Source organism: Alligator mississippiensis, chromosome 11 (genome assembly GCF_030867095.1).
Source record: "Alligator mississippiensis isolate rAllMis1 chromosome 11, rAllMis1, whole genome shotgun sequence".
NCBI classification, from domain to species: Eukaryota; Metazoa; Chordata; order Crocodylia; family Alligatoridae; genus Alligator; species Alligator mississippiensis.
In genome coordinates this window covers 70,558,638-70,702,816 of record NC_081834.1, presented here as the reverse complement: position 1 = coordinate 70,702,816, position 144,179 = coordinate 70,558,638, and the positions used below count along the sequence as shown (strand labels likewise).

At 46.8% G+C, this 144,179-nt stretch overlaps 1 long non-coding RNA gene across 3 annotated transcripts; it reads left to right on the top strand.

Annotated features, from left to right (window-relative positions):
• The first annotated feature begins 68,826 nt into the window (after positions 1-68,826).
• Positions 68,827-143,396, top strand: LOC132244228 (uncharacterized). Of its 3 annotated transcripts, none has more exons than XR_009455807.1 (6): positions 68,827-68,899; positions 74,018-74,116; positions 80,862-81,005; positions 132,708-132,834; positions 138,535-138,623; positions 140,763-143,396. It is a non-coding gene; the product is annotated as an uncharacterized LOC132244228 (long non-coding RNA). The 3 variants fall into 3 exon arrangements; XR_009455808.1 differs by lacking the exon at positions 68,827-68,899 and adding an exon at positions 68,920-69,328; XR_009455809.1 differs by lacking the exon at positions 138,535-138,623.
• Positions 143,397-144,179: the final 783 nt, after the last annotated feature.

The window sequence follows — 144,179 nt, the reverse complement described above, 5'->3', positions numbered from 1 at the left end:
TCAGCGCTGTTGTCATTTATCTCCATGCAATGCTGGAATGCGAGATGCCATCTCCGTAAACTTGCCTGGCATCTGGGATAAATACCATGCCGTGATCTCTAAACAGGCTGTCTGCAGGGAATCCATTGTGTGGAAAGACCAACAAATCAGGATGCGCCCATCCTGCACGATGCAGCATCAGGTAAGAGATGCCCACAGTAGCTTTAAAGGATTGAGAGATAAAGAAGTCGAATCAGAGTACCCCACCAATGCCTCTAGACCACTCCCATTGCCCCGGCTCACTTGGGTAAGTCCACTCCTGCAGCGCAGACATACGTGTACCTAGTGGGTGCATCTACACGAGGTCCATTCCTCCATGGGAGGCCAATTTACCACATGGTAAAGGGTTGCTCTGTAACTGCGTGCAGCAGGGACTGCACTGTAAAACAGGCTAACGTATGCTTTCCTACTACCTGTAAATGTAGGTAGCAGAGTGACTGCATGGTAGGTAATGCACAGTGGGCATGTCTGCACATGTCTTTACTCTGGCCCTGAGTTACGCTTGTGTAAGCCAAGCCGGAGTAAGGGTTTCCAGCCAGGTATTGACACATGCAAGGAGCAGGGAGCAGACTTGCACCCAGGTACCTGCAGCCCAGAAATGGGCCCCTGAAGACACCAGGGCCATCTTCAGACTATCCCAGGGAGGCTGGCAGGCGAGCACTGAGACGCTTGTCTGGGGGGGGCTGCCGTCCCCTCTCCCTGGCAGCGGGGAGCTCCTGCCCTGGCTCCCTGAGCATGGGAACAGGGCATGGAAAGAGCTGCAGGGGAGGGGCAGGGCCCAGCTCCTTGCCCTGATGACCTGTGGGGCAGCTAGCTGGCTGCCCTGCCAGCAGATCAGGGTAGGGGGCTGGGACTGACACCCCGCTGCAGCTCTTTCCATGCCCCATGCCTCCGTCACCCAATTGAGGCAGGAGACTGGGACCTGCCTCTGACCGGGACAGCTCCCCACCACCCTGGGGCATGCACAGGGAAGTCTGCACATACTGTGCTGAGCTGGCAGGAGATGGCCTGAAACCAGATTGTCCCCAGCCACCTCCAGTCTGCTCATGCTCCCCTGTGTGGCCCAGGGCTGGCTGCAAGCTGTCCCGGTCATGGGCAGGTCCCCCGGTTTTCAGTCCCAGGTGGTTCCTGGAAAAATTGAGGCTCCTCACTGAGCTTCTGCTGTCTGAAGGCATGCATGAGCCATGTGCGGGGCAGGCCAGCAAGGAGAGCATGCCCCGGCTGTGGAAGCCTCAACCACGGGCCCTTCATGTAAAAGACAAAGCCATGTGGCATGTCGCTGTCAATGAGAGGCACCAACAGGAGGATCGCCTGCTGGTGGCTGGGCCCAGGGACAGCCTAGCAGCTTCGCATTTCTCTGGCATTGGGAGTGCTTGTCCCTGTGCACTGCTGCAGCTTAGGGGCCTGATGTTTGTGGCCCAGCATGCTGCCTGCCCATGGGCGCATTAGTGCCAGGGTGCTGAGCAAGCGGCCTGGTATCTTTGTGCAGGTCGATGCTTCCAGAGGCAGGAGCTTGTTCCTTTTTGCCGAGCGAAATCATCCGCAGGGCCACCTGCCCGGTCGGGTCTCCTTGGTGGCCTCCCATTTCATCTTCCAAGCGCTTGGTGCCCCCACCATTTGCAGGGCAGTTGGTTCCGCTGCCTCCTTTTCTGCCCCTGGCTAGCACAAGGTAGGAGGGCAAAGCCAAGGCCTGTCTGCCTGGGCCCGGCTGCCTTTCCTTTGAGAGCCAGAGCGGAGGGTGTGCTTTCAGAGCTTGTCCATCCCCACAGCCGTTCTTGACCCCTGCTGCTGGGCAAGGGGCCTCTACCTTAGGAAACCTCAAGAAGGGGCAAAACCGAGGAGGAACAAACTGGAAGAGACAGACGTCAACTGGCACGCTAGGACTGGTGCCCTGGTGGCACGTATACCAAGCTTGTGGCTTTAGGTCTGTGCCCAGTCCTGAAAGGGTCTCGTTGAGCGCAGCCCACGGGGGCCCCTTGGGCAAAGGGGGCCCGAGAACGAGGGAGCTCTGCATCTCACTGATGTTGGGAATGGTCTCCGAGGCTTCCCTGTACGAGCCATACCCTGAGGAGGGTTCCCCCAAAATCCAAGCACATTCTCAATATTCCACATGACTACCCACACCTGAGAAATCATCGCTGTAAGAAAAAAAAAAGAGTTGGAAAGTTTTTTTTGCACACCCCATGAATGCCATCCCAGGCTCCAGGCTCTCGCCTACCCTCATGACAATGAGCAGCGTATGCTGAACGTTGCAGTGTTTTCCCAACCGAATGACTTGTGAATGTCACGTGCCCCTGGGTATTCCCCGTGGAAAGCGATACATTGGGACTCTTCCCTGGTGCCCGAGTCTCCACAGCTAGTCTCCATTGGTGCCAATCAGTGCACGGCATTCCCTGCCATTGCCTACCGTAGGGTCCCGGGATGAGGCCCGGGGCTTTGTTTTGGCTGTCACACAAGTGTATGTATCCGGTAGGAGAAAAGCCCTTTCTATATTCTAGGAGCAGAGCAAGCGTGCAAATTCTTTCTCTTGTCGAAAGTTTAGAGTGAGCCCTTTCTTGCACGAGTTAATAGGCAGACTGGCTCCAGCAGGATCCAAATGACTAACACTGATGTCAGTTATCGCAGGTCCTTGCCTGTTAAGGAAAGCGGTGGTCTTCCTGTCGGGCATCTCAAACATAATACTGGAAACCCAGCCCATAGACACAATACCCCCAATGTGATGCCATCGAGTAAGAAATGTATGAAAATGCAGCAGTGGCCACCTCTTCAGAGCCCGCTTTCCCACGCACGTGAGTTTTCTTCCCAGGCACGAGACCCCTGCGGAGCAAGATGAACCGATTGCAGTGTCAATACTGACATAGTGAGGAACGGCGCTGTCTGAGTCAAGTGCCACACTGGCAAGTGGATGAGCCAGCCGTCACGGTCCAGAGGTCACCTCTGCCTTTCTTTCCCAGGCAGTGCAAGTATGGTCTCTGCTCTTCTTCAGGTGCCTGCATTCACGTTACATAGACTGCAGTCTACTGAGCTCCCTGGGTTGGATTTCCAAGACGCAAGTAGGTGTCCGGGTCAAAAAAATGCGTGTGCCTTATTCTTCATCCCAGAAAATGTGGCAGAGACCAAAATGGGGAGGGTAACAGGCCTTCTGGATGACCGCTGAGCCTCTCGGAGAAGGGGGGGCCATAATCACCCGAGCCGTGGAAGCTCGGTGGCGGTGGGTGCTCCCGACCTAGCCCCCTGAAGTACTTACTGATACCAGGGACTTCTGACATTTCCTACAGGTCACCCCTCCCAATCACCGGAGTGGAAAGAATTGGGACCCAAAACATCGGAGAGACCAACACAGACATCAACAGATTCATGCATGTGATTTCTGGTTCTTCCTTACCTGTCCGTGGTGACTGCCTCCCGCCGAGCCTTCCTGCTGTTGCCTGTGAATTTAGAGAGGCATGCGTCAGATAGCACCCTGTCTCATTTAGAAAACCCTACCTCTCTGACACCCAAAAGAAAATGCGGTGGTTCCCATGACGGCTGACTGCTCCCTTTCATTTATGCCTCAGTCATTGGAAACAAGTCTCCAGAGAGAGCAATTCTCCTGTCGTTCAGCCAATGAACACCATCTAATGCTCACATATGAAAAAGGCACCCGTGACGAGTCGCCAAAGGTCCAAGCCTGGGGTCACTCCAAAGTCACCTTTGCTGCATGCGCGTGTGCAAGAGACGGGTCCCATTCCCACTGTCTAGAGAAAAGGGTGTGGCCAGGTCCACAGTCATGAAAGGGCACGCTGAGATCACGAGCGTGGCAGCTCCCGGCAGACACGGTGCACACGGCACGGTTTTCACCTTAGCCATATGATACATTTGAATCAGCTGTGCACAGGCCATGTAGCGTGCGAGGAAAGCGCGAGCCCACCACCAAGGCGCCACTCACTTTATGTGGAAAGTTTTGGTAGCTGGTCAGTTGACACTGTCACGCAAACGGGAGGTACATGTGAACACATAACCAAACAGAGGGGAAGGATGTCCCCTTTGAGAATTTTTCCAGTTGCCCTGTGTGAAGTGCTGGCCCACCACCCAACCAAGAGGGCTGCTGGGGCAGCTCTCACAAAGGGCTGGGTGACTGTGGAGTCGAGGCTCGGGGCCCAGGTTCCCAAGCGTGGCCAGCCGGGGAGCCCAGGAATCGAGAAAGGCTCCCGGATGACAGGCTCTCTTCTCACCTGATGGATAAAGGGCATGCCAGGCACCCCCACCCCCGGGACGCTGGTCCCCAGTCCTGGGCATCCCACAGACCATGATGTTTTAAAGATGCCCCACGAAAACGTTCTCCAATGGCAGGTTCCCCAGGCGCTAGCCTGTGCATCATGGGATCGGAGGGCTACTGGCAGTAGCCACGTCCATCTACGGACAGCTGCAGGCCTGATGAAATCTGGGAAGTTTTTTGCCAAACCGTGCTTCGGACCGAGATGCTGGTCTGGTCCCCTTGTCAACAAGGACTGTACCACAGCCAGACTAATGCACATGGATGAAAATGCAGAAGGGCCCTCTTAGAGGACACCACGCCCAAAAAGAAGCCCGGTTGGGACACTGCGGGCCGAGAAGTTCTCCACGGACTGGACCATGTTACATAGGGTCTCGGGTGAGACACTGGACTCTTCTCCCCGTGCTGAGAGCAGACTTTTTAACCTCTGGGTCCCTCAACGGGTTACTGTATGGCTCTTCTGTCCCCTGCCCTGACTGCCTTTCCTGGCAGTGCCCCCTCTTTTTCCTGCCAACTCCCCCATCCTCCCCCAGTGGCTGAATTGCCGCTTTCTCTTTAGAAGCTATGCTTCACTCAGTCCCTTTGATGCATCAGAGGAATGCAAGCACAGCTCCGAGTAAGCTGCCGATGATGGAAGCTTCCTCCTCTCCGCTTTTGTCAGTGTGGCACAGGAATGGTCGTGGTCTGGACTCCCTCGCTGCGCTGTGCTTTTCCTAATGTTGAGCCTGAAATGAGCCTGACATGGTCTTCCGGGAGTTTGTGACCGTGCCTCCTGGCTTTCCCCAAGGGTGCCCTGGCATACCGGTTGTTCCCCAAGCCCCAGAGGGATGCCTCCAGCGTAGCGACCAGCTGCTACCCAGTCCCCTGTCGGCCTTCTCTATTTCAGGCCAGATAGTCCAGGCCCTTTCCTCATATGCCTTGCTGTGCGAGTCTCTGAGTGTATGGGTGGCTTTTCTCTGGCCTCTCTTGAGCATTAACACATCCCTCCTAAAGTGCAGTGCCGGAACCAGACGCTGCACTCCGGTTGTGGTCTCACCGATACTGAGCTAAGCCGGAGAGGTGCTTCTTTGTGGTGGTTTGGCTGGAGACACAGCAATTTTGACCTGCCCTGTAAAAGCTTAGGGGCGACACGTGAAACTGTTTTGACGGGATGGGATGGGACAGCTGTTTTGAAGTGAAATGCACTTTGAAATGGAATGCTGCTGCTTCGCATGGCCCTAGTGCCCGGTAGGCACTTCTAACCCCCCTACACACCTGCCACCCATCCATGTCACCGTGAGCAAAGTGACTGTCAAATCACATCTGAACAGATGTCTTTGCCCCGCGCTGAGGCGGTAGCAGTTTCTAACCACGTGCTCTTTGTTTGCGCATGGGAAGATGACCACCCACAGTGCAGGCGGCAGAGAATCCGGCCAGCGGATGCAATCGGCATGACCCGAGGTCCGGCCCAGCAAACAGAACTGCTTTGCGAGCCAAGGCCGTGAGAGAAGGCCAAGCGTAGACGGCCGCGGCCTCCGCCCAGAGCCTAAGCCATGTGCAGGCATCTACCTCAGTCCTCCTGTCAAGTATCCTTGGCATGCCACGTGGTTGTTGGTGGGACTCCTCAAGCAGGAAAGCGACGCCCTGAAAGGGAAAAGCCGCTGCTATGTGGCTGTGAGCCAGCGCTGCCTGAGAGACCGGGCTTGAAGCGGTAAGGTCGGAGCCAGAACGGCCGGCACCCAGAATGGGTCTGTGATGAGTCAATGCCGGTGAGTGCCATCTGTTCACCTCTGCCAGCCTTCTTCGTGCCCCTGAAACCCATCTCTCTCCTCCACCTAGGAAACAACACAGGACCCGTGCAGTGGGAGTGAGTGCCAGAGGAGAAAGGCACCACTGCAAATCACGGGAAGCCTGTTTTCCTTTCAGGTTTGTTGTCACAAGCTTTGGGGCTTTGGTCTTCATAGACGCACAAAGGAACTGGGCAACCAACCCCTGGAAATGCTCAGTTTCTGTCCCCAGCTGAGGATGAGCCTCACTGTGGATTGCCCTGGCCTTTTCCTTCCCATGGGCACTGTGACTTGCTGGCACAAGATCTGCATGCATCTGGTCTTCTCTGCTGTACTTTGTCCCCTCTCCACCTTTACAGTGCTGAGAGTCAGGCTTCCCGGTCTGGCTTTGCCCGAGCCCTGGCTCTCTGTGATGCTCAAAGAAGCAACTTGGTAGAAAGGCTCAGCCCCAGCCATGGCACATGCGTCACAGGGAGAAAGCATTTGGCTGCTTTTGGAGCATCCTGTGCTTGCTCGGATGAGCAGGGAGTATCTCCACGCTCGGTACCCTGGCTTCCATCTGGTGCGATGCAGGATGCCATTCTGAGGGGACACGGAATGAGAATCTGAAACCCGTATTTGGAATCCGATCGCTAAACAGTGGCAGGTTTTGGGAGGAACATGGGGTTATGTGGGTGGGAGCCTGGACAAGCAAAACTTTCCTTCTTGCACATCCCAGTGCCTCCCAAGGTATCTCCGGGGTTCAATGTACCTCTTGTGGCCCGTCAACGAGAGTGAGTGATGAGTAGGTGCTGACCACGCGAAGCCGAGAATTTTCTGCCTCTCAGGCCAGCCCCCCGTGCTGTTGGTCTCGATAGACGGTGAAGAGCAGCAGAAAGCGAGGGACGTGCACTTCCGAGGAGAACCCAGTGGCCGTTTCTGTGTGTATCGTGACGGGGCCGAGGGGGTCCGCTCCATCAAGTGGGATCCAATTGGGGCATGGCAAGGTGAAGTGCTGTCCTCAAGGCCGTATGGCGGTTGGCAGGAGCAGTGGGACAAGATGGCCCATTACCCGGGGTCAAAGCCATGGCCCTTTCCAGTGGAACGTTTGGCTCCCTCAATGACTGGCACGAGGTCATGACTGAAGGTTTCCCTCCTGTCAGGGGCCGAGGGCAGAGCTCAGATTTGGGCACCCAGGACTGAGGATTCAGACTCTGACCCGGCTTGGCCTTAAAAAGAATGGTGCAACACAAAACGAGCCAGGCTCCTTATGAGCCCCAAGATGGTTATGTATCAATGTAGCTGTGTGTGCATGGACCAGGTACAGGGTACACACCACGTGGCCTGGAAAGGTCTCGATGCCACAGCCTTCCCTGATGAACGCCATAGATGGGTGCTTTGCCTCACGATCCTGATGAGGAGCGACCAGCTGTGAACCACTCGTTGTGTTTGGGGACCTCCAGAGTAAGAAAAGGTGGCCTAAGGCCTCTGTCACTATCTGGGGATGCCTTAGGGGTGGTGGCCCAAAGTGGGACATTTGGAAGAAAGCGTAGCATCTACTCTCGTCCATTTGGGTGAAGCCGACGAAAGGCGTCCCATTATTCTGAGAGGTGATGGAGGCATTTGCAAAGGGTTTGGGCACAGGTGTGTGGAGCCGGGAGGGCAGCTGTGCCCAATGCCTTGTTTGCAACAACCTTGCACTCTTGCGACGGAAACAGGGCAGACGAACAGCTTGCCAGGCAGTTTGGGGCACTACCCACCCTGGGCAGAGGCACGGACAGTACAGCCAGGGGCCCTGTCTGGCCCCAAGCCTGCCCCATTGAGTGAGCGTATGGGCTCGAGGTGAGATGGGCAGAGATGGGTGTCCCATTGCATTCTGTGCCATACAGAAATGGAGCAACTGCCCATGGCATTTCCTCTGGAAGTGCGCGGGACTGGCCAAGGAAGGGGCGGGGGGAAGGAAGCTGCATCCTCCCAGTGTTCAAGATGGTAAGCAGAGGCGCTGAGAGAAGGCATCCCTTGCCGGGCCTCTGTGAGCCACGGGTCTATTTAGGTCTTGGCTGCTGAACAGAGAATCAGTTGCGGTGTATCGAGTGCCGGGTCTGGATCTTGTGTGTCTCAGCCCTGTCCTTTCCCTATGAGGGCTGCCTTCCTCTGAGATGGCCTTCTTCCTCATCTCTGTTTTGAGGCCCTCTGTCCACGTGAAAGCTTTTTAATCACGTGTCCACCTTCCCCCACCACCATGCTCACCATTTCCTTCCCCCGCGTGGCCCTGTTGGCGCTGCCTCGGGCCCGTCTCATGGTGCCTTCTGTTCTCATCCACCTGACCATCCTCTGACTGCGGAAAGCTTGTGAAGGTGCTGGGGGGTGGCTAGCAGGCTGACGGCAAGCCCATTGCTCAATTCAGAGTGAAGCGCTCGATGAGGTTATCAGAGTCAGGAATAATGGCGTGCTAGAAATGCTCATTTGCTCTGCGACCAAGATGGCCGCCATCGATGGTAGCTGGGTAGTTGGGTAGCTGTCACCTGAGTCATGACAAACAGGCCCCTGGTCCCCCATGTGCCACTGGACTGAGGGACTTTCATTCAGGTCATGGGGAAGTGGAGTGACGCAGCCCGTCCACGTGAGGAGTCTGTCTGCTCGACACCCCCCGGAAACGGAGCTCCCGAGGCGCGTCCTGCCCGCCCTCTTCCTTCTTGCACGGGCTGAACCTGGAAGCTCCCCCTGGAGGGATGCCCCCAGTAGCCTCTTTCCAGAATGGCAGACACAAAGGCCTTCAGAACAACTACAGAGAGACTCTAAAGCAAAGTGGTTATGCGTTGGGGGTGCACGTGCATCCCCTGAGTTTGGCCTGCCCCCCCCCCGAATGAACTTGGCTGCTGCTGCTGGTAGTGCCTGTGGGCAGTTGCCGTTGGCAGCAGCCCCTGCCCGCTGCCTATGCTGCCAGTGGTGTCTGCGGGCAGCTGGCGCTCGCCATCCCTCTGTGTCCCCCACAGCTAACACCGCAAAGGCTGCACAGTCAAGGTGCACGGTTGTTGCGGGGGACCCAAACTGCCCCGATGCCTGCTTGGATGCGCTGTTGGCCAAACCTGACCCTTCACATGGGGCCGTTGCCTAATGCAGAAGGTCTATGGCAACTCTGGGGGCAATGCCTCCCTCAGCTTGCTATTGGGAAGAGCAGCTTTGCGGTTGCCTTTTGGATAGTGACCGTCCTTCCCTCAAATTTGCTGGATGGCACTGGGTGGGAAAGACAACTGATAGGGGAGAAGCGCTCAACTCGAGAAAGGCTCATTCGAGGGGGCTCAGAAGCTGCAGGAGAGAGGTGCGTTGGTGAGATGGGAGTCCGGGAAGGGTTGGTTGGTCCCAAAGGAAGTGATCCTTTGGGCTCCGAGGGAGACGATTCCATGCTGGGGGGGAAAGGGGCCCCAAAACATCCTTGGCTGAGCAGAGACATCCCGGGTCCCAAAAAGAGGCATCCAGGTGGTGGCGGCAGGGGGAAGCTACTGAGGAGATGTCCTCCTGGGCCTGCATGTTTAGGGAGGCGGCCAGACAGGCCGCGGCAAATGCACAGTGGCGGCTAGCAATCGAAAGCAAAGGTGGCAACGAGTCTTGTTGTAGATCAGGAGGGAGTCCAAGGAAGGCACAGGGCAGCAGAGGACCCCTCCTCAAGCAGTGGGAGCCATTAGTGATGGGGGAGGGGGCAGGCTGAGTGCTCCCACGACCGTTTTGCCACTGTGTTCCTGAAACAGCATGCAGGCAAGTCTCCTAACGGGCCCTTAGCTGGGCGCCATGGGAATGCCGGCTTGCTGGCTCTTGACGCTGAGTCACTCGAATGGACCAGGTGCATTTTAGTTGGCGGGCCCAGAGGAGCTGCTTGTGAAGGGACCGAAGAAATCGGCAGGCGTCACGGCAGTGCCACTGGCAGGGCTGTCTGTGTGCTTGCAGTGTTCAGCTCTGGTCCCGGGCGGCCGGATAAGGACCGGTGTGGTCCCTATTGTCGAGGAGGGCAGCAAAGAGGATCGGAGTCCTCATGGGCCAGTCTGTGTCACCTCCCTCCTCGGACAATTCTGACAGATCGTAGGCATGGGAGTCTGGCAGGATTTTCATAGGTTTTATAGATATTAGGGCTGGAAGGGACCTTGGAAGATCATCGAGTCCAGCCCTGAGCCCAAAGGGCAGGAAGTCAGCTGGGGTCATAGGATCCCAGCAAGATACACAGCCAATTATCTCTTGAAGGCATTCAATGTAGGTGCTTGAACCAACTTTGATGGCAGGCTATTCCAGACCTCGGGGGCTCGGACAGTAAACAAATTCTTCCTTATGTCCAGCCTGAAATGGTCTTGCTGTAGTTTATAACTGGTTAACCTCGTCATCCCTTGGGGCGCTCTGGTGAACAAACGTTCCCCCAGATACTGGTGGTCACCCTGATAAACTTATAGGTGGCCACCAGATCACCCCTGAGCCTGCACTTTTCCAGGCTGAAGAGTGCCATAGCTCTCAGCCTGTCTTCATAAGGTCTGTTTTCCTGCCCTCTGATCATGCACATGGCTCGCCTCTGCACTGTCTCAAGTTTCTCCACATCCTTCTTGAATTGTGGAACCCAAAACTGGACGCAGTACTCCAGCTGTGGCCTCACCAATGCCGAGCACGAGGGGAGAACAATGTCCTGGGATTTGCTTGAGAAGCATCTATGGATGCAAGCCAACATTTTGCTTGCTTTACTAGCCACAGCATTGCACTGAAGGCTCACATTCATCTTGTGGTCAATCCTGACCCCCAAGTCCGTCTCGTTTGTAATGCTAGTCATTGTAGCACTACCAAGCCTATAGGGATCCTGCAGGTTTTTCCTCCCAAGGAGGAGAACCTTGCATTTTTTGGTTTTAAACACTATCAGTTGTCATCTTCCATTTGCTGAGCCTGTCCAGGTCAGCCTGGATTGCCCCCCTGTCATCAGGTGTGGGTGCTCTGCTCCAAAGTTTGGTGTCATTGGCAAACATGGCCAGTCCACTGGTTACTCCAATGGCCACATAATTAATGAAGTTGTTGATCAATATGGGTCCAAGGACAGAGCCTTGGGGGACCCCACTGGACACAGGGCACCACGACTATTGACTTCTGTCAACCACAACCCTCTGGGACTGACCACGGAGCCAATTTCCCAGCCAGCGGATTGTGGTGGACCCGAGGCCACAAATGGACAGTTTCACCAAGAGGTGATCATGGAATACTTTATCAAAGGCTTTTTTGAAGTCAAGATATACGACATCCATCTCCCCTCCCTTGTCCAGGTGCTAGGTCACCTGGTCATAGAAGAAAATGAGATTGGGCAAGCAAGACCTACTCGCAACAAATCCATGTTGGCTATCCCTCAGGATGTTGGTGTTGGCCAGTCCATTAAGGATGGCCTCTTTAATAATGTTTTCTAAGACCTTCCCTGGGATAGAGATCAGGCTGATGGGCCTATAGTTTCCCGGATCCACTTTCCTCCCATTCGTGAAGATAGCCACCACGTTGGCCTTCTTCCTGTCTTTGGGCACTTCACCAGGACTTCTCGAAGATCCGTGCCAGAGGCTGGGCTAAGGTGCTCACCAGCTCCTTGAGTACCCTGGTGTGCAGATTATCAGGGCCAGCTGACTTGAAGGTGTCCAGCCTCTCAAGGTGTGCTTTCATGAGGTCAGTATTGATGGAGGGCAGGGGATCTCCCTCACTCAGATCTCCCTGTCCCGTAGCAGGCATGGGTGTCCCATGGGACTGATGCAAGACCGACACAATGTACCTATTTAATAGGTTGGCTTTTTCCTGGGCATCAGTTGTCCCATCTGGTTTAGCTTGGGTCCAGTGTTGCCCTTCCTTTTCCTCTGGCTCCCCACATATCTGAAAAATGACTTTTTATTGTCCTTGATTCTTGAAGCTAGTTGGAGTTCAGTTGGAGGACTGCACCAGTGCAGAATAGTCCTCCTTGGAGGTGAATCCCATCCTCCATCCTTTGTAGGCCTTTCGTTTTAGCCTCAGGAGGTCTGCTAGATCTCTGGAGAGCCAGTGGGGCTTCTCTGCCCTCTTGTTGCCTTTCCTCTGAGATGGAATAGAATTAGCTTGTGCATTGAGGATCGCTCCCTTGAGGAGCTACCACTGTTCCTGAACTTCCCTCCTTCTGGACTTGTGGTCCCTTAGGGCCTCACCGACAAGCCTCCTGAGCTTGGCAAAGTTGGTGTTTATGAAGTCAAGGACTTCAGTGTTGCTGACTGACTTGCCAGCTTTATGGAGGATGGTGAAGGCGATCAGGTCATGGTCGCTGTCACCCAGCTTCCCATGAATCACTAGGTCACCGATTAGGTCATCCCCAGTAGTCAATACCAGGTCAAGCAGCGCTTTACCTCTCATTGGCCCATAGACTTCTTGAGTCCAGTAGAGGTCATCCACACATGATAGGAAGCTTTGCAACCACTCAGATTTTGCTGAGTGGTCTTCCCATGAGATGTCTGGGTAATTTAAGTCACCCATGATAACTATGGTCCTGGAGCATGGGGCCTCAGCCAGTTCCCGGGCGAACTCCTGGTCAAGCTCTTGACTTTGGGTGGGAGGTCTGTAGTAGACTCCCACCGTTGTGTCCCCTGTGCCATGTTCTCCAAGGATTTTAACCCGGAAGGTCTCTAATAGTCCACCCTGGTCACCAACATCAGCTTGCAGGGCTGCGTAGCTTTCCTCAACAGAGGGAGCTACATCCCTGCCCCCTTTATCTACTCTATCCCTCATTGACTGATTTTAAGGACATCTGAGCAGATGGTAAATGTTCTTATTTAATCATTTGTTAACATTAGATTGGCCCTTTCTTAAACTCCAAAACAGGAAATAGAGGAAAGAGTCATTAAAAGAAAGACAAAAATAAATTGGAAATACTACCATGATGGGTGCAATATAACATCCTAGGCCTGCTCACCAGAATATGGGAGGATCATGAAAAACACTATTTTGTTCTGAATATCGCAAGAGAGTAGGATTGTGCAAAATTTTGGCAGCTGTTTCTCTTTGGAAGCCTTTCAGCCCATTTTGATGCCCAAAACACCAAATCCGAAATGAAACAGAAGTCTCCAAAACATCTCTGAAACCAAACCAAACCATCCAAAACATTTTGGATGTTTTGGAGCTGGGCTCATAGGGAAACAGAAACTAAGAAGAGGGAGGGGGGAGAGGCAGAAGGAGGGCTCTGATATTGGCATCTGTAGCTGACCAGTGTCTGTGATCTGTCCCTGAGGTCCCTTCCCATCCCAGTGCTCTTGGGGAGGGACAGCAGCCTACTGTCATGCCACGTGCAGATCTGGGGGCCTGCATCCCCCTGGAGGAGTCTGGCATAGCTCTGCAGCCCTCCTGGAGGTGCAGGCCCCTGGATCTGCATGAGAGCATGCTGCCGGCTGTGGCCACACCAGCACCGAGTGTGATCGGTGCAATCTGCACCAAGCACAGTCAGAGGAGCCACAGGAGAAGCCCCCATGGCTTCCCTGCCTGGCCCCAGCATCCCAGCACTTATATATAAAAGCCCTGCACTCACTGGATGTAGCAGTGGCAATCAGGACCTCTGGACACTGGTGGAAGCATGGGTCATTGGGGGGGCAGTGGGGATCATCCCCCCCCCCCCACTTGGCACCCTCACAGCAGCTGTCACATTGTGCGGGTGCAGTGCAGCTCAGCAGTGTTCTGCATGCTGTCTGGGAGCTGGGGCAGCTCCATCTGTCAGCCGGAGCCTGGCATCACTCAGCCTCAGCAGCCTCAGCTTCCGGACAGCATGCAGCACCCTGACGAGCCGCACTGCACCTGCGCAGTTGGTTGCTTCCATGCAGGTGCCAGGTGGGGAGGGGTGATCCCTGCTGCCCCCAACTGCCCCATGCTGTATGAGGGGGCTCTGCCATGAGCCTCCAAGTGTCCCAATCACTGCTGCTGGAGCTGGTGAGTGAGGGGATATATACCTATATATATATATATATATATATATATATATATTTTTTTTTTTTTAAGTGTCAGGAGGCTGGGGCCGGGCAGGACAGCCATGGAGGATTCTCTCATGGCTCCCCCCACCCGGGGGAAGGCAGGCACAGCTGGAGGAGCTGCGGGAGAAACTGCAGCTACCCAGCTGTGCCTGCCTCTCCCCAGATGATCCAAATCTCCAAAACAGCATCAAAACTCTGAAGCTGAGTTGGTCGACTTGAAACGTAATGGTGTGTTACATCTCAGCTATGTGTTCTTGAGCAACCCTGGCACAGGATGCAGTCTGTCTGACTCACCCCTCTCCCTCCCCTCCTCTACATAAACGAAACTGATTAAGATGCAGTGAGAGACACACCTAAGATACTCCAGATAAGGGTGACAAGAGTGAAACAACTGCCCTAGGTCTCATTTGCATCCCAGATGGAACCAGATGACCATTCATTTACATGAGAGATGGAGAACAGAAAGCCTGAAGCAGAGACTGCAGTGAATTCTGGGACCAGAGAAGCAGGGGAGCACTGCATGATGGGGAATCTGTGCTCCAAATGCTAATCAACCCATGTTCACACACACCCAGCTCAGCATTTATCAGACCAGTTCTAATCTGGATTTACTAAGGACTTCCCCCACCCCCAGACACACACACACACACACACCTCTAAGTTTAATAGGCATCTCAGGCCTTACATTCCCCGGTCACACTATGGGAGGCCTATTTAAACTTGGTTGACTAAAAACTTGGTTGCCAGGTTACGGAATGCTGAGGCAAGAGACCGAGTCAGAGGGGGTACAGGCAACATTTGAACAATGGTTAAGGGTTCATCACAGCATCCAGCCCATTGGATCCCTAAATCACAGGTGTTGTCATACTTTTCCTGAGATGACTGGTGGGAGTCCTCTCCACAAAAGGTTATGAGCACCCCAATAATTGTCTGAAGTCTGTTAAAAGACTATAGTAAGATCTGGAAAAGCCATGCTAAGCTGAGGCTTGTGCACAACAAGTAAAAATCCCAAATCCTGATGCTGCAAGCTACCTATTGTTTCTGAAGAAACCATGAGATATCCCATCAGTATATCTGCCATCCATAGGAATTTCAAGCTGTCTCCCAAGTATTTGGTTACTCCCTAATCTTAAGTGTTTCCTGATTATCAATCAGTTTCTTGAGATGTTCCAAACCAGATAACCCCTTGTCAATAGAAAAGACAATGATTACACAATTAAGGATGCTTCAAAGTTGCTGAACTGAGGGTATAAAATTCTGTAAAAAGTGTGTGTGTTTCAAGAAGAAGAAGAGAGAGGTGCTTCAGAAAGAGAGAAAGAAAGAAGAAAAAAACCCTGTGTTAACACCATCCCCTGTTGTTCTTGGGACGCTGGAAAAACAGATCATCTCCCTTCAAGGACTGTGCCTGTCAGCTTTGCAGCCCAAGTACCTTGGACTGGTGCGATCCCAGCACTCTCTCTTTTCACTCTAGGCATACATTTCTGAACCTGAACTGTATTAGTTAAGCTTGAGCTAAGTTTCCCCAAATACTTAGTAAAACCAGGGTAGCACTGTAATTGTTTGTGTGTGTTTGTTTGTTTTTTTTTTGTTGTTTTTTTTTTTTGCATATCTATTACTACTAGTACCTTATATATTTCATATGCTTAGCAATAAATAACTTTTATAGTCAAACTGGTAGTAACTGGGTATATTTTTCCTTCTCTTCTTCTCTTTCCTCCCGTGCTCTGCAGCAATGCTTCTTTTACCAAAGCTAAGGATCCCTGTGAAGCCCAAAAATATTGTGGGGTCTGTTCATCAGGAGGCCAAAGATTGGGACGTGCTGAGTTTGAAACACATAAGGGGATCAGCTTATACAGGCTGATTGACCCAGTTTGACTCAGACGTGTCCTTATGAACTGAATGCAGGCCCATCAGGGTGTCAGCTGGACACCCAGCTGGATGCAGAGGTAGTCTGCTTACCTGTGTGCTTGTGTCTGACTGCAGTTTAGTGTTGCTCTGATGATCTGATTCTTCCTGAACAATCCGCCCAGGTCAGGCGTGTCACGTTAATTTGTGTGTATTTGTGTGTATGACTGATTTGGTGACTGGAGGCACCCAGCCCCACTGAGATAGAGTCCTCCAAGATAGCTCCATTGGGGGTGAGGGCTTGCAGAAGGGAGAGATACAGCTCCGTATAGTAACACAAGTAGCACATTGACAGAATTACCAAGACCCTAGAAACTATCCCTTATAAATGAGCACACCCCAAAGTAATGGGCAAATCTGGTAACAGGTGATCCAAAAAACAGGAATGAATCCCTGTCCCTCCGAAATGGCCTAATCCAAAACTGAATCAAAACGGTCATTTTGCACAGCTCTTCAAGAGGGTTTGGCTGCGTGCTTTTGGGCACAGACAAAAGAGCAACTTCCCACTGTAACTCATCATACTTTGCAGGAGGTGTTCTGAGTTGCATCAATCCCTCAGACTGATCAGAAGTTAATTGTTGGGTCCAGGGAGGAGGGAGAGTTTGGGAAATCCAGCTGTTGACTGCCAGCCTGCAGCTGGTTTCCCTTAGCAATGGCCCCTCCTCTCCCACAGCCCAGGCACTGTTTTCAGAGTGGTAGGTGGGGCAGGGAGCAGAGGGAGCTCACTCTTGGGGTTCCCCAGCCAGTACTGGAGGGTGGGGTAGGTGGATTGGAGCCCCTACCCCCACCTTAGGATGGCTCCCATTCACCTGCCCCTCTTCCAGTGGAGCCTGAAAAAACCCCAGACCAAACTCCCTCTGCTCCCTTCCCCCCTCCCATTCTAAAAACAGCTGGGAGGCTGGGAGGCAGAGCAGACACAAGTTACTGAAAATACTGTTTTGAAACGTCTTCCTCTGAACCCTCATGCAATGGGGGTTCAGATTTGTGCAGGATTGGGCCCCTTTAAAGTATTTCCACCCGTACACTTCTGTTTGGTCATGGCCGCAGAGTGCTTTCAGGAGCCAGATGGGGCAAAAATTGGCATTTCTGTCTATGCACTTTACCGCTATACTTTCCCCCTACTCCTTGTATGCCTTTTCTGCTTGTGTACCGTGCTCAAACAAGCAATATTTGGCTTGGTCACTAGGTACTTTCATGGGTTAGAAAGAAAGCCTTAACCTGACAGTAGAAGCTCTGAGCTCAAAAAATAGAGCACGGGCTTGATATACTCATGGAGGAAATCAATTGTCACACTGGAGGTGTGTGTGTGCATGTGCAAGAGAGAGAGAGCTAGAGATTCCTATTCAATGAATTTAGCCTAAAGGAAGTTTAGTCTGGGTACAATGTATATCCTTAGCATATATTGGGCTCAGCAGACTCTGCTCTTTGTTCTGTAGAGGAAGCACAGTGAGAGTCGTTCAGAAGTACCTTCTCTTCGTCCTTTTAACTCATGCTCTGCTCCCTGCATTGTCGGTTCTTGGTGTTGTCCACATAAGAGAGCAATTTGCACCATAGAGCAGCAGTCTCTGTTCTGATTAAGAACAACGCATACCTCCTTCATTCTGTTTGCATGAATATTTAACTTAATTAAGCCCAGCAAAGGCCTTATTTCACCCTAATGACTTATAATTGTGACTTCTTATGTCTCTGAAACTGCGTGAAAGGCAACAGGCACGGCTTTTTTAATACATCTAATTACTCAAATGCCATATATGGATAGATATGGGAATGGCTTTTCAACTTGAGAATACTTCACTTTTCTGAGCGGCTGTTGGATTGTTTTGAACTTTAAAATGGGTGTGTGTGCATGTGTGCGCACATGCATTTTGCCTGCTTCAGTATTAGATGTATTGTATAAGGCTGTACTTTGATGTGAAGAGCTTTGCTTTCACAGGGAGTACCCTTTAATCAAACAATGCATGTTGTGGCTAAGAATATGTGACCAACCTTATGGGAAGTTTGTTACGGTAATCCTGAGACTGGCCGAAGTAACAAAGCCCTTTTGCTTCTATATGTTCTTAAACCTTAAGTAGCAGTTAATGGCGCGTCTGCTCGTGTGCGCGCTTTAGACGTCACAGATAAGGCAAACGGAAAAGATCGGAGATGCCCCCAGGTGTTCATGTTCCCATATTTCTGTGGTTCATAAACAGTGGGAGGAAAAATCCCATGCTTTTGCCATTTATTGGGACAGCTATACCTAGTGGAATAAACTGCCCCAAAACAGAATAATTTTATTCACTGTGTGCTAAGTAGGCCCTAATTCAGGAAAGCACTGAAGGACATGGCTGGATCCCACCGATTCCAAGTCTTGTCTGCGTTACGGTGTGTGTATGTAAAATGCTGGATTTGCATCCACAAATGTTCGGTTAAAGATCCAGACCAAGATGATTACAACTGACTTGCAATCTAAGGTGTCTGAATTTGGGCGCCCAATTTGAGCCACGTGGGGGAGATACTCTAGAAATCAATCTTGTTCAGGTGCTGGAAATCAGACACCCTAAAATGAACGCATCTCTTGAAAATCTCTGCACTGGTATCTGATGTTTATTGAAGTCCTTGGATATAGACACAAAAAAATAGTCAGACATGACATTAGAGGATGGGCAGGTGAGCTGGATTGTTCTGTACTAAATTCGTGAGTGGTCTCAGGTTGTAATAACATGTGATCTTTCCATTCCTGCAAAGCATGTGGCGGGGGGAGAAGATGCAATCCTTTCTTGAGCCTGTCTGTCTTGACGCAAGTGAAATCCACCTAAGAGTGCTAACTTGATGTGTAAGTAGGTGAGTCAAGTGCTAACAATCTCTCTCAGAGCAAGCTGTAGCTGTGCTGTGCTTCTAATTGATTTCTTCATGACTCTGGTAGTGGAATAAAATGTACACGAGGGATACAAATAAGTAGATTGGTAGCAAGGAAGCAATGGGATATAGGTTTAACTGAAGCTTGTGCCCCTAGAGAGGAGTGACATTTGAAACCGGGAAAGCCTATTAGAAGGATATTCACACCCGACAGAAGATGGTCTCCTGGGAAAAGTCCAGAGGGGCATTGGGAAAGTAGTCACGCCTGACATCAGATCTGGATTCTTGTCTCATGTTTCCACCTATTTTGTTGCATGACTGTCGATGAGTTACCTGGTCCCTCATTTTGTCCATCTGTAAACACCACTATCACCCATTCTGAACGTGTTGTCCTCCTGCTGGCAATGGCGTCGATCCTTCTTCAAATACTAGCAGAACTGTGGGGCCTTACACTTCAGCTTTGCAATGGAGAAGGAAATCATAGACCTGTTGGTTTGGAAAGGACCTCAAGGGTAGCAGTGATGCAGCCTAACTCATATTTTTTTCTTTACACACCAGCCCTGAAACAGAGGAGGTCACAAATGGCACCTGGGCAGGGTTTGCACACCAGTTTCTGGTTCCTAGTAACTGCCTATCAATATGTTACAAAGCCGAAAGTCAACTCTGTGTCATCTGCCGCAGCGCCTCTCTCAAAGGATCTCTGCATAGCAATAGTTTTTCAATGCCATCTGATATTTCTTGAACATCACGGTACAAAACACTAATGAGATTTCACCTCAGATGCTCTGAACAACACAGTCGCCTATGTTTAAGAGAGAAAAAATTGGAACAGGATCGGTTTCTGAAAAGAATCAAGTACCAAGCAAGTTAATAAATCCCAGGCTTGGGAACTCAGTTCAAAAATCATCTTCATCCAAACTTGCAGTCTGTTCTCTTTGGTTACCTCATTGCTAAACCGAAGGGAATAATATTATATATTGTTCAATTTTGTCAATACGCTGTCCCTTTTGAGAGTAAAACCATACTCCTACGTGAAGAAAAAAGAACTTGTGAGGCTGTTAGTAATTCCTGCCATAAGAGTATCTGAAAAAAGTCTGATGGGATTAGATCATTTAAATATTTGTAACATGCTTCAAAATCCTCAGATGGACAACTGAAGTATCATCAGAGAGTGTAGAGGGGATTCCCACAGAAATGTCTTCAGCGGAGTTTTCCCTTCCTCTTAAAAGGTGGTGGAGGGGCAGGGGGTAGATATATTTTTAACAAATATTTTGAATAAGAAAATGAGAACTTGTTGAATTTTACATACAACCTTTTTTTTTTCCCCACAACTAAAGCATGGCTTTTTTTGCCACCCCCCCTCCCTGAAATCAGGTCTCTGAAGCTCCATACCCCAAATTGCTAGTCACTTCCAAAAAATACCGGCAAAAGCTTTTTTGGAACCTTCTTTGAAAAAGGCCAGCTTTCTTTGGTTTCTATTTGAACAGCAAAAGCATGTTAAATAATGAGGTTTCACCGAAGAAGATCACAGTGGGGACAACCTTAATAGTATAGAGGGCTACACAAGAATACAGGACTGGAAGGGGCCTTTGGTAGGTTGCTGCATGGAAACAGGTTAATAAAAGCCTAAAATATAGTTCTGTATTAGCACTAAGCTACCGTATCGGGAACCCGTCTCATCCTTTCGTCTCACTGTGACTGTATGTGGTATGCAAGGACAGTGGCGATTACTAAGCTGATAATTTCAATTAAGTTATGGAAGTTGTAGCCTAAAAGTTTAATGAAAGATAAACCTTAAAAAGTCCTCTAGATTTTGTGCTTAAGTAATTATTTGTATTAGATTATGATGAAATGAATGAGTATTGTAAGAACTGTTTCCTGCATCTACTTTAAATTTATCTTACTGCCCGTGGGGAATTCCCTGTTGGGGATTTGGCGATGTTCTTTCTCCTAATAATCTTGACATATTTGTACTTGCATTTTGCAAGATGCTTTCTGTGTTGATGGGGTTGTGAAAAGGTAAGCAAATGAGATTTTAGGAAACGTGCAATGAGATTTCTGCTGCAGGGATCGTTGTGAATCGGAGCACTGCTGTTTGATTAGAAAGAAAGAATAAGAGAGATGGAATAAGCAGAAAGCAGGAAGGGAAAATGGTTTCTTTTTGGGGGCAGGATTCAACACAGCACTTCAGTGCATGATCAACTTCGAGCCTTACTCTTCGTGTCATCCTTATTCAGGCTAGAACTTTAACTATATTTACACAAATGCTTTAAGGCAATATGCAGACAAGGTTCCTCGGGTGAATTTGATATATTTTATTAGACCAACCGAAATAGTTGGAGAATAATTATTAAGCAAGCTTTCGGGTTCAAAAACCCTTCATCAGCCTAAGGAAGTTTCAGCAGTTGGTGTGTGCTCTTCCTGGATGGAATGAAAAGTAAAGAAGCCAGGGGCTGGACTGTGGAGTCAGTTGCCAGGCAGATTATAATGTGTCAAAAATACAATGTCTATGTTTAGTCCATGATCTCTGGTATCCAGGAGGTTGATGAAATGGAGCTCATAGGCTCGTCTCTGGGAAGTGTTGTGTAAATTACCCTTGAGGATCAGGACTGAGAGATTGGAGAGAGAGTGGCCCTCCTGTGAGAAATGTGCCCCCAACGGTAATTGGGTATTTCTGTCTTTAATAGATTTCCAGTGTGCGTTCATTCTGCTGTGCATTTGTTGTTTGGTCTCTCCTACATATCTTCCATCAGGGCATTTGGTACATTGGATGAGGTATATCACATTTCTGGAGGTGCAGCTGTAAGATCCAGGGATGCTGATGGCTCTGCTGTGGGGTGTAGTAATAGTGGGGGTCGTGGTGATGTGTTGGCAGGTTTTGCATTTCTTGTCCTGGCACGGTCTGGATCCTTTTGGTGTGTTCTGGGCTTGAGGAAGTTTCATAGATTTCATAGACATTAGGGCTGGAAGGGACCTCGGAAGATCATCGAGTCCAGCCACCTGCCCAAAGGGCAGGAAGTCAGCTGGGCTCATAGGATCCCAGCAAGATAAGCATCCAGTTTGCTCTTGAAGGTGTTCAATGTAGGCGCTTGAACCACCTCCGGTGGCAGGCTGTTCCAGACCTTGGGGGCTTGGACAGTAAAGGAATTCTTCCTTATGTCCAGGCTGAAACGGTCTTGTAGTAGTTTATGACCATTCGACCTAATTGTCATCCCTTGGGGCACTCTGGTGAACAAACGTTCCCCCAGATACTGGTGGTCACCCCTGATAAACTTATAGGTGGCCATCAGATCACCCCTGAGCCTGCGCTTTTCCAGGCTAAAAAGCCCCAGGGCTCTCAGCCTGTCATCGTAGGGTCTGCTTTCCTGATCTCTGATCATGTGCGTGGCTGTTCTCTGGGCTCTCTCAAGCTTCTCCACATCCTTTTTGAATTGTGGAGCCCAAAACTGGATGCAGTACTCCAGCTGCAGCCTCACTAAGGCCGAGTACAAGGGGAGAATGACGTCCCTGGATTTGCTTGAGAAGCATCTATGGATGCAAGCCAGCGTTTTGGTCGCTTTACTAGCCGCAGCATCGCATTGCAGGCTCATGTTCATCTTGTGGTCAATGATGACCCCCAAGTCTCTTTCTTGCATAGTGCTAGCCAACATTGCACTGCCGAGCCTATAAGGATGCTGTGGGTTTTTCTTCCCATGGTGGAGAACCTTGCATTTATCGGCGTTGAACACCATCAGATTCTCATCCGCCCACTTGCTGAGCCTGTCCAGGTCAGCCTGGATCATCCGCCTGTCTTCTGGTGTGGATGCTTTGCCCCAACGTTTGGTGTCATCGGTGAACTTGGCCAGTCCTCTTCTGACTCCAGTGTCCACATCATTAATGAAGATGTTGAACAGTATGGGTCCAAGGACAGAGCCTTGGGGGACCCCACTGGTCACAGGACACCATGATGAGTGACTTCCATCAATTACTACCCTCTGGGTCCGACCCCGGAGCCAATTGGATCGTGGAGGACCCAAGGTGACAATTGGCCAGTTTCTCCAAGAGGTGATCATGGGATACCAGATCGAAGGCTTTTTTGAAGTCAAGATATAAGACACCAATCTCTTCTCCCTTGTCCAGGTGATAGGTCACCTGGTCATAGAAGGAAATGAGATTGGTCAAGCAAGACCTACCCGCAACAAACCCGTGCTGGCTATTCCTTAAGATGTTGGTGTTGGCCAGTCCATTAAGGATGACCTCTTTAATAAACTTTTCCAAGATTTTCCCTGGGATAGAAGTCAGGTTAATGGGCCTATAGTTAGCCGGATCCACTTTCCTCCCTTTCTTGAAGATAGGCACCACATTGGCCTTCTTCCAGTCTTCGGGCACTACACCAGAGCTCCAAGAGTTTTCAAAGATCCGTGCTAGAGGCTGGGCTATGATGCTCGCCAGCTCCTTGAGTACCCTGGGGTGTAGATTGTCAGGGCCGGCTGACTTGAAGGTATCCAGCTTCTCAAGATGTTCCTTCATCAAGTCAACATCAATGGAGGGCAGGGGATCACCCTCATCTGGACTTCCCTGTCCCGTAGCGGGCATGGGCATCCATGGGACTGATGAAAGACCAACACAAAGTACCTATTTAATAGGTTGGCTTTTTCCTGGGCGTCAGTTGTCAGTTGCCCCATCTGTTTCAGCAGGGGTCCAATGTTGCCCCTGCTTTTCCTCCGGCTCCCCACATATCTGAAAAAGGACTTTTAATTGTCCTTGATGCTCAAAGCTAGTTGGAGTTCAGTTGCAGCCTTGGCTTTCCTGGTCTGCTCCCTACAGTACAGGACCAGTGCAGAATAATCCTCCTTGGAGGTGACTCCCATCTTCCATCCTTTGTAGGCCTCTCTTTTTAGCCTCAGGAGGTCTGCTAGGTCCCTGGAGAGCCAAGGGGGTTGCTGTGCCCTCTTGCTGCCTTTCCTCCGAGATGAAATAGACTTAGTTTGTGCTTTGAGGATCGCTTCCTTGAGGAGCAACCACTCTTCTTGACCTCCCCTGTCCCTATGGCCATGGTCCCTTAGGGCCGCACTGACAAGCCTCCTGAGCTTGTCATAGTCGGCTTTCCTGAAGTCAAGGACTTCCGTGTTGCTGACTGACTTACCAGCTTTTCAATGGATGGTGAAGGTGATCAGCTTGTGGTCGCTGTCACCCAGCTTCCCATCGATCACTAGGTCGCCGACTAGGTCATCCCCAGTAGCCAGTACCAAGCAAGTTTGCTTCTGCTGATGAGGTTGGCAAGGTTAGTGCTTGTTTGAAGGCTAGGATGGGTGGCTCTGGGAAGATCTTTTTAAGAATAGGGTCTCTGTCTAGTATGGGTTGCAATTTTTTGAGGATTTTCCATACAGGTTCAAGGGAGGGCTGATACGTCATAACCAGTGGATTTCTATCTTTTAAGTTGTTGTAGTATATGGTGATTTCCTTCCTGAGTTGGTCTCTTTTGGAGTAGAGTAGGTGAAGTGCGATTTGTTGGGGGGGGGGGGGTTCTTCTGTACTGCGGCAGTTCGTCACATTGTATCCAGGTGGCTCTTTCAAACGTGCGATCTACCTCTCTGGAGGAGTGTCCTTGTTGGGTGAAAGCCTTTTTAAGGTTGGTGAGGTGGCAATCCCGGGTGTGCTCTTCAGTACAAATGTGGTGGTAACTGAGGGTTTGGCTGTATATCACAGCTTTTTTGGTGTGTTTAGGGTGATTGCTGGTTCTGTGCAGATATGTATGTTGGTCTGTGGGTTTCTTGTATACTGTGGTCTGTCTTTTTTTTTTTTTTCCAATTCTGGATCCTGATCATTGTTTCTAAAAAGGAGATGTTGGTGCTGGAGTATTCCAAAGAAAGTCAGATAGAGGGTTGGTGATTGTTGAATTTCTGATGGAACTCAATCAGAGATTGCAGGTTTTCAGTCCAAATGATGAAGATGTCATCGATGCATCTTAAGTATGGCAAGGGTTTGACGGTGCAGTTCTTGAGGAAGTCTTCTTCCGGGTGGCTCACAAAAAGTTTGGCATACTGTGGGGCCATTTTAGTGCCCATAGCTTTTCCCTTCATCTGGAGGAAGTGTTGATTATTTAAAGTGAAAATGTTGTGTGTGAGGATGAAGTGTATAAGCCCAGTAGTATCTTTGGGTCTGTATTCTGAGTTGTAATCTTGTTCCTGTAGATATGTAAGGCAGGCTTGGATGCCATCCTGGTGTGGGATGTTGGTATTTTGGCTGGTAACATCCATTGTGGCTAGGAGTGTGTTGCTGGGAAGGTGGATTATGTTTTTAAGTTTCCGTAGAAAGTCTGTAGTGTCTTGTACAAAACTTGCTCTGTGGGGACAAGCGGTTTTAGGATTGATTCTACAAAACCTGATATTTCCTCAGTTAGGGTCCCATGGTTGGATATGATAGGTCTGCCAGGGTTCCCTTGTTTGTGGATTTTAGGGAGCATGTAAAAAGTCCCCGGGTTAGGTAGTGGGGGAATCAAGGTCTGTAGTTTTTCTTGTAGTCTTGATGGAAATGATTTGATGGTATTGTTGAGTTTTTTGGTGAAAAGGGGAATAGGATCTTCTTGTAGTTCTTTGTAGTAGGTGGTGTCAGAGAGCTGTCTCTTGGCTTCCTTTATGTAATCCTCACGGTTTAGGATGACTACGGCTCCTCCTTTATCTGCTGGTTTTATTCCTATGTTGTGGTTAGATCTTAGCGATTCTATGGCCTTTTTCTCTGGTAGAGAGAGGTTGTTGTGGTGAAGTGTGTTGTTGATTATTTCATTGTTCATTCTTTCCCTGAAGCAGTCAATGTAGCGGTCAAGGTTAGGGTTTTGTCCACTGCGAGGTGTCCAATCTGTTGTTTTTGAGTGCTTTTTGGCATTGCTTCTTTCCTGAATGTTGTCAGAGGATGAGTTGTTGTTGGGAGTGGGTTCAGTTTGGACATGGAAATAGTCTTTGAGGTGCAGGAGTTGGAAGAATTCTTCTAGTTCTCCACATTGAAGTATTTTATTAGGGTATTTTTCTGGACAGAAATTTAGGCCTTTATTAAGGACAGATTTTTCAGTTATGGTAAGCGTGTGTGTGGAGAGATTGATAATATTTGTGGGTTGGTTGCTGCTTGCAGTTTCATCGAGTCTGAGGTTGGAAGGTCGTAAGGTGTTGGTGTTGTTCCTCTGCTGGTGGTATTGTGGCTGGGGAGCTTGTTCTTGGAGTAATGTGTTCCATTTCTTCTTTTTCTGTAGGATGAATGCTGTAGAAAGTTTTTCGTAGTCTCTTTGTATCCACTGTATAATGTCAGGGAACCTGCATGGATTTCTATCTTTTAAGTTGTTGTAGTATATGGTGATTTCCTTTATGAGTTGGTATCTTTTGGAGTAGAGTAGGTAGAGTAGATGATTTCTAATTTTCTCTGAAGTTCTTCTGCATAGCTTTGAAGCATATTTGGAGTTGTGTGTAGTAGTCAGGGGATTGTAGATGTTTAGTCCTTGGGGTATGAAGTTGTGTTTCTTGCAAAGGCTTAGAAAATATATGTCGCTGTTGAGTTTGGCTTCTTTCTTTTTCACGTTGTACAATTTCCATTTCAGACGGCTGAATTCAATACCATCCATGTTGCAGGGGTTTAGGTTGTAGCTGTGTTGGTCTAAGGACATAGGCAGACAAGGTTCCTTGGGTGAATTTGATATCTTTTATTTGACCAACCCAAATAGTTGGAGAATAGTTATTAAGCAAGCTTTCGGGTTCAAAAACCCTTCGTCAGGCTAAGGAAGCTTCAGCAGTTGGTGTGTGCTCTTCCTGAATGGAATAAAAATTAAAGAAGCCAGGGGCTGGGCTGTGGAGTCAGTTGCCAGGCCGATTATAATGTATCAAAAATCCAATGTCTATGTTTAGTCCATGATCTCTAGTATCCAGGAGGTTGATGAAATGGAGCTCATAGGCTCGTCTCTGGGAAGTGTTGTGTAAGTTTCCCTTGAGGATCAGGACTGAGAGATTGGAGAGAGAGTGGCCCTCCTGTGAGAAATGTGCCCCCACCGGTAATTGGGTGTTTCTGTCTTTCATGGATTTCCGGTGTGCATTCATTCTGGTGCGCAGTTGTTGTTTGGTCTCTCCTACATATCTTCCATCAGGGCATTTGGTGCATTGGATGAGGTATATTACATTTCTGGAGGTGCAGCTGTAAGATCCAGGGATGCTGATGGCTCTGTTGTGGGATGTAGTAATTGTGGGGGTGGTGGAAATGTGTTGGCAGGTTTTGCATTTCTTGTCCTGGCACGGTCTGGATCCTTTTGGTGTGTTCTGGGCTTGAGGAAGTTTGCTTCTGGTGATGAGGTTGGCGAGGTTCGGTGCTTATTTGGGAATTAGGCACAGAGTTAACAGAGCAAAAATATGCTTTTGTTACTCTAAGGGGCCATGCTCCAGAGCTGATAAGGGAACGGGCTTTAACTTAAGAGACCTGAGCTCTGCTCCTAGTTTGACTGCAGATCACTCCCTACAGATGTTGTGGGACAAATGTCCAGTGCATCTAAGCCTTCTTCAAGTGACTGGACACGTGCAGAGTGCCGTTGACTCTAGGCAAGTGTAAAAATCTGCACAAGCATTGCCTAGGGACGTGTGCGGTTGCGATAAATGTGTACACAGGAGCTCAGTTAGACCTGTAAGCAGTCCCACCTCCGTAGGTGTGTTTCTAAAAATCATCTTTCTTCATATGCGGTTTTCAGTTTTACTGATTGACAAAGGTAGGAGTGGCAGGCTCTGGCATCATGCCTGGATCTAAGCATCGATAGATTTTGAAACGCTTCTACCTTCTCCATGACTCAGTGTGCATAGAAAAGGAGATCACATCTAGTCCAACCCCCTGCTCAAAGCAGGGCCGTCCTCAACTACATCACCCAGCCAAGGTTTTGTCTGAGAACTTTGTTCTTGATTCCCCAGGGCAAGTCCATCAAACCAACTCTTCCTCTTAGCTATTTGTATTATTGCCTCCTCATGTTAATTCTTCATAGAGAGCTAGTGCAGTACCCGTGGCTCCTAGTCTGAAAAAAGAGAGTGGGTGGGAATAATCACCGAGTGGTACTAGGCTGGTGAAGTGAGTAATGAGACGTACTGCTGGTATGGTCTTTGCTTCCCATGTAAAGATACATCAATGTGTTTGCTATGATGAGTCACAGTCAGTTTCTTTTTCCTTTTGCACCCCTGTGCTTCACTTAGCAGTTATTGGTGCTTAGATCCAGGAACGATGCCAGCTGGCATGGCTGGAGCAGACTTATCCTGAATCCTGCTCCTGACAGTGGCTACTACCATCTGTATTGGAGGGAGGACAAAAAAATTAAACACACCCTGAGAAGGCATTATGGGATAACACTCCTTGGGGCAGACTATTTCCTGACACCGATTAATTAAAGTTGGCTCTTGTCCTGAAGCCTAAGGGTTGAGTTCAGGTCTAAAAATTGTGTTGGTTTGATTTTTAATACGGAACGTTACCATCCCAGGCAGTCTCATTATCCGTACAAATACCTAATCCTTTATTGAAACCTGCAAAGCTCCGTTGATTTCCTGATGCAATGCACAGCTTCAATTAATCCACTGGAATGTCATCCAAAGGCACAGAGGGCATTATAAAATGAATCCTGTTCAACCAAGGGTCCAGGCTATTTCTGGGCCACTTCATCAAGGTGCTTAACTGCCCTGACTTGCTATTTTTGCTAGAAAGAAAGGAGTTGTAGGATAGCATCTGCTTTTAATTGTAATGACTAATTGATGCAGAATAAGCTGTCTCTTTCTACAGAGCCCTTTCATTCAGTGGATCATCTGGCATGGAAACACACTGTGAAGCCACAATATTCGTTCCGTCTCCAGTCTTTCTATCAGTACAATGAGTGGTAATTTTTTCAAGAACTGGCAAAATGGTAGTGATAAGAAGGGCAAGGTAGTGCCTAGGATGCCCAGTCATGGGGTGGCCTCTACTGTAATCCATCAACAGTTGTCTTTTTTCCAGCATTTAAAACTGTTAGCTAATCTGATATTTTACAGTATTCTCTAGGGACTTAAACCATAGCACACTTCCAAGAGATTCCCTTGGAGGATCCTCTTGGGCACACCACTTTTTAAAGGTGCAAAAGTGAAGCAAATCTGGTGCAGCTTTGACACCTGTAACACCATTACCAGGTAATAGAAATGGAGTCCTCCAGGAACCTATTTAACTGCCTCTAAGAGGTGAAATGACCAACCTTTTCCCACATGCACACAAATACTAAAAGTAATGACTTTATTAACTCATTTGTGCCTTTTAACTGATGATGTTTGGATTCAACCAGATCACATTATGTGCTGGAAAGTAAAGGCAGTTAATGCACCATAATGCTGGCAAACTTCTATTATATTTTCTCTGTGGAAAACATTTATTTTTTAATGAGACTATTCCAATTCACGTAGTAATCATTGGGATATGTTGCACTCTTGGAGCATTAAGGGCATTTGCATATGCTTTGGCCTGTAGTTAATGAGAGCTTTGCTGCTGACTTCTCTGGGAATAGGAATAACCTCTGCAGCAACAGAAGACCACCAAATCCTATCGATTACAGCAGGATTCTGCAATAAAACATAGAAATTACTCTTGAAATGTTGTATTTTATACAGCATAGCTCCTTGGTAGGAAACATAGTTCCTAGCAGAAGGATACAAGGGAAACCTGCAAGGGAAATGTTACACTGCAACATTTTTTCTCTGCTCACGGGGTTAAATGTGTTTGGTGGTAACAGCTGCATGCCCACTGCAGTCTACAGAATACTACAAATTAGCAGCAAAATGGATGAATAAAATAAAAATAATGTCAAGGCTATTGCATTATATCAAGCATGCCTGGGATATTTTGGAAAATGCAGCTTGATTTTCATCTGTGTTCATGCAATATTCTCCAGCCCTTACTCATCTGAATGTTTGCTCTTGACAGTCTTTGGTTATTTAAGGGTCTGATTGTACTCCCACTGAAGCCAGTGGGAATGGCTACTCACCATAGGCTGGATTATCTCTGAATCTCAGTTAGCAAACACTCATCTGAGTAATTCCATTGGCTTCAATGTACAGCTTCTGTAGAGTAAGGACTCCCCAGCAGTGGTGTAGATAGGGGCTTATGCTAAAGCAGTATTAAGGTTTTGACTCCCTCTAAGCAAGATCAAAATCTTACTGGACAAGGAGCTGGCAGTAGCATTGGGCATCATTCCCAAGTACTAAGATGTGCCGCAGCACCATGTCCCATTTCAGAGGACTTTCTCTACAGTAACGTGCTGCTTTGCAAATCCCAGACTTTGATCCAACATCTTGTTTAGCAATCCATTGGGGACGGTCCAGTGTGGATAACAAAGTCTCTTCCAGAGACACTTGTTAAAAGGACCATTTTCCTCATCTACTGACTCTGATCCTGGCTTGTGATCCCAGAGGCAGGGGAGGACTGCCGCATCCTTGCTGAGTGCTGTTACCTTGTTGCTAAGGGCACTAGGGTCAAACGTGGGAACAGTAGCTTCAAATTATTGCTGTCATGTCATGTCAAATCTCTGGGACTTGGTTTCCCCACCTATGCTACGGGGATGTTTATAGTTCCTTGTTTTGTGGAGTGCACTGAGATGGAAAGACAAATGTGCTGCGTGGGAGCCGAGGGCAGAAGGCTGTTCTCTTTAGTGCAACTCAACGGCAGTTTTCTAGCCACCCAAGTGGTGTTTTTGGCATGTATACCCAGGTTACATTTCTATCCCCACCAGCAATTACACAGCCCACGTGATTCGGTGATCCGTACTGTGGGACATGCCAACTGTAGTTTGTGAGTGATGTAGATTTTCTTATTCCACTGTATTTTAATGTAGAGAGATGGTGTTCATTGTCTCTGACCAGCTGTGCACTCAGAGGAACCACTGACACACTCTAGTTAAACATATATTCAATTAGACTAATGGTGTTTTAGAGCATCCTAAAACACAACACATTGCTATGACAGCTGTCCGTAGCCTTTATTTCTGCTGCACACCAAGCTGTTACACGTTTTGCTGGCTTATTCATTTGTTGTAAGTATTAGTGTCAACTGTCTTCACTTCTACACCATATCAGCAGCCCCCAGTTCATTCCTCTCTCTCTCTTTCCCCATCTCATGACTAATGATTGTAAGGAAAAGGCGTACATTGAAACACAGCTTCAAAGGGGATATAGCCAACCCCTTTTAATGCTTCTTTTATGCTGCCTAGGTGATGCAAATGAGCTTTTGAGTAAATAAGTCAGACCCAAAACTATTCTGCAGAATCAAGCCACCTGAGGGGAAGGACCTCATGGGATATCACAAAAGTGTCCTTACTGGGAGCACTGAGTAGTACATTCACAATGCCAGGTGAGTAGTCTGTGCAGGAGTCAAGTGAATCAAAAGCTTTATTACAGGTTAAGCCAAGGAGCGTGCTGAGGCATTTGCTGTAAAAGTGTTCTGGGACCTTCGTTGTGTTTCGGGTTCGGTGTCGCTGACAAACACGACAGAAAAGGTGTGGCGGCGATTTTATGCTCAAAAGTCAGTCTTGATTCATCTGCTTGATAAAAACAGAAATGATCGTAAAACAGAGTATTGTGATTGAGCATGCCAGCTCTTGTCAGGTGGAGAGAATGTAGTTATCCAAACTGGAATCTGGACCGCATACCAAGTCAAGTGTGTGGCTATTTTTCAGTGCTTGTCTTTTTACCAGTTGGTTGAGTCATCGTCTGTTAAATATCATGACACTTCTGTGTGCGTTGTCTTTGTTTACCAAGCAATATAGATGGGATTTCTCTCTTCTTTCTTTGAAGAATTCACCTAAAAGAAAAATCCAGGTTGCATACAGAACTTTTTTCCTCCTCCTCTCATCACAGGAGCTCTGAGCTTTTCAGACTTTTCCAGATGAGACATGACATACTTCTTTTATACAGCTAGACACATCCAAAAAAAAAACAAAACAAACAAAAAACAAAAACAAAAAAAGCCATTACCTTGGAGAGTCTGAATTTTGTCTTTCAATAAGCTCCCAGGTGTCAGACCTTTACTGGGTAGGCTCTGGTGGTTACAAATGGGGATGAAGGAAATGGTGAGTTTTCCACCAAGAGCACAAGCATCTCCTCCTTGTTTTGTCTGCTGCCTTTAGACAGAGGGCTCCAAGTCTAGGACCTGAATGGGCACCTTCAGCTCAGCAGCACTACATGTACTGTTCTACTTCCCTATGTGCAATTAGGGTCTCTTGTACACGTGATGATGTGATGATGGACACGTGACAAAAATGTCACTTTGTGTGACTTAATGGTGTCATGCATTTCATATAAATGAGTTTTGGGGTTTTAGATGAGTTTGCATCGTTGCAAACTAGACTACACCCTGATGTAGTTGAGTTTGCAATGATGCATTGCAGCTATTAGTCAGCTCGCTCCCCCAGCCATGGTAGAGGCAGGCAGGCTCCACCAAAAAAAAAGGATCAGGCCCCTTGCCACTTGTGCCTTCAGCAGGTGCCTGTTGGAGGCAGAAGCACTGAGGAGCCCAATCCTTTTTTTTTTTTTCTTTGGTGGAGCCTGTCCACGGCTGGGGTGAAGTTGCCAGTGGGCCAAGTGGCCCTTGTGCTGCAGGCGGACCCCAGTCCTTCTCTCCACGGCGGGAGCCCCCTCACCCCCAGGTTTGCCCAGGTGGGCTGCCAGCTCAGAGACGGCACCCAGCCTGATGCAACTCTTCCCTTGGAGGTGCCACTGCTGTGGGGGGAAAGACTGGAGCCCCCACAGCTCAGGGGTTGCTCGGCCCACTGGCAGCTTACCCACCAGCTGCAGACAGGCTACGCTGGGAAAGAATAAAAGGATCGGGCTCCTCACCGTACCATGACAGAAAAATAAAACCCCTAAATTGAAATGGTGGGTTTCAATTCAAAGCCCACCATTTCAATTTAGGGGGAACTGAAGACTAAACCCCTGTCATGTGTACAAGTGCTGTAGACGGCAGTATTCTAGCTGCGTACGTGGAGCTTTTGGAGCTGATGCAGTGGTCATGATTTAGCTTCCTTTGCACGGTGGATGCACAAGCATGCACATGTAGACAGAGCGTGCTGCATAAGTTATACAGTAGCCTATTGCCGATGTATCCGTTCTACCTGCTGGGTAGTGCTGGGCCCAGTCTAGCCTGGGGGCGATATCTGCTAGAAGATGTTCCAGAACAGGCATTAGACCCCTTAAGGAGAGCTGCTCCAGCTGTTGCAGGGCAGCAGAGGAGGTTCAGAGTGGAAGAGACAGCCTATTGCAAGGTAAAGGGGCACGATTAAGGAGGAGCCCCCTGATTCCTGGAAAGCTGTAGTCTGTGCTGAGGACCAGCTGCTCCTGAATAGGGAAGGAACGATCCACCTCCACATTCCCTTGCCAGGGACTGTTTGCCTTCAGAGCTACCCACTCTCTGCTTTCCCACAGATTTTAGAAGGAGCGTGGCCGCGGACCAAGTACAATCTGTAGGGTAGTTTCTACTGTGCATATTGATATCCACACAGCAGTTGCTGTCTCCCAAATCTCTGCTTTCCCTTCAGGGCTGGGACAGCTGCTCAGCGGCTTGGCTGTAATTAATCACAGACTGCTGGGCTGTTCTGCAAACTCACCTCCAAAAAGTTATGCTGAAAACGTTCATGTGTAAACCTTATGCAAGCAACCTGCCCAAGCGGACACGCAGCATATAGAGGCTTATACCAGCCCGGGAGATGAACTGAGCTGCCCAGCAACAGAGTCTGCCAATTTAACATTGTTTGCAGGAGGGCTGTTTGCCAGTACGGAGCAGAAGACATTGCATCTCCAGCCCTCGTTGTATCAGAGAAAGTTTCTAGTGCCCCCTTGCCTTTAGATAGCCGTCTCGGTATGTCTCCCATTCCCTGACCGTGGCAAAGCAGGGTCTGTAAAGGCCGGAGCCGTGTTATTCAGGTATCTGATGCAAAATTACACTTGGAATTCCTCAAAGGTTTTCTATAGTGGGGAGAAGCTTTTAAGCTGCTGGGATGCTGGGGGTTCTGGGGACCAGGAGCATTGATAGCAACTTTAAGTGATTGGCTTGACTACTCAATACTCATGCCATTTCTTAGCATAGAGCTGGGGCTCTTTAAGCAGACCAGCTCTACTTAAATTGTTCAAGTTGGGTACGAGTGGCCTGGCTGAATGTCAGGCCTCATTTAGGGAAGTGTCGCTGTCCCTATTTTCCAACTGGGGAGCTGAAGCGCAGAGAGATGAAGTAACTTGTGCTGCATCACAGGAAGTGATGCTAAGAGCCAGCCCTCTTCTGTCAGAGATGACATGCATAATCCTAGTATTGTCTCCTCAGTCCAGGTCTTAAAACAGAAGATCAGACTTGATCCTCCTTAGAGTGCGAGTCCTATGGACAAACGAGAGAGAGCAATTTTTTTTTTTTTTTTGCCCAGGGCCTAGCCCAGTGGTGTCCAATCCTCATCGGACTCTGTGTACAGCCACAGCTTAAATACTTCCCCCGATAATAGCAGTCAAGATCTTCAGCGTAACAGTCCTCTGTCTCACAAACAGAACGAGCTTTCCTCCTGACCAGAGAAGGAACGTGGGTGTTGAATCCACGATGAACATTTTTTGGCGCCTGGTGGCCTGGAAAAGTCATGAACCTTTAGTGGCACCTCCGGTTACTGTGGGAAGTTTTGTTCCTTTGCCTGATGCTTAATGCGAAAAACTGCATTTAAAATGTGTGCTGACAAATCCCGCCATTCCCCTGTGCAATCAAAGACGCTAATGACCGAGCCCATTCTCCAATCAAGTAGTATTTCCTGGCACTTTGTCAGGATGCAAAATGATTCTGATTTCACGCCTGTGGAGGATGCCCATGGCCAGGTGGCTTGAATATTCAGAGTAACGAGGCCCTCAAGGATGAACAGCAACCATTTTAAGTGCCCTTCTTACAAACGGGAAAATATACAGGAACCGTCTGCTCCAAGAGACCCGCTCTAGATTCTTGTGAGTGTTGCGGCTGCTTTGCTGGCATGGTATCGGCCCCGGGTAGACTGGAGTTATTGAGAGGTGGTCTGGACTGCCTGGTCCTTAGGCTCAGCAGGCTCCTGATGCGTTTAAACTGTTGTTTTGATCTGCCGTCCATCAGAGTGCTTACGTGTTATCATACCTAGTATTTCTGTGGAGCCCTCCTTGTCCTGAGTGGAGTGTATGAAATGGCTGGATCTGTGGGGAACCATCTTGTAGCGTTTTCCTTGGTTCTTACTGTTAAAACAGTAATGGCATCCCCAAAGCATTTACAGTAGCTGCAATGGCATTCCCTATACTTGACACGAAGGTTGCTATGAATATTGCAGATGCACTGTCGTTTTGGCTAAGTATGTCTTTGTATAATGGGAGCACCTTGCTTTAGAAGGCAGGGCAGCATGAGAGGCAAGTCCATTTAAAAAACTTGGCAGAACCACCAGGGTCAGTTGGGAAGACAAGTCTTTTGTAACTCGATGGTACACGAGATGCATTTACTGGCCTAAACGGGGTTCAATCAGAATTGACCGTTTAACACCCAGACTGCAACGCTTCAGTCCCAATACCGTTTTCATGCTGATGTACGGCCATGAGAGGTGGGGATCTGCCCATGATCTAGACATCTAGATGCTCTCAAAAGCAAAGAAAAATACCACCAAATAAACAGAATGGATTTTCTATCGCAAGCCCAGCTTTATCAGGGAGTACAACAAGCTTTTATCACTGAAGTCATCTGGAAGGAAAGAGCTTGGTTTCTGGGAGGCAGCTGAAAGAAAAACCTTAGCATCGACCCCATCGCGATTGTCATCGCACAGCATGTGGAACAGTCAGGAGGGGCTGGCCAATGGAGCCCCTCCACCAGACACTGTTGAAAGGGAAAACTGAGGGGATTTCACCACGCAGAGGATATGGACCGAGTGGCAGAGCCAAGACTAGCATAGCAGAGACAAGGTACAACATTCACTTTCTCCTGGAGGAGTCACTGATCTCCTAGGAGAAAGCCCAAACATGTAGACATTAATTCTTTTTCACCCACAGAACAAAGGACTGCTCGTGGAGAAGAGTCACTTGGGAGCAATGGTTCCTGGGAGAATCTGTCTTGAGAGACCACGTGCCTGTCTTGGAACCCAGTCTTGGTCAGGCTTCTGGCATGACTTGACTATGGGCATGTCTGTGCATGCACGGTCACTGGTTGAACGTTACTGCGTGGTAAGTGGAAATAGTCCGATGTCTATAGACACAGGTACAGACACAAGTTTATTAGCACGTTGTTGCAGAGTGAGTCTCTGTGCCATAGCCTACATCAGGTCTCAGATCTAGGGAGCCTGACCCCTCCCCAGCCGTAGGCTGGTCACATTATACCAATCTGCTGGCTGGTGCAGACCCCTCCGGGCTCCTCCCATCCCCAGAAGCATGTGGGAATCCAGCTTCAGCTGCATGCCGCTTTTTCTGGCCAGTGCTGACCTGGCTGGGTCCATCCCATCCAGAGCATCATGCAGCTTAAGCCGGCTTCTCTCAAGCTGCTGGGGATGGGAGGAGCCTGGCGGGGTCTGCACCGGCCAGCAGAAGCGGTGGTGGAGCCATGTTCCACTCGGGACTGACCATTGCAGGCAGGGGAAAAATGCAGCTGAGCCCTTGCCACTCTGGCCAGGCTCGTCCCATCCTGAGTGGCACACGGCTCTGCCACTGCTTCTGCTGGCCGGGGCCGACCTGGCCGGTCTCCTTCCATCCCCAGCAGCTTGTGGGAAGCCAGCTTCAGCTGCATGCCACTTTTCCTGGCCAGTGCTGACCCGGCTGGGTCCATCCCATCCGGAGCAGCATGTGGCTGAAGCTGGCTTCCCATGTGTTGCTGGGGATGGGAGGAGCCTGTCAAATGTCCAATACAATGTCAATGCCTTTGCAAGCCTGTCCATGTAGGCTTTGGACCTGTTCCTTGGGAAGCTGAAATAGGTCTGAAAACCCGTCATTTTTACTGGGGCAGCCAGCAATAGTCTTGAGCATCGTGCCCTAGTTAGAACAAATGTCAATAAGAGAAGAATCATCATTTTTCAGAAATCTAATTCTCATCCTAACATGGCAACCTGTTTCTGAGGACCTGCTTAAAAACAGAGGTGCGAGGAAAATACACTTTTAGGCACCCTTATTCAAAGCCCTGTACCTAGTTGAGATTAGATTAAGGACTTTGTTTCCCTGGAGAGACTCAAGGATTTGATCCCATTGTTAGAGATCACCAAACCATAGCTTTCACACACTGCCTATGCTTGGTTTTGCCTAGCAAGATAATCTCGCTCCTTCATGAGGTTATGTGCCTGTTGAGATCTGATGCCCGACGGATGAACATTCGCTGCTGAAAGGAACAAATGGACAGGCGTCTGAAAAAGAAAATTTGAGATGCAATTTCTTATCTCAAGGAATGCTGCTGACGCATTGCTAAGTGACATCGCCCCTTTCCTTTCTTTTCTTTTCAGTCAAGTTAAGGAGCTGAGCTCCTAAACTGATATCCGGGGTTGATCTGAAGCTGCTTTGGAAAAATAAACGGCTTTCACAAGGGTAAGGGAATATATCTTAATGGAGCAAAGTAACAGCTAGAAAGCCCCATGCTGCTCACCTGCCCCTGTGCCCACCATCACATAGCTACCTCATTGAATGGGCTCCGCTTAAAACCATTGGCTGTACCATCCTGAATGTGCATTGCTTCAAAGAGAGAGATTGCACGCGACATTGAAAAAATTGGGCTTGTGCCTTTTTGGGGCTGCTTTGAGTGAGAAAGGTTGCGGTGCTGCCTGTACGGGCAACCCCTGCTTAATGCCGTTTCATTTAGCGCTATTTCCCTGAAAAGCTCCACTTGGAAAGGATATGCCATTTCACTTTGTTCTTGGTGTGTTTCATGATAATGCTCACCGTTGCCATCGTGGGTCATGAAAAACAACCGCAGCTGTCATTTTGGGTCATCAGATACTTTTGGTTTTGCTGAGTGCTTGTTTAGCTTCACGTTGGTTTTTCCAGGGACCAATTGAGAGCGCTAAGTTGGGGTTGCCTGTACTGCTTTACCCGTGAGCCTGTCTGCCTTGGAACAAATGGGAAAATCTGGGGAGGGAGTATGGAGTCCTGGAACGGAAGTTAAGAAGCTGGGGACAGGTTTTCCAGGGTGCCAAGGGGGTTTTGAGGAACAGCTAGAGATGCATGGATGCTTGGGAAATGCCACTCAGCACCTCGGCCCCTTTGAGCATTCCTGGCTTTTGCCACTGTCTGCTTGGTAACTTGGGGCCAATGGTTTCTCTTCCCACACGTTTCACTCCTTGTGCTTTGTCTAAGTTAGCTTGCGTGCTCTTCAGGGCAGGAGCTCTCTCTCTCTCAAAGTATTTTTCATCGCATCTCATGCAACCGAGCCACTCGAGCCCAGATTTCTAAATGGTAGTTAGGCCCACAGCTCCCGTAAAAATCACAGGAAGTTTGTCACCTGAGTTGCTTTAAAAAGACCAGCCCCGAGCCATCATGCACCACTCTGTTGGCAGGAATGGACTCCCAGCTAGTTTACATTTTCAAGGGTTGCGGTTTCCTCAGGGTATCAGCTGATCTAGTACCTTAGCCTTAAACTCATGCGATATCGATCCCAAAGGATGCCAGGTGAAGTAATCGTGTCTATCCCTATGCTGTATGAACAGCACGGACACTTCAAAAGCAGTACGTAGGAGATGGTAGAGAGAGAATCCGGTATGCTTTCTCTCTAGCGCATCTTGAGTTTATTTTCTGTGCCCGAAATGGCTCTATTTGGTTTGACAGTGTCTTGCAAGCATGGAGTAAAGTTCCCTCCATTATCTATTCACCTGTATCCCAGTTCCTTCCCCGCAGAAGCCTCTGGTTGGATTCATGCAATAAAGCAGACATATTTAGTGTTCATGAAGTGGTGTGAGCTGCCAAGCATGCTGCACACAACAAATGGACATGGGAAGAGAAGGAGGCATGTCGGCACGAGCAGACCCGAAGCCTGGCCTGTGTTTCTGAACGTGGGCTTCGTTGGCAAGGTCTCCTGTACCAGCCACATGTCATCTGAAGAGCTACGTTCCCCATTGCCCCCACGGTTGATGTGTTACACAGGTGTCCTGGTTTTGATGAGTAAAAATTTATTTTGATGTTTCCACTGTCTCTCGTTCCTGACTTGTCTCCTCCGTTGATCACATTCAAGGAAAGGGATTTTGTCCTGTACTCCAAATACAGTCTTCTCTGACAGCTGAAAATTATGTCTGTGTGATAAAGGAGCCTGCTGAAGGCTCTATGGAGATTAGACTAAGTGTTTTTCTGGCATTTGTTTAGATATTAAGCTATATGTCATTGCTAAGAGCCTAATTAAACTTTAAGATGTAGTAAGGCCTTGTATGAAGTAAGGCCGAGTCAACTTAGCAAAGCCTGGAAGTAGCAAGGCCCTGTGGCCTAGTTAAAATTAACCTTATCAAATAAATGCAAGGCTTGTACTGCTATTGGTCAGTGTAAGGACAGCTGAAGCAAAAAGCATCTGTAAGTTATCAGCACGGTTCAGAAGTTATAAATTGGCTGAAACATCCAGAAATCATTCAGAAGGAAGAGACAGTTCCATGAAAGGGATTAATTAGGTGTTGACCCGGATTGGCGGGCCTGTGGATCTCGAGAATCCCAAGGACTGAATGCCAGGGTCCTTTCCGGTGCCTCTCAGACAGTGCCGATTGGGGATGCCTGACTTTGCTGAGCTTTGCAGAAAGAGAAATGTGTCATACATCAAGCATTGGAGGGGATTGCCGATAAGATGCCGATGCAAATTATTCTCCCCTGTCATTGTTTATCTCATTACTACACGTAGTTGTGTTTTTGTGAATTCAATAAACCTTTCTTACCTTTCCACCCCCGAACATACTCTCAATCCCAAACCCTCCGCAGGTGGCTGGAACAGTCTTCCCATGCTGGTCTCCCCTTACCTTGCATCCATTATTATAACAGAGCCTCATAGCATCCTACAGGAGAACCGCATTGCATTTACTCTTTCACACGTGGGCACCTCACCTCCATCTCATTCCAACATATGTGTCTCATAGCTGGGTGTGTGGGAAAGCAGATGTGCGGTTGCGGTCCTGGAGGCAGACAGTGTATGCTCTTTGCCAGTCTCTGCTAAAGGCTCCTTCATTATCCTTAGTCTTAAATGTGTCGGAGGTGCTACTGTCCATGCACCATTTTGTCCTTTCATAATCTATTTTCAGAGTCATATTTTACTAGAGGGCCCGGTAGAGGCTGGAGCCCATGCCACCGTAGCGTACTCAAAATCCAGTAGGGCCACCTAAAGCAGCTTTTAAAGGCAGAACCCAAGTGAGGAAGAATTGTTTCTGAGCTGGGGATTCCTTGGGTCATACCAAGACTTTGGGTAAGTTTGCATGCAAACAGCTTCCTAGCTTTTGAGGAGGAACGGGCCTGGCCGAGAGAAAGGGGGTTGCCTCGGGCGCCTCTGCACCCATCAGCCAGAGCCGTCGGAGTGGTCTCTTGAAGGACCCTGGTGATCAATGGTAGTGAAAATCACCTTTGGGATGTTGGAATGTTGCTTAGCTGGCTTAATAGCCAGACAGCTACATTGGGAAGGGAGAGGGTGCCGCTAAAGGGTGGCTTGATACCTTTTATTCCCAACCCAGCTGAGACCGGCTTGTCTGCAGATCTGGCCCTGAGTTTCTACCAAGCCTTTTGGCACAGTTTGACTTCTGGCTACTTTATATTTATATAATGGTGTTCAACGCCGATAAATGCAAGGTTCTCCACCTTGGGAAAAAAAACCCGCAGCATACTTATAGGCTCGGCAGTGCTATGTTGGTTAGCACTATGGAAGAAAGAGACTTGGGGGTCATCATTGACCACAAGATGAACATGAGCCTGCAATGAGATGCTGCGGCTAGTAAAGCGACCAAAACACTGGCTTGCATCCATAGATGCTTCTCAAGCAAATCCCAGGACGTCATTCTCCCCCTGTACTCGGCCTTAGTGAGGCCGCAGCTGGAGTACTGCGTCCAGTTTTGGGCTCCACAATTCAAAAAGGATGTGGAGAAGCTTGAGAGAGTCCAGAGAAGAGCCACGTGCATGATCAGGGGTCAGGGAAGCAGACCCTACGATGACAGGCTGAGAGCCCTGGGGCTCTTTAGCCTGGAAAAGCGCAGGCTCAGGGGTGATCTGATGGTCACCTACAAGTTTATCAGGGGTGATCACCAGTATCTAGGGGAACGTTTGTTCACCAGAGCGCCCCAAGGGATGACGAGGACGAATGGTCACAAACTACTACAAGATCGTTTCAGGCTGGACATAAGGAAGAATTTCTTTACTGTCCGAGCCCCCAAGGTCTGGAACAGGCTGCCGCCGGAGGTTGTTCAAGCGCCTTCATTGAACACCTTCAAGATGAAACTGGATGCTTATCTTGCTGGGATCCTATGACCCCAGCTGACGTCCTGCCCTTTGGGCGGGGGGCTGGACTCAATGATCTTCCGAGGTCCCTTCCAGCCCTAATGTCTATGAAATCTATGAAATATCTGGGTTGGCGTTTTCCTTTTAAGCCTTTGGTGTTCTTCTGTAGGAAGCCAAATAAGCAGCTCAGTTTATCCCTGATGCCACAGTCTGGTTGTGGGCTTCCTGGTGCTGTTTGTCTGTGGCCACTTTCTAAGTAGGCGCCATGAGCACCCTGGCATCCTCTGGCTTTGTGGCAAGCAGTTGTGGATGAGAGAGAAAGGGGCAGTCAATCAAGATGATTAACTACGGTCTGATAAAAGATGTCAGATTCACCCAAAGAACCTTGCTTGTTTATAAAGGACACCTTTTTTTCTCTCTCTTTCAGTGCAGCCCTGCTCCATTTTACCTCCCGTTCTTCATACCGTCTCCTCCAAATGCATTCGCGTGGACCGATGATACGGCAATAGTTAAATGACACTGGCAGCAGGAGTGACAAGTGAAAAGCGAGTTCTGTGGGTGGCAGGTAAAATCAGCCGGGTACCGGATGTGGCAGGGAGATGCTGTGAGGCTATTTGAAACAATAGAAATGACAAAGTCGAAGGCTCTCTCACTGAAAGTGGCAGGACAGGAGAGGCGCTGTCAGAAGTGTGAAGGCATAACTCGGCCGAGGTCACGCAGCAAATATTACAACGCATCCTGCATGTAGCCCAATTCCGAGAAGCATGGCCTTTGTGCTTACAGCGCTGGATTGTAATTTAGGAGCTCCGAGGCTGGCTGTTGGCTACGCCATATACACCTGCTGTGACTTGGATAAGGTACTGAAAGTCCAAACCTGAGCTAAAGGGGAAACACCACGACCACTAAGGTAGTTTTCCTAGTCGCTGGGGTGGGCCACCTTCTTGGCATGGGGTAGTACCTCGACCGAGGTCAGGCACAGTCTCCCACTTTCTCTTCCAGTATGAAGATCTTGGCTATGTGTCCGCATTATGGAAATGGGAGACTCGTCCCTAGCTTGCCTCTGCAGCCATGCGGCTGAGGGTGGGCCAAACGGAGGGGCATCCGAACCCCAAGCCTCCAGGCTTGGGCCTCCATGTAGGATTTGGAAGCATCAGAAGCCCCAGGCAGGGATGGAGGATGCTTGCTGGTAGTAGGGCCACATGTGGTTCTTGAACGACTCGCAGCTTTGGAATTAATTTGGCTGATTTGCTTGGAACACGAAAACATTTCCTTATCAGTTATCTCCCCCCTTCCCCCCCCCCCCAAAAAAAAAGTGCCCAAGCTAAAATATTTTGGCTGCGCTGGCTGCTTCCTTAGCCCCACATCTTTGTGGGCATGTCTACGTGAGACGTTTGCTGCCGAGCTAATTAGCTCCACAGTAAAGTCTCAGCATGTACACACGTGGCACAATTAGGCCGCAGTAAAGTAATCAATACCACCAAAAGATAGTATTTGTAAACACATGCAATAGCGTGTGGCAGTGTTATTAAGTGTGCTGGCTAGCCCCACGCTGGCTCCCCCTCGTGCCCCAGCCAGCCCCTCTGTTCCACAGGAAGCTGGGCAGGAGCAGCCTTGGGCTGGCAGACTCAACCCCCTGGAGCCCCCTGGTTCAACGGGCTGTGGTCCTAGGTGCGCTCAGGCACATGAATGGCACGTGTAGACACACCTGGCATTCCTCACCTGCAAGCCAGGGATGACAAAGTTCCCCCTTTCCACCCGCTTTGTCTTTGGTGTGTCAGGTCTTTAGGGAGGGGACAGCCTTTGCTGTGTGAATGTCCACTGATTTATACACCAGGATCTTAACTGTGGGACAGCAGTCACTCCTGTGTTTTAAAAAGCACAAAAGATCTTTGCTAAGCTCAGGTGCCCTGGAGAGGTTTGTCTGCTGAGGCATTGCTCAGGAGAGCCGAGCCCAACGCCTTTTTCCCCAAGCGAGTCGACTTTTTTTTTTAAATCAGCCATTTTGTTCCTTCCATCAAGATGGTTTGTTTTTTCCTTCCTCCCTCACCCCCAATTAAATCATAGTGATTGTGTCACTCTGGACACATTGATAGCCTCTAAAACAGCACATGGCTCATCCCCGGGAGCTCCTAGGAGTGGCTTTTAGTAATGGACCAACTGTGACACAGACTGGACTCCCCCAGTTTTTCAAAAAGACAATCAGCATATTCCATACTTTTAAAGCTGTAAAATTGATCTGCAACCCACGGGCATTTTCCATGAAAGCTTCACAAAGCACATTGTACGTGATCCTGTTTATTTGCAATGTCAGTCGTCAGAAACCATATTGAACGCTGCACACAATTCACAAGAAGCGTGTCTCATGACTGTTCACCACAGCTTGTATGTGCTGCGTATTTTCTTACGCCAGTGCATATTTTTTCCGGGCAATTATCTATCAGGGTGGCAGTTATTCCTCGGCCCCATTGGAGGAGAAGAAATGGCAGGCGTGTCGAAGAGAAGAGGCTCGGCTTAGGCGATGGCCACGTAGATGTTCTTTCTCCCACCTCCTTGGAGCAATACCTGTGGCTTGAAGCTTCAGCCACTGGCCCAGAGTTTGGGTCTGCAAATGGCTCTAGAGGGATGGGGCACAAGACAGAGGTCCCGGTGGCCCTCTCTGGGTTTCTGTACTCGCAAAACGGCTGTGTGGGATGCATCGGTCCACTAGTGTTGTTGCTTCTGGCCCTTTCCTTGGATGGTGCTAGCCCACAAATGCTGTTTAGTCTCCTTTTGTGGCCCTTGTCTGTGGCAGGAGGTGGCGTTCGGTGGTGGGAGCTTTTGAATCGTCTGGTGAAAAGCTGAGGGATCACCACTCTCATCTCGCTTTTTGCAATTAGGGAAGAGTCCCCTTTGCATAATGGGTGTTTTCCCACTTGCACGCGTCCTATCATCTCACAGACTCTTCCGGGCTCCATTGTTGCGGTGCTGCCGAGAGTGTTGTTTGCGTAGCCTGTGCCCCGCAGGGGCAGCATCCCTAAACCGAGACACGTGTTTTTGTCTCTTTGGCAGCCGAGCAGGCCTGCTTTGCTTTCACCCTCAGAAAACAATTGGGACTGAGGGTAACAATGAAGCCTCATGGCCTGACGCAAGGCGACTGAAATGGAACAACCCGTCTTTGCTCTGAAAGCCCTTTGCTGCTTGGCTTTGCCCTGCCAATTCACTTCGTACGCACCATCCAGCCCCTCACTTCTGCCTCCTCTTTGCCCTCGGTGCCAGCCTCTATCAGCTGTCCAATTTCTCCTCCCCTTTACCCTTGTTGCCCCTTTTCTGAATGGTAAAAACTCTGCAGAAAAAACAAAAGTCCTCAAAAGCACTGTGTTCTCTCTTCCCAATCTCTCCATAAAGCACGAGACTTCAGGTGAGTCTGTGTTCTGCATCTTGGGGTCGCAACACAGGAAATGTAGCCTGCCAGATTGGCAGAGGTAGGGGTGAAACAGGTCGACACTACTGCACCGTCCTTATCTCAGGCGGTTCGGGTCAGTCAGAGCTCGGGCAGGTGGCTTGCCTAGCCAAAGGACCGATAACAGTGAAGCTGTGGCAGCGACTAGCGCCGGTTGCAAAACCTGCCTGAGCAACTGGGCAGATGCTCAGGTATTTGCTGCTCGGATGGGTTTGCCTGTGCTCGGCTCTAGCCTGCCATGGTCCCTCTGCACTATATTGAAAAGCAGAAGGGTCTGTTGCATACTCATGAGTGGTAATTTGTGGTCGGTTTTGTTTTTAATTCTCTCTCTGCAATGATACTGCACTTCCCCAGGAAGGAGCAGCCTGTGCTGTAAGCGTGCTCGGTGCCGTCCCTCCAGCGGAACTGGATCGCCCGCTACATGATATACAAGTGCATGCACAGCTTTGGCACATCTCACTGCGCGTGAGGGTGCTGCACAGAAAATAACAGACACTTTTTCTGAATGTCGGGACATTTTTCAAACACTGGAATGTGTGGTGTGGCTGCCTTCCTGCCAGGAGCCATCAGCAACCCTAGTCAGTTAGGAGATTGTTCTCATTTCTGACAGCAGGGATGTTTCCTTGTTGTCCACTGCACCTGTGGGCTGCTCAGGATGGCCAGGCAGCAGGTCCCTGCACGTGAGTGTAATGGAGGTGGTGCGGAGTGAGACTGAGGTGGCTGGGGGCAGGGAGGGGTTCTGTGTGTGTGTGTGTGTGTGTGTGTGTGTGTGAGAGAGAGAGAGAGAGAGAGAGATCTTTTATTAAACCAAATAAATAGTTAGAAACATTTTCCTGAGCAAGCTTTTGGGTTTAAAAATGCTTGGTCAGGCTGGGGAAGCCTCTGTAGTTGGTGTGCGCTCTTCCTGGAGGGCATGAATAGTAAAGAGGCCAGCAGCTGGTCTGCAGCAAGAAGGGCAGGAAGTGGAGATGTACATTGCCAGTGGTGGGGTGGGTCTGGGGAAGAGGGATGAATGTAGCAGGGGAAAGTGGAGAGGTACCTGTGGAGTCGGATGTCAGGCAGCTTATAGCGTGACATAAATCCCTGGTCTATGTTTAGTCCAGGGATGTACTTGGTAGCTGTGCCTTTGAGAGTTGTGCCGAGCTTCTCGTTGGCACAGCAAGTAGGTAAAATTCCTTCCCTGGAGGTGTCAGACGGCAGGCAGGGAGGTAAAGAAAACCTTGCTTGTTGTTCTGACACAAAGTTTAAAATCCAACATCAGCTGCAATTCGGCGTCGTCCGTGTTTACGGGATGTACTCGGTAGCCGTGCTGGTCTGTAGATGTGAGGCGATGCAAAAAGTAGAACTTTTGGTTCCAAAATGATCCCTTTTACAAAACCAACTGGGAGATCGCAAGACAAAGCTGGACCCAGAGGGACAGCTGTCCACCTCCAGCTGCCTCTGTGCCCAAATGAAATGTATTTCCTACCCATGGGGACTTTTTACCACTTATACTTTTCTCAGAGCCTGATGAAGGGCTTTGGAGCCTGAAAGCTCACCAAAAAGGACAGGTTTCTGGTGGTTTCCCAGTTGGTCTCATAAAGGGATCATTTTGGAACCAAGAGTTCTACAACTTTGCATTGCTTCTGTGTTTCGGCCAGGAGTTGTTGTATTCAGGAGGTTGACAAATTGACTTTCATAGGCTCGTCTGTGGAAAGCATTTTGCATGTTCCTGTGGAGGATTCATCCTGCGAGACTGGAGTGGGAGCGGTTTGCTCATGAGAAATGTGCCCCTACCAGTCACCGGGTACTCCGGCCTCAGATACATTTCCGTCGTGTGTTCACTGTGCCGCGCGGTTGTTGTTTGGTCCTTGCTGCGTATTTGCCATTGGGGCATTTGGTGTGCTGGACGACATAGCGAATGCTTCTGGGGGTGCCGGTGTCAGACCCAGGAAGGACTACGGTTCTGTTGTGGCATGTAGCAGTCATGGCAGTGGAGATACACTGGTAGGCTTTGCACTTCATTTCATGGCATGGCCTGGACCAGTTTGGTGTGTTTTGGGCTGCAACAAGTTTGCCTTTGGCGATGAGGGTTGCAAGGCTCGGTGCTTGTTAGGAGGCCGGGACAGGTGGCTCCGGGAAGATCTTGGGAAGAATAGGGTCTCCTTGTAGTGTGGGCTGCAATGGTTTGAGGATTTTCCAAGTAGGTTCGAGGGAGCGGTGATATGTCATAACCCGCAGTGCCTGAGTCTCAGGGCTTTCCTTCTGCACTGCAGCCATTGGTCACCTGGTATCTGGGCGGCTCTTTCAAACATGCAGCTATGTTGCTGAAGGAGAGTGTCTCTGCCATGTGAACGCCATTTTAAGAGCTGTGAGGTGGCGATCCTGGGTGTTTCCCGCAGTGCCAATTTCGTGCTACCTGAGGGCTTGGCTGGGTATCACGGGTTTTGTGGCATGTTTTGGGCAACTGCCGGTTCCGTGCAGACATGGACTTTGGTCCATGGGTTCCTCATCTGCCATGGATGTATTTTATCATTTGGGATGCTGATCATCACGTCTCGAAAGGAGACATCGGTGCCAGAGTCCGCGAGAGACAGTCGGACGGAGGGGTGATGACTGCCGCATTTCTGATGGAACTCAGTCGGAGATGTGGCCAGTTTTTGGTCCAAACAACAAAGATGTCATTGATCTGGCTTAAGCACAGCAAGGGTTGGATGGCGCAGTCTTTGAGGAAGTCTTCTTCCAGGTGGCTCATAAACAGGGTGGCCTCCTGTGGGCCCACGGCCTGGAGGAAGCAGTGCTTTTTAAAAGTGGAATTGTTGCATGCAAGGATGAAGCATAGCATTTCCGTCGTATTGTTGGGTCTGTACTCTGAGTCGCCAGCTTGCTCTTGGAGATAGGTGGGGCACGCTGTCCTGGCAGGGGATGGTGGCATGTAAGAGGGTAACATCCATGTTGGCTAGGAGGCTGTTGCTGGCAAGGCGGCCTGTGTTTTGAAGTGTTTATACAATGTCTGTAGCGTCTCAGACCAAATTCGCTCCTTCGGTAAAGAGCGGTTTAAGGACCCGTTCCACGAGCCCTGCTGGCTCTCAGCCACCGACTCCTCAATTTACACTGTCATTGACTGGCTTGCATGCAGGCCTGCCTCCGGTGTCTTTACTCTTTGTTCCATCCGGGAAGAGCATGCACCCACCGCAGATGCTTCCTCGGCCTGATCGCGGGTGCTTAAATTGGAGAGCTGGCTAGAAAACTGTTTCCAACCATGTTGCTGGTCTCAAAAAGATATCAGCTTTACCTGGAGAACCTTGTCTGCCCCGCATTTGTGTACATTTGTCTGTAGTGGGGGTGGGGAGCAGGGAGAAGTGGTGGGCATGTGCCCCACAGCCGGGCAGGGGTCTCCCAGGCCTCCCTTGCCAGCTTTAGGAAGGGAAGGGGCCCTTATCCCCCTGCCCACCCAAAGTCCAGCTCCCATGGTGGGAGGGGGCCTCCACTCTTGTGTTTACCCAGGGCCCTGGTACACCTTCACCCGCCTCTGTGCTTGCCACCCCCACACCACTGCCAATGCCTTCTTCGTGCCAGGGGACCCCAAAAACTTGTGGGCCGGCCCTGGTGCTGAGGGTGCGCTCTATGCCATCTTCCAGGTCACCGATGGAGATAATGACCCAAACGGGCCCAGAGCTGACCCCTGAGGCACTCCACCTGATCCTGACTGCCCACCGGACATCATGCCCTTGACTGCTACCCTCTGAATGCAACAAACCGGGCACATTTTGGTCCGCCTTCCAGACCCTTTATCCAACCTAGACTTTCTTGGCTCACCTGTGGGAATGTTGTGGGAGACCGTAGCAAAAGCCCAGCTTGAGTCAAGGTCTGACAGTGCGCCCACATGTGCAGAGCCCATCTTCTTGCCTTAGAAGGCAAATCGGGTGGGTCGGGCCCAGCTTGGTACAATCCCTTTGCTGTCCTTGAAACACGTATACCTATTCGCAACGTCGATTTACCTTAAACATTGAACATTTCAGCTGGGCTAACGAGCAGACTTTCACCACACCCTGTGAAGGTCTGCAGCTGTTTGGAGAGGTAATGGATGTAGAACGGTGAAGAAAAGATACAATTAATTAAGTGACTTTCCAATGGGAAGGAAGTTGTACGGTGCCTAACCGACGGGCCTGCCTCGAAATGTGTCTGTAGAGTTGCGGGATGGCTTTTGGTACCTGAGAAATGTAGCTTTCACTTGCTGGGATTTATGGAAAAACATGGTGCCCTTCACCTTTTTTCAGCGCTGCTGTTATTTATATGCATGCAACTCTGGAATGTGAGATGCTGTCTCCGGAAATTTGCCTGGCATCCGGGATAAACACCACGCCCTGCTCTCTAAACAGACTGTCAGCAGGGAATCCATCATCTGGAAAGACCAACAGGTCAGGATGCACCTGTTCTGCACGATGCAGCGTCAGGTAACAGATGCCCATGGTAGCTTTAAAGGACGGGGGGATAAAGAAGTCAGATCAGAGTACCCTCCTGATGCCTCTAGGCTGCTTCCGTTGCTTCGGCTTGCTTGGGTAAGTCCACTCCCGCAGCGCAGACGTACGCATACCTAGCAAGTGCGGATACACAAGGTGTTTTCGTTCACGGAAGGCCAATGTACCGCACGGTAAAGGGTCGCTCTGTAACTGCGTGCAGCGGGGACTGTGTGGTAACACAGGCTACTGTATGCTTTCCTACTACCTGTAAATGTAGGTAGCAGAGTGACCAAGCAGTAGTTAATGAGGAGCGGGCATGTCTGCACATGTGTTTACTCTGACTCCAAGTTACGCTTGCGTAAGCCCAGCCAGAGTAAGGCTTTCTGGGCAGGCATTGACACATGCAAGGAGCAGGGAGCAGATTTGCACCCAAGTACCCGCAGCCCAGTAATGGGCCCCTGCAGACACCAGGGCCAGCTTCAGGCTAGTGCAGGGGGGTGGCAGGGAGCACCGAGATGCTTATCTCTGGGCCCCGGGGTGCTGTCTGCTGCTGGGGTGGGGCCGACATTCCCCTGACCTGGCAGCAGGGAGCTCCTACCCTTGCTCCCTGAGCAGGGGTGCAGGGGGTGGAAAGAGTTGCAGGGGAGGGGCAGGGCCCAGCCCCTTACACTGATTCCCTGTGTGACAGCTCACTTGCTGCTGGCTGCACCACCAGAGGATAAGAGTAGGGGGCTGGGACTGACCCCCACCCCACTGAAGCTCTTTCCACGCCCCGTGCCTCAGTCACCCAATTGAGGCAGGAGACTGGTACCTGCCTGTTACCAGGACAGCTCCCAGCCACCCCAGGGCTGCGCAGAGAAGTCTGCATGTGCTGTCCTGAGCTGGTGGGAGATGACCTGAAACCAGACAGTCCCCAGCCACCTCCAGCCTGCTTGTGCTCCCTTGTGCAGCCCAGGGCTGGCTGGGAGCTGTCCTGGTCATGGGCAGGTCCCTTGGTTTTCAGTCCTAGGTGGTTCCTGGAAAAAGTGAGGCTGCTTGGCTAATCACTGTAGCCTGCAGTTATGAGGGCTGGGGGCCCGCAGGCGTTGCAGGGTGTATTCTCCATGTTCCCCGGATCCCATGGCCCCCATCGCCCGTGCGCCTGTCGCTCTCCGTTTTCACCAGCACCTTGTTGTGCTTTTAGCTTCTCTTTTTGCATGCAGTCTCAGACCAGCAGGGACTTCCCGGGCCTGAAGAAGCGGGGCTGTGCCAGAAAGCCTGCTAAGACCTTTTTTCAAGCTGCTTGTCTGGTCAAAAACAAGATCTCCCACCTGCTCAAAGGACCTTGCCTACTGAGCATGCCAGTTCCTGCGTATCGCGGCACTGACATCACCCGGGGCTCCGAGAGGGTTTTGCGCAGCCAGAGCAAGGTTCTGCCTTCAACCGCAGGGTGGAGCAGGGCATCCCTCACTGCGCCCTCCCCTGGGACTTGCTCAAGCCCAAGTTCGAGCCTGAGACATGGGGCTGCCCCCGGAGCCCTTGAAAGGCACAAGGCCATGAGCCCAGCTGCCGCTCTGCCACCTCTGGCCCAGCCCCCAAGGGCCGGCTGTCCTTGCAGAGGAGTCACAACGCAATGCCCAGGAAGTCACCTGTGGCCCCAATGAGCTTCCGCTGTCCAAAGGCATGCATGAGCTGTGTGTGGGGCAGGCCGGGAAGGAGAGCAGGCCCTGGTTGTGGGAGCCCGAGCTGCTGGCCCTTCCTGGAAAAAGCGAAGCCATGTGGCACATTGCTGTCAATGAGAGGCACCAGCAGGAGGATTGCCTGCTGGTGGCTGGGCCCAGGGACAGCCTCGTAGCCTTGCATTTCTCTGGCATTGGGAGCGCTTGTCCCTGTGTGCTGCCACAGCTTATGGGGCCCGATGTTGGCTGCCCAGCGCGCTGTCCTCCCGTGAGCGTGCTTGTGCCAGGGTGCCGAGTGAGCAGCCTTGTAGCTTTGTGAAGGTCATTGCTTCTGGAAGTGGGAGCTCGTTCCTTTTTGCTGAGCGAAATCCCCCAGAGGGTCACCCAGCCAGGCAGGTCTGCTTTGTGGCCTGTTTGATTTCCAAGCGCTTGGTGCCCCTGCCTCCATTTGCAGGGCAGTGGGTTCTGCTGCCTCCTTTTCTGCCCCTGGCCGGCACGAGGTAGGTGAGCAAAGCCAAGGCCTGTCTGCCTGGGAATGGCCGCCTTTCCTTTGAAAGTCAGAGCGGAGGCTGTGCTTTCAGAGCTTGTCCATCCCCACATCTGTTCTTGACCCATGCTGATGGGCAAGGGGCCCTGACCTTAGCCAAACTTAAGAAGGGGCAAAGCAGAGGAGGAACAAACCAGAAGAGGCAGGCGTCGACTCGTACACTAGGCCTGGTGCCCCGGTGACAAGTATACCAAGCCTGTGGCTTCTAAGTGTCTGTGCCCATCCCTGCAAGGGCCTCGGTGAGTGGGGCTTATGGGGCCCCTCAGGCAATGGGGCCTGAGAACAAGGGAGCTCTGCGTCTCGCTGATGTTGAGAACAGTTGCCGAGGCTTCCACGTACTAACCCACAACTGCGGAGGGTTCCCCTGAAGTCCAAGCACATGCCCAATCTTCCATGTGACTACCCACAGCTGATGAGTCATTGCTGTGAGGAAAAAAAAAAAAGGTGGAAAGGGGTTTTTTTTGAACATCCCGTGAATGCCATCCTAGGCTACAGGCTCCCACGTATCCCTCGTGATGATGAGCAACGTATGCCCAGAGTCACAGTGTTTTCCCAACCGAATGGTTCAAAAATGTCACGTGCCCCTGGGTATTCCCCATGGAAAGCGATACGTTGTGACTCTTCCCCGGCGCCTGTGTCTCCGCAGCCAGTCTCCATTGGTGCCAATCAGTGCCCGGCATTCCCTGACATTCCCTACTGCAGGGTACCAGGATGAGGCCCGGGACTTTGTTTTGGCTGTTGCGCAAGTGAATGCATCCAGTAGAAGAAACGTCCTTTCTATTTTCTAGGAGTAGAGCTAGCGTGCAAATTCTTTCTCTCATTCAAAGTTTAGAGTGAGCTCTTTCTTGCATGAGCTAATAGGCAAATTGGCACCAGCTGTATCCAAATGACTAACACTGAGGCCGGCTATCGTAGGTCTTTGCCTGTTCAGGAAACTGGTGGTCTCACCATTGGGTGCCCCAAATGTAATGTTGGAAACCCAGCCCATAGACACCATACCCCCAATGTGACGCGGTCAAGTAAGAAATGTATGAAAATACAGTGGCAGCCACTTCTGCAGAGCTTTCCCACGTGCATGATTTTCCTTCCCAGGCACGAGACCCCTACAGAGCAAGATCATCCAATCACCGTGTCAATACCGACTTAGCGAGGAACAGTGCCCTTCGAGTTTTTTGCCACACTGGCAAGCGGAGGAGCCAGCTGTCATGGTCCAGAGGTCACCTCCGCCTTTGTTTCCGGGGCAGCACAAGTATGCTCTCTGCTGTCCTTCTTCTTCAGGTGCCTGTGTTCACGTTACCTAGACCAAAGTCTACTGAGCTCCCTGGGTTGGATTTCTGAGACACAAGTCATTGTGCGGGGCAAAAAGATGCGTGCGCCTTATCCTTCATCCCAGAAAATGTGGCGGAGACCAAAATGGGGAGGATTCTGGGCCTTCCCAATGACTGCCGAGCCTGTCGGAGAAGGGGGGCCATAATCATCCAAGCCGTGAAAGCTCAGGGGTGGTGGGTGCTCCTGACCCAGTCCCCAGAAGTACTTACTGGTGCCAGGGTCTGCTGACGTTTCCTATGGGTCACCCCCTGATCCCTGGAGAGGAAAGTATTGGGACTCCAATTGGGACTCCAAATGTCGGACAGACCAACGCAAGCATTAAAAGATTCACGCTTATGATTTCTGGCTCTTCCTTACCTGTCCATGGTGCCTGCCTCCCGGCGAGCCTTCCCACGTGCAGCCCGTGGCACCTGGTGGTCACCTGCTGTTCCCTGTAAAATGAGAGAGGTACGCATCAGATAGAACCCAATCTCGGTTAGCACACCCTACCCCTGCGACACCAAAAAGAAAACGCGGCGGTGCCCATGACGGCTGACTCCTCCCTTTTGTTTCCACCTCGGTTATCGGAGACAAGTCCCCGTGGAGAGAGATTCTCCCGGCCTTTGGCTGACTAACACCGTCTAAATCTTATGTACAAAAAAGGCACCCGTGCTGAGTCACTGAAGGTCCAAGACCGGGGTCGCTCCAAAGACACCTTTGCCACGTGTGTGTGCGCTAGAGAGACCGGCGCCATTCCCACTGTCTAAAGAAATGGGCATGGCCATGTCCACAGTTGTGAAACCGCACGCTAAGATCATGGGTGTGGCAGCTCCCAGCAGACACGACGCGCACAGCATGGTTTTCACCTTAGCCATGTGATATGTTTGTATCGGCCATGTGTAAGCCATGTAGCCCCCAAGGTGCCTCTCCCTCTATGTGGAACGTTCTGCTAGCCGGTCAGTCAACGCTGTCACATGAATGGGAGGCACACGTGGACACGTGACCAAATGGGAGGGAAGGATGTGCCCTCGGAGAAGCTTTCCGGTTGCCCTGTGTGCAGTAGGGTTGAAGGGATCTTGTCGATCATCGAATCTGACCCCCTGCCCTGGGCAGGAGAGGAAACCGGGCTCAAATGACCCCAGCCAGGTAGATGTTGAGCCTCCTCTGAAAGACCCCCAGGGTAGGAGCCGTCACCGCTTCCCTTGGCAGTCAGTTCCATATCCTAGTCACCCTGATTGCGAAGTAGTGCCTTTGGATGTCTAGTCTAAACCTACTCGCTAACAATTTAAGGCTCTTATTCCTTGTTTGGGGCGGGGGGTGCTAGGGAGAACTGGGTCTCTGTCAAAGCCTGCGGGTGCCCCCTGGGGAGCTTATAGATGGGCACCAGGCCCCCCTCAGCCTTCTCTGGTGAAGGCTGAACAGGTTCAGGTCCCATAGACTCTCTTTGTAGGGTCTGCCACGCTACCCCCGGATTATGCGGGTGGCCCTCCTCTGGACCTTCTCGATGCTGTCGACATCTCGCCTGCAGCGCAGTGCCCAGAAGTGGACACAGTACTCCAGCTGCAGCCTGACCAGTGTGTCACATAGAGGGGGAGGATTGCGACTTTGGACCTGCTCGTGATGCATCTGTAGATGCACGACAAGGGACGGTAAGCCCTACCCATTGTGACCTTGCATTGTGGGCCCGTGTTCATCTCAGAGTCAGTAATGACTGCAAGATCTCTTTCTGCCACTGTGCTCAGAAGGGAGTTTCCCAGCCTCTGAGCATGCTGCTGGTTCCTACTAGAAAAGTGCAGCACTCTCCACTTGTCAGCATTGAAACGCATCCTATTTTTGTGAGCCCACCCCTGTAACCTGTCCACATCTTGCTGTCATCTGTCCTTCTCTACTCGCGTGCCCACCTCACCCCCAAATCTTGGTCTCATCAGCAAATTTGAACAGGCTGCTTTTTAGGCCTTCGTCCCAGTGACTAATAAAGAAATGGAATGGTGTGGCCCCAAAGACCGAGGCCTGGGGGACTCCAGTGCCCACTTCCCTCTAAGTTGAAAAAGACCTGTCCACCGCTATCCTCTCAGGATGACCCTTCAGCTAATTTGCAATTCTTCTGACTGTGAAGGCATTAATGTTACAGTCACCTAGTTTTTTGATGAGAAAGGGGCGGGAAACAAAAACTGTCAGTCGCAAGCGACGGGTGTTCCTGCTAGCGACTCTGGGCGGTGCTGGAATCGGGCACCAGACCCTCCTCCAAGGTTCGCCGTTCCCCCGGGCGAGTTTTTCGACAGTCACCCGATGCTTTCACCACCTAGTCTGGGGGAGGCTTTGTAGGTTTGGGCCCAGTCGCCTTGCTTTGTAGGGCCTGCCCTGCTACCCTGTGACTGAGGGAGCGGTGCTCTCTGTGCCGGCCACCTCCCTCTTGGGACCAGATGTGGGACTGTGACTGCAGTAGGCCCGGCACCGCAGAGAGGGGTGGGATTGCCTCCCGGGACCCGCTTGCAATGTGTCTGTAGATGTGGGACAGGGTGCAGCGGGCCCTGCGGACCATGTCCTCATGTTGCCGGCTCACGTTTGTCCTGGAGGCGATGCCAACGTTGAGAGCCTTGTCGGCCACTGTATGGAGAAGAGCGTTCCCCAGCCTACGCTTGCCACCCCTGCATCCGGATTGCCAAGTGAGACATCGAATGGTATGGGCCCTTGGCCCGAGCTCTCAGTGACTGCCGGCTGAGTTCCTCTGGGTTGAAAGCAACCCGTCTGTCACTGCTGTGTGGGTGCGACTGCGTGGCTAGTTTGCCGCCCATAGGACCGGGTAGGCATGGGCACTACAGTCGCTGTGTTGTGCGAACCTCATGTCGGGGGAAACTGTGCCCAAGGCCTTTGTCCAGTCCAGGAAGACATGTGCCATGACCCCCCTGTTCAGGGACCATGTGGCTCGACGGGAAAAAGAAACGGGGTTAGTTGGGCAGGACCTGCCCTTGATGAACCCAAGTCAGTTGCCTCTGAGCATGACCTCCCATGCCAGGCCCACGGATCATTTTCTCAAAGACGTTTCTCCAAGGACTGAAAGTCGAGAGGCAGAGGCCGTACCTCTTGCTGCCACGCGCGGTCCCTACTGAGGCCCCTTTCCTGGCAACATGTGGGCCATGTCTCCAGGAAGGCGGCTGAGCAGTTGGTGTGTGCGGTATTGCCCATTGTCTAGGTGGAAAGGAATCTTGTGGGGTGCGGTGCAAGCTACTGGTGTGTCACCTGCGGGTTGCGCCTGGAGTGGCGCAGTTTTTGGAGAGAGGCTAAGGTAGACAAGTTTGGTGTCTGTTTTGGTGGCTTGGCTGAAGCCTGTGGCTGGTGTCCTGAGGACCCGGGAGGCCTGCTGCCCGTCCTGCCGTGTGATGACAGCGGTGGGTGCCTGGGAGGGGGCGGGGGGCTTGCTGGTGCATGCGGTGTGTGAAGGTGCATCTCGTTCTGGTGACAGATGCCAAAGGTACTGGTGTCCTCCTTTGCACGTTTGGTGGCATGCGAGATGGGCTGCAACCTTGGCCTGCTGCACAATGTGCTAGGCTGTGTGTGTAGCCACGTGTACTGCTGAGTGAGTTCTGCCATTGAGCGTGTGCCCGGGCCACTGTGCATGTGATGTGTGTTTGGGGTAGGGGGGGTCTGCACGTAGTGCTGGCTGAAGTTGCGGGTAGAGGGAAGAGTGACTCTAGGGCAGTGCCCATGGTCTGGCCAGACCTGGGCCAGGGGCAGTGTAGGTGACAGAGTTTCTGGAACTCCGGGGCGTCCCAACTGGGCAGGAAGGCATTGTGTCGATGGAGATGGAGGTCTGTTGTTCTGCACCTTCAGCCTCAAGAACTGTGTGGACCTAGTGTTGGCCTGCGATAGGGGCCTTCCTGGTGTATGGACCCCCGGAGGACCTGCTGTAGGAAGGGACGGACGGCGGGATGGAGCTGGTGGGTGAGGGGGAGCAGGGTGACCATGGGCCTCTGGACCCCTGTGGCGAGCCTGACTGCCTTGTGGCTGCAGGTGTCGGATAAGGGGGTTTGTGACGGGGTGCAGCCTGGCATAAAGTCACTGGGGGAAGGGAGCTAGCTTGGGCGGGGAGGTTGTGAGGTGGGGTGGCTCTGTGAGTGGGGCAGGTGTGCTGAGGTGGGAGGGCCTGTCAGGGAGGAGGCTGTGGTGTATGGCCCTGGTGTTGCAGAAGCTGGAGGTGTGCAGGCAGTCAGCAGGGCTGCTGAGGGCCTGGCAGGAGTGTAAGAGAGGAGGGCAGTGAATGCCCCTCCACCCCAACCCTGTTAGGGCAGTGGTGCCTGTGTGCCCCTGAAGGAGGAAGGGGTCTGGTAGCCTAGGGCACCCCCAGTTTGTGTGGCGAGTCACAGCGGGCTGAGTCGGTGGTGAGCAGTGTGATGTGGCAGAGCCCAGTGAAAGGCCCTTGTGTGTTTTGGCTGGAGAATGGGTGCCTGTGGGATGGGGTGCTGCATGGCAGCCCCTGCTCCTGTGTTTGCTGTTTGGAGGAGGATATGCTGTGTGTGTGCCCCTTTGGGGGGGGGGGGCTCATTTTGGGGGTGAGCAGGGTGGATGGTGGCTGTTGGACGTCAGGGTGGGTAGTCGAGGTGGGGGGGAAATAGGTATTTAGGTGTCAGGGGTGAGCGGGAGAGGGAGCGGATGACTTGTAGCGTTTGCTGGGTGGCAACAGTGTGGAGCGGCTTGTGGGTTGTGGGATGGAGTCTACAGTTGAGGCACAGGGCAAGGCTGCCACCGGCCAGGGAGGTTGTGGGGAGCTGCCTGGAGCTGTGCTACTCTGTGCTGTGTGGTAGATGGATGAGAGTGGTGCTGCTTTTGTGTGGTGACTGCTTTGGCAAGCGTGGCAGGCTGTCTGGTGCTCCTGGTCCTGTGTTGCTGAGTAAGCGAGTGGGGCCGGGGAAGTGTCTCTGTGGGATGTGGGACGGTAGCGCTTTGTGGCCCTTGATGCCCTGCTGTGGGGCCCTGGCACTGTTGGTGGGGGGGAGCTGTGTTTGGGAAAGGAGGTGAGAGGCTGGTTTGGTCTTGTCGATGAGGGCTTGTGGCTGGGAGTTAGAGTCAGTTAGGATTGAGGCAGGGTTCAAGAGCTCAGTTCTGTGCTGTGCAGGAGTGTCGGGTGTGGTGGGCTGTGGCACGTGCCCAACCTGGCGGGGCTGCAAAATGCTGTTGCTGGCCTGTCGTGCTGAAGCAGCGGAGAACGGCTGGCTGTGCAGGGTCAAGAAGGTAAGGGCTGTGGGCAGGGAGTGTTGTTGCAGGGCGGCCAGGGCCTCGGTGGGCAGGAGGAGGCAAGTAGCAAGTCAAGGGGCTGCAGCTGGCCCTGGGGCAGGAGGGGCGTGAGGGCTCAGTGATGGGGCAGGAAGGGGCTGGGCTGAGGTGTATAAGGCAGGGTGGGGGCAGAGGATGTGGGGGCGGTCTGGCCTGGGCAGCAGTGGGGAGAGGAGCTGCTGCTTGTGGTGCTGCTCATGGTGTGCTGGACGGGAGAGGGGAGGTGAGGCTGTTGCTTGGGTGGAAGAGCTGGGGGGCAGGGGGGAATGTGGTGTTTCCCAGCTTGTGTAGGCAAATGCAGTGTGGTGGGGGGTTGTGCTTGTGCCTTGCTCTGGGCCCCCGGGGTGGTGGCTCTGAGGGATAGGGTGTTCGGGTTGGTGGGAGGGGTAGGGGGAGGTGAGGCCTTGTAGGGGTGTATGTGCTGTGGAGGGGGGTGGTTGGTGGGGGAGAGCCAGGTTAATGGGGTGTTTTTGTTGTGGCAGGTGTGGCTGAAGGGCCTGTTGGTGGAGTATTGGAGGCGTGAGGTAAGTGCTTGTCCCAGGTGTGCGTGGAGGGTTTGGGATGGAGAATGTGGTTGGGCGTCGAAAGGTTTATTGTCGAAATGTTGGCTACCAATGCCCAACTCGGGATCCTTAAAATTCTGGTTTATTAGACGGATTGAAACACTGTAATGAAGTTAAATCATAAACCTTGGGGCTGGGCCACACACACACACACACACACACACACACACACACACTAGCAAGCTACAAGAGTCAGGTATACCTGTCCTACAAGAGCTGGAATCTGCCGTTGGTGGCCAGTCAAGGCTTCTTTCAGCGTGATGTTATCCAAAAGAAGGGGGCCACTGGCTGGTCCTTCTGGCTGGACAGGTTGGGTGCTGGTCGAGTTGGAGATCAAGAGAGCACTGCTGAGGCTCACTTTTCACTGCTTTTTATCTGTCCTTGGCAGACTTTGGTGACTCCCCAGTTGTCAGGCTTGCCCAATCCACGGGTTGTTTATCCTCGTGGGACTTCCCCCCCTCGGTGGCTACTAGATGGCATCTGTCAGCCCCAGGGGTCGTCCGCATGTACGTGCAGGTTTGGGAGTCCGTTGATGAATTTTGAATAGGGCTCTGGGAGTGGTCGATCTGGAGATATTCAGCCCAAAAGTTGGTCCCCAGCGTTGATTAACTCAGGCCAGGGCTTCTAGTCCTTGATCAGTGACGTTTAGAGAGTTCCCGGTTGTTACATTGGTTTCTATTGAGTTCTTCTGTTGGTTGATCTGCAGTTTCCCAGGTATTAATTGCTGCCTGCTACCGTGTTACACATTCAATCACTGATTCACTCGCTCTTTCAGGGGCCAGCCTGATACAGGGAAGGGCAGTTTGATTCCTGCCTTTGTTAACAATGTTACAATGTATAACTTACTTATGAATCTAAACACATTTAGTTGAAAGTTGAAAGGTGAGGAGTATAAAATAGAAGCTACAAATGCCATGGCACACAAATAGAGAAAAATACCAAAATACACAGGGAGATACAAAATGCACACATACAAATTTTAAAACACAATTCCTTATCTTAAAGTGAAAGAAAGAGGAAGGAAGAAAAGGTAGAAGAAGAGAAACATATCCAAAGAGGGGAGAGCAAATTCAGGCAAGAGGAAAAGGGGGCTTTCTGCTACATTATTCCCCCACTTAACATTGGCCTTACACAAGGGTGATGTCACTAAAGTATTTGGGCTAGTATTTTAGCCTCATCTATTTTAGCATGTACTGTGTGTAGGGTGGAAACACGTCTGCAATACAAGAATATAATTAGGAACGTTAAAATTATGATTAGGATAAACAGCACTACGATGGGGTGCATCGTGAGATTCAGAATACCAGTGGCAGTTGGGGACCAGCCCAGGAGGGTCTCCCAAGGGCTGTAGTGGGTGATTTGGTTGATTCTGGTGACTACCTGGGTAACTTGGTGGTTGTTAGTTTGGATAATAGTGTAGGTTGTATTGGCTTGCGGACTACTGTGCTCTGGGTGGCGTGCTGAAGGAGTTCGGTGCCCAGGTGGTTTTCTCTTCCATCCTACCAGTGACCGGACGAGGAAGACGGCAGGAGAACTGCATCAAAGAGACCAAGTGGCGGCTTCGGCAGTGGTGTCTCAAGGCACGCTTCGGCTTCCTGGACAATGACCTGCACATCACGACGAGGGACATGCTCAGCTGGGATGGGCGTCACCTGTCCCCCAAAGGTAAGCGTGTGTTTTCTTCTAGGTTGGCTGATCTCCTCCAGCGGGCTTTAAACTAGGCTCGTCGGGGGGAGGGGAGTACGAGGGCAGGGGAAGCTGTGGACCACCAAACCATGTGGCACCCACAAGGACAGCCTAGCCTGAAGAAGGAGTACATTGGAAACCTGAAAGCCATGGGGAGACCAGCACTACAGAACAGGTAAGAAACAAGAAGGTAAGAAACAATGGGCCCCATGGGACTCGGAGGGGGGGGCAGCAAAGGCACCAGTCTCAGGGCTCAAGTGCCTATATACTAATGTTAGGAGCATGGGGAACAAGCAGGATGAACTAGCGCTCCTGCTTGCACTAAACACCTATGACTTAGTGGGGCTAACAGAGACCTGGTGGGATTCATCCCATGACTGGGCGGTACATATTGAGGACTATAGATTGTATAGAAAGGACAGGTCGGGGAAGAAAGGGGGGGGGTTGCATTTTAGGTCAGTGAGCAATATACATCAACCCTCATCAAGACAGAATCCAAGGTTAAGAAAGTAGAAGGATTGTGGGTTAGGCTACATGGGGGGCAAGAAGAAAGGGATTTGGTGGTAGGGGTCTGCTACAGACCCCCACACCAAGGGGAAGAAATAGATGCGGGGCTCCTGAGGCAATTCTCGGAGACAATAAAAGCTAAAGAGGCGGTAGTTATGGGGGACTACCTAAACTACCCGGATATCTGCTGGGAGACACAGACAGCAAGGTCCCATCGCTCACGCAGGTTTCTAACCTGTGTACAGGACCTCCACCTGACACAGGAGGTGCATGGTCCCACTACGGGGAATGCCATACTGGATCTGGTATTGGCAACGGGAGATGACATAATAGGGAACCTCCAGATCGGTAGCCATTTGGGAGACAGTGATCACCTAATAATAGAATTCAACATAAGACGTTGAGTGGGTAAGGTAACTAGTAGGGTGAAAGTGCTAGACTTTAGGAAAGCTGATCTCAATGCACTCAGGCGATTAGTCAAGGAAGCACTGCACAGTAGGAGTTTTGAAGGGATGGGAGCCCAAGAAGGGTGGCTGTGCCTAAAGGAAACGATCCTTCGGGCACAAAGCAAGACGATTCCCAAGCGAGGCAAAAGAGGGAAAGGGGCCAGGGGGCTTCCCTGGCTGACCAGAGAAATCCAGGGCAGCCTAAGGGCCAAAAGGGGAGCACATAAAAAGTGGAAACAAGGTGAGATCACTAAAGATGAATATACCTCCTCTGCTCATGCTTGTAGGGAGGCAGTTAGGTGGGCCAAAGCTACCATGGAGCTGAGGATGGCAACCCAAGTAAAAGACAATAAGAAATTGTTTTTTAGATATATTGGGAGTAAAAGGAAAGCCCAGGGAGGAATAGGACCGCTGCTAAATGGGCAGAAACAATTGGTGACAGACAGGGGGGACAAGGCTGAACTCCTCAACGAGTTCTTTGCCTCAGTGTTCCTAAGTGAGGGGCACGACAAGTCTCTCACTGGGGTTGTAGAGAGGCAGCAGCAAGGCGCCAGACTTCCATACGTAGATCCTGAGGTGGTGCAGAGTCACTTGGAAGAACTGGATGCCTTTAAGTCGGCAGGCCCGGATGAGCTCCATCCGAGGGTGCTGAAGGCACTGGCCGACATCATTGCAGAGCCACTGGCGGGAATATTCGAACGCTCGTGGCGCACGGGCCAAGTCCCAGAAGACTGGAAAAGGGCTAACGTGGTCCCCATTTTCAAAAAGGGGAGGAAGGAGGACCCGGGCAACTATAGGCCAGTCACTCTCACCTCCATCCTTGGTAAAGTCTTTGAAAAAATTATCAAGGCTCACATTTGTGAGAGCCCGGCAGGGCAAATTATGCTGAGGGGAAACCAGCATGGGTTTGTGGCGGGCAGATCGTGCCTGACCAATCTAGGCTCTTTCTATGACCAGGTTACGAAACGCCTGGACACAGGAGGAGGGGTGGATGTCGTATACTTAGACTTCAGGAAGGCCTTTGATACGGTATCCCACCCCATACTGGTGAACAAGTTAAGAGGCTGTGATGTGGATGACTGCACAGTCCGGTGGGTGGCAAATTGGCTAGAGGGTCGCACCCAAAGAGCCGTGGTGGATGTGTCGGTCTCAACCTGGAAGGGTGTGGGCAGTGGGGTCCCGCAGGGTTCGGTCCTTGGACTGATACTCTTTAATGTCTTCATCAGCGACTTGGACGAGGGAGTCAAATGTACTCTGTCCAAGTTTGCAGATGACACAAAGCTATGGGGAGAAGTGGACACGCCGGAGGGCAGGGAACAGCTGCAGGCAGACCTGGATAGGCTGGACAAGTGGGCAGAAAACAACAGGATGCAATTCAACAAGGAGAAATGCAAAGTGCTGCACCTAGGGAGGAAAAATGTCCAGCACACCTACAGCCTAGGGAATGACCTGCTGGGTGGCACAGAGGTGGAAAGGGATCTTGGAGTCCTAGTGGACTCCAAGATGAACATGAGCCGGCAGTGTGACGAAGCCATCAGAAAAGCCAATGGCACTTTATCGTGCATCAGCGGATGCATGACAAATAGGTCCAAGGATGTGATACTTTCCCTCTATAGGCGTTGGTCAGACCGCAGTTGGAGTACTGCGTGCAATTCTGGGCGCCACACTTCAAGAAGGATGCGGATAACCTGGAGAGGGTACAAAGAAGGGCAACTCGTATGGTCAAGGGCCTGCAGACCAAGCCCTATGAGGAGAGACTAGAGAAACTGGACCTTTTCAGCCTCCGCAAGAGAAGGTTGAGAGGCGACCTTGTGGCTGCCTATAAGTTCATCACGGGGGCACAGAAGGGAATTGGTGAGGATTTATTCACCAAGGCGCCCCCGGGGGTTACAAGAAACAATGGCCACAAGCTAGCAGAGAGCAGATTTAGACTGGACATTAGGAAAAACTTCTTCACAGTTCGAGTGGCCAAGGTCTGGAACGGGCTCCCAAGGGAGGTGGTGCTGTCCCCTACCCTGGGGGTCTTCAAGAGGAGGTTAGACGAGTATCTAGCTGGGGTCATCTAGACCCAGCACTCTTTCCTGCTTATGCAGGGGGTCGGACTTGATGATCTATTGAGGTCCCTTCCGACCCTAACACCTATGAATCTATGAATATGAATCTATGTAATGCTTGTAAGGCCTGTTGGATTTCTGGGTGTGTGATGGCATGTCTGACGGCTTGCAGGGACATGCCTAAGTAGACTGGAGTGAGTTTAGGTTTTAAGAGGCTGTACTGTGGGGTGAGGGACTGATGCAACATGTCTTTTCTTTTATACTGTATGTCACACCCCGTAATGGATCTGACATTACACAGACAGAGGTTGTGCTGTAGGTCAGTAATATTATAAAACTCATTCATGGTGATAGAGGGACATAGGGTGCGGAGGCAGACACATCCAAAACCAATATTGGTGAGCGAAGACTAAACACTGGGGTCTCTGAACATCACATAGGGACAGATTGAAAAGTCAGGGTCAAAGCATATCTATACTCAACCTACTTATTCCCAATCTTTCTCCTTAACAAAAGTCTTCCCAGTAAATTAAACAATGTCATTAAATCTTTCATACAAAACTGTTTACCAACAATTAAAAAAATTAAAAAAAAATAATTAGTACTTTTATTAACAGTCTAAATAAAAAAACAAACTTGCATATAATACACCAAAAAAGTAAACTCCTAAAACTAACAGCAAAATTAAAATCAGTATCTAAACACCACTACTACAACATTTTCCTAAAATATAACCCCACGTAGACAAAATTAATAAATTTTATGTTACATCCTATAATCGAAATTTTATTATACATCATTATCTTATATTTTTTCATGTGTACACTTACTTGCTGTGCCCAAAGGCTATATTGACAAATAAAAAATCTAACAAATTATCTCAACAACTATATCACCCTATAAAATTTTAATCAGCATAAATATATGCAAATGCAACCAGTCAAGAAATAATTGTAAAACCCATCCCAAAAAGACCTCTAAAAAAATGCCAAACTAACACTCCCCCAAAAAACAACTTCACAAAACCCAAAGACCACCTAAATATAACCTAATACATCTGCTAATCTGCTAAAAATAAAAATTAAAACTGCTTTATATAACTATTCTAAAAAAATACCCAAAATAACAACTATAAAAAAACAACAGAGCCCAAAGTAACCCTGCTTTGCAACATACAATTAAGCTTGCTCTAACCTGTAAAAAGTAATAAAACTAAAAACTTCATATAATTAAAAAAATCCCCTTAAAATAAAAAGCAAAAAAAAAAAATCATAAAAACAAAACTTTAAACAAAACTAATTTAAAAAACCCCCAAACTAAAAACCCAATAAAAAAAAGTATCTTGCCACCCTGAACACCAGGTGGAATTCCCAAAACCCATCAAATAATAATATAAAACAAAGTAAAGCATGCCTTTCCTCCTACCCAATGCGCTAACAACTTATAAATATAATAATAATTACAGTGTGTGTGTGTGTTTGTGTATAGTATTCATGACAATAAAACCTCATACCTAAGTTTTACCTTACATGTAACTTAAGTTACTCACCTTCTCCCTTTAAAAAAAACCAAAAACCCACAGGGAGATCAAGAAGCCTCTACTCAAGCCCGAGCCTGAACCCACAGGAAAAACCCCAGATTCTGCGGCGCACCCAGCAAGGTCCCATGCTCATCTCCAGCACACTGTGGGGCCCACCAGCCACCTCAGCGTGAGCCTCGGGTAAGGAGGTTGACACACGGAGGGGTTTCCATTTCAAGGCCCTTTACGGATAATCTCTCTGTCCGGGCATCACAAAGATCTGCGAGACTGCTCAGGGGACGAATCCCCAAGCCACAACCAGCAGACAGGAGAAAGGCTGCAACTGCGTTTCGTAACATGGCTTATCCCTTAACTTGCCACGACATTTTGGGTCGACACGGGGGTCAGGCAGAAGAGACTCTCAAGCCCTTGGCCGCCAATTGTGTTACCCTTGCTCTCCGAGTAGTGATGCTGTCCCTAACGTGTGGCATAATTCTTTTTTCTAGCTAGACACACTTGCCGTGCCCCTGAATTGATTTAGTGAGTCGTCTTTGCAAACAAACTAGATGTCGACATCCTAATGGGTCGGCATCACTTGTGGCTGGTTTTTAAACTCCAGGAAGACTACACTTGCAGAACACAACATTACACACCTGGGTGGCCCTGCCCCGGTAGAAAACAGGAAGAAAAGTTACTTCCCAACTTCAAGTAGCAGTGGGGGGGTTTTCCCCCTTTTTCCCTTGGGGTCAGCATCCTCGAAGCCCTCCTGCAGGACATAAACAGAGAGATCAGGCAGAGAGACTGAAAACAGCAGCCCTCAGGGGAGAAGGCTGAGAAACCAGAGAGAAGACAGACTTTTTTCCCCTTCCCTTTCAACTACATTTATAACTCTGTGCAGGGACTAACATGCACAGCAACAACGAGCTCGATAAGCATTTGATAGCAGCCAGCATCTGTGGCACAGCCACAACATTTTCACATTCATAGCACAGTAGTTATAGATTTCTTCTGTACCCGCCCCATTGCATTAATGAATGGGAAGAGGAGTGTGACATTTATAAAGAGCCTGAGGACTGAGCGTCTCTTAGAATGATTGCTTTGAATCCTGGGAGGGGTGGGTGTGTGTGTGTGTCTTGGGGCACTTCAAGCTACATGATGACTTAATACACAGCCCTCAGCTACTAGTGGTGTGTCAAGTGCCCCAACCCAAGAGCAGTCCCAGCAGGCACTATCATTTAGATAGCTCTCTGACCAGCTATTCTTTTTCTACTTAATTCTGCCTCTGGGAAGATGCTGATTTGCCTCTGGCTTATCTAGGTGGTCTAGGAGTAGCTGTGCCTATGATCTGTTATGGGTATTTCCCATGCTTGTGGGCTTTGCTGGTTGCTGCATGTAGCTGCGAGTGGTACCCCCCCCCCCCCCCACTGCATATGTCAGAAGCTTTTTAAGCCTTCCTCAGAGACACTGATCAGTAGTGATGTGTAGGGGGTGCACGTGTGCCCCCTGAGAGCGCTGATGCAGGGTGTCAGGCCACGCTCCCTGTTTAGGCAATGGGCAAAAGCGGACAAAAGCGGCGGCAACTGCTTCTGGGGCAGTTTCAGCTGCATCTTCAATGCCAAAATGTCTTTCAAATACGAGTTTCAAGTGATCCATGTAGTCTGCTGGGGATTCTCCTTTGTTTTGCTTACAGTTATTTATTTTGGCCCAGTCAGTTTTCCTGGGGCAGATTTTAAGCATGGATTCAAGAAGGCATTCTTGGACACCTACTAAGTGACCTCCCATTCCGGGGTCTTGAGGAGGCCAATTAGTCTGTGCGATGAGGCGGTTACGGACTTCGGAGGGCAGAACACTTCTCATTAATTGGTTTAAATCTGCCCATGTTGGCTCATAACAATTGATTACAGTTTCCAATTCCTCTCTAAAATTCTGGGGTTCTTCCCTGATATTGGGGAGTTGGTTAACAGGGTTTAGGAGATATCCTGGGCCTGGTATGGGAGTGGCATTCTGAATCTGTAGAAGACATAATTGATTTTTTTTATTCTCAGTCACTTGTGGATAAAGTTGTATTAGCGCTGATAATGTTGTTGATGGGGGATCCCCTTTTGGTGCACTTTTCTATTTTAATTCTTTTATCTGAGTTGTTAGATTTTCTTGGGAGTCCTTAAGGCTCTGAAATTGAGATTCTTGATGTTTCATAGATTCATAGATGTTAGGGTCGGAAGGGACCTCAATAGATCATCGAGTCCGTGCCCCCCGATGTCTTTTGGAAGCTTCTGCATACCAATCAAAACATGTCCCACTGAGTCTGTGGTGTTTTTACTGCCTCTTGACTCAAGGGCTCCGCGGAGATGAAGGATTTTACTTAAATCAAATGTTCCCTCCAGGGGAAACTGCAAGCTAGCATCATCTCTGGTATACCCATTCCATTTACCTAGAAACTTACAACTCTTATGGCCATAGTGTGTGCACACGTACAATGCTGGAGTCCCTTCTGGCATAGCCGGTACGTCTTTAGAGCCTCCGCTCCCCATATCTTTAACCTCAATTCACACAGGGGAGGCTTATTGAGGGTGTCCGGTCAGGTTGTGAGATTTGCTAGCGGACAGAAATGCTGTGGCTAATGTCCATAGCACCGGCACACAATGTAGTTGCTCACTGTTAGACATGGCTCATTCATGAGAGTGGGGGTAGGGAAAATTTGTCACACAACCCTGATCTCCTTCAGTCTAAGAGTTTCCACCTTGCACCCTTGCTTTCGAAGAGCACACAGTCTGGTGTCCTTGGGGCGGCTGCACAAGGTTTCCACTCCTAGCTTCAGAAAGACCTCATAGTTTTTTGCAGAATTTAACTCAATTCACACCGGGATTCATTCACTGACAACAGCAACACAGTTTCTTTACTCTTTTCTTTAATCTTAATTCACAGTTCCTACTTCCATAGTGGGTCTGACAATTCTGGCAGCAAAAGAGTCAGATAAGGTAAGCCTCAAGCAGTGAACAGGAAGACACACAGGCAGTCTCTCACTGAAAAGCCCCAGTAGATTTCAAAAAGTCTCTTACCTTAGTTTGGCACCGGGGCGTCAGTGAGGAGACGGTCTGTATCTCAACTGATCACTCCGGGAATCTCTCTACGAGTCATGGTACCAAATTGTGGAAGAAATCGAACTTCTTGTTGTGGTTGTATTAGAATTGGCAGAGCCATTTAGGTTTATTTAAAGCTATACAAGTGATCACAGGGAGAGTTCTCAAAGGAACTCTGACCTCTGCACATTTAAAAGCGTATTTATACTTTAGACAGTGAGAAAAGACAAAGCAACCTTGAGAGAAACAGAAACATGTTGATAATTTGTTTGTCACACGTAAGCAGTTTACTTATTTAGAAAAACAAAACAAAACACTATGTTTTGGGAACAGTTATCAGCTTCTGGTTCAGCGGAAAGGAGGAGGTTAACATCTGCACACAGACAAAACAAGGCATGAAGGTTTTTCCTTGTCTTAGAACATTTTAAAACACATAGCATCAGCATTAGCATCTTTTTCTCTACTCTTTCTCTCTCTTCTTAGTCAACTAAGAGCCCTGGCTAAACTTATTTCCACAAAAGTAAGACATATTAAATACTTGCTATATTCAATGTGGACTAAAAAACATCACCTTGAAAATCCACAGAGTTGACCCACCATTTGCTTTACTAAATAATATCTTTGATATTTGCAATTTATTTCTCCAGCCCCTTTTCCATTCCAATATTCTCTCTGTAAAGCAATGCAATTATGTATTATACAACTTGTTTAGGAGATTCACTCTCACCAAGTCTCAGGTGCTGTGATTATGAAAAAGGAAATTGAAATGTAATGGTTCCATTATTCCCAATCTATTCATGAGATGTAATCTTGTCTTCTGATAAATGGCTGTCAACAGCTATTTCCATGCCATTAGCACTCCTAACCTGGGATTCCCTTTTTTATTTTCAGCATCCATGATGGGCCTTATATTGAAACATGCAGTTTATTTTAAATCCTTGAAATCCACTAATGTTTTTCTTCCCTAGACTTCATCCCAATGAGTAATAAAGAAACCATTCTCCATCCTCAGAAATAGGCAGGGAAGGAGTTAAACTTCTTCCTTGCATGAGAATAATGGCCACAGGTGTTCCCTCTGGGGGCGGGAGAGGTGATTTGAGCCAGGTGTGGGGAATTTAATTAATTAAGTAGTTTGCTGTGTTTGGAGCTGGGGCTTGAGTGCAGCAGTCTGCTGGAGAGAAGTCCTCAAGTGTTTGCTGTTGACTGCTCTGCAAATACTTTGTCAAGGTGAGGCACAATTTATAATAATGCTGTTGGGATTCAGACTCAAAGAAGCTTGGTTGTATTTATGTTTGGACATTAAAGGACAGGACCTCTTTCTGTTTTGTGAAAATAAATCACAGTGATTTTCCTTTGAATCTTAGGACTGGAGATCCTGGTTAGCTTTGAGTAGCTTGGCATGTACATAATTAGTTTGGGCCTTAACCTTAGCCTGTATCTGCTGCCCTCCTATTCTTCTCTCACTGTTCTTATTTCTTCATTCATTTTCTTTTTCCAACACACTAACTGGTACCTGAAAAAAGACACATTCATCCTTCAGCATTTATGATGGGTGCTCATGGTCCTTGTGGTGTTTAAACAAAACATTACTTGAGGTGGAGAGAGAGCATAAGAAGCAGATTGAGGATTTCTTTGCCACGGTCTATTCATGCACAGGTAAGCTGTGTACAAATCTGCAATAACTTTGTATATGAACACTTTGAGCATACTTTTAAGTTCAGCTCAATGTAATGCAGCTAACTCCAGAGATCCTCTAGAATTGTTATGGTTCTGCTTAACCTCAACATTTATTTCCAAGCACTACTTTTACAGTAGGGACATGGGGTTTTTTGCTAGTTGAGTTTTGGGGGGTGGGATTAAATAAATTTTGCTTTGTTTTTAATTGAGCTGAGCTGCATAGAACCCATGCTGGAGCTCTTTCAAATTGTCCATAATGGAGATCAGTGAAGAGTAGTTGGTATGCTGTTAATTCACACCCTATCTTCCTAGGCAGGCACACAAGTCCTAAACATTGAAAATGTTAAAGGGCACATTGGTACTGATGTGGTAAGACTCTTGGCTCTCATGTTCTCCAGCATGTCTACACTTCATCTTGATGTCAAGTATAAAAATGCCACCTTTTACAGTAGTTACTTCCCCTTTTGGGGTTGGTAGTGCATTTTTTTTTTAAACATTTTTTCCTCCCTATCCATATGCTCTTAATTGGATTACTTAAATGAAGGCTGTAAAATTCTCTTCATCTTCATCTTGATGTTGAGTATAAATTGGATTACCTAAATGAAGTTTGCAGGGCAGCCATTGCTGGGCTGGGAGAGCAGGCAGGAGATGGGCCTGGCCTGGATGATGTGGAGATTCGTCCGAATCAAATCGGGACAGTGATTCAAATAACTAAATCGAATCACTGTCCCCCAAATCAGCTGAATCCGAAGCAAATCCTACCCACTTCGCATGGGCCTGTTGGCTAACTATACCTACCTGCAAGTGTTGGTTTGCTTCAGTATCAGTGCTTGGCTTCTCCAACTGGGAACACTTTTGGTTCCTCTCCTTAGCTGCAGTTTGTTCAGGTTAATTTGTAGAGTGAATCATTACAATTCAGAAGTGTATTTCTTTAGTGGCTTTAATGTGGCACTTGCATTATGCCTTTGAACAAACAAAAGTGTAAGTTATTACACTTCTTGCACAGCTACACTTTAAAAGACAGCTTTATGAGGAATATTTCAAAGGATCACAGCCAAGTGCATGCAAAGTCCCATCGAAGCAAATGGCAGTCAGAGCAAACAGGCAAGGCAACAGGTGCCAGCCAAGGTCTTCTACAGTTGATTTTTCAAGTCTGAATTGGCAGCCTCACACACACTTCCAGCCCCTCTGGGGGCTCATTGGAGTCCTGCTGCTGATTCCTCCATCAGAGAAAGTGTCCCTAGGACTTACTTAAGTTGGCAGCTGTTAGCACTGCTTCATTACAGCAGGAAGTCTGCTTTACTGCCTGTTGTATTAATGACACTATGCATAATGCTACCAAGTGGGGTTAGAAATATGATGTACAGGGACTGACTTTCTGGAATGGTTTCCATTTTGTCTGGCATGTTTTTGCACTTGCAGATATGTGGTTCTGTGCCCAGGTTTCTGTGCATCCCAGCTTCTGTAGTGCCTGTTATGTGCATACTGTAGATCCAGACTTTCAAATAACCCCAGGACTCCCTTCCAAATGCTGTACCACTGACTCTCCTTATCGTGTACACCTGGATCATACTCCACACTCTACAGTAGTTGTAGTCCTAGAAAAGAGGTGTATTCAAAGCCTACTTAAGTCACTGGACGGAGTCTTTTCACTGACTTTAATGAGCTTTAGAACTGGTTCTTACAGTGCTTTCATTTTCAAAGTCATTGAGCTGTTGTTGAGGTCCAAGAAAAGCAAAATGCTCTTGCTAATTCCTTGTTTTAGACTCCTGTTCTATGTGCTGCATAAGTTCTTAAGCTGAAGGAAAGAACCAGTCAAGTCCTATTCTTCTTGTCTCTGAATATCCACTACCACTGGGAAATATTCTATGCTGTGTGGCTAAGAAAAATTCATTCAGAAGACCATTTCTTTCCAGGGGCTTGTTATGATGTTCACTGTTATTTTCAGTATTGCCATTCCAAATCTTCATATTGGACCTCAAAATAAGCAGACAAGCATATTAGGGGTCTAAATGTATCTGTTCACGGCTCGTTTAAATGACTGTGGAAACGTTTCTTATGCAGATCATAATAGTGAGTACAGCCAGAGAGGTTCCCTTTCAACTCAGGAAAACACATTAGTGCAAAATATGCAGTTGTTTGAGCTATTTGTTGCATTAAGATATTGCAGATGGAAATCCCAAATTGAAGCCTAGATCATTCTTAGTTTGTGAGTTTATTGTTGACACAGTTGTAAATGCACTGTAGAAACTATTTACAATTCTATTCAAAGCGCTAGTCATTCACTCTCATTTTGCAGAAATACCTGCTCTTATTTTTCCTAGCTTGATCGTTGAAGTTGCAGTTTGCAATAATAATAAGACGACCTATTAAAAACTTTGGCATCCGGTTTCCATGAGTTCAGACCTTTACTTTCATCTTCTTTTTCAGCACCAGGGAAATACAAAACTTCCCATCTATTTTAAGCCTTTTTTGTAGCTGGAACTGGTATTTGACATTATTTTAAGATGATAGCATGCTGCCAATAGGCTTGGTTTCTAAATGACTGTGGGATCTTCATATCCTTCAGGAGTATTTGATACCTGGTGCTTTCTCTCAAAGTTGCAATTTATTCATCTCAGTTCAAAATTTTAATTCAAATTCTGCTTCCTCAAGAGCTATGCAGAAATGACCTCTGTCTTAATTCAGGTGATCAGCTACCTTGGGTGACTCCTCATATTATGTGACTTAGTACACTAGCATCTGGAGGACCCGGTTGAGGTCAAGACACATTGTCCAAACCTATAGTAAGAGATGCTTCCTGCTCTCCAAACATGATCCTAAGAAGATAAGCAGGTGCATGGACATAGTATACAATTCAGGCAAGCCCATTACTAGAATGAAATGTCCAGTTCTGGTGTCTATATTGAAATGCTGGAAAAGACAGAAGAAAAAATTAAGAGTGATTTGAGATCTGGGAAATCTTCCAAACTAATGACTGACAGAAGAGGTTCAGTCTGTTTAGTTTGCTGGAGAAAACCTTAAGAGGTGAATTGACTGTGTTCCATAAGTGTCTTTGTGGGTTTCCTGAAAACAGATTGCTTTTTACTGAACAAGAAATATAGTTTCAAGATGAGAAATAATGGGTTTTTATTTAAGTTGCTAGGTTGCCATTCACCTGGAGGTGCAGTGTGTTCTTCACCAGTTGCTGTTTTCAAATCAAGACTGCGCACCTTGGGGAAATAAATTCTATAGTACAACTAATAGGGCTGGAGTCTTAGTGTAGCTATTACGGTCCAGGAAATGTCTGAATTGTGGTATCTTTTATTAAGCCATCTGTGTAGCTGGCAGAGAGATGTGACAATCTTTTTTGCACAAATCATCCTTCTTCAGGTCTTGGAAAGAAGCAGACCTTTGGCCCTGTATTTCAACTGTAAGTCATGGGGCTGAGGCCAAAATGATTGTGTAAAAAATCTTTGGTCTCTATTGGAGGTGTAGCCTTAATATCTAAGAGTCTTAGACATGGATCTTTTCTTGCACAGGTCCTCCAATGAATTATGCATATGCTTGGTTGTGAGTAGTATCGGGATCAGTGGGATAAGTAACACCAGTGAAATCATGTGTGCATTTGAGCTTTCCTGACTGGGGCCACAACAGGCACAGGATATGCCTGACTTATTTCCATGCTGTTATTTTTTGAGGAGCATGCATGGAAAGCATGAAGTCCCCCACCCACACATGCCAAGTGCTGGAAATGAGGCAGCTAAGCCTCTTCTGAGTGGCCCTGAGCATGGGGTAATGAGCACGGCCACGAGAGAGAGCAGCTCAGGGTGCTCACTTAGCACCGCAGGGAAGCAGTTAGTTCATTCCGAGCACGCACACAGCAGGGTGACTTGTTGCAACAACCATGGGAAACTGAGGCATGGAGCACTTAAGGACATCAATTTAGAAAGGTGTTTAAGCATGTGTTTATCAGAAACAGTTTTTCATTGCTTTTAAGCCACTGAACGTGAGAAGCAACAGGGGGTAGGTAGGTCCTTGTACTGTATACTTAGCAGTGATAAAATACTTCAGATATTCCAAAGCTGTGTTTAGAGGAAAAAAGGAAAGCTGTACTTGGACAGTGTTTAATAAAAATGAACAGCTAAAATATAGAGAGGAGAATATCGACTCTAGGACTGCTAAGGAATGTGACACTTTCCTCTCATCCATTATTTTCACTGGACTGTTATTCTTTGGAAATATGAAGAATGAAGACCAAACCTGAGGGAATGCAGGTGGTAAACCCATCAGGGCTTGGTTCACTTATGTGCAGAAGGCCATGATATGCCTTAGAATAAGTAGCACTTTATCATGTTCCCTACCTTTTTATATAGCACTTTTCCATTTTACAAAGGGAGTCACAATCTTTTTCTTTGTTATAGCTGGGGAAACTGAAGCAGAGGGAAGTGAAATAACTTGGCTCAGTTGACCCGGTGGGTCAGTAGCAGAGCTGAGAATATACATGAGGCCTCTGGAGTCCTGTAATTTTGCCCTTAGATTCTGTTACTACTCTTAAGTGGTGCCTTCTTGAATTCTTGCCTGCCCACGGTAAATTTCTTGTGCTTGTGAATGTCTTGAACAATAATAGAGAAACAAGGCATTGAAGATACTATGCATTTTGTTATACTTTTGGCGGTTCACTTATAGGTCTGCCGCTGAGCACACTGGAGAGCCCCCCGTGCTCCTTTGAGATGCCCCATCCACCCCACCAGCTCAGCATTCACGAGTTGTGCCTGGTACATCAAGGTATGTAGAAAAAGCATATGAAGCTGTGTCTTTGTCTGAATCACTGATTCTCCAAATTGAAATTGAATCTTCAGGTTTAGCTTCAGCCAAATCAAATCAGCGCAGTGATCTGAAACACAAAATAACTGTCCCCTGAATCCAGCCAAATGCAAATCGAATGCTGCCTGCTTCTCACACCCCTACTCTTTGGTATAGTTCTATTTGTTGTATTTTTTTTCTTACGGTTAATGAGAATAAAATTATACCACAAAACTATACCCATGGCTACCAAAAAGTTGTCAGCTGGTACATTTTGAAGAAAAACCTGTGCTGAAAGCTTTGAGGATATTTTAAGGCTGTCATTTTACTTCTAGGAAACTCATCCAGCGGATGAAATCCTGTTTGCAGTCAAATCCATGCTAGTTTTGACTTTGTCTTCTATGAGGCCAAGATTTCAGGTAGAAATAATTGAAACCAGTGGAAAAATTTCCAGGCTTGTTTCATCAGGCTGCCAATTGGTATGAATCTCAATTTTATACACACAGAGACCCCTTCCCCATACACAGAGAGCACCAGTCAGTCACCTGATGTAAAACATGTCTGGGCAATATTCCACTGATTTTGATCACTGGTTTTCACATTGGTTAGACTAGTCATGCAAGCAGTGGTCTCCATTTTTAAATGTTTATTTGCAAGAGTAAAAAGATTTGGAATATTTCAATCTAACTTCTTCTAGGTAGAATGGCCTCTTTGGAAAAAATGTTTAACCATCCACTTGCTTTATTTTCATTTCAATTTTATTTATATATATTATAGTGTGTGTATCCTCTTAAAATTTCAAATTCAGTATTATTATATAGGTTAAGAGCATGTCTTGCTCTGTGTAGATATTTTAAAAGTTGGACAATAAAACAAGTTCCATCATCTCAAAGGGACAGTCGACCTTCTTAGAGACAAATTGATTGCTGCTCCATTTTTGTGCTTGTCAGCTAACCTTGGCAAACAGAATCCTACTTGTGTTGGGGTGAAACTTGTAAATCTCCCTTCACACTCACACTCATGTCCTCTGGGTTGAAATTTCTTCTAGGACCAGGGTCCAATATTTCCCCATTCTTTTCCTTTTTCTCTTTAGGTTGCAAGAAGTTAAAACTTTTATACATAGGAAAGCTTGTTAAGACAGCCCTGAGTTGCACATTCCTTTGGTGAAAGAAAACCTAAGTCAAGAGCCCTAACTTGAAAAAAGAATTCTTTCACTGCGGGACATGTTCAAACATTATTCCAGACAAGACTTTGATAGTACTGAATGAAAATGGAAAAAACCCGCAGTCTTAAAAGGCCTTAAAACTCTACCTGAATTAAGCATTAGAACACCATGTAGGAAGCATGTTAGAAGTAAGGGTAGTTTAAAATGATCGGACATTATGTTTTTTCTGTTGAAAAAAAAATTGTAGAAATAAAAATTTTCCCTCTCAGTGAAACTTCATCTAAAAGAATCCAAAACAAGGCATTTAATATTGAAACATTTGGATCCAACCTTTTCAACTCTTCACGTAGAATTTTTTTTTTTATGATGTAAGCTGTAATGGAAAACAAATTTGAATTGTGAAGGAGCATTTCAGTTGACTCCGAATGAAAACGTTTATTTAAAAAGATGCTTTGTTTTAATTCCAGTTCAGAATAGAAACCTCTTTTAATAAAAATACTCCCTAAGCAGAAATATCCCAGTTACTGCACATCTCCAGTAATGGGCATAAAGCTCGTTGTTCAGATGGATATGCTTTAGGGCACCAATAAATTAAATGATGTTAAAGAGGCTGACCAATATCTTCTAGGCAGAGTGGGGAGCCCATATGCTTGATTCCTTGTTTTGTTAGGCCTTGGTTTGTTTTGTTGCATATTCATCCTTCATCTTGTGGTCAATTTGCTCTCTGTTTATCAAAGCAATTAATATTTAAACCCAGGCGTGCTCCTTAATAGCTGATTGCATCAGCGCAGCAGTCTGAATCCTGAATTTGCAAGAGATGCTCATCACTGCACAGAATTATGGGATAAGTTGATTTCACCACTTCTTCCCCTACCATTTTCCCTTGGAGAGTACCATAGTAAAATATAACCTAATGGGGCAGGGGCATCCAAGGAATTTTGTTTTTGCATTGTCCTGCTGAATTTACACTCAGTTATGGCTATTGTGTCCCTGCGCAGTTTATATGGAGACACTTGAGTTGCCCATATATCAATGACCCCCTCTCAGGCTAGCTGGCTAATCCCAAAGGAAAGGTAGAGACAAGTACATTTGGATCCATCTTGACTGCAGGGGCTGCTGGTCTGAAGAAGACCTTAACTCCATCTGCCTTTCAGGGCTCCACTCGTGGACAGGTTGCCAACCAAGGCTGGAGAGCCCAGTCCATTCTGCCATGGCATCTGCCATTCAGTAGCGTTTCCTCCACCAGGGATAAAGACTCGTATCTCCCCCCAAAGTTGCTTCGTCTCCAAAGCCATTGGCACCATAGAGGTTGCTAAGTTATTTCCCACCACCCAGCATTGTGTTGACAGCTGCAGGTAGTCCTGTCTGCCATCATCATGCAATCAGGCTATTGCATGAGTAATACTGGGTTCAGTGTAGTCCTCCGTTGCACATTTCCTTGCTGGCATTTTGCTGGCAGGATTTTCCTTTTTGCCTGATGCAGTCAGGGTGTGAAGCTTCTGTTGAAACAGTTTTGGGCAGCTAGAAATGACCTTTGCTGCTGCTGAGACTGGAGAGGAGAGCAGCCACCTGTGACTTGGGAGCTCAGTTAGGTAACTAATCATGATTGACAACTAGAACCTAGTCTCCAGCAGCAGGGAGAGCAAGGAATAACTAAGGGGGAGTTGCAATCCTCTCCATCATCTGCGCTCTTGCTAAGCAAACTCTTTTTTTTTTTTTTTTTCACTGTGAACCTTGGTTGAAGTTTGAACAAAGAAAGACCATTGTATTGTATTATTCCTACTTTATGTAGATGCTTAGGAAGAGCTCTTTTGCAACAGGAAACAGACTTCATCTTTATTTAGTTTGTTCTGTTAAAAAAGACAACCATATATTATTTGGTGTAAAAAATGCTGTGACTAGAACTTTTTTCCATGCTTGGAACACTTGGAGAGTGATTAGAGAGAAGATTTTTTTTTTTTTACTCATTTTACTTTGTTCTATCTTGAGTTGAGATGCAACAGTTTCAAGGCACAGTATCAAGTCTCAGCAAGTGAAGTAGAAAAAGGAACAAAAAATGGCTCAAGGTTTACTTCTAATGCTTCAAACTAGTGATGGAAAAAGGGGTCGATGTAGTGAAGGAAATCATACAAAGGGGGAAGGTGTATGTGATGTGGAAGGTTTCAAAGTTCTAAAGGCTTCTTTGTCCCTATATAGCATATAACATTATGTTGCAATATAATAAATGATAGGGCACTCTCTGTATTCTTTCTGTGCAACGGGCAAGGATTTTTTTTATGTCATGCTTCATTCACAGCCTACTACACTGATGTCACAGAGCCAGCATCTATTTTTATACAAAGGGAAGAAAAACTATTTCTTTATTGCTGTTAAGCAGATTTGCCACAAATTCCGTTTCCACTAAAACATCAAAGCACCAAGAACAAGGCCACATTCCCTTCAAGGAAATGGATGGGGAGAGAGGAGAAGAAATGCCCTGTGTATGTTGTCATTTGTTTTAAACAATTTTGTCTAGGCATTCATGTTATATTCAAGGCTATAAGGCTAGGGACAGACATTACACAAAACCAGTTTAAGGGATCACAAACTGGTTTAAACCTGTAACAGAACAGATGTTCAGTGCACTTAAACCAGTTTGAAAATGGCTGAAATGGGTTTGAAATAAACCTGGTTGAATGTAGTATCAGACTTAACAGATTTGGATCAAACTGGTTCATGGAATGTCTGTCCCAGACCCCTTGCTGGTTTAAGTTAAATCAGACACCCTCAGCATCCTGGCATGCTGTCTGGGCTAGGTGGGGCTTTCTGCTGGACAGCAGGGCTCGCCCTTCCCCTCTTCTCCCTGATTGGAGCTTGGCACAGACTACAGGCATCTGTCTGGCTTCCCCTTTGCCACTCCCTGATAAGCAGGGATTCTGCCATCCCTTATGCAGACACACAGCATTAGCTAGCAGACCACATGCTGGCTGTGGTGCACGCTGTGTCAGACCGGACAAAGGGAGAATCAACAGGTAGCTGGTAATGTCCCTGTGTTGTTTTCTTAATGAGGTGGTGAACACCGAGTTAGAGGAGATGAACACTGTTATCAATTCCTGGCTGGGCACTTCTCTAAAGCGGTCCTTCATTATCAAAGACCACAGACACTGCCAAACAAGATTTAAATGTCGCCTATTAACCATGCTTACTGAAATGCTGAAAGGAATGTTAACTTTCTGTCCACATTTTAATGAAGAATAAAAATACAAGTGCAGATCTGATTTTCTATTATTATCAATCAAGTTGGTAAACTCAAAAACTGAGATAGTCAGAAAACAGATGTTTTATCCTAAGTCAGGGTAAACAAAAAGCATTTTTGAACTGTTTCTCATGACAAAATTCCAAAAAAAAAAAAAAAAAATAAGGGTTCAATTAAAATGCATCATTTTACTATAGTATATGCATTTCATTTTAGTTTCAACGTTTTTAATAAAAACATTTCAAAGAGTTCTCATATGAATAAATATTTTGTCTAAAAATATTTAAATGAGATGTTATAAAATACATCTCCAACATATTTTTCAAAGAGAAGTTTTGTCAAATTTGATAAGACTTCATGAAACCAATCTGTTTTCTCATAATCATAGGGCATTTCCTTAAAATTATTTTTGATAGAAAATTTTTCTGCCTGGATCAACTTAGAACTCTGCTGACTGACATTTCCAGAGCAGCTAGCCTCTGTCATTTTACCCATTCCAGCAAGGGATCTGGGACAGACATTGCATGAACCGGTTTGAGCAAAATCAGTTTAGTCTGACACTACGTTCACCAAGGTTTATCTCAAACTGGTTTTGGCCATTTTGAAACTGGTTTATATGCATTAAACATCTGTTCTGTTACAGGTTTAAACCAGTTTGTGATCACTTAAATTGGTTTATGTGTAATGTCTGTCCCTAACCAAAATGATTAAATTAAACCAATTCAATTTCTGTGTGGAGTCAAGACCTTAGGGGCTGTAAAAAATATTAATTGGTCAATAATATTGAAGGAAACTTTCCTACTGATAGTATTCAGAACATCTTAATACCAGTGTGTGACAGTTCAGAATGTATAGCCCATTTGTTAAAAGATCTTGAAAATACCATTGACCATGTTGAAACCATTGCAACTGGTGAGCAAATGGAGTTGCATTTGCTATGGATTTATATTAAATATCAGACAGCATCCCATTGCCCCAAATCCCAGCATGGCAGGGCATTTTTTCTTTCCTACTTGTCTCCTTAGACTGTTCTCTCAGAAGAGTTTGCAAATCAGCATTGCCAAAACAGAGTAAGTTCATCTTAACTCTAGTTTAAAAATTAATGGGATACAGTGGGAGGAAAAAAGTATACTGGAGATTTCTAGGCTTGAGATTTAATTTCTCTCTTGTCATTTACACTTCTTTCTGAAGATGGTTCATCAGTTGAAAACATTCATTTTAATCCTGCTATATAAATGTTTCTGGCCACATAAAAGAATATGATTGTAAACTGTTTCTTGCTAGCCTCGGTGACTCCAAGCCAGATACAGAAAGGTTATCTTTCTATAAATGAGGAGTCCCTGATTGGACATGAGGTTTGGCTAATAGCTTTTCTTAAACTCAATTTGATTGGACTTATGGCCTTGACTTCCTTTGAAGGCAATGGAGCTGCAGATGCTCAACAGAGGTGCCTAAATAATAGAGCTTTGTTTTGAGTTGACTCAAGGTTTCTTTTGTACTTGGAACATAAATACATTTCAAAAGGGAAGTTGAAACATTGTGTTCCAACAACAGTGAAACAAATTATTTTGACCTTTTCAAAATCCCCCCCCACCCACACACTCCTTTTTTGTGTGTCCAAAACTAGTAACCTGATATGACCCCAATTCACAAAAAGTTTTTCCCTATCCGAAAACTGCCTGTTTTTGGCAAAGTATTCACCAAAAATATTTTCCCGTGTTTTGATGTGTATTAGTAAAGAGTGATGTCTTACTTTTTCCCGTTATTCTCACCCCCTTCATTGGAAGCAGAAATACCACTGACGATGCTAACCATGCTGCCTTTTCAGTTACCTTTCTAATTATAGGCAGTTTTGAAAGCCTGTTCTCACAAGATTGCATGTTTTGTGATTAAGCAACCACACCTACTTGGGTATTTAATCATACATAGTACATAACTACCTGCTCTGTAAATGGAAAAGTCAGTACTCCAGGCTTACATGAATATAGCTAAATTTTTAATCTAATGAAAGTCAAATTTGTCATTCTTGCTCCTTTTGCTATCCTTTTTCGACATTTCAGTTTGACAGTGGCACACTGGATAAATAACTTACTGACAAATAAAAATATTTTACCTGCCTATATGGTGCTAGGATTGGTATATTTTAAACTGAGACTGTTGTTTTTTGACATGAATTGCAGTTTGTTTCTTCCTCTTGAGTGTGCATACACAATAGGAGAAGAATTTATTGCCATGTAATTCTACACGTAGACTGGCTTGTGTGCATGAGAGAGAGACACGGATGGAATACTGATGTTGTTTTTTTTCTTTTCCTTCTCTAATGATAGGATGCTGATTCTACACAAGTGGCCTCCCTTTGGACAATTCTTGATTTAGGAGATTAACAGATCCCCAAATACATGGAGTTCAGTTCTCGTCCTCTTCCGCTTCTTCCAGAAGACCATCCTCCTTTGAGTGTTGCTGCAGGAAAGGTATGTACATACACATGAACAACACTGAATATTTGAAAGCAAATGCCTGGACAAAAGAAGAGTTCAGACTTGTGTGAGAACCGATATGTCCCTGCATTCACTCCTCATCTACCTTGAAGCCTACCTAAGTACATATGCAATCAATAATCTTTTGTTAGGTAACTTTTGTCTGTCAGAAGGCAAAGAGAAGGCTAAATCACTGAAAGTCTCATTTAGTAGAAGTAACGTTTAGTAGAAAGTAATGCAGCCCTTGTTAGAACACCTTCTCAAGTGTAATGGAGTTATGTATTGTGGGTAAAGAGTGAGGGCCAGGTTGTTTTTTGAGTTACCAAAGTGTAAATTAGAACCAACTCTGCGAAAGCTGTTTTGCATAAAGGGACTCTTGGCCCGAGGGGTACTCAATGTAAACAGTTAAAATAGGAAAACTGGGAGCAGGCAGTAAAGTCACATAGCTGAGGTCATAGAGAGCACCTATGCACGAGCGTGGAGGCTGCTCTAATGCAATGAATTGCAGCGTGTTGGAACATAACAATTACCTCACTCATTAGCCTCCTGTGTCTCCCGAATCAGCATCCCCACACTTAAAAATGATGGTTGGGGTGCTTGAAATAAAGTTCATCAAACTTCAAGTGCCCCCACCACCATTTTTAAGCATGGGGGCACTGATACAGGAGATTCGTGGCACTTTTAATTGAAGTGGATCTCAGAGCCACTTTAATTAAAGCACACCTCACCTCCACCACTGACGCATGTGTAAAAGTGCCTATAATGTATCAGGGTTGAAGCTGGGGCTAGAATTTAGGTCCCTGAGCAGAGTATTCCCAGAAGCAAACTGATTTTAAAAATATGAGACTAACACTTGTGTTTTATGGCTAAATACAGACAGTCAGAAAGCCCAAGGATGAATTGATTCAATCTTCACAGGTTACTCTAAGCTACATAGATTGAACTGCTAAGCAAATGAACAGACATTCACTTTCGATTCCAGAACTGCAGCTATTTGCCTGCAGTAGCCCAAGGTGCTAGACTACACCTCTTTGCTCAGCTGGAGCAGACAGCTTGAACCAAGGCTAAGCTGTCCACCTTGTGATGGGGGAGGGGAGCAGTTTTTAGGGGAGGTGCAAAGCATCCTGGGATGCTGGTGGACTGAGAGTTGACTTGATTCTGGAGAGGATCTGGGACAGAAATTCAATAAACTGATTTAACCTCAATTAGTTGATTCTACTACTATATCCTTCCAGGTTTATCTTAAACTGGTTTCAGCCATTTTGAAAGCAGCATATGTGTACTGAACTTGTCACGTTACAGATTTGAACCAGTTTCTGATCACTTATGCCGGTTTATGTGTAATTCCCGTCCCTAGCCAAGATTTGTAAATAAGCTTGACAAGCCGCCACCAAGCATCTCCTTTTTCATCAAGGAACCTCATTTGTGACATTTCTTAAACAATGACAATATCTGTGTTTGGGCAATATCTAATGCTAAATATTGGTTAGGGTCTCTGCTACAGTATCTTATAACATGGTAGTGCATAGTCACAGTTACACCACCATCTCCAAATGGCAGTGCTCCTAGTGTGAGGGTAGGGGGAGAGTTGTGAATGACACAATCCCTCCCGCATTCTGATCTACTCAATAAGTAATCTTTTCTTCTATCATACCACTTTGATTTTTTTCTTTATCTTTGGTAAACTTACCCATAGCATTTAGTTTTAGTCTTCATTTTTACTTGTCAAGGTAAGACATGCCTCGGAAAGCACCCTTGGGACTCTCATTAGAGGCAGGAGAATTAAACATGTGCATCTGAAAGCAAAACCAGGGCCCAAGGTAGTGGTTGCTTTCTGTAAAGTTTTGAAGGTGAAATTGCCCAATTGAGATCAAGGAAGCTTAGACCTGGCTCCCAACCAAAAAGCTCTCAAAGCGAAGCATCCCAGGGGGATAATGTTTCAACCTTTCAAATCTCATATGGTTCACTGCACTTCTAAATACAGTCTCCCATCAAAATAACCTCCCATATAGGATGTGTTGAAGTGAAATAAAAAAGTAGTTTTCCAGTACAAAGATCAGACAATTGATTGTGGCCTATAAAGCTTCCAGTTATAGAAGATTTGCTTGTTGAGTATTTTGAATGTACCACAAAGTACAATTCAGGTTTCCAGGCACGGGTACAGATGCTTAGTGCGACTGAACAAATGGCATGTTTTAAACAAGGTGGAGCAATTCACCATGGCTCCAAAAGTCACCCCACTGTAAGCTTTGAATTGACATCGATAAGTCTGGCCAATTAAAGCTTTATGATGATGATTGCATCAGCCCCATCAGCCAAATTTATTCCATCTCCTTTCAGCATATTGCAATTTGAAGTTCCAGGATTTGGTCAATGAAATGCTTCTCCCACTAGCAATGCTGATCTTTGGGAACGTTGCTTCTCAGTCAGTATGTTAAGCTCTCAGTGGACATCACAAAAGACAGTCAGAATTAGTGAATAGCGTTGAAAAATGGATTGCAATGTAAAGCACATATGCATACATACTTGTGTGTGTATGTATGTGCTTTAGATTGTAATCCATTTTTCAAAGCTATTCACTAACCCTGTCTGCCTTTTGTGATGTCCATTGAGAGCTTAACCCACTGACCGAGAAGCAAGATTCCCAAAGATCAGCAAATACCAGACCTTTAAGGATGAGGTGTGTGGAAGAGCAGCATGCATGTTATAGCTAGATAGATAAAATAAACGTGCACACTGCTCTTCTACACCTTCCATCCCTAAAGGTCTGATATTCTTTGTCAGGTCCTTGAAATTGCATAGACGAATGCATGCATGTCAGTTAAGATAGGTGCATCATTACCATCACTGTAAGGAAGTTGTGACAATTTTGAACAAATGATCCAGTAACAGGCTGCCAACCAGAGAAGGTTGAGCAATGCTGATCTAAAGCATGCTAGGATCAGAAATGGTGCCGTTTATATTCTGTTCTTGTTGTTGTTGTTTTGGTTTTTTTAAAGCTTTTAACAGGGAAAAGTCTTGTGTGCTGAAATTACTAGCTCTGCCCACCCTGCTTTCTTTTCCTCCCTGCAAGTATTGCAATTTAAAAAGTCAGTGCTGCCTCCCCTGCATTTCATCTCCCCATTAGATGGGAGACTTGAGTGACTGACCTTCTCAATCAGCTTGCACAAGAAACAAGGTGAGACAGTAGGAGAAAGGAAACCAGAATATTTCAGTCTACCTACAAATTGTATTTATACACACACTTACTGCTTAGATAAGAACAGCACTCTTAATTTAAGTGCATCCAAATGAGTGTAACCCAGACTGCAAGAGGACAATGAATTGCCTTTGTCTCCACCAACACACTTGGAAATCTAATTAAAAATGTACATGGAAGATATAACAGAAGTAAAGAGAAACTTTTTCCAACAGCAAGTCTGCTGAAGACAAGAAGTAAAGTTGAACTCGTCAGAGTAAGTGAATCAAAATCTTTTCCTTCTGCTCCTTCCAGGTTCAAGTGCCTAAAAGGATGCTTTGCTAAACTCTGTATTCTCGAATTGAAATAAAAATTGTTCACCTTCATGCAGAAATTAGTAGGTTCTTCCCTGTGTTAGGTATGCACCAGAGTATATCATTATAACCGTATCTTTTACGATGACAGGCTGAGAGCCCTGGGGCTCTTTAGCCTGGAAAAACGCAGGCTCAGGGGTGATCTGATGGCCACCTATAAGTTTATCAGAGGTGACCACCAGTATCTGGGGGAACGTTTGTTCACCAGAGCGCCCCAAGGGATGATGACTAGGTCGAATGGTCATAAACTACTACAAGACCGTTTCAGGCTGGACAGAAGGAAGAATTTCTTTACTGCCCGAGGCCCCAAGGTCTGGAACAGCCTGCCACCGGAGGTGGTTCAAGCGCCTTCATTGAACACCTTCAAGGGCAAACTGGATGCTCATCTTGCTGGGATCCTATGAACCCAGCTGACTTCCTGCCCTTTGGGCAGGGGGCTGGACTCGATGATCTTCTGAGGTCCCTTCCAGCCCTAATGTCTATGGAATCTATGAAAGTCTATGAAAATATCTTCTGGGCTTTAAAATCTGCAGTCTTGGTGTAGTGCTATTCCCTGGAGTGATAATTTAGTGATGACTGTCTGAAGCAGACCCTCCAGCGACAGTTATTTATAGCAGTGTGTAGGGTCACCCTCCTTTTGCCTACGCTCCTAACACCATACTTCACAGTCTGCTTATGCGGGTGATGCACAAACACTTTTAACATGAAGTACTTGAATTCTGCAGCCCATGAGAGGCTTTGTAAAGATTTTTTTTTTTTATACCACAACACAACTACAGCAGGTACCTAATGCCCTCGGGTTCATCTGCAAATCCCTACTTATATTGCTGCTATGAAATCTTCTCACCCACCTCTGAAGTTCTGTAACAAGAGATGAAGTTGTCCAGCAAACACTTTTATTTTTCTAATACAGGCTGTAACTATTTCTATAGTATGGGAATGAAGTGTGCTGGCAGAGGATGTAAAAAATCCGATTACAGTCCCAGGGGTACAGTTCAGAGGTGGTTAGCTACATTAGTCTGAAGTCAGGCAGCAGATAGCATTGTAGCACCTTTAGATACTAACTGGTTCAGTGGCACCTGCCTTTTTAGGCAACCATCTATTTTGTCAGATGCTGCAAATGGGCTCAGGGAAGGGTGGTGTGAGCCTTGCTCATTGCTCGAAGGTTGCCTCCAGTCAATCCAGCTGCAAATAAATAGCTGGTCATGCAGGCTGGAGAGTGGAAAGTAGGCAGATGTAGTTTTAGCCACATGACTGTCCTGTACTGTTGGCTACAGAGTTGTGTGTTGTAAGCATGCCAGCCTGATGGGCTGCTAGCCTCCATCAGACTTGCATTCACTTACAATAAGATTTCTGTAGAAAAGTGTTGGTTTTCCCTTCTTTACATATTATATAGGAATTTTCTGAGAGGACCTACAATGGTGTCCCCCTCCCCCCACATAAACTTTCTTTTTTTAGCCTTAGATGTTAATAAGTCAATTGTTGGAACTAAACCATCAGTGCTCCTGGTCAGGGAAGGCTTTGTACATCCTGAAACAGAAAAAGAACAAGGTGTGTGTGTGTGTGTGTGTGTGTGTGTGTGCGCGCGCGTGTGTGTGTGTGCGCGCGTTCACATATATTTTAAAGCTAAGCTTCTCAACAACACCTGCTGCAGTATACTGCATTGCACTATTCTCTTGCAACAAATATATCCTCCTTCCAATATTTTAGCATCTCTGAAAGTACACCTACTCTACTGCCTGCCAGTATAATTACAGCAATCAGCAACTTAGTTCCAAGAGAACTAAAATAACAAAGCTAAACTTTCCTTATTTTTATGGGGTTCTTGGGCTGTCTCCTTTTAAGGCTGTGCTTTGGTCTCTGCTTGCTGTTGGAGTGAACTCAGATGGTGATTTAGGGCTGTGGTGCTTAGTGAGGAGTCTGGTTCATGCCTTGTAGCCATAAGTATGGCAGCTGCATGCTGCCCAGGGCAGCCCCTGCTCCTTCTGCACTGACTGTGGCAATATGATCAGCCACCACTGCAGCAATGTCTGCTTTTGCACCCCACCAGGAAGGTGGTGCCTGGGGCTGTTACCCTGGTTGCCCTTTCAGTTATGCTTCTGGTTGCAGTTCCTTTTTCACTGACCCCAGGGGGGTTTGGATAGGGTCTCGAGTCAGTCCAACTCCTGCTGAAGTTAGGACTCGCATGGATCTCACAAGGAGAAGCATTGGGCTGTAACAGAGGCCCCTGCTTGTGATGATGCTTTTCATCTTCATAAGAGACTGGTGACTTGGAGTTTTAGCCAGATGCTTGGCTACTGTGCCTGCTCATAGACAGCACCCGCGACTTCTCTTTGGAACAGCTTCAAGGACTTCGGCTGATTTGGCAGCTTCCAGACCCCTTCAGCCGAGTCATTTCTCCTAGCTGTCATAACCCAGTGATTTTGGTGCCTCGGCACTATGGAGTTTTCTTGTCACATGAGAGCCTCTTGCACAGCGAGGCTTTTTGCTGCGTGAAGAACCCACGTGCAGGAGAGAGTTCCTGCCAATTTGCAGCTGTCTTTGCAGGATGCATTTTCCCTTTGCAGCACAGAAATGCACGGTGCAGAGTTCCCGCTATTTGAATGCAAATTTGTGTCCTGCTATTGGCTAGTGCTGAATTATTCACACGTGGTGGCCAGTAATTGGCTTGCTGGCCATTTAAAAATTAGCTCGACTTCCGCCCAAGTTGAAGAACTTTGAGCATGCTGCAGAGTGCCTCTAAAGAGATCTGTCTTGCGGCTAGCTGGTCGATAGACGGATCACCTTTCGATCCTTCTTCCCGTCACCGAACTCAATCCCAGACGTACCCTTTTCCCGCCGGCTTGAGTTACGGATGGATTTGCTGGCTTTGGTCTCGCCAGCTGGAGCAACTCACGTTGTTGTTCAGACGACCGAACCGTTTCCGTCACAGCCACCCGCGACGTAAGTAAAGTTTTTACCACCATTAAACCTTGTCAGCCTCTCCATTCAGCAGCCCACCCTGACGAACGAGCAGTTTCTAAATCACCTCAAGTCGGCTCAGCCCGGCCGAGACACTAGCATCTGTCTCGGGCTGGCAGAATGCTTCTGAGAACCTCTCAATTGCCAACTAAAACTCTGCTGCCCAATACAATGTGACTTGGAGGAAGAGCAGGGACTTAGCCCTTTGTATAAATATTTATGCTTATATTTACAAAGACTGGGAGAATGGCAACATTAACACGGGGGGGGGGGGGGGTTGTTTGCTTGTTTTTTCCCAGCATCTACAATATACAACTTTAATCTGCTGCCCCAGAACTGGATGCAGCGTGTGAAATATCTGCCTATTCCTTCCTTTCTCTGTCTTCATGACTCATAAGATTTGAATTCACTTGGACAGTATCATGTCTGCTTAATACTGTGGCCTCTTACGTGGTTACATTTGCAATGAGGATCGCTAAAGACTGAAATGAGACCTCATGTGACTGCATAGCTGCTGCGTCTTCAAACTAATCCAGATCTTGCTTTGTGTGCTGCACAGCTTGCCTGCTGTTCTTCCCAGTGCTGATCCCAATGCTGTCCTTCAGCATGACTTGACTTTGTGCTGCCTGAAACAGACTCTATTCTAAGTTACCACCTTGACTTGTTTTTAAAAAACAGAGAGCAAATAAACTTTTTGCTCTCAGATTAAAAAAAATGTTTTTGGTGCTGAAGGGGGTAGGTTGACAGCAGCAGAAATGGAACTGGCATCAAAGCTCTGCATGAACTCCTCAAACTGTAATCTGTATATGGCTTCTGAAATGCATAGGGGATGATAAGAAAAATACCACCAGGAGAAAAAAAACCCTCCCTCATAACTAATGCAGTTTGAGTATAGATCTGCAATTCCTTACAATTTCCCTGTGCTATGGCTAACTTACTCCCTGTGACAGTGAATCAATTACCTTTTCTACACCATCTGTTCAGGTGACTTACTTCTATTGATATTGTACCTCTTTGATGGCTTTTAACAACAGAAGGGCTTTAGAAAGCTGGAGAGGCAGCGGGTGAGAGCATGTGTGGTATCAGCGGTGTGCTGGAGTGCAGTGCTTAACACTTCTCCCCATTTTAAAAAAGTTCTGGTGCCCTTCATTTCTAAATGTATGCTGCTGCTACCTTCCCAGCATTCAAAGCCATACTATGATAACTGGCCACTGTTCAAAGCCCAGCACCCATGGGCCTGCAGACAGTAGCAAAGTAGCACAAGCACAAAGAAAGAGCAGAAGAAGAAACTTTAGTGAAGAGATTGATTTACACTTTTAGGAGATTATCCCTGTAAAGTGAAGGGGAGAATTTTATTTTTAAATCGTGAAAAAGCTCCCGTATCCTTTGGAAACAAAGAATCAAGCTACCCCACCATGTACCAAGCTAAATTGAACTTCAACCTTCTAAAAAACTCTTCCATAAATTGTTAGTCAATCATAGCCACATTAAATTAAAAGGAAAAGAAAAGAAAAAAAAATCTTAAAAGAAGAAAAAGTTGCAAAGTCGAGTGTTCAGAGGTGAGGCAATGCAAGCACTAGTCTTGCTTACATAAACTTTGGAAGCCTTGTGCTCCTGCAGTTTGATTCAGCCTTTAAATATGCAGCCTAGACTTTTTCCCCAGGAAACTTGCTTCATTTGGTGTAAAGGATGTCGCTGCTGTATGGACAAATAAGGGCAGTAAAATGAAGGAGTCGTGTGCAACTCATCCGTTATTGTGGGAAAAGTTGTAAAGTATGTAGTAAATGAGGCAGACAGTGGCAAGAAGAGAAAGGGCTGCTTTCTGTGTAGAGCAGTTGATGTTACCCTAGAAAATCAGATTCTATCCCTTCTGATGGCTAGAAAATGGTATTCAGTGGTTTGCTTGTGGGAACTGGCTTGTAGGTAAAGTAGATATCCATTAGAACAATGGTCCAGGGCGACGGCAAGGGTTATTGATTTCTAAAAGCATGTCTGTGACAGTTTCTTCAAGGCCCACTGTGTCTGACAGGCAAGCAGGAACAGGCTGGGAAATTCCACATGCTGACAGGACAGAACGTGGGCAACACAATGACCAGAGACCAATCACTGATGCCCAAAAATGAAGAGTCATCAGAGGGGGTAAAGGATACAAAAAAAAGGGATTTCAGAGCAGCAAAGGGTCCCTAGGAAGGGAACCTGAGGCCACCACGGACAGAGGGCATACCACCAGCCTGTCTTATCCACCCCATGGTGGGGGATCCTTAGCTAACAAGCTCCGGGCTGCTGACATCTCTCATTCAAGAGAGAACTTCAGAGTGAAGCTTGTGTACTGGCCAGATGTACCATGACTCTGTGAACCCTGGGCCTGGTAGATACAGAGGTGTTTGCCTTATTCTTATCTGCTATCACTGTGTAGCAATACAATTTGCCTATTAACAAATGGTGAGGTTGTGGTCAGTCTGAGGGGTTGGGTGTGGCGGGCCAGTAGATGGTGCTCCTGCACTGAGCCACCCACCTCACTGCTCCCAACCACTTTCCAGGCTCCGAGTGCCTCCCTGGGGGCAGCCCACATCTAGCCGACCCCCTTCCTGGAGCACACCCGCTAGCCTGGGGGCAGTGCCGCCACCACCATGGGTCTGGCGTGATCCTGGTTCTGTGTCCCCTAGGAAACACAGGTCTAGTAGCCCTCGAGGGTATGTGACTCACTTCAAGAACTTGAGGTGCTCCCCTCAGTATGAAGCACCAATAGTGGTCTCCCTTAGGCAGCCGAACCAAGGTTGGGACCCCTAGGCCTAATCTAGACCCACTCCCAATAAGTCTTCTGTGCTAGGTACAAAGGAGTACTTTATTGGTTACAAGAAGTAGGCTTGGAATGGGGTACAGTGTTGAGCAGCATCAGAGAAATCCCTTAGAGCAAAGAGGAATAGCCTTTCATCATGCATCTGAGTTACTTGAAGCTATATATCTGGTTAGATCTCAGGTAGCTTAGTCATGAGCACCAGCCAGAGGCAGGTGGAGATTCCCTCTAGAGGCAGGCTGTTCATTGATCATGAGTTTCAAGAGAGGGAGCCAGTTACACATGGTCCAGCTCTTCTCTCTGAGTTTTCCTCATGGCTACAACCCTCCTCCTGAGCAGTTCTTCACTTATATAACCCTTATGACCTCATTTACCTGGTCCAATGGAGGCCAGCACCTGTTGGCTGCCAGCGAACCCATTAGAAACACATCACTGGTTGCCAGGCAAACTGGCAGGGTCTCTAGCCCCCTCCCGGCCAGGTTGGCATTCCTTAGAAGAATAGGGAGCATATGCCCCTCACCCGGGCAGGTGATGTCACTTAGGCAGAGGGAGCAGGTTTCCTCCTTCCCTTAGGAATGTCTCAAACTCAGGTTCCCTAAAGAGATGGGATGTCTGTCCTCTGCAGGGCCCATGTTAACCACATTGTCATAGAACAGAGTTTTTGGGGAGAGACAGAGGTGGCATCCTGCCACACACAGTATATCTCCGGGTCATAAATCCAGTGCCAAACCCTTCCTCTGCCAGAGAGCCTGTAGGTGAGGCTTGGTAAGTCATGTAAGAAAAACCTCTAATGAACAATCATAGAATCTTAGACTCAAAAGAGACCTCAGCAGGTTAACCAGTCCCAACCCCCTGCCTGAAGTAGAATTTGCCATGAGTAAACTAACCCAGCTAAGTGTTTGTCTAACCTGGTCTTAAAAACTTCCAAGGATAGAGATTCAACAACTTCTCCGGTTAGCCTGTTCTGATGCTTACCCACTTAAATAGTGGGAAAGTCCCTCCTAATATGCAACCTATTGACCCAATATGTGTGTTCTGTATTTTGGGGGCACTCACTTTTAAATGTTGCAGATCAGATTGACCAGAGCCCTTGCAATGGAGAATGGGAGCTCCATTCTGAACATAGCATGTGCTGTAAAATGAATCAGGAGCTCAGAAAAATCAAGCCCTAGACTTCTCAACAGGGATGAGTGGCTGTTTTTGGATAATTGTATCTGTGGGTCTCTGCATGTCTAGGAACTCCTTGTGTACAATAGGGACACAATTGGTCTGTTGGGAAGAGAAATTCATCAGTGTTTGTAAAACACTTGGAAAGTATGATGACAGCGCCATGGAAAATCCGAATCAGTAACAACAAAAACTGTTGGATGGCAACTACTTTAACCATAATTGTCTGTTCTAGGCAAAAATTAAGCAAGAAGTCCTGTGAAAAAAATGTGACCCTTTCATTTCCAGCAACATATATTATTAACACACAGTATTTAAAACCTACAGTGAATATTGAATTAATCAAATGTACACCTTCATGAGGACAGAAGTACAATGCAATGGCATGTAATGCCAGTTGCAGAAATTGTGTGAAAATTTTAATAAGGAAAGTTGGTGTGCAGAAACTATTACATACTGTGCATTTTCATTTTGCTTTCTCTATAGTATCACAGGAAAAATCCACATTAGGGACTAAATGGCTTGTAAAATTATAGTTGAGATAAACTGAATGTGATGGAAAGACAAAGCTGAACAGTAGCAAGAAATCCCCAAACATAAATATGTATGAGGTACTAGTACCTGATATGTATTTATGTTTGGGGGTTTTTTGCTACTGTTCGGCTTTGTGTTTCCATCGCATGCATATGTGTATAAATATATGTATCCTAGCCAATTGCCCATCAAGAATGACAGGACGGTGGCTGGCACGGAACGCTGCTATCCACCGGCCCATGCTGCCGCCGTTCTGCATCCAACTGCACGCAAACCCTCCCCTCTTGCTCTGTGTTCAGCCCCATGCGCCTCCCTGCCACATGCCACACACACAGATGCCACACACTCAGCACCACACTCACACACGCAGCCACACACACACCCAGCTGCATGCAAGCACTCACGCAGGCATGTGCCACATGCCACACAAAGCACCATGTCCCGCACACAGTGCCACGTGCTACACAGCAGCACACACGCACCATACACCTAGCCACATGCCACCCACACAGTGCCACGTGCCACACACACAGCACCATGTGCCACACAAATGCGCACAGTGCCATATGCTGCAGCCACATAGCCACACACACACACACTGCCCCACGTCACACACAGTGTCAGGTGCCAAACACAAGTGCTTTCCAGCCTACCCAGAGCCAGAACTCACATGGCGCCATTCTGCACCGCTGTCAAAGTAGCAGCAATGAGGCAGGGAGCAGAGGGTGCAGCCCACCCTTGCCCCATGCACAGACTGGGGGGCCACATGCTACCCTCTTTGGTTTTCTGGTGCTGCACCTCTGGAAGAGCTGCTGGGCTCTAAGTGTCCCATGACCCAACCCAGCCAGGGTCCCATTCACCAGGAATGGGGTCCCAGCTGGGATGGGTCATGGGGCAGTCAGAGCCCAATGGCTCATCCAGGGATGTGGCATGGGGGAGCAGCTGGACTTACCCATCCACCCACGGCCCTGGAGGAGCCACTGGTCTCCTGTGGCCCAGCCTCAGCGCAGTCTGCCCCCCTGCTGGGTTCAGCCCACCCTAGCCTCATCCCAAGGCCCCCCTGCCTTTCCCCTGGCAGCGGCAGAGCCACCCCCACTCCCCATCCCACTTCCCTCCTCTGCCCCCCTCCCCCTCCCTGCTGGCTGTTGTCAGTGTGCTGCGGCATGGCAGCTCCCTGGTCCCCAACCACCTCTATCTGCTGCACTGAGCAGCGATGCAGAGTTGTTACCAGGCCAGCCAATTGCTGCCCGCCCTCTTGGCCGTGCATGTGCAGTTGGCCCAGAGCATTGTGGACAGACAAACTGACTAAGGCTTTTATTATATTAGAATATATATATATATATATATATATATATATATATAGTACCTCATGCATATTTATGTTTGGGGGTTTTTTTGCTGCTGTTCAGCTTTGTGTTTTCTTACGTTCAATTTATCTCAACTATAATTTTACAGGGCCATTTACTCCCTAATGTGGATTTTTCCTGTGATACTGAACGAGCAGCAAAGGGTGAGAGAAAAGTGTGTGTGTGTGTATACATTAGCTCTTGCCTGTCAAGAACGATGGATTTCAGGGAGTGTTTACATGCCTCCCCCTTGCCCCCACTCACCCTTCGGGGCCAGCCATGTAAAGACTTCCTCTGCCATCACTGCCACCTCCAGCCTCTGGTGCAGGGGCTCCCTCCCCTTGCCCATCTCCACCTCACAGCAGGGCTTCTCCCCTTTCCTCCCTCCCCACTGCCTCTGCCTTCCTACTGGCTGTTGTCAGGACTGGGTGGCAGGGAGGGCACCGCCACTGTGATCCCCCCTCCCTTCCCTGCTTCCCTCCCTCCCTTCCTTCCCTGCCACTCAGCCCCCAAATCAGCTGCTCCCGTGATTCCCCTTTCACCTCCCCCCGCACCTGCCCAGGCCCATGCAGCTTCCCTCCCTGCTGCCTCCCCCTTCCTGCTGGTTGCTGTCAGGGTCCCCTTCCCGATTCACTCCCTCCCCACTGCACAGCCCTGACAACAATGGTCCCCATGGCCCCCTTTGCCTCCACCCTACCGTGTTCCCCTCCCCTCCTGACAACAGCCTCCCCCTCCCTGATGGCTCTTCTGAGGGGCAGCAGGGATGGTTGACAGGGGGGGCACCACCACCATGCCCCCCCTCCCCCTGCCTTCACCTTCAGGCAGGGAGACACGGGGGAAGCCTCACTGCTCGGGTGGCTGGGGCATGGTCACCAGCACCACAAACTTCCCTGGTAGCGGCTCAAACTTGGGCCCATGCATCCCAGGCCTGTGCAGCCAATTGCCACCAGCCCGCCCTCACGGCAGCACATGCACAATTGGCCAAAAGCATTACAGATGGACAGATGCACAGACAGACAGGCTAAGCCCTTTATTATATTGGAATAGACACACACACAATAGATATAGATAAATAAAAGATAGTGAGCTTTGGCTAGGACTATATAGAGGAGGATTTGTTGTTTTTGCTTTGTTTTTTGGGGGGCAGGGGAGGGGTTCAGATATATGTATTATAATATAAATCCACACACTTAAACCTTCCATTTGGACATTAAACCTGACTTTTCCTGCAAACTGATTTTTTTTAAAGGAGAGCCCATGGACTCTGAGAAGAATCCCAATATGATGGATTTCAACTCTTCCTCTTAAAAATATTTTTTTTCAAATATCCCAATCTAGCAAACCCACCAGTTTTTTTTTGTTTTTATTTTCTTGTTAAAATGAATTCCCTCCCCTTCCCCAACCATTTCTGACTTTCTCTCTGCCCTCTCTATCCTTTATAAGTGATTTTTAGTACTACTAGGTAAGCTAAGCTAAGGTCTTGTATACTATTATTGTAATAAGCCCCTTTTTATAGATTGTAAATAGTCTTCTGTTATGTTTGTATTGATTTTTACTGTTTTATATTGTATCATATTGTATTCCTATAATTTGTGCGTTGGTTGTTATTGTTTCATATTAATATTGTATGGTCTAGGCCTGTGTCTGTGAAGTGATGTCAAGTCTTGATTCCCATCTTGTCCCCATACCCTGGTGTGTAAGTATGTTGCACTTCTGTAACCTCTCCCATGTAAATTGGTTTTCCTTGAATGCCTGAAACAAAAGAGTGAATGGATGAGTGAAACACAATGATAGAAGGACCCCCTCCTACATCACCCCACCATCAAAACCAATACCTGGACCAACGACCCAGCCCTTGGAACCACCCTCCACATTCAAGACACAAACAATGAGGTAGCCACCATTGTGCCAAGGCTGCACATGCACAGTATGAACACCTGGAACCCTCTGGAACAGGACTGACCTTGCCTGGACAGGTCCTCCCCAGAGGAGATCAGAGGTAGTCTGCCTCATAAAAAGGGGTAGTGAAGACTGACCCTTTGGGATGACATGTTCACCTGAACCAGACCTGCTCCATGTCATGCTGCCTATCAACCCAGAGGCCCTGCCAGTGACCTCCTCTGGATGACACCTGCTGGAGAAAAACCCTGACTGGCCATCAAGGACCCCCTCCTAGCCTGGATAGGTAGATATTACCCCCACCCTCTCTTCAACCAAGGACTTGGACTATGTTTCTCTTCCCTACCTGGACTCCAACACTTCCACTGAGTCTCTCTCTCCTGTTGCCATTGTGTGAGTGTGTGTAGGAGTGCTTGCATGAGTGTGCGTGTGGGAACCAAGCTGTACAGTACAGTGTTCATTTAATAAAACTGTTATTTGGAGCCCTGAGTCGGGTTTTGCTTTACTCTGGCTCTGTCCCTGATCCAATCTGTGCTCCTTACCCTTCTGACTTCTGTCTCATTTCTCCCTCTCCTGCTTCTGGCTTACCGCCACCTCCAACAGCTGTCGCATGCTCCTGTGGCTCCAGCTGCCCTGAGCTCCTCTCTGCCACTGGTATTGCCTTATCTCCACTGCCTTTTCCCCTGATGTCTGCCACTATTATTTCCTTTTCTGCGACCTCTGCCACTACTATTGCCCCATCTCCACTGCCTTTTCCCTGATCTCTTTAGTTACCAGGCACCCCAAGCATAGGTACCACAGGCACCAACACACACACACTGTCACCTGAGTAAGTGTTCAGCCTGTGTGTATATGTGTATGTATGTGTGCACTGTGTATGATTTCATGTCATTCTCATTAGAGTGTGCATGTGCTTGAATTGGTGATAGGTATGCATGTGCCTAGGCTGATAATTTTGGATGTGTATTTGCCTGGTGGTGGTGTATGCACCTAGAGTGTGTGTGTGCACCTAATTGATGTTTGTATGTGTGTATGTGCAATTGTACACCATGTCCTGCTATCGAACAGCGTGATATTGAGATTCTGATCATTGGCCTGACCCCACAGGGTAACACTGCAGCTTTGGAAAACATTGCAAACAAGGATTATAGGAAGTAGACCAACTTCCTGTACACAATCTTTCCCCACCCTCACTTCACTCATCAATCAAGGGTAATTTCATAACATAAAAACTCTAGATACACAAGACAAATAATGGCTGAGAGAAATGTTAATTAACTGGTTAGGAATTTTCTGTCAAAATGCATCTCAATTGGAAAAATGCCAATTTGTTGCATGACAACTTTAAATGGAGCTGGGAAGTGTTTCCTGTTCCTGGGATGAAATTGAGAGGCTGGGAAAGTGGGGAGGAAGAGAGTGCTTCCCAAAAGAGTCAAATGCCAACATCCTTCATTTAAAGCACACAGCAGAGGGGCAGACTAGCTTAAATCAGGCAGATCATGAACTCAGCATCCCAAGCTTGCCTAACATCTCTCCCAGCTATACACTTGGTCCAATACAAGATATTGCCATAAAAACCTCTCTTCTCACATATTCTCTGGACCATTGCCAGCACAGCAGCTCTTCCTTAAGTGGGTGTAGTGCAGCTGAATGGCACTGGCTCTCACAGCTTGGGGCTCCGAGATCCTCTACTGTTTGTAAATAGGCCCCAATGCTTGCTGCATCGGAAAGGGTCCCACTTCCACCCCTAGAACCGTTCAATCTCCCAGTGATTCGAAGCAAATACGTCTTGGATTCTAAAATGAGTTCCAAATAGTGAACATCTGCATAGGGACCCACTGACTTCCATAAGTATGCAGGGAGCCTTGTTGATTTATGCAGTTGGGGCTCATTGTAGATTTGGAGAAAGATTACTACTACCTGGGAAAATAAGTCAAAGTACCATCCACTGCCATCACCTACCTTGTGTTCTTTCCTGAGAGTTGCTATTTTGTTGAGTATTTACCTAGTGGAAAACATCTATTTTCAAGGTTCTGGGTTTTATTAGAAGACCATTTATATTCATGCCATTCAAAGTCCAGTGTTCCCAGGCCCTTCCAGTCTATATGAGGGTTAGTGCCCATTCATGGTTGACCCAAGGCCAGTACTCAAATGTTCAGATCTCAAAGTACATTTTCATGTCCTGAGAGAGAAGTGCTTATCTGCCAAGAAAGCCCAAGAGTTGAGCTGACTAATACCCAGGCCTTATAATTTACAATGCTCCTATCATAATACCATTCATAGCTGAAAACAGAGGCAGGGAAGGGGGTGGGAACAAGCCATAAGCACAGTTCTTCTTGGAATGACAGCCTGATAAATATATTAGCAAAACTGCATACACCTTTTTTTTTCTCCCCTGTTATAACTATATTTCTCAACAAGCAATACAGGCAGTAAAAAGAGCCTAATACTTTTGCATGTCTTCTCCCAACTAACTCCTCTTTTGCAGGAATAATTCAATATTAATAATCTGATGGTTTAAAATAGTAATGATGCCTTACTGAGTTCCTGCCACTCTGTACAACAGAGATAACTTACCTCCACAAAGAACAAGGTTGTGCCCTTCTGACAGGCCACTTCACACAGTATACTTGGATACTTCCTTAAAGCCTTGATTATATCAGATTTTACCTAGTTTGTCAATACTGTAGCCATACATTATGGCCATTGCAGTTAATGTCCTGTCGGTGTTTCCCTTGGAAATTCCTGTTCTCTGGGACTTATAAATTAACCATAACAAAAAACAAACAAAAAAAAAAAAGCACTGCTGGCTGAAATTTGGCAGACCCAGCCATCATCAGCATGAAACTGGCTTTAAAGATCTGTTAGTCTGCATATTATACTTTAACAGTACAGAAGAAATGGAAGCCCTGTTGCTTAAAATCTTTAAAACCAGCTTAGAAGAAATGCTATATAATGGACTGCAGGAACAATCGTTCACTGGCAAAAAGCTTACATTGCTGTTTAATTATATAGTAATGGAAGTGTGCTGCAAGAAAATAATATATGGCATCAATTAGCAAGTTAGCAACTGGTGTTTTTTTATGAGTATAAAGCTTTACCAAGAGACATTGAATCCCTAGCTAGGCAACAATTAGCTGGCCTTGCAAGAGATTGCCCTCTCTCACAACTTTTATAGCACAACAGCCAAAAGTGGCCAAATAATTGAAATAAACAGATTATAATCAGCTATTTAACGTAAGAGAAAATTATTCCAGCATTCCAAAAGTGCATGAAAAATGCTTATGCATGAACACTTAGCTTTGTTCAATTTCTGGTGTGTTTGCTGCCTTTTTCAAACATGGCTTGCAAACTCATTGCTTCCTGTCTAAAAATGGGTGCCATCCCTTTGCTTACCAGTGAAAAGAGCCCAAATGACAGTAGTACTTGGGAGAATACAGGCAGGGTCCAGAGAGTCTGCAGTGCTTGGAGCTTTGTAGACATATAGCCTCTCTTTTAGGCTTGCCCTCTGCAGTAATGATTTTTAGCAGGCTGAAATTTGTTGCATGAAGGTTTTGAGCAAGTTGTTTGTTATTTTTTTAACTAAAACAAAAAATTAAAATCCTTGCAGCTCTCTAATTTCAGAACAGCTGTGCGAACACCATCTAATTATCCTCCTGCCCTGATGAGGTGGCTGCTGCCCCTGTAACAGGTTTAATACAACACCTGCTTATTTCTATGTGCAGGAGGTTGGCCATGCATCCATCAAGGTTTAAAATATTTCCATATTTGCCTGCTTTTTGCCTTGCTCTGAAATGTTATTTGTATCTGAAAATACTAGTCTTTTTTCTGTGGAAAGCTTTCCCCTGCCCTGGCCTTTTCAGCCTACACCAAAACCAGAGTGAATTAGGCATTAAGTGCATATGGTGCTGTTGAAAAACCATCGCGTTGTGATGTTTTTTGAGCAAGGGCTATCACTTGCTTCATGTACCTGCCTCAGCTCCCTTTACCTGCTTGGCTGCAAAGCAAGAGGCTCTTCCTACAAGTTCTTCAGTACACGCTTAACTTCATGTACACTGAAATTTCCACTGTATCTGATAGGAGACAGTGTTCTTTGGTAGATTGATCATTCGAGTGGACATAAGAGATGTAGAAGCTATCCCTGCCACCTGTGTGCTTAGTAACTGTAAGCAGGTCATTTTGGTTCATCTCTTTGCTTCAGTAACTGATCTGTGAAAGCGGGCTGATATTGGGTCCCTCTGGATAGAACTGTACAGTCTGTTGGAGAAACAGAGCTATGGAAGAGCATGGCTGGGTTGTTAGGAGTGTTAGAAAAATCCTGAAAGCCAATCAGTGCAATGTACTCGTATTGCCATGAATCTTTTGGAGGAGGATGAAGCTGAAGTGAACTGTGTCCACTTGACTTCTGAATGGCAGGGTCACCCTGTGGTTTGTTGCGCTTGAATTTGTGGACATTGGCTTCACATCTTTACTTGGCTTCCTGAGGGCTCCTTTGGGCTAAGTACAGACAGTGAAAAAGCCAGAAGCTGAATCGATGCAATGTTTGCAGGTTAGTCTAGCTGGCATAGATTGAACTGAGAAGCAAGTGAACACACATTCACTTTTGATTCCAGAAATGCAGACACATGCCTTCAGTGGCCTGGGCCAGAAGTTGTGGGGTGCTAGAGCACACTTCCCGCCCACTGCCAAAAGGAAGGGAGGAGAGAAGCCCTCCACCCTTCCTGCTTGTGTGGAGGGGGCAAGGCCAGGCCCCAGCATGATGTGGCTAGGGAAGGGGTAGGGGGCTTTAAACCCTCACTCTGACCTGCATGGGACCCCAGCCCTGGTCTGCCGGGGGGAGGAAGGGGGGCACCACCTGCCAGGTTTCTGGCCTCAATTCTCTGCTCAAAGTGGGGGGACGGGGGGCAGTCCCTGCTAGGTTTTTGCCCTCATGAGCAGAAGGTGGGGGGGGGGCATGGCTGTGCCCCAGCCAGGGGGCTCACAAGCTGAGGTGGGAAGGTCCTCCCTGGATGCATGGGTCTGCCTCAGGGAGAGGGGGACAGGTCCTGCCAGGCCCCTGTCCCCTGTTCAAGTGGAGAGCAGGGACCATGGACATGCCCAAATCAGGGGCTCTTAGGCTGAGGTGGGGAGAGAAGGGGTTTACACCCCCTTCCTGGCCCTGGACCCCAGCTGGGGTTTGCCTAGAGGGGGCAGCCTCTGGAAGGCTTTTTGCCCCCACTTGCTACCCACTCTAGTGGAGGGGGGTTGTGGCCATACCCCAGGGCAGGGCTTGCATGCTTAGGTGGGGAGGGAATAAGGAACCCTGTCCTCACTCACAGGATTCCTTGCAGGAACACTGCCCTCAGGGAACCAAGTAAGGTGTAAAACCCCCGCCTCAGTGTGCCAGGCCAGGACTGGAACATGACTATGCCCCCTGCTCTCCGCTCTAGTGAGGGAGAAAACCCTGGCAAGGGCTGTACTCTCCCCACCTTGAGTGGGGAACATGAGGCAAAACACCCTCCAGGGCAAACCCCAACTGGAGTCTGGAACCAGGGAGGGGGGGTTAAAATTCCCTCTCCCCCCTGCAAAAGACCCCAGCTGGGATCTGCCTGGCAGGGGTGAAACAGCCCCTGTCTGCTTGTCCCCTGCTCCCAGCTTGAACAAAGTGTGGGTGAGGGGAGGGGGCATGTAGCCAGATGTTAGCAGGACAGAACCCCACTGGAGTCCTTTGTGGGGGGAGAAGTGGGGGTTTAAACTCCCCCCCACCTCAGCATACCAGTCTGGCTGGCATCTGGCCATGCCCCCTGCCCCTCTGCTCAGGCAGGAAGAAGGGAAAATCTAAGCACAGGTTGCTTTGCCCTTGCCAGGCAGACTCTGGCTGGGATCCCTCACAGGCAGAGGAGTGGGGTTTAAACTCCTCCACCTAAGCCTGCCAGCGTGGCCAGTGTCTGCCCATGCCCCTGCCTCTCTGCTCAAGCATGAAGCAGGGGAAAAGACTGAGGGGTGGCTCTGCCCCTGCCAGGAAGACACCCGCTAACATTTAGATCAGTTTTCCCACCCCCTTCTCCCCTGGGCGGAGCAGTGATTGTGCTCGGGTTAGGCTGCAGAGGGGTGGTGCCAACCCTGCTCTGCTGGAGCAGATAGCTCAGCCCAGGGCTACAAAGCATCCTGGGATGCTGGGGGACTGTGAGTTAACTTGAACCATGAAGGGGTCTGGGACAGAAGTTCCATAAAGTGGTTTGACCTAAATCAGTTAAATCTGATACGACATCCAAGCAGGTTTATCGTAAACCAGTTTTGGCCATTTTGTAAGTAGTTTAAGTGCACTGAACTTCTGTTCTGTTACAGGTTTAAACCAGTTTCCAATCACTCTGTCCCTAGCCTTGCAAACTAGCCTTCGGTTGTGAGTGAGGGCCCTCGGTACTTTTTGGGATTAGGTCTCTGTTTTGTCAGCTTTTTCAGTATGAGTACAAGAGTAGACCTTTAAAAGAAGGTCCAAAGGAAACAATGTTTGTTTGTTTGTTAAATATAATTAACATTGAAAAGAATTTTCTGATTCTAGTTCCTTCAGTTTGATCATGGGAATGAATAGTTTAGTAAGACTCAATATCCTTATATTGCCTGCCATCAGTGCAGAGGGGAAATAAGTACTCAGATCACTAAATTGCTTCAAAACTACTTGGCAACTGCAAACTACAAAACTGATCATCAGACTAATTTCGTACTTCTTTTAAAGAAAAGAAGATGGAAGAAAACCTATTTAGGATTCTACCAAAGAATAAATCCTCTTGCAAACTGCATTTTAATGGATCTGTCAGTAAATCTGAGGAACTCAAGGCATTTCAGCAGAAAAAGCTGCTGCTATCCCTTTCAGCTCCGTCCTCTTCCTCTTCCAGCAGGACAGAGCATGAACATTTAACTTGAGTCTTGCTGGTCTAATCCAGAGGCAATTTTTGTTTTCAGCCAGATGGTTTGTGCCTCTGGTCCATAAAAAAGCTTTTTTCATAGGAAGTAAGGGGACAACTCTCCTTGGCTTTAGCAATTTGCTATGTGGGAGTTGGAGAATGGAGCAAAAACAGCAGGAAGGAAGGGTTTAGCAGAGGCACCAGGAAGTTAGTCTGTGTGCATATGGCTTGAATGCAAGTGGCATTGGTAGACACTGATATCAAGGAAAAGATTGGCACTGACCGTAGTGAATTTTGGATGGGCAGGGGAGCTCTGACAGATCTAGGAGGCAGTATCCTCTTGGATAACTGAAGTGATCAGAGGAAGGGCACTTGGTGCCAAAAAATGTTTCTAACATTTCTCCCACTCCTATGGAAGTCTGCAGAAGCATGAGGCACCAGGACAGCAGAGAATTGCTTCGGATGTTGTTTTCCCCCACTGTTTTGTTCATAGATTGTCTTTGTTCTCATATTCTGAGCAGCTTCATGTCTTGCCTTCATCTGCATGCTGTTTTCCTGAATACGTTTGAGGCCGGGGTCTCAGCCTAGTTCCCCGATAGTTCATCACTAGGAATGCTTCTGTTTTGTAGCAGCCATCAATTTGTTCTCTTTTATTTGCAACATTCCCTTGACATACATACCTTTTGGATTTGAAAATCTCTTCCATTGTATGCTCCTATCATGACAGCGTTACCTCCAATTTATCTCCTTTTTTGGAAGCCTTGACACAGGATGCTTCAATATGCTTCAATGCCCATCTAAAGGTACTTGTCCACATGTCACCTCTCTTGTTTCCATGTTGCACTTTTTCTGTGTCCATGTGACAAAATTCACCATTAAGCTAGCTAAACAGCGTCTGTGTATCCACGTTATCAGCTGATTTTATCATTTTAGATTTTTTTTTTTTATTGTAGTACTTTAAAACACCTCTGAGCGTGTTTTTAGTTTTACCTACTGAATTTCTTCCATGAGGGTTATTTTTATTGTTTTAAATTTGTAAGGCGGATCTGACTTATACCTGAAAACGTGACTTTCCCTCCTTTGTGTCTTCTTGCTGGGTATCCACATCAAAGTAATGGTGTCTTGCCAGACTCCCATCAGAGTGTGAGCTGGGCTTGTGTACAGAGCTAACATGTAGGTACATATTTTGGCTGATGATCATAGGCGGTGGAAGGGGGCTGCTAATGCAGCTTAGCCACCAAAACATGGGGCAGTGATAGGGTTGCAAAGCAGCCTGGCCATGGGCTTCCTTCAGCTGCAGCACGGGTGGGGAGGGATGCGTAGGCAGTGGCGAGGGAGGGAATGGGGCTAGGGCTGGGAGAGAGACAGGCACTCGGGGTGGGACTGAGCCCCAAGCAGCTCATCTAGGGGGTGCAGCTCCTGCCGCTACACACAGCCTGGGAGGCATGGGTGGTGCATGCCCCCAGATCTGTGTGGGGCAGGGCCAGCTGCCTTTGTGGGCTGGGGCCAGGCTCTTCCCTGCAGGGGTGGGGGCAGGACTATGCTGAGGATGGGCAGCAGCAACGGTGGGAGAAGGCTGCAGCCACCTCAATACACACTGTAGCCCACCCGACCCTGCTTCCAATGCTGCCACCGTGCACCCGGAGCATGGTATGCCCCCCCCCCTCCCCCCCCCCGGAGCTGCCCCAGTCCCACCCTGCAGCAGCAGTCCACGTTGCCCCAGATAGATCAGGGTCACAGGCTGTCCTTAGATGCGTGCAGTGGCAGGAGCCATTGCCCCTCCCCGTGTCCCCAGACAAGCCGCAGCTCTGTCATGCACCCTGCTCCACCCCGCCTTGGCTGTGTAGGGCCTGGCGGGGTAGGCATGTGTGGTCCCAGAGGCTCCATCCCCTCCAGCCCAGTTGCACAGCTGAGACTGACCCCACTCCAGTCCCTGGCTCTGGGCCCACCTGGGTGTTATGCAGCTGGGAACGGGGCCCTGGCCGTGGCTGAGGCTGGTGCGGGTGAGGCTGGGGCTGGCGTGGCCAGGCCTGAGGTTGGGGAGGCAGCCATCATGGCTGGGGCCAGGACAGGGAGGCAGCTGGGGCTGGTGTGGCCAGAGCCGGGGCCAGGAGGCAGCCGGGGCCGGTGCAGTGCAGCACCGGGCAATGCCACTTCCCCCCACAGCCCTTTCCCCTTCCCCCCTCCCTTTCCTGTGTGGGGCAGTGGGGTATGTATGCATGTGTACATGCTCAGCCCTAACATTTTTTTTCTTTCATTCATCTATGTTGACACTCCAGCTTTCATGTAACCCGTTCCATTTTAGAGCAAACAAGAATGGGCTTCTGACTTAATAAAATGAAGTAGGCTTTATGTTTATAAAGGGATAAAGAGTTTCCTGTGTCATAAGGCAAACATAAGCAACTCAAAGGACACGTGAAAGTTTATATATGAGACTGAATAAAAGTCGTAGCGGAAATACCTTTAAAAAGTGACTATTTTTGTATGGTCTTGACAAATGCTGATTAATGACCATGCTTCCTAGACTTAGGATCTAACATACTGCTGCAGGTAATATAATTTCTTACATGATTTATATTGCTTTCTTATAACACTTAGCAGTGGTACCTTATTCTGTTTAGGTGCCCATTCATTTTAAGTGTATGTTAATACTTGACTGACCTGAAATGTTGTTGTTTGATAGTAAGGGCTGTTCAGCTCTTTTTACACTTCAGTAGGTGGTTCTGAGGTTCTAAGTTCAGTGATAGATCAAATCTAAATAATCTATTTTATTTGAAGATTTTGATTGAGCTTGCACATATATGTAAGTATATTTATACTTGCTATGTGCCTGTTACATTTAAAATATTACACATACATGTATCGTGTGTGTTTGTAGTAAATATGCATATCATTGTATTGCCAGAGATGGTTGGCAGTCAGAATTTGGTCACGTTATGCTAGGTGCAATACAAAGGTGGAAAAGGGAAAGTTCTTGTATATGTGCATGGGATTTAAACAAAAGCTCATACAGTGCATGCTATCATTGAGCCAAACAGACTTGGAAAGTAAAGAACTGGAGTCATGAATTGGGAAAAGAAGAAGGAAAGATAAAAGAAGAGAGTAGGCTAAGGCAGAGACAAAAATATCTAGTTATTTAGACAGGCAAAGTCCTTTGGGTAAATGTGATATCTTTTATTAAACCAATAGTTACACAAATTGTTCTTTGCAAGCTTTGGGGCACAAACTCCAAAAGAACCATGTTTGCCTATGTCCTTAGACTAGCACAGCTACAGCCAACACTCCCAAAACAAGGTAGTTCAGAAGATTTTGACCATTTTATCTTCCCATATTGTGCCAGGAAACACCTGTCATGTTAAGAGCGGAGGCTGCTTGAGGAGCAGCCTGCATGTATCGCAGGGGCTAATGAGGGAATCACTTGACCAGGAGAGGGGCTGGGCTTGAACTAGATAAGCCCAGTGCCTGAGCTGGTTAGGCAGTCTAGCCCTGGGAGCTACTGGGAGAGGAGCAGCAGGACTTCTGCCTTAACATCTGACCTGGGGGAAGCAGCACTGAGCCCAGGAACAGGCCAGGTCTTGGAATAGGTATGTCTGGGAACAAGAGTGAGTGAGTGATCCCATAGCCTGCAGAGTGGTGGCAGAGAGAGGAGGACCAGGGTGCCTTTAATCCCAGTTAGTGAATAGAGCAGTGCCCGAGAGGGATGAGGCAGGCCTGGGGACAGAGGCACTGGTCCGAGAGGGCTGGTGGTTGTGGAAGGGACTGTAGGGGAGGTATGGAGGTCCCAACTGTCCCAGCGAGTGAGAGGGGCCAGAAGAATAGAGGGTCTGGAGTCCAGGGGGGAGAGAACTTGACCCCAGGAGAGACTAGGTACCTGGGAGAAGGTCCAGTGCCTGTGTGAGGGGACCAGGAGGGTCTGGTGCCCTGGAGGACTAATAACACGAAAATGTGGTGGGTGAGTAACAGGGAGAGGGCCCCAAGGGGAGCCAGGCTGGCAAGGGGTGAGGCCACCAGGGCACATTGTGACCATCCCTGGGATGGGCACTTGCTATACATTCCTATTGAAATCTTGGCCTATCAGTTGACTGTAGGAGAAAAAGGTGTCTCTTGTAGAGATGCACGCTTCCTTTTCCCTTTTTTTCTCTCACTGTGAGGAACCTGACTCTCACCACTAACTTGCTCCATAACAACTGCAGGACATCCTTCAGCTGGTCAAAACTCCTCCTCCCTCTGTATTAAGCATCTGACACCACTGAGCCAGTCAAAGGCCCTGTATCCAATTAAAAGCCCCCATTTAGTAAAGTCAGCAGCATCTGAATCCAGCCTGTTTTTACCATGAAGTAAATCCATGAGTTCTGTTCCACCACTTGGTTGTTGCCATTGTACACTGGTCTCTTATTACTGTGTATATAATGTGAGATCTTTAGGCCCAATGTGATGCATTCTGCCTCCCTCCCCTTTGCTTCATCCTCCAACTGAGGAGGAAGCTCTTGCTTTTCCCCAGCCCTGTCAGTCAGAGTTAAGCCTTCTGTATTTTCAGATTTTTTTTTTTTTTTGACTCAGCAGGTATGCAGTTTCCTTTTTTTTTTTTTGGTTGCAGAGTTTTAGCAGTTTTACAAAATAATCCCCCCACCCCATCCCTCTCAGGCTTTTAGCTCTTGTTTCTCCTCCCATCCTTTTTTCTTTATATCTTACTTTTGAATGAGGAATAATGGAGCAAACAAGATGTATGATCAGTAAATAATACAGAACATAGGGGAAGAAAAGAGCAAAGCTGCTGAGGGAGGCAAGTAGAAAAGTAAATGGAATTACATAGCTTTACAAGATGCAAATCCGCTATGTCAGACATAAATAATGGCAATAGTTTTGTCATTTGTATTTAGTTTTCAGAATGGACTAATACTTTTTGCTTCCTTTCCCTATTAACCCTTTACTGAACCCTCCATCTGGCACGGGATATGTTGCTTTACATGCTCACTATGTGCTTCCATGTCACCACAAAGACCTTTTAATGGCTTTTCTACACTAAGCACACAGAAGCAGTCTGAGAAGCAGAAATAAACAGCCCTTGTGGATCAGAAACAAAAGAAAGGCACAAGACAAGGACAGTTGTAATGTAACTTAAGCTCAGGACTCAATTCTGCAAAGTTAAAAAGGATGTTTGAGGGGGCAGCGAGAAATTATTTTAAGTGCTACTTTGACCTTTCCTCACCACAGTGAGAGAGCTCTTCCTCTGCATTGGGCCCTTGAAGCCCCAGTAAGATAAGACAGTATTCCCTATTTTGTACAATTGGGAGTTGAGGCACCGAGAGAGATGAAGTGACTTGCCCAAGTTCTGCGAAAATCTGCAACAAAGATGGAAATTCAATGGAGATGTGAAGATTCAGGTTAGGTGCAATAAATATAGCTTCATTCCCCCCCCCCCCCCCCCGCATCGCTTCCAGAAGGAAGAGGAGCTTGAATTTGCCCTATGTGGAGTGGGATGTCATAATTAGCTGTTGTTTTCAGTCTCCCTCTAATAGTTTAGAAAAGATGTACCGCTACAGAGGCTTTGGGATTGTATTTTTATATTGGATTAGGGGAATTCTGTCAGGTAAATGCTTGTGGATTCCTACATCTCTGAAGATTGCTGCCATCATTTTGATGACATAAATATAGGATTTTGATCAGAGAGGCTGGGGAAATGACTTAAATATAGGATTTTGAGAGTCAGAAGCCTGGGGAAATGACTTAAAAAGTCTCTCTCCGTTTCCCATAAGGTGCGAAGATCAAGAAGAATGAACCGATGTCCTAAAAGCACAGAACAGACCCTGACATTGTATCTCATTGTTTCACAGTATAAAGAAGAGGAAAATGGTGGAGGGCCAAGGTGACAGAAGCTAAGGAAGGAATAGAGAGAAAACAAGAGCGCTGAGGCCTGAAGCCTGCACAGGCTTGGACCTTTAGACTTCCTTCAGAAAGAATAATCTGTCTAGTGTTAGATGGTAAATAAAGCACTAGGGCTGCGTGAAGCTTCGGTCCCTGATTCAATTCGGCGGAGATTCAGCCTGATTTGGTGGCTGAATCTCCGAATCCAGATTGAATCAGGAGACCCTTCAATCTCTCCGAATCTAATTGGAACCCTCCAAATCGATGTGGACATAGTCAGCAATTCAGACATAGACACAGCTTTAAATGTTTTTTTTTCTACGTACCTCTAGGTAGCAGGGGCTTGTGAGTGCTATGATGCTGGGGTGCATGGAGTGCCCCACAGATGCGTGGGGGGCCTCCCAGTGTGCCTGGCAGCAGACCCAGAAGTGGACCAGAAGCACATCCAGTCCACTTTCCAGTCTGCCAGGGAGCACACGGGGAAGGGGCCTCCATGCCCCCCCAGCTCAGCTACTGGTGCCTCCTGGGTTTGGGGGGGCACCCGGAGTCCCCTCATGGCCAAATGCTGAGCCAGAGGGATGTGGAGGGGGGGCCTCTTGCGCACTCCCCAGTGGATCTGGAAGTGGACCAGAAGTACATCTGATCCACTTCCAGGTTCACCAGTGAACACGTGGAGGGCCCCCTGCACACCTGTGGGACCCTCCATCCTCCTCAGCATTGCAGCGTTGACAAGACATGCCTGCTACCTCGAGGTACATAGAAAACACATTTCAAGCTGTGTCTATGTCCGAATCGCTGATTCTCTGAATCAGCATCAAATCTTCAGATTCGGACTTGGCCGAGTCAAATCAGGGACAGTGAGCCGAATCAACAAATCAAATCAGTGTCCCTGATTCAGGCTGAATCTGAATTGAATAGATCCTATTTCAGACATCCCTATAAAACACTAAACTAGGATGCAGTTGACCTGGGTTTTATTCCCAGCTTTGCCACTAGTGTGCTAAATGACCTTTATTCCACAGCGATTTTGAAACTTCTACCCACAGGGCTACATTTTCAGACTATTTCCATGAAATAGCATTAGCCTATCATTTTGTATATGGGTAAACTGAGGCAATGAAAGGCAGTTTTTCAGAAATGCTGCATGCTCATCATCCTGTTTGAAGTGCATGGGAGCTGAAAGTGCTCAGTGTTTCTAAAAAGCAGCTCTTATGGAAATGAGCCAAAATCATGCTACTTGAGTCCAATTCAGCAGCAAAGCTGAAGTCCAGTCTCTTGCTTGGGACTTCTCCTGTGCCTAAAAAGAGGCGTATGCTGTAGTTGTTTGTTGAGAGATGGGTTTAACGCCAGTGCTGAAATGTTATATTAAGTGGTGCCTGAGTTTTGTGGGGATGGGAAGCTTGGATTCTCATTCCAAATGTCCTTGAACTCCATGGGAACTTCTCCACTGACTTGAATAGGATTTCAGTCTGTAGGCAACACTGCATAACTTTTACCATTTTCCATTCCTGGCAAATAAAGCCGATTTTGCCGTTTTTGTTATGTAATAAATTCCCCGCGCAGCAGCTCAGTTCTTTGGCAGCTATTGTCTTTCTGGAGGCTTTGCATAAATATATAAAAGCCTCTTTCTAATTCTATCTCTTTTTTTTTTTTTCCTTAAACAATTCTCTATGCACTATTTACTTGTTTAAGAACTGAAAGTGGATTTTTCCCTTCTTTTGGAAAGCTGTAGGGAACCTTTCGTTTAAACACGTGTAAGTAGCATAAGGCAGACTGATAACACCAACTCAAAGACATTTCATAGAAAGTGTTTCGTAACTGCTAAATGGGCTTCAACTACTGTACTTTTTTATGGAGAAAGTACCCCAAATACATGATGGGTAGCAAGATACATTCCCTTAATGATATATGACTGCACCGTTCTGGTGTTGGATTTATAGATCAGTCTTGATTATGTCATAACAATTTCAAAGATGCTTCTTGCTCTTTTTGTTCTGACAGTAATCTACTTTATTAATGTTAGCTGGTGGTTGAGAGTGACAAATATTGATCAAACTTAAACTTTTAATGTATTCCAATTAGTGGATGATTATGACATTATTATGCCTAACTCGATCACTCTCCCAAGTGTTTCATTGCTTTTAAAAAACAGTTTGGCTCTGCAGAGATTAGAGAACACTCCAGAGCTTTCGTTAAAGATGGAACTATAAGGAGGATTAATTATTTCAGTTACATTTAACTTTCCTTCACACTCTGCAAAATATTTAAAATATTTATTATAATTTCATATACACAATAAATAGATGAATAATCATACAGGCAAAGATTGCTTTCTGGGCTACCTGTGAGGGTTCTTATATGGCTCACAGTGCCATAGTGTATTAATGTATATCCTATGTTAATGCATTTGTCCTGAAACACTCTTACAAGGTAGAGAGTAGTGTTTATCCCTAACTTACAGATTTAAGGGACAAGGGAGATGAAAAGGTCAGACCATCTTTCTGGTATGGACTCATATTGTGTTTAACGCAGCGGGATCCTGGTCTGGGATTGGTGCTCCTCAGAGATGCTGCCTTTCAAAATAATATCAATTTTTCTAAAATGATAAGCTTTGGGCAAAGCCCAGTGTGATACTTGTGGACCAGATACTCAAACAGGATCTGAGTTGTTTTAAAAACCTGGGCCCAGTCATGAGCACTGAATATTGAAAAATCTGGTGTAAATCACTTGCTGGGATTGTTGGCATAGTTGAGACTCAAATTTAGGTCTCCAGAATCTATTGCTGCCTATATACATGCTCGGTGTGGGGTGGGAGGTGTTTTAATTAAAGCAGTTTCTGGACAGCTGCTTTAATTAAAATGGCTCACCGTCATGTGTATTAAGCCCTCACATATTTCAAAATCTCTGTGGGATGCTTTATCTAGAGCTTTTTCATTGAGATTACATGAAGTGCCCCTGTGGCCATTCTGAAATGCACGGGGGCTTAATAGGCATGACACCAAGGCAATGCTGGAGTGTTCTAATTGGAACGTGGTGGAGTAGGCTCCATTAATCAAGTCTGCTCCATGTTCTAATTAGAACACCAACAAGCATGTCTATAGGCACCCTATATGGCAAGTTAACCAGAGGACAGTCCTGCGTCATCCCTTTGCCACCCAAATGCCAATCTTCTGTGAGTGGGAAGAAAATCTTGGAGGCAGAGGAAAGCACATTGCAAAATTTCACTGCAAAACAAACCCTCGCTGTGGGGAAACAGGGTTGTCTAATGCTGCCAATCTTGAGAATCCATGGGTATGTCAGCTTGATCTATGGAGGCTACTGTCAGCTTTGAAAGGGTCAGCTTTGAAGGAATCCTCAGAAGCATTTCATACATATCTGACCTTCTGCTGCCTAATGGCATCAGTGTATTAGAAATAAGTCAAGTACTAGTTTATTCGAGGGTCTTCCTCTCCTTCATTTACCCTCACCCCCCACCTTTCAGCTACTTGATTGCATAAAGTTCCTGAAAATGTTTGAGTGATTTCCCCATGCACAGAACACTTTCATGTGTGCGCAAGAAACAGGAGTCCCTGGCATCCCCATGTCACAACCCAATTGAGTAAGTGCCCATGCCACAAGCAAGAGATATTATTTAAAGCAATTTTATTTTGCACTAGGTTAACTAAGGGTTAACAGATGATAGTAACAGCCTTCTTTGCTCTGCGTGTCAGCGAAAGGAAATTTATTGCTGCGCCACTAACAGAGATAATACTTTTGCCTTCTGTGCTTTACATAAATCATTATAATTGGTCAGAGTAAAAAAGGGAGTAACCCTACAACAACACCCTAGTGAAAACCGCTATATAATTGGCGATTCTAATTAAATTTATGACGTGGCGAAAACCAATTGGCTATTACACAAATAAAACTCGTTTTTCACTTCCGCAAAGTGGGAGACCTCCGTACAAACCGTGGAGACCACTGATCACACGTATCAGAGTAATTAGACAATTTGATCACTTGTCTAAGTTTCCCCCGTCTCGACCCAATTTCAGACGTAAATCAACGAATGCCGGCCCTACCATTTCTGCCCCACCATTTCTGTCAGAACACTTATGTAGACCGACCTGACGAACCCTAAGCTGTAACTAACCAAGTACCTCTGACCTCCATCTTTCACCACCTTGACGGCGTGAGTAAACAATCTTGCTTTGCAACCGATAAGCTTCTGTGCCTAATTCCACTCCAAGTGTCACAAGTACCCGCCTGACGGCCTTCAAAGGCTTTGTACCCATCGCTGCAGTGCACGGCAGTGACACCCCGTAGCTCTGCTGCAGGGAAAGCTACTGGGCAACACCTGAGTGTCAGGTACTTTCATGCTGCTGCCTTCCAATAGTTGAGGAAACTGAAATAGCCAGGGGATCCTTAGGTGTACCAACAAAGGAGGAAAGGCTGTGGGACAGCGTTGATTATTAAACCAGAGTGGAAGGAAAACCTTTTCTCTGTTGCTTTTTTCTTTAACCTCTTCTCTTCCAGCGTAATGGGGGCAGGGTGTGATTAGTGTGGAGGAGAAGCCAGATGATTTACCGGTTATGGAGCTAGGAACTTAGCCAGTTTCAACATGTGCAAAGATTTTCCCTCTAGGACATCACCTCAGTGACTATAGTCAAGACACCATATTTTACAGAGTCTGGTCACAGACCCATGGATCTGACTTGAACTACAGCTGGGTGCTCCCTTTAAAGGTTCCCTAATGAAGTGTGCTTTCCCTTGGCCACCACCCCTCTCTTTCTTTCCACTAGCATCCTTATTAACCAATTGTGAAACCTGACATTAGGAACAATTAAATCTGAAACCAAATTGAATGAAGCCATTTGTTTACAAAACAATAGCTAGCTAGCATGGGGATGGTGAAAAATGATTGCAAGCCGTGGGTAAAAAAAATGAGGTAAATTAAGTTTGACTACATTAATGCTCTTTAAATACTTCTACTGCTCAGAAAATGAAACAGGAAATATCCTGTTAAGTCTCTTACGTATAAAATAGTCATGCATGTATTGTACATAGCAAGCAGTTGTGGGTCAGAAAATCTTCAGGGGCCACTATGGTGTCTAACATGTGTCTAAATTTAAATACCATTTAAGTGAAGTGCAACTACAGGGTACTGGACTCAGTGAACAAGCTCATTTTTAACCTGATGCGTTAAGCACTCTTTAGCTAGGTACGGATGTTCAAAAAGCCAGAGGCAGAAGTGGTCAAATTTCACACTTTAAGCACCCAGAGCTCCCCCTCACCTTCCTCCCCATTCCCCCTGGGTCATGAGCCAGTAAACTGCTAGGAGGTCTGTGTGGTGGGGAGGCTCAAAAATAGAGGTTATAATCTTGGTGCAGACACTAATGGTAGGTATTCTGGATAGTGTGGTGAGCATGTTTGTTATTGCCCTGAAATAAAATAGTTTTCTGATAGCATACTATTAGGTTAACAGTAATTTAGATTATTAAGAAGTATTAGCTTTGCAGCTAAATACAAGGCATAACCTGTGGCCTAGCAATGCTGCTGACCACAAGGCAGAATGATAGCTAAGCCTTTGCTTGTGTTAAGTAATCATGTTAACTGTGTTAACTATTTTCTAAGTAAAATGCAGCAAGTGAATCTGTGTCTATGTGTTGTAAACCAGATACAGCAAGGAACAAGATAAGACAAAGAAGCCATTGTTCTAAGTACAGTGATCGTGTCCTTAAGAAGTATCTACTACTGTACAAGTTTTTGCTAACGTATCATAATGTTACTGTTATTTAACTTTTAGCTTTTAAAAAGTGCTAGTTCAGCTTAATAGAAATATGCTGTTATGAAGATTTGTAAAGCACTGCCCAAGTATTGCTTTTTTTAACCCTGTAGTCTTGCTTTATTGTAAACAGTATAAAAGAACGCCCCACCCTTTAGGTGGGTCATTTTGCCTTTTTGCTGGCTTAATGGTCATTGCTCGAGCAAATAAACTGTAGTTAATTCTTTACCCGTGTCGCCTGGTTTCTATGCAGCTAGACAATGAACGCCAGGGAGTTTTCTCCCACCACAATTTGGCAACCCAGATGCGACCTGGCTAGCTTGGTGCCTTTGGAGACCTCCATCCCCTGACACCCCAGGGCGCACCAGGTGAGTTCACCTATTGGGTTAGTCTCGGGAGGTGAACGGTCCCCTCAGGACCAATAAGGTGGGATCCTCAAATTGGGTAAAGGAATGGTACCGGCGAGTACCTCAGGTCAGGTATGTTTTTGGTTTCTATCTGGTTTTCTGGTTTAACATCTAGAGGTCTCTGGAAGCAGTCTTTAAGAGTATCCGTCTGCCACTTTAAAAGCTGTTAGAGAGGCAGCCTGGCTGAAAGGCGAAAGACACGGATATAAAGTAAAAATGCTGTTATAATGGCCAATGACTAGGGTCTCGGACTCAAGACGCCCCTCCTCATGGAGAAAGCCAGTGGGGTCTGAGAACACCGGTTGTTGTACGTGGACAAAACAGCTTCTAGGCAGGAAGAACTTAGGGAATAAGACTGCTTATACTTAAATATAATGGGTTCTGGCCTAGGATATTCACCCCTTGATTATATAATCAAGAATTGGAAACATTTGGAGGGACAAGCAGAACTGTCCAAGTCTCGTATGGCAGAACTCTGTTTAATTATTTGGACGTCTTATACGTCTCAGTTAGATTTGGGAAGACAATGGCCAAAAAATGGATCATTTAACCCAAATCGCCTAGCTGCCTTACAAAAGATCTTGGAGGGCCTCCACCTTGGCCTAATAAATTATTAGTATTTATGAGACAATGTTGCTAGTAAGCCTTCAGTCACCCCAACCCCTGTACCTTCCCCGAATTTGTTAGCTCCCCTTCAATTTCCAAAACCTTCTGCACCACCTTCATATTCAGATGACGATTATAAACCCATACCCAGACCCCCTATCCCACCTGATTCGTTCATTCCCGTGCCGGCAGGAGACTCGGGAAATCATGGGGAGGCATCACCCCAACTACCTCCCAGCGACCGCCCAAGTCCTGAGCCTGTAGATGGATCAAGGCATCCTTCTCCAGACTCAACTTGCCCGAACACTGATCCGACTCCCATAGCTAATCGTATCCAACAACAAGTACCTGCTCCTAGCTTTCCGGCTCCCCTAAGAGAATACCCTGTGCCTGGTGCGGGTGGAGACGTTATCAGTCACTGGACACACACTCCTTTCCCCACCACCAACCTCTTAAAATGGCAAGCAAACACCCCCAGGCTCAGAGATAATCCCGAAGTAGTTCTAAGGCGCTTCAAAACCATTTTCATGACTCATAACCCCTCCTGGTCAGATATCATGCAGCTTCTCAAAAGCCTCTTAACTACAGATGAGAAAACCCAAGTACTACGCCATGCTAACCAATTTCTAACTGATCAGCCCCATGAAAACCACCCCATGCCTAATGGTGTGCCTGGGCAAAATCCAAATTAAAATTGCAACCAAGAAAGGGGGCAGAATTCAATATGAATGCTAAAAGACAGCATCTTAGAAGGACTAAAAAAAAGCAGGAGATAAAACTACAAACTGGTCCAAAGTGACAGCTACTGTTCAGGGTCCAGAAGAACACCCTTCTGACTACTTTAAAAGACTCTGTAAAGCTATATGCCAGTATAGAAACATGGACCCCGAGACACCTACCACTTTGCCTGTGTTAAGACTTGTATTCATAAGTCAGGCTAGCGAAGATATTTGAAAGAAGCTCCAACATGACACTGAGGGTGTTAAGAGTAAATCCATGGCAGAAATCTTAGCCATTGCTACTAAAACTTTTAATGGAATAGAAGAAAAAAAGAAGAAAAAAACCCCAAAAGAAAGACCAGTCCAACATTCACATGTTGGCAGTGGTAATTCAGCTGCCAAATCCCTATAGAAACCTCATCAGAAGCATGTATCCAGGACATCATCATCTTGCTCACTGCACTAGCCGCCTAAGGCCACAAGGTGTCACCAAGCAAGCTTCAGTTTTGTAAATCCACTGTTAAAACTTTAAAAGAGTTAACCAAACCACTTGTACAGCTTACCACAAAAGATGCAGAAAAAACAGTCTTTTGAGATCATGAAGCCGCCCACAGTTTCAGTAACATAAAATCTGCTTTAACTTCTGCCCCTGCTCTAGAGCTACCAGATTATCGAAAACCCTTCACGCTCTTTGTCCATGAGCAACTAGGAGTAACCTCTGGGGTACTTACTCAACCCTTAGGCACCACCCAATGCCTGGTAGCTTACTTCTCTGCACAATTAGATCCAGTGGCAAAGGGGGGAGTAGACTGTCTTCGCGCAGTGGCAGCAGCTGCAACAATAGTCGAGAAAGCCCAGGAGTTAGTCCTTGGATACCCCCTTATCCTAAAGGCTCTACACGCAGTAGCCCTCCTCCTCCAGAAAAACACTCAACATTTTTCTCATCAGAGAATAAACAAGTATAAAACCCCACTTTTAATGGCCACAAACCTGGTCATAGAGAAATGCAATACCCTGAATCCGGCTACTCTATTACCTCTACCCAGTGACAGGGAACCAGACTCCCACGATTGCCTTCAATTGCAGCATTTTCAGACAAACCTAGGGCAAATCTTAGTGACTTACCCTTAGACAACCCTGACTTAATTTTTTTTTTTATAGATAGCTCTTCAAAAATAGTCAACAGAGTTAAAAGAACAGGTTATGCAGTAGTAACTCCATTTGAAGTACTTGAAGCTGAACCACTGCCTGGGCAGTTGAACGCGCAGGGGGCTGAACTTACTGCCCTTACACGAGCTTGTCAATTAGCATCGGGCCACTCTATAAATATTTAGACTAATTCTAAGTATGCCTTTGGAATCTGTCATGCCACTGGACAATTGTAGAAACAGAGGGGATTTATGACAGCCTCTGGAACTAAAATATCTAATGCTAAACAAGTCCATGATCTCCTACACGCTATATTGTCACCAAAAGCCATAGCTGTAATGCATTGCCCAGCTCATACCAAAAAGGGAGATCAAGTCTCAAAAGGCAATGCCCTGGCCGATACCGCGGCTCAGACAGCAGCCCTACAGCCACTATCCGCCCTAACCTTCCAAACTCAAATCCCTCAGTCAAAGGCATATTTAGAAATATTGCTAAAGCCAAAAATGTACGAGTCTGCACCACCTTTAGAACAACAAAGATGGAAAGCGGCGAGAGCCACCTGTGAAAAAGATGGTATATAGCAATTGCCAGATGAAAGGATAGTGCTACCTAAAGCAGCCCTTAGACCCTATCTGCAACAACTCCATTAAAGTGAACATTTAGGTTATAAAAAACTTGCCGCTATCACTAATAAACTATTCTACGCACCCGGAGTCTACCAGGAAGCAAAAAGGCTTTTAAAACACTGCAGTATATGCAAAAAGTTTAATATCAAAGGAGAAAAATCAAGACCACCTGGAGCCCGCCCCTGGGCTTATACTCCCCTTAAAAGACTACAAATAGATTTTGCAGATATGCCTAAAGACAATGGGTACAAAAACCTCCGAGTAATTGTTAACCAACTCACAGGGTGAGTAGAAGCCTTCCCCACCAGAAAAGCTACAGCACAACAAGTAGTAAAATTACTCCTTAACGAAATTATACCCAGGTTTAGTCCACCACGTATCATTGAAAGCGATCAAGGATCACATTTTACTACTGACATAAATAAAACACTAGCCAGCTGCCTAAAAATAAAATGGAAATTCCATACCCCTTGGCACCCGGAAAGCTCAGGGCAAGTAGAAAAAATAAATCAGACCCTGAAACAAATAAATTGAAAAGCTATGTTCTGAGAACAGGTTAAAATAGACTAAAGCTCTCCCACTGGCTCTTATATCCATGAAAACCACCCCCAAGAGAAAACTAAAGCTCAGCCCTTACGAGCTGCTGTTTGGACACCCTGTTCCCCAACATTCCCCCTTACTACCGGGTCACACTTCTTCTCTTCTTCTCTTTTAGGTGATGAAAAACTCACCTCTTATATTTTATCTCTACAATCTCAGTTAAAATCTCTCCATAAGTATACTGCTTTAAGCTAACCTTTACCTGCCAATGTCCCAGCACATCGCATCCAGCCTGGAGACTGGGCGTATGTGAAAACTTGGAAATGGTCTCCCCTTAAACCTAAGTGGCAAAGACCATATCATGTCCTCCTCACCTCCCACACCACCACAACAGTAGAAGGAAAAAACAACTAAATTCATTATACTTATACAAAGAAGACAAAAGTTTCACCAGAGCTCAGGATCAGCTCCAACACTAGCTTCCCTGACCTGGAAAAGGGGAAGCCAGAAGAAGACGACTGCGGACTTTGTGGAAGCACCGCATGCCCACCTGACCGTGACAAGGGTAAGCCAAAAGCAGACGAAAAAAATAAAAACAAACACCTCCTGGACCTGCAGCCCATTAGATAATATAAAACTCAAACTAACCAAAGTCCACTAATGAACTGTCACCCTTTTAGAGTCCTGCCCATCCCAGAGAACACCAAACTCCAAATACTACATCTTTTAAACACTTTTGAATCAGCCAAAACCGAGCACTTTGAAACTGTAACATGTCCCAGAAAAGCAGTTATTAAAGCTGCAAAGTTATGCATACTGTTTGTGCTGATTTTTATTATAATATGGTTTTTATAACTATATTATTTCTAATCTTTCTCTTTGCTGGAGAAATAAGTTTTTCACAGGGGTCAGCTATAGCTACCAGTCGCTACAGATAAGCTAATCCTGGTGCCCGAGGTTTTCCTGTCTAAATAAGCGATTCAATCGAACTCTCTAAAATAGACGAGAAGGTCAACATTGCCCGTTGGTATCCTCCCTCACATTGCTGTAGTTCAGCAGAAGCCCGAGTATTTACTTATAAAACAGAATATTGTATAAAGCGTAGCCACCCAGTTTTCAGACAATTTGCAGAGTCTCCTCAGGCTAAGGCTACTCTTAAACCTAGTATTGCCCATATCTGTGATAACAATATTTACCTCCAATACATTAAGAGAGCTGCTAAAGCAGAAAACCAAAGTAACTGTTAGATGTGCAATCATTTTCCTCTCCACACCCAAGGAGGAATTTCCATGACTCCCATCCCCTTAGGCCCCATCGAGTCACTTTTAAACCCCTCTAATAACCAAGCTTGAGACCAAAGTCAACAGGAGTTCCTTTTAATAAAGCCTGTTGTTAAAAATTAGTGTTTTTATATAAACTGCTCAGTATCAAACTGCATCAATTTAAGCACCAGCATATGTCACCACTATTTTACTAGTTCAATTGAAGGAGACTGGCATAATAACTACACAGAAACTCCTACCTATCACAACTCTTACAATAATTTCTACAACGGCAAAAACTTAACCAAAGGCACTAATCCTATCTGCACCCCCATCTCCTCTTTAAATAATACCTTGTGGTATTGTTTGTACACTGATACCTCCCGGAGACAATGCTTCTTCAATGAAACTGCAAATCCTTCCTTTAAATCAAAGGGTAAACGTGGAGTGCTAGAATTAGGAAACGGGGGCTGAATACCTCCTAAGTATTCAAACCTTGCTGCTTTAAAAAGGCAATACTGAGTCTGTGGCTCCCACGCCTACCATAAAATCCCTGCCAAAGGAAAAGGTATCTGCTATCCGACAATGCTAAAACCCTCTACGTCCTTCGCCACACACCTTCCACGGGGCAGGTGGCAAAACAAGAGGGATTTACAAGAAAGCCGTGATATAGTAGACAAATATCAAAAAACTCCACTTACCAAAGGAATATTACTCGGGTGTTCTTTAGCAAGTATACTCCCGGGAATAGGCACTGCGTGCCTTAGAAAATTTACACTACACCTGCAAGCTGTAATAAAAATCATGGCTCACGAATTGAGCGAAGGTCACAAAAACCTCTCAAAGGCCGTTACTGCCTTGGCTGACACCCAAGAAGAACTCCAACAAATGGTAATTCAAAACCGTATAGCCCTTGATTTTCTCCTTGCTGCTATTTACCAGGTGAACTCTAAAAACACACTGGCTTTTTTATTCTTCATAAGCTATCATCCTCGTCAGAAACTACAGTAATGTTGCTTCTTGGAAAAGTATTCTGCTGTGAAATGCTATTTAAAATTAGCTTGAGAAAAGTCTCTATGACTAAGATTATTCGAAGGCCGTGTCATCGAGCTCTTGCTCCTACTTACACCGGCAAATGAAAGCCAGAGTTATAAAAGCTTGCAGCACCCATCAAGTCCCATTGTTACATTTATGGCCAAATTTTCCAGACAAGTTCAGTACTCAAAAGAGTTCAACACGTACCCAACATGCAGAGCTCTTTCAACCTACAGTGTAAACAGTTGTGCATGCAAGCACACTAGGAACTGTACAAAATAGAAAGCAGGCTGCTTGCCGTTAGGGGATTTCATATTAATTTGCCATGGTTGATGTCAGCTCTAGGTTTGCCATGATGGTTCCTACATTACTCCTTGATTTAAAAATGCTTTTTAAAATTTATGAACAAACCTCAAAAGGCCAAAGTTAATTTGACAATCAGTTGTTCTGTAGAACTGTAGCATTCACGGTACTGTCATAAGGATGTGAATTCTATCTGAATTAATTTAAAAAAGTAATACCCCCACCATACTCATTCTCACTAGATCCCATGTGTAGGATTTTTATTTTTTTTTAAGGGTTGGGAAATATTAAGAAAGGGGAATTAGAGATGCAGACCCAGGTTGAAAGAGGCATTGCTTTCCTCAATTACACTTTAAGGCACTTTACTTTTGTAAAACAAATAATCTAAATAAATATGTCAAGAAAGATTAAAACCTCATTAAAATGTGTAAACAGTTGGGGAAAAAAAAGCTTGGCTGAACTGAATAATAATAGAAGTAAAAGTTATGAAACATTATTGATAGTTAAAAGTTCAGCTAAAGTGAACATACCATTCAGGTGGGATGCAGAACTGCTGTTATCTACATCTCAGGTTGGTGCTGTCTTTTCAATAATTTGACAACATTTTAATGAATAAATTAATAACATTACCCAGGAAATGGAGCCCTGACATGAAGCTAACTCCTCGCCAGTTCCTCCATCTCACCACAAGAAATTCTGGTCTCAGACAGCCAGCAATGTGTGGGGTTTTTTTTTTCCCTGCGAACCCACAAGCACTGCTGAGGCTACCATGAGAGCTTAATAAGTTTATTTCACCTAATAGAAGTAATGATGCTTAAAGTCCTTAATGACTGGGAATCGGACATCCGTATTTTAAGTGAGCATTGGTTGTGACCAGGATTTATTAAATATCAAAGAACCTAAGCATATCCATTTTCTTTTTAGCTCTGACAGTTCCCTTAAGAAGGACTTTTGCCAAAGGGGAGAAATATTATCAGCCTAGCAGGAGCACAGGGCCCCAGTGTTTTAAGTGCTGGGCAAATATGGGGTGATGATCCCTGCCCTAAAGAGCTTTCCAACTAAATACATAAGAGAACAGGAGGGGCAGGGAGGTGAAGTGACCTCATCTGAGGTTAATGCCAGGGCCAGGATCTCAGCCTTATTTATGAGCTCTTATTCTATTGCCATATCAAATAGACTGTGCTGCCTTTCCCCTGAGAAAATCATGCTTCCTCATGATGAAAAGAATATAAGCTGGAATGGGCTAATAAATCCAGTTATACTTTTGTAGGATTGTTCAATATTCAGTGCCAGTTTGCATCTTCATAAGTTTGTACAGGGCACCATGGAAGACCCCAATCCTGGCTTAAGTTCCTTGCAACAAAAAGTCACCAGTGACAACAGTAATTAGAGATGATTGAACCACTTTGAATAAGCAGCAGCTCGTCATGAAACTCCTTTTTTATTAAAGCAAAATAGCCTACTCATCTCATCAGGTTTTTTTCATAGGCTTGTAGTTGTTAGAGGCTGGAAGGGGCCTTACATATCACTGGGTCCAGCTCCTCTGCACTCAGGAAGGAAAAAACTGCTGGGATCAGATGCCTGAAAAAAAAAAAAAAAAAAAAAAAGCCCATTTTAATATGCTGTTATTTTCTTGCAGAAAAAAGATTTTTTTTTTAAACAGTTATTATTTTCACTACAGTGTCATAACAAATGAATTCAATACATTTTCCAATTAAGAGAAATGTGGGGAAGCCTCTTCCCTCTTGACAAACTAAGGTGTTGAAACTGCACTTGCCCCATGCTCACCAGGTTATTTCAAATGTCTGATCATTTGCATTATGATAACAGCTGGCAACCCTAACCATGGAGCAGCATAAATCGTATGCTAATACTTTGGTTTGTTCAGTATGGTTTTTGGTGTTTAAGTACAACCCAGTGAGAGTAAGGGTACTGGCTCTGTTCCATAGTTTACTGTTGTCCCCTTTGCAATTGTGAAGTTGAGCGTCTCACGTCCAGTATCACCCGCCTCTGGGTAGCCCCTCCTCTCGTCTCGGCTGCCACGACTTTGATGTTAGGGGTGATGTGTCGGAGGGTTTCAGTGGAGCTCTTTTACCCAAGGGGTTCCCTGATGGTGGGTGTACTCACGTTTGTCCCTTTGGTTGTTCCACGGGGCTCCGCCACCCCTACACCCCGTCCACTCGCCAACCAGTCACTTGATGTGGGATGGTATACTGCGATGCTCTGCAGGCTTGCTTGCTGGTGGTATCCTCCTCTGTTCTAAATACTCCGCCAGAATGGGGAATCTTCCTGGACTGACGTCCTGGACCCGGCAGCCACTAGGGAGCACTCCAACTATCCCTGTCCCCTTCTCCCTTAGGGGTGGTGTTGGTCGATGCAGGGTGCCTCGCTGCTCACCCTGCGTCTGCCTTCCTAAGAGGGATCCTGGCTCCTCCTCACTTCCTACCTGAAGTAGGGCAGGGAGCTTCCTGCTACCTGCCTCCTGTAGAGGCTTAGAGCCTCCTCCTGCCCCTGCCAGAGGCCGCGACCCTGGCCTCAGCTGCTGCGCTGCTGCAGAGCCACTTAGGTGTGGCTCTCTCCCTGGGGAAGCTGCAGCACAACGGATGTGCTGGCTGTCTGCTCTCTCTCTCTCTCCTGCTTCCCCCTCCCACGGGGTTTGCTGGGGCTTTTAAACTCTCCCGCAGTGGCCGCTGCAGTTGCCATGATTGGCTCGGCTGTTCCCCTTACTGGGAACAGCTGTTTAAACAGCCAGCGTAATTCTGGCTCGCACGGTTGTAATGGCAGCTGCAGCTGCTGCTATGGTCCCAGCTCCGATGCTGCCTTCCCTCCCTGGGGTAAGTAACCTGGCCCGGGGTTCTGTTTAGGGGCTGTCGTTGCCCCCCAATCCTTCCTGCCCTCTGTCTGTGCCCGTGACGGCGGCATGCCGCCGTCACAGACCTCCCCCCTCAATTTGCCTTGTGGCATCTGATCAGTGTGTTGTGCATCCTGTCTGATTTGGTTTTCCTCGCCATGGTAGTGGTCTGGTTCTCCAGCTGGTCCGGATCTTCCCATCTGGATAAAAAAAATCAGCTACAAAATTATCCTTGCCTGGACGATGCACTATGGTGAATTTAAAAGGTTGCAGTGCCAGCACCCAGCAGGTAATTCTGACATTCATGCTTTGCTTTCTCGTTAACCACTGCAAAGGAGCATGGTCAGTTATTAACAGAAATTCCTTCCCCATGAGGTAGTATTGGAAGTGCTCTATGGCCCATCGTATGGACAGGATTCCCTTTCCACTGTAGCATACCTTGTTTCCGTGTGGCTAAGCTTCCAACTAGCGAAGGCAATCGGGCGTTCACCTTCTTTCCCCTCCTGTAATAACATGGCCCCCAACACCCGTCCCGACGCATCCGTCTGTAAGATAAAAGGGGCATTAAAATCTGGTGTGTGCATCATGACATCTTGATGCATCACCTCTTTTAAACGGTGGAAGCTGTCTCTCATCCGTTGGGTCCACTTCAATCTTGCTGAGGGGGCTCCGGCCAACGCATCCGTGAGGGGCGCTGCCATACTTGCAAAGTGCGGTATAAACCGACGGTAGTAGTTGATGAGTCCCAAAAAGGAAAGTAGTTGCTTACATGTCTGGGGCTCCGGAAACTGACTTATGACCTTGATTTTAACAGACAGGGGTCGTATTGTTCCTTGTCCTACCCAAAACCCTAAGTAGGCTGTTTCCCTTTCTGCCAGTTTGCACTTCTTAAGGTTGGCGGTTAGTCCTGCCATTTGGAGCTCTCCTAGGATAGCCCTCAGGGCCCTGAGATTTTGTTCCCAGCTAGAGGTGAATATGATAATATCGTCTATGTAAGCCGCAGCATAAGCTGCATGCAGCTCTAGTAACATATCCATTAACCTCTGGAAGGTGGCGGCCACTCCGTTAAGGCCAAAGGGCATTCTCATGAATTCAAATAGGCCCCAAGGAGTTTCAAACGCAGTCTTGGCAAAATCGACATGCCACAAGGGAATTTGCCAATATCCCTTAGCCAGGTTGAGGCTGAATATATATCGTACCTCCCCAATTTTCTTGATGAGCTGGCTCACATATAGCATTGGGAAGGCATCGAATGTTGTTAGGGCATTCAACTTCCTAAAATCTATGCATAACCTTAGTGAGCCATCTGGCTTTGCCACCGGTACAATTGGGCTACACCACGGGCTACGTGAGGGCCATATAATCCCCTGCTCCTGCATCTTTGAGATTTCTTGCTCTACTTCATGTTGCCACTGCTGGGGTATCGGCCTCCACCTCTCCCTTACCAACGTGCTGGGTGGCGTTCTTATCTCATGCTGGATGCTTGTTACTCTCCCTGGAGTTTCTTGGAATACTTTTTGGAACTCCTCTACTAAGGCTAGTAATTCCTGTTGTTGGTGGCCGTTCAATTCCTTACTCAAGTGTACGGCCTCTTCCTGCGTGACTCATCCTAACCCTGGGCAAAGGGTTCCTAGATCCCCCTCTCCTCTCTTTTCTTGTGTCATCCAGCCTTGAGGGGTCTTCCACTCCTTCAGCAGATTTATATGGTAGACTTGTTGCTCCCAGCGGTGGCCCAGCTTACGCACTTCGTAATCAACTGGCACTACTTGCCGAACCACTGTGAAGGGTCCTTGCCACATCGCCAGTTGCTTACTCGAGGTGGTAGGTATTGATACCAAGACCTGGTCCCTGGGTTGGAAGGTGCGGGCCTTCGTCCTTTTGTTTTACTGGGTCTCCTGCCGCTCTTGTGCATCCCTCATGTTGTGTACCGCGATCCGTTGGGCTTTCTGTATACGGGCCTGCAGCTCCTGACGGTATCTCTCCGCAGAGACCCCCAATCCCATTGGCCATTCCCACTCTTCTCGGACCACCTGTAATAAGCCTCTAGGACAGTGGCCATGTACCAACTGGAATGGTGAGTAGTGGGTTGATTCTTGGGGGGCATCCCGCAGCGCGAATAATAAGGGTGTCAACAGGGTATCCCACTGTCGGGGATCTTCCTATGAACAGCTTCTGAGTAGCCGTTTGATGGTACAATTCAGTCTTTCCACCAGGCCATTGGTCTGGGGATGAGAAATTGATGTTCTTAGTTGAGTGATGCCCAGAGTCTTGCAAAGGGCCTTCATTACCCATTACCCCCAACATAAAATTCATCCCTTGATCGGTAAGTATTTCTTGTGGGATGCCTACCCACGCTACATTTGAGTAGCTACATTTGAGTAGCTCCTCAGCCATTCTTGGGGCTGTAATGGATCGCAGCGGGATTGCTTCTGGGAATTGGGTGGTGTAATCCACCAAAACCAGGATGTACTGGTAGCCATTGTGTAATTTTGGGAGGGGACCTATTATGTCCATTGCTACCCTGGAAAATGGGGTCTCAATTATCGGCATTAGTCTTAGGGGTGCTTTAGGTGGCCCCCACTCTTGGTCTGTCTGGCACTCTGGGCACGCTGCCCCCCACCGATCCACATCCTCATGCAGGTGTGGCCAGAAGAACTCCTGGGTCAATCTAACCCGGGTTTTGGTACATCCCAGGTGACCCCCTAGCGGAGAAGCATGGGCCAGTTTCCAGACGAGGTGCTGTAGGGGAGACGGGACCACCAGCTGCCTCCCTTTCAATGTGCCTCCCTCCTCCCGTTGTACCCGATATAGTAAACCGCCCATTACCACGAAGCCTTCCTGCCCCCGAGATGTTCCCTCTCCAGGGTCACTGGTTTTCAGCAGCTGGAGTTCCTGGTCCTCCCGTTGAGCCTGTCAAAACTGCGCTGCGCTCACCAGGGACTCCACGTTAATGCCTTCCACGACCTCCCGACTGGAGGGTTCAGAGTTCTCAGCCACCCATCCTTCCATCCATTTGATCCGTCTCCTTTCCTCTTCAGTTGCTTGCACTCACTTCAACAACCTGTAGAATGGTTCCCATTCTCATCCTAAAATCATTTCGCACGCCAATGCTGGGGCCAAGCCCACCCACAGTTCACCACAGAACTCCATCACCCTAATGGGCACATAACAGCAGTGGAATCGCATTTCCCCGCCTAAGATGCAGGTCATGTTGATGGTACCAGCATCCGTTCTTCCTGCCAGCGGGGCGGGGTCCACCCGGAGCAAGGACTGGGAACATCCCGTATCCAACATTGCCCGCACAGCCTTGCTGCCTATCCAGGCTGTTAGGATAGGGAGGTTCCACCCTTCTTCTGGGCTGGTGAATCCCACACTACAATCCATGGGTTCACCCGTGCCTGTCTCCCTGCCCTTCTCTCTCATCGGCAGATATCCCATTGGACCACGGCTCAGTTTGCTTAGCCCCATCCCACAGTCTCGGGAGATGTGTCCCGTTCTTCTGCATCTATAACAGACTACCCCCTTCAGGGCTCTCTTCCTTGGGGCTGTCCAGCATTCTCCCTCACTCACCGAACTTTCCCTTGAGACCCGGAGGCCTCGTCCACTCCCTCTCTCTTTCTCTGAGTTAGAGAAAGCCTCGGCCAGGCGCAAGGCTTCCTCGCTGGACCGTGGTTGGTGCCTGCGCACCCACCTCTGGGTGTCCTCCTCTAAATCCTAGAGGAATTGTTCTAATAATATTTGGTCTAATACCCCCTCATGATTGAACCTGCCTGCTGGCAGCCATTTCTGTAGGGCATCCCGGAGGGCTTGCAGTAAGCCCCGAGGTCGCTTACTTTCTCTTGGCTTGCGAGCCCTGAATGCTTGCCGGTAGCTCTCGGGGAAGATCTCTAGCCGATACAAAATCATGGCTTTGACAGCCTCGTAATCTTGGGCCTTCTCCCTGGACAGTGCCTTGTACGCTGCTTGGGCTTTATCGATCACCAGTGCCCCTAACTGGTGACCCCACTGGCCCATATCCAATCCCGTCTGGATGGCCGTCCGTTCAAAGGCCTTGATGTAGGCTTCTGGATCATCATCTTTAGTCACACGGGGCATCCTAAACAGGGCAGCATTGCGCTGCAAACACTCCTGTTGATGGTCCCCCTGCAATTGTTGGACCGCCAACACCTGCCCAATAGCTTGAATCGCTTCGGTCAGCAACTCGGCATCAGCTACTCCCTATGGTTACATCTTGCTTTATTCCTGGGTGGGGCTCTGCCCCGTGGGTACTGACACTACCGCCTTCCGGGCCAATGCACCACTGTGATGTCTAGTGTCTCACGTCCATTATCACCCGACTCTGGGTAGCCCCTCCCCTCGTCTCAGCTGCCACAACTTTGATGTTAGGGGTAATGTGTCGGAGGGTTTCAGAGGAGCTCTTTTACCCGAGGGGTTCCCCGATGGTGGGGGTGCTCACGTTTGCCACTTTGGTTGTACCACGGGGCTCCGCCCCCCCTACACCCAGTCCACTCGCCAACCGGTCACTTGATGTGGGATGGTATACTGCGATGCTCTGCAGACTTGCTTGCTGGTGGTATCCTCCTCTGTTCTAGAAATAATACTCCACCGGGATGGGGAATCTTCCTGGACTCATGTCCTGGACCCGGCGGCCACTAGGTGCCACTCCAACTATCCCTGTCCCCATCTCCCTTAGGGGTGGTGTTGATTGATGCAGGGTGCCTCGCTGCTCACCCTGCGTCTCCATTCCTAAAAGGGATCCTGACTCCTCTTCGCTTCCTACCTGAAGTAGGGCAGAGAGCTTCCTGCTACCTGCCTCCTGTAGAGGCTTAGAGCCTCCTCCTGCCCCTTCCAGAGGTTGCGACCCTGACCTCAGCTGCTGCGCTGCTGCAGAGCCACTTAGGTGAGGCTCTCTCCCTGGGGAAGCTGCAGCACAACAGATGTGCTGCCCGTCTGCTCTCTCTCTCTCCTGCTTCCCCCTCCCGCGGGGTTTGCTGGGGCTTTTAAACTTTCCCGCGGCAGCTGCTGTGGTCGCCGCGATCGGCTTGGCTGTTCCTCTTACTGGGAACAGCTGTTTAAACAGCCAGCGTAATGCCGGCTCGCACGGCTGTAATGGCGGCTGCAGCTGCTGCCATGGTCCCAGCTCTGGCGCTGCCGTCCCTCCCTGGGGTAAGTAACCTGGCCCGGGGTTCTGTTTAGGGGCTGTCACTGCTCCCCAATCCTTCCTGCCCTCTGTCCATGCCCGTGATGGCAGAACGCCGCCATCACTGCAATGTTTTTGCAAAGAGAATAGCAACAAGAAACAATCCTATGATGCCCTATCTGGCCTTCTAGTTAAGTTCAAACCCTCGATTGAAACTAATAAGATCTCTGGACAGGGCTCTGTCTGTCCTGTCCTCCTGGATGAAACAAAGTCCCAGCAGCATCTATCATTCAACATCAACTCAGTCACTTAAGTGCCTAGCTCACCTTTGCTAGTCTTGGATGCATGCCCTCAACCACTGGTAAAGACAGGACGTGATCAATCTGCACAAGACAAAGCAATCCTCTTTCATGCCCTATAAAATTTGCTCTTCCTACTGCAGTTCATACCTGTCATGGCGACAGCTATTCTTTGCTTTGGAATAGGCTGACAGCATTAGTCTCATTATAACTGAGGATTAGACCATTGTTTCCCAACCTTTTTCACCACATGAAACTCTTAAGTGGCCTCTCTCCCGATGGTGTGGAGCAGGTGGCACAGCGCTTGATTCACTGGCTGGAGCCATGCTCCCCATCTGGCTGGCTGGGGCATGGCGGGGGACTTGGCTTCACCCCAAAATGATGTGGCACACTTGGACATGCCTGGCAGATGATATACCGGTGTGCCGCAGCACACCAGTTGGGAAACGTTGGTTTAGACATTACTTTTAAGTCCGATTCAGCAAGATAGGTAGGCTTCCACCTAGGTTTAGCAATCCCACTGAAATGAATAGGACTATCCATGCATTTTATGTCAGAGAAATGTTTAAATGCATTGGTGAGTTGGACTGTTATCAATGAGACTGAAAACACAGCATGCTTGTGATAAACATAATTTTCCTCACTTATTAAGGCCCAGGTTGGCCAAGGGGTTTGCTGAAGGTCAGAACAAGAATCGGTGGCAACACTGGAAAACAAACTTGTCTTGCTGTTCTTCTGTCAGTGTTTAAAACTGTTGATTATGCTACTGAACCGCGTTATAACGTATCTGCTCTCATGAAGATATATGGCTCCATTTCTAAATGCCATCAATCCTATATGACATGACATATAGCTCTCCATAAAAAGAAGCTTATTCCTCATCTAGAGCATTCAGCTTGTGTTTCACTCTTCCAAATACACCCAATGTGGAATGACATCCAGAATATTTCACCATCCGGGAATAGAGAAGTGCACTTGCCTAATCATATTATTGAAATATGGACAAATGCATTCCTTTGGGGTGACTATTTATAAATAAAAAAAGAATTTCCAGCTTCTAGCTGAGTAAATGAATGGAAATACTGCTGTTACACTTATGCCTTGTAGTTATGACTAGTTCGTTTTTCTGTATAATGGTTGTAATCGTGCTAATGACAGCAAGTGTCACCCAGAGCATCTCAAGAGTTCTAGCGCTTCCTACTAATAAGTGACATTCCTTAACAGTTGGTGCAGGAGAACTGTATAGATCTAAACCTGCTAAATCAGAGATGAATAGCAAGTATTGTGAGCTGTGTTATATCTAGGGATCTGCACAAATAGCAGTGAGACAAAGAGTTTGTCACAGCTTGCAGCACACCGAGCTGACTTTGTGGGCATTTTGCGACAGCCCTGCCCCTCACTGCTGATTGGCAGAGAGGCCTTGGTGACCCCACGCCTCACCACTAATTGGTGGTGGTCGCTTGGTTGAATCCCCTTGATGTGACCATGTTGGTTCAGGGTGAACATTACTTGCATCTTGTTGGGGTATCCTAAGATGAAAATGTCATCTGGACAGCTCTTCTTCTTGGTTACATCTCCTTGTCAAGGAGATGTAACCAATCTGGTTGGTTACATCAATGATCTACTGGTATTTTTTTTGGGGGGTGGAGGGGGTAATTTAGCAGGAAATCACAACCAATACCAGATTTCCTGGCAATTGGGGTCTTCTTTTTTGCGGTTTCTGCAAAATCTGTGAAACTGTGATTTAGGTAGGTCCCTGGTTACAAATGATGGTGCACAGTGATTGCCAGCATCTTATATCTAGCTTATAGGATAAATTTGCATTCAAGTAATAGTCAGTCTCCTCTATTTAGAATAAACTTGAAACAATAGTGCCTGATAAGACTGTTGGGGCAAAAGCCCCCAGTCTTGCCCGGATCTAACATAATTGAGGAGGAGAATGCAAAACCAGCAGAAAGTTCAGCTTCACATTTTTATTTCCTGAGATGCTTAGGTACCAAGCCTAGTCCCCAGCAGGCTGCTCTAATTTATATTAGCTGTCACTGGCCACAAGTCATTATTTTAACTGCCAAAAATTACTAGTGTACAAGATTACATTCATTCAGGATATTGCCCTTTTCTGCATTTGAAGCCTGCAAGTGGGAATGGCATAATCTTTGTGAAACCTTGGTGGAGATTGACATAGTGAAATACATCAGAATAATGATTTCCAACCACCAAGACCTGAATAGCATATAAATAGTTTAAGAAAACCCATTAGCCCAACTGGGATCTTCTGATTATCTAGAAATTTTTCTGTGATCTCTCTCTTCTAGATACTACAGCAAGCAGCAAAATCCATGAAGATCCTGAAATGAGTTCCTGCAGAGACAGAGGCAGTGCCACTAACTCTTGATTTTAATGCGAGTGTCATAATCTCCAGGGATTCTGCTTTTCTCTGCTTAAAAGTTGCAAACTCTCTGATAAAAATAGCAAATTCTCTAATTAAAAACCTAAAATTTCAGTTTTCCCATGATTTAAATGACCACCACTATATTTGTATATGCATATGTGTAGCTGTATGTGTGTGTGTGTATCACTTGAACACAAATTTTTATTGATATATTTACAATTTCAAAGCAATTTGGAAGCCTACCAGTGTCTTAATCACTATAACAAACTAAATTCTAAATGCCTATAAGTTTTAGCATTTGATTTTGTGTTTCTTATCGTGGAAAATCAGAGCTTCCCCTGCCCCCTTCATTCACCAGGATGCAGGTCCCGCTGCAGCTGTCCTCCCCAGCTGTTTTGTGGCAGTGAGCAGCCTTGATAGGCCGGTACCCAGCTCATGCCATTAAACCTCACTCCCAAGCCACAGCCCCTGGCCCTGCTGGTACCCTTCACTCCCCACCCACAGCCCCTGCAACCCCCAGCCTTGCGAGAGAGGGGTTGGGGGGGGGCAAGATCTGAAGCCTTCTACCCCCCACCAACAGTGACTGAGCACTGGCTGCCAACCATGGGAGGCAGGGTCTGCTGTGGCCTGAACACGGCACAGAGCCCAGCTCCCCAACCCCATGGGTGGCACGGATGGAGCAGAGCCCACGAGGGCATGCAGATGCAGGCTGGCGGTTGTAGGCTCAGGGCTTCCCGCTCTGCTGACCTCCCCCTGGGGGCCTCCTTGGTCCTGTGGGCGGGATCTGGCAGGGTGGGCTAGAAGGCTTGGTGCCACTGCCATGAGCCCCAAACCATCATGGCAAGGTGCTCCCTGCCCACCTGGCAGCAGTGGGGGACACAACTCCGTGGTGCCACCCCTGCTGCTGCCAGGCAGGCAGGGTGTGCTTCACCATGGTGGCATGGGGCTCACTGGGCTTCCTCACCCTGCTCTGCCAGGTCCTGCCCTTAAAATTAGAAACTCTGCATTTTTCTGCACTAAACACAAAACTAGGATCCCTGGTGAACTGTCATGTTCCTTTAAAGCCACGATGCCTGGAATCATGTTTGTATGGGAGAATACCCTTCCTGGGTTTTGTTAAGAAAAGCTGACAGTATGACCCACATGTACCCTATCAGCTGAAAACAACTGGAAGCCAATGAAAAAACAAAACAAAACAAATAATTTGTAAATTTAATGAGTTTGAGCCATCCATGTTGGCAATGCTGCAAACATCTCTATGCATGGAAGTCAGTTCAGGGTCAGGCCCAATGCTGGAGAGAATAGTGAGACTCTCTTAGCACAAACCATTTCAAGAAAGTAATTCCCAATTTTAGTAGCAAACTCTTACTCCACTATTAGAATGGTGATGTAATGCATGCTTGCAAACACATCCGATCCCCTGATTCATGCCTGAGGAAATGTCTGGAAAAGGAAAAATCTAATAACTGATTCTAGGTAAAGGAAAAATCAGGTGACTGGTCAAGAGAAGGAAAAGCATTTCCACAGAACAGAGAGATCCTGAGTGCTGGATATCTTAATGCAAATTAATAGGGAAGTTGTGGTTTGTGTGTTTCCAGACTTACTGCACAAAGGCTGTAAATGGCAGACTGACTTTGAACTTGGATATTCAGCTCGGTGTTGCAAGCCAGAGTGGGACAGAACTTCAAATCCAGAGAGGGAGTGGAAATGATGCTCCAATATCGGGTAAGCAGAAACCAATTGGTTATTTCCTGGGACAGATATCCCATTGCACACCTCCCCAAAGTGAAATAGTTAGAGCTGAATGAAATTTCTAATGTAAAAGAAATGTGCTTTGCAACACAAAAGACAAATATTTGGGCCTGACAACCAAAGCTCTTTATGATTTGTATAGAATTAAGGTGTTGGGTTTTGTGAATATGTTATTTATGTGCATGGGTGTGAATGGTAATCCTGCATGTTAATGCAACACTGCTTCTGAAAAGATCTCCTGTTCTGAATGCTGTCTGCTGGGCCACATCTGTCCTCATCTGTACTCCTGTTAAATTAGGTGTAACTCCAACTTGAGACCAGTACCCAGGAATTATTGTGGATTTACACAGATGTAAGAAGGAATTGGCCTTCCACCTTTATAGTTAGTGTTGATCAGAACAGCAAACTTTCACTGCTACCTTTTACTGCTTTGCCCTCTTGTTTCACTGTAACAAAGATTTATCTTGTCATCCTGGACTAAAAATTGTGACTAAACTTGAGGTGGTGTGGTGCTTACCCTAGTGTCAGTCAGCTGACTGTGCTGAGTCCCTTGTGAGGACAAACAGCAAAAGCAATGCAACTTGGTAAGCAGAGCAGCAAAGCAGCTGTTTCTGTGTTGTGTGCTGCTGCACATTTTATACATGGTAAAAGTTTAAGAGGAGGGAAAACTTTGGACTTGGAGGATGTACAAAGTACTTGCCCCAAAAGGTAATTCTTCAAGTGAAAATTAAAATTAAGCTAGAGGAATTTAGGAAGCATTTCCACAAGTGCCTTAAAAAGAGGAGACAAGGTTCGTGGGTAAATTTGATATCTTTTATTAGACCAACCCAAATAGTTGGAGAAAAGTTATTAAGCAAGCTTTTGGGTTCCAAAACCCTTGGTCAGGCTAAGGAAGTTTCAGCAGTCGGTGTGTGCTCTTCCTGGATGGAATGAAAAGTAAAGAAGCCAGGGGCTGGGCTGGGGAGTCGGTTGCCAGGAAGATTATAATGTGTCAAAAATCCAATGTCTTTGTTTAGTCCATGATCTCTAGTATCCAGCAGGTTGATCAAATGGAGCTCATAGGCTCGTCTCTGGGAAGTGTTGTGTAAGTTTCCCTTGAGGATCAGGACTGAGAGATTGGAGAGAGAGAGTGGCCCTCCTGTGAGAAATGTGCCCCCACTGGTAATTGGGTGTTTCTGTCTTTGATGGATTTCCGGTGTGCACTCATTCTGGTTGCAGTTGTTGTCTGGTCTCTCCTACATATCTTCCATCAGGGCATTTGGTGCATTGGATGAGGTATATCACATCTCTGGAGGTGCAGCTGTAAGATCCCGGGATGCTGATTGCTCTGTTGTGGGGTGTAGTTATTGTGGGGGTTGTGGAGATGTGTTGGCAGGTTTTGCATTTCTCGTCCTGGCACGGTCTGGATCCTTTTGGTGTGTTCTGGGCTTGAGGAAGTTTGCTTCTGGTTATGAGGTTGGCGAAGTTCGGTGCTTGTTTGAAGGCTAGGATGGGTGGCTGTGGGAAGATCTTTTTAAGAATAGGGTCTCTTTCTAGTATGGGTTGCAATTTTTTGAGGATTTTCCGTACAGGTTCAAGGGAGGGCTGATGCGTCATAACCAGCAGCGTGCAATTTGTGGGTGATTTTCTTCTGTACTGCAGCAGTTCATCACGTGGTATCCAGGTGGCTCTTTCAAACGTGCGATCTACCTCTCTGGAGCAGTGTCCTTGCTGGGTGAAAGGCTTTTTAAGATTGTTGAGGTGGCGATCCCGGGTGTGCTCTTCAGTACAGATGCGGTGGGATCTGAGGGCTTGGCTGTATATCACAGCTTTTTTGGTGTGTTTAGGGTGATTGCTGGTTCTGTGCAGATATGTATGTTGGTCTGTGGGTTTCTTGTATACTGTGGTCTGTAGTTTACCCTTCTGGATCCTGATCCTTGTGTCTAAAAAGAAGATGTTGGTGCTGGAGTATTCTAAAGAGAGTCAGATAGAGGGATGGTGATTGTGGAATTTCTGATGGAACTCAATCGGAGATTGCAGGTTTTCAGTCCAAATGATGAAGATGTCATTGATGTATCTTAAGTATAGCAAGGGTTTGATGGTGCATTTCTTGAGGAAGTCTTCTTCCAGGCGGCTCATAAAAAGGTTGGCATACTGTGGGGCCATTTTAGTGCCCATAGCTGTTCCCTTCATCTGGAGGAAGTGTTAATTATTTAAAGTTAAATTGTTGTGTGTGAGGATGAAGTGTATAAGCTCAGTAATATCTTTGGGTCTGTATTCTGAGTTGTAATCTTGTTCCTGTAGATATGTAAGGCAGGCTTGGATGCCATCCTGGTGTGGTATGTTGATATATAGGCTGGCAACATCCATGGTGGCTAGGAGTGTGTTGCTGGGAAGGTGGTCTATGGATTTAAGTTTCCGGAGCAAGTCTGTAGTGTCTTGTGCAAAAATTGTTCTGTGGGTGACCAGCGGTTTTAGGATGGATTCAACAAAACCTGATATTTCCTCAGTTAGGGTCCCATGGTTGGATATGATAGGTCTGCCAGGGTTCCCTTGTTTGTGGATTTTAGGGAGCATTTAAAAGTCCCCGGGCTAGGTAGCGGGGGGATCAAGGTCTGTAGTTTTTCTTGTAGTCTTGATGGAAATGATTTGATGGTATTGTTGAGTTTTTTGGTGAAAAGGGGAGTAGGCTCTTCTTGTAGTTCTTTGTAGTAGGTGGTGTCAGAGAGCTGTCTCTTGGTTTCCTTTATGTAATCCTCACAGTTTAGGATGACTATGGCTCCTCCTTTATCTGCTGGTTTTATTCCTATGTGGTGGTTAGATCTTAGAGATTCTATGGCCTTTTTCTCTGGTAGAGAGAGGTTGTTGTGGTGGCGTGTGTGACTGATTATTTCATTATTCATTCTTTCCCTGAAGCAGTCAACGTAGCAGTCAAGGTTAGGGTTTCATCCACTGTGAGGTGTCCAAACTGATGTTTTTGGGGGCTTTTTGGCATTGATCCTTTCCTGAATGTTGTCAGAGGATGAGTTGTTGTTCGGAGTGGGTTCAGTTTGGTCGTGGAAAAATTCTTTGAGGCGCAGGCATCGGAAGAATTCTTCTAGTTCTCCACATTGAAGTATTTTATTAGGGTATTTTTCTGGACAGAAATTTAGGCCTTTAGAAAGGACAGATATTTCATTTATGGTAAGTGTGTGTGTGTGGAGAGATTGATAATATTTGTGAGTTGGTTGCTGCTTTCAGTTTCATCGAGTCTGAGGTTGGAAGGTTGGAAGGTGTTGGTGTTGTTCTTCTGCTGGCGGTATTGTGGCTGGGGAGCTTGTTCTTGGAGTAATTTGTTCCATTTCTTCTTTTTATGTAGGATGATTGCTGTAGAATGTTTTTCGTAGTCTCTTTTTATTCACTGTATATTGTCAGGGAACCTGCATGGATTTCTGTCTTTTAAGTTTTTGTAGTGTATGACGATTTCCTTCCTGAGTTGGTCTCTTTTGGAGTAGAGTATGTGAAGTAGATGATTTCTAATTTTCTCTGAAGTTCTTCTGCATAGCTGTGAAGCATATTTGGAGTTGTGTGTAGTAGTCAGGGGATTGTAGATGTTTAGTCCTCGGTGAATGAAGTCGTGTTTCTTGCAAAGGCTTAGAAAATATATGTCGCTGTTGAGTTTGGCTTCTTTCTTTTTCACGTTGTACAATTTCCATTTCAGACGGCTGAATTCGATATCTTCCATGTTGCAGGGGTTTAGGTTGTAGCCGTGTTGGTCTAAGGACATAGGCAGACAAGTTTCCTAGGGTGAATTTGATATCTTTTATTTGACCAACCCAAATAGTTGGAGAATAGTTATTCAGCAAGCTTTCGGGTTCCAAAACTCTTCGTCAGGCTAAGGAAGTTGCAGCAGTTGGTGTGTGCTCTTCCTGGATGGAATGAAAAGTAAAGAAGCAACTAACTCCCCAGCCTAGCCCCTGGATTCTTTACTTGTCATTCCATCCAGGAAGAGCACACACCAACTGCTGCAACTTCCTTAGCCTGACAAAGGGTTTTGGAACCCGAAAGCTTGCTTAATAACTATTCTCCAACTATTTGGGTTGGTATAATAAAAGATATCAAATTCACCCAAGGAAACTTGTCTGTCTATGTCCTTAGACCAACACAGCTACAACCTAAGCCCCTGTTAGCATAGCCATTTCTTTTTCAGCTATCTGGGGCTGGAGTTCATTTTCAATGTGTAGAGAGGCACAGTAACGTACCTCTAGGGCAAGAATAATTGAGCTACTCTCCTTACTCCTAAAACATTGCTTCTTGACTTAAGGCATTTGTTTCCAAAATCTGGTTGATCAACTTTGGTCTGTACTTTATGCAGGTCCTAGTATTGAACTCCTCATTTGGTCAAATAGCTCTGCAGAATCCACAAGTGTCTTTCCCAAGAATAATTTCACAATTTCCCCCCTCTCCTTTTCTGGGATCGATTCCATGCCATTTCTCTTATTTTGCATCTGAATGTCTGGCCTTGTTAAAAAAAGTCAATGGGAGCTTTGAGTTCAGAGTGGCCAGGGGGATTTCATCTGGTGTCAAACAGGTTTCTTGAGAGCAATGCACTTATTATCCCCGTTGTTTCCAGTATCGCCGACCTTCCTTCTCCTCCTCAAAAACCCATACATGCACAATTCAGCTTGGAGACACTGGGAAATAAATGCATCCTCTAGTGTATCCCAAAGTGTTTCTTTTTCCTTATCAGCACCACAATGATAGCGCAGTGATGGCAGCTTAGTATGAGCAGCCCCAGTGATGCCATTCACTGCTACGGAGGTGAAGGTTGCACATTTATTTTGGAAAATAATGATGCAGTTAATGATAGCACTTGACTTCTGCCCTTCCCTTCCCTGGATTTTTAGGGAGACTGCTTTGCTTGGCTTGTAAAAAACTGTGTCATTTGTTTTAAAGGTCAAAAGACTTGCATTATGATTTTGTAATCACTAGTAGTGGTGAATGAAATAATTGCAGCATCATTTTAGCTCATTTAACTCATTGCTTCTCGTTCCCATTAGCACCATTAATTCTATCCTAGTATGTGTCTACAAATCCATCCCTCCTATTCTACTAGTAGAGAGGGATATGAACAAAAAATTGTGGTCCAGACTTTTCTTTAAGCCTTCTAAGACTGCTCTTGACTAAATCTGAAATTTGCTGTTCAGGCCTATCTCTGTGACGTGGGCTCAGCTTGTGTTGTGTGGAGGAGATCACTTTTAGTCCGCACTAAAAACAAGCAAAATTTTTTGCAGGTTTTCTTACTTTTGCCTCTAATTAAAGAACCACAAAGTTTGGAGTTGGATTTTCAAGTTCCTCAAAGCCCAGATATGTTTGCATCTGGTATTTCAGTTCATCCCTACCTCTGCATCTATAATAGATTTTTTTGTTCCCCCTCATTCTCTGTATCTTGGGGGTTTTCTATTATGGAATATCAGTTTAATAACTGAGCACCTTTTGCGGAAAGGCTCTTTTGTATTTTGGAGATCGGCAACCTATTAAGGTTTATGCCAGGGATTGTTGCACTTCAGCCACCTCGACCTGTCCTGTCTGCCATAACTTAAATACTCATGGCTTTTCTTAAACAGGATGCATTTATTAACATGTTGCAAATGGTGATGAAAACAGGCTTCCCTCAAAGCTCAAATTTTTCTTTTATTTCTCTTTTTTTAAAAGGCATCATACTTTGTCTAGAACTATGTGCAGCAGGCAGAAACATCTAGTTGTAGAATAATATACTACTATCAAACGTCCTATACAAGCAGGTGAGTTTGAGGGTCCTTCACTTGGCTGCTAATGCTGTGATCTCCTCTCCTCATCCTAGTAAATATAACACATGTAAAAAGAGGATGTTATCCTCTAACTGCTTACAGATCGGGTCATTGACTTCCATAAATGAATGTTTATATGAAATGCTTAAAAAAGATTATTTTAAATTCCAACATTCCCCAGTTCTTGTTTTGCAATCACCTCCAGTCGTACAGCTTACTGAAAATTTAACCTCAAATGAATGGATAGAAAAGGCTTTGTTAAAGTATGATAAGAAATTACTTTTAATGCAAATGGGGCCTTTTTATACAAAAATGAGTTGATCCCAAAGCAAAATTATTATTCAAGTCTGCCAAGGTACAGCTTTGCCAGAACAAATATAGTATGCCTCACTATCTCAGGGTTACTCGCAAGTATTTCCATGTGTGTTCACCAGCTCATAGGTTTCCAAAGTCATGCCCATTTGCTGCACACATGTATGTACATCCATGTTATATAAAAATAGGACTTGTTTATGGAGAGGTTTTAGTAGTGCAGATATCACAAAGCAACAAAGTCATCTGCATCTGCTTCCTCAGCCTGACAAAGGGTATTTAAACCCAAAAGCTTGCTAGGAAGAAGTTTTCCAACTATTTGAGTTGATCTAATAAAAGATACCAGATTTACCTAAAGAACCTTGTTGCCTGTGTCCTTAGACCAACATGACTATGACCAACACCTCTGAGATAACTTGTGGTCTGCTTCACAGATGGAGGAAAAAGCACTAGTAATTCATTTTAAAGGTGAACACAATAAGCTCTATTCACAGTCATTTTACATTGTGCTTTTAATCTTCGTGTGGGCTGAGAGAGAGGCAGGAGCCCCAGTGCTCAGTGAGGCTTTCCTCTGATGCACCAGGAGGATCAGTCTAACTCATGACACTTGCTGTGAAATGCCATGAGTTAGACCTGAGAGCTGCCCTTCTCTCTGCACCTCTATAGTTCAGCTGGGCACTCTTTGCTGGATAAACCTGTCCTTGGAAAGCTGTGATTTGTACTGGTATATAGTAAAACCCTCACTCCGCTCTGAGTAAAACAAGGTCTATGGGTAAAGTACGGCACCACCAGATTAACTAAAACTACTAACAATTGGAGCCTAAATGGTTCATGGGTATATTGCTGTCATCCTCCTTACTCTCAGTTTTACCCTGGAATATCCTAAATCAGATTTGCCTGAAGTGAGATATCTCTGGAAGCTGAACCTCTTTAATAGAAATAACTTTGATAGCTCCAATCAGAAATATCTGAATGGCTCTCTGTACCTCAGTCTACTGGTTTTTATTAAATCAGTTTTGAGTAGCTCAACTCAGTTTTGTGGGAAGTATATGCTCATTCCTAATGGGTAAGCTGTGGTAGACCCTTTTACTCAATGCAGTATAAGAAATGCAGAAGCCCGGTATACTGTTGGAAATCTGCACAAGCCATGAAGAGAATGTAGCATTGATGTCAGTTGTTCTGAGTCACTGTTCATTTCTCGTGCACAAACACAACATTTTTTCCATTGCTCCATTTCATCCTGTCTAGCAGTAGAAGTTGAATGTAATGTCTCATCTTTGGCATCAAAATTCAGACTATGTTACAAATAGCACACTTTTCTAACTGTCCTGTGGCTCCTTTCTTATCTGTGTCTGTTAAGAGCTGGCAGAGGAAGCCATTTGCAGGGCACAACATCTTTTTTTGGTCTAATAAAACCAGCAGCTATTCTCTACATGCTTAAGTGCTGCCTATTGGAATTTTTTTTTTCTATTGTCTGTTTCCATATGTGCAGCGACCCAGCATATGATCGTGCTTTGGGTAACTAAATTGGAGGGAGGCAAAATGACCACTCAGATGCTTTTCCTGCCCTGGGGTTGATCAGTCACCAGTCTTCTCTAAATACTATCAGTCAGTTACCTCAAAGGAATTGTTATGTTAGATATGTGCTCTCCTCTCCCTGGAGCATCCTTCCCACAGAGTACCCAAGGAAGTTGATATGGAAACCTCAGCTACTACATTTGGAGGTTTTTTCTGGCCACTTAGTATCGTTCTGACCAGCACAACAGACCACAGTGGTGACCTATTACCCGGTCCTTATTCTTATTCTTATTTATATTACAGTGGCACCTCGAAGATGGAGGAGGAGGAAGGAGGCCCCGTTGTGCTGGATACCGTCCAAATGTATAGTAATAGAAAGTTCCTTCTCAATACCGTATACATAAGGGCAAACAAGCCCGGGAGGGGAAAAGTCCTTGAAAGGAAAAGTGACTTGGCCAAAGTCATATAACAATAAATGCAGATCACAAATCCAGATCCTGTGATCCTGCCTACATTCTGCGCTGCTGTTATGGCTTTCCTTTAGAATACCATTATATTTTAACACAAAATCTTTCCTTATTTTACAATGAAAGAAAGTGAAGAACTAAAATACATTAAAAAAAAAAAAAAAAGGTTGGTCATTCTGAATTCCTGTTAATAAAATAAACAGAAAAACAAACAAACAAAAAAAACCCCAGGAATTTCAATGATGCACCCTATCTGATGGATGAAAACTCCTGTTGATTTCATCCAAATTCTTTGGTGAGACAAAGAAGAGAGTTTTTTTTTGTTTTTTTTGGGGGGGGGGGGGTTGCTTACAGATTTGTGGTGCATGTCTACACTAGCAGGTCTATACTTTTATAAAATTCCATTCAAACTCTATTTAATATGCAGCAGAATTATTGTTCTTGCTATATATCAACTTTAAATCTGCTTCAATACAACCTTAAATGCCTTTCTTGCAGTATATCATTTCATCAGTCTAGCTTAACTAGAGCTGCTTTGTCATTTTTTATTGCCCCCATAAAATCTAGGAATGGAACACTTGGATTTTTCTAGCAGTAATTTTTATTACTTAGGCTTTTTTTAAAGTACTTGTCAATGAGTTACAGTACTTGCACAGAGTACATTTTTCAGCTCAGCATTATATTTTTATTTCAATTTATTTTAGACGGGATGCGTAACGTTCATCTAAATAATACCTATGGTATTTCAAATGAGTGTATTATGAATATAATTAGAATGGATATAAACCTACTTCATCCATCAAGATTCCTATATTTTGTTGCCTGCATCTAAGCGTATGGCTTCTTTCAAGTAAGCCTTTAAATGATAACTCACATTGTGCTTTCAACGCTGCACATAAAATCATATCACAATGTGGGGGAGGGAGGGAAATTAGTTTCTTGTCATTTTTATGTTTTAATTTCAATTTTTTAGAGCTGTTTAGATTTTTCCTTGGAGTGAGTTGTACCAGAACTTTTTATTCCCCCCCACAACCTTAGGCATATAGAAATTGCCATATTAGATCAGGCCAGTGATTTATCTAGTCGAGTAGTCTGCCTGTTTCTTAGGCTCATAAGAGGAAAATGTGAAATATGATGCTACGTGTTATGGAAATGTCTGTTCACTGAGACAGATTCTTCCTAACCTGCTTCAGTTTTAGTTTAGTGTGTGCCCTGTAGCATGAAGATTTATAGCTCTCCCAAAGAAATGGAGATACAGTTGTTTAATTCTCCCCTTCCCTTCCCTCATTGGAGACATCGGTTCTAGTCTTGGTTCTGCCGCCTTTCTCGACTTTCCTCAGACAAGTCATTTCACCTTTCTGTTCCTTGATTTCCTCTTCTGTCATTATCCTGACCTTAGGTTAAAGCCTGGAGGACCTACAAATCAAATATACAATTTAAGATCTAGACAGTATTGGATTTAAAGCATATTTTAATTCTTAATATTGTAACTGCAGATGTTCACACCATCCATCTAAATGTCCAGTTCTTTGGTAATGCTGAACATCTCTTGGCCCCAGTGATGTATTGTGGCTCTATGCTCCACGCTCTAATTGTATACTATGTAAGAATAATTTTTTGTTTGTAATCAGTGAAAGTGAACTGTTACTTTCTAGAAATCTTAGGGATTGAAGGCGGCACGGGGTAGGGAGGCAGCTTTGCATTTCAACTGATGGGTGAAATTGTGTGCTTACAGTTAGCATTCGCATTAAAACATCCCAATTAGCTTTTGCACTGTTTCCATTAGTAGTGCTAAATGTGAACTTGTGTACATGAGAAATTAATGTTTCTGTAAGAAAAAGAAAACTGTAACCAGATATGTCTAAACAGCCCTCCTCAGCTATGTCATAAATACCCCCTCATTATTCTCATTTTGTTGAATGAATATTAATAATACATTTTAAATAATACCTATCATAATATAGCATGAGTGGGGAATAGGAACACCTCTCTAACTAATTAGAGATCTTGAATGACGTTGGGAAAGGGTTCTGGGTTGAATCACTGTTCCTTGGACGGGATTGAATTAGCATAGATTTAATGCCAGTGATAATTCTATGCAATTGTGAGATCAGTAGTTTAATGCATCTGGCGGAGAGACAGGGATTTTCTTTCTCTTACAATGCTGAATAACCCCCTATAATCCTTTTCCTTTAGCGCTTACGTCTATCCAGGCTTCAGTTTAATAAAAGGCCAAAGAAATCAGGATTCCGCTGAGCTTCTGTGGCTCAAACGCAGAGAGAATGAGATGTTATCTCAGGGTGGTTGTGGTTCAGAATCATTGAAAAGATGAATGGGTGGATTGGAGGGCTATGTTTATATTTCCAATTGCTTGTATACTGCAGAAGACACCTTCTTAACAGTAAAGTGTATATGCTTTCTTTAATCCAATAGCCCAAGAACTAAAAGGACAAAAGAGAGCCTGGAGCAATCACTACTTTGGAGTTTTATTTTTACAATGTTTGTATATGTTTGTATTAATTTGTATTAGAGCTGGACCAAATCTGAAAAACTCCATTCATTTTTAGCCAGGGCAGGGTAGGAGCAGTTGAAAACTTCCCGAGGGTTGTGCTTTCTAGTGCAGTACAGGTTTTAGTGATCCTACAAACCCCAGGAATTAGGCTACATTTCCCTGAGCACCATCCACAGATACTTTATTTCTTAACTACCTACCTATATGAAAAAGAGGTAGTTAGCTTTGTATTTTTAACTGGTGAGCCTACAAGGTGCTGCCTTGCCCTGCCTTCTAGCTAACTATCCACAGGTAGAAAATGAGCACTGCTGGAGTTAGATGGATGGATGTGTGTGTCTGTATACAGATCTTTCTTTATGGATACCCCTACATGAACAGGCTCATGTAGTTGTGATCTTCTTGGTTTATTGAATATAGTAAAACCTATTTGTGTGACTTTTCCACACACCTGGTCTTTTGTCTCTGAGGTAGCCATGAACCTGACCGTGAACAGTAACTTCATCCATTTGAATTCTTCTTGGCCCATTTTCTGCTTTAAATGTGGAATATATCTCGTTCTGTCTTTACTTATTGCCAGCCAACCGAGGTCTGAATGCAGCCCAACTTGTAAATGAGTTTAGAGAGTGTTTTTGGTAGCTGTACTGGGTGCTGAGCCAGTAAATTGGCATGTAAGGCCAGATCCTCAAAGGATCACAGGCTCCACTTACACACCTAAATAAGCAGTTAGTTTCTCTGAAGACC